Source organism: Amblyomma americanum, chromosome 7 (assembly GCF_052857255.1).
Source record: "Amblyomma americanum isolate KBUSLIRL-KWMA chromosome 7, ASM5285725v1, whole genome shotgun sequence".
NCBI lineage: Eukaryota > Metazoa > Arthropoda > Arachnida > Ixodida > Ixodidae > Amblyomma > Amblyomma americanum.
The window spans coordinates 34,092,978-34,236,681 of NC_135503.1; the positions used below are offsets into that span (position 1 = coordinate 34,092,978).

The 143,704-nt window shown below is 45.3% G+C and overlaps 5 protein-coding genes across 17 annotated transcripts; 2 read left to right on the forward strand and 3 right to left on the reverse strand.

Moving 5' to 3' along the window:
- Window positions 1-13,963: 13,963 nt before the first annotated feature.
- Window positions 13,964-42,713, reverse strand: LOC144098833 (ataxin-10). Its single transcript, XM_077631730.1, has 11 exons — window positions 42,479-42,713; window positions 28,852-29,010; window positions 27,973-28,052; window positions 26,004-26,115; window positions 25,283-25,453; window positions 23,322-23,396; window positions 22,458-22,620; window positions 22,108-22,216; window positions 20,975-21,168; window positions 17,224-17,287; window positions 13,964-14,126 (listed from the first exon to the last, which is right to left on the reverse strand). The coding sequence occupies exons 1-11, from the start codon at window positions 42,583-42,585 to the stop codon at window positions 13,984-13,986; spliced, it is 1,377 nt and encodes a 458-aa protein (XP_077487856.1). The 5' UTR covers window positions 42,586-42,713; the 3' UTR covers window positions 13,964-13,983.
- Window positions 34,429-42,482, reverse strand: LOC144098834 (apoptosis regulator BAX-like). 3 transcript variants are annotated; one of them, XM_077631731.1, is made up of 2 exons: window positions 42,135-42,482; window positions 34,429-38,208 (listed from the first exon to the last, which is right to left on the reverse strand). In XM_077631731.1, the coding sequence occupies exons 1-2, from the start codon at window positions 42,199-42,201 to the stop codon at window positions 37,481-37,483; spliced, it is 795 nt and encodes a 264-aa protein (XP_077487857.1). In that variant the 5' UTR covers window positions 42,202-42,482; the 3' UTR covers window positions 34,429-37,480. The 3 variants fall into 3 exon arrangements, with proteins under 3 accessions (XP_077487857.1, XP_077487859.1, XP_077487858.1); XM_077631733.1 differs by lacking the exon at window positions 42,135-42,482 and adding an exon at window positions 41,769-41,791; XM_077631732.1 differs by lacking the exon at window positions 42,135-42,482 and adding an exon at window positions 41,369-41,502.
- Window positions 42,714-42,896: 183 nt separating the features above from the next.
- Window positions 42,897-51,298, forward strand: Dbp45A (putative ATP-dependent RNA helicase Dbp45A). Its single transcript, XM_077631738.1, has 7 exons — window positions 42,897-43,045; window positions 43,392-43,630; window positions 43,743-43,937; window positions 44,588-44,859; window positions 46,588-46,742; window positions 48,153-48,353; window positions 50,936-51,298. Exons 1-7 carry the CDS (start codon window positions 42,913-42,915, stop codon window positions 51,190-51,192), a joined length of 1,452 nt encoding a protein of 483 aa, XP_077487864.1. The 5' UTR covers window positions 42,897-42,912; the 3' UTR covers window positions 51,193-51,298.
- Window positions 51,299-51,334: 36 nt separating this feature from the next.
- LOC144098838 (magnesium transporter NIPA2-like) lies at window positions 51,335-70,749 on the reverse strand. 8 transcript variants are annotated; one of them, XM_077631741.1, is made up of 11 exons: window positions 70,429-70,749; window positions 67,529-67,739; window positions 66,970-67,026; window positions 66,758-66,848; window positions 64,207-64,367; window positions 63,125-63,390; window positions 62,617-62,743; window positions 57,672-57,890; window positions 57,248-57,286; window positions 54,300-54,322; window positions 51,335-51,749 (listed from the first exon to the last, which is right to left on the reverse strand). In XM_077631741.1, the coding sequence occupies exons 2-11, from the start codon at window positions 67,710-67,712 to the stop codon at window positions 51,672-51,674; spliced, it is 1,245 nt and encodes a 414-aa protein (XP_077487867.1). In that variant the 5' UTR covers window positions 67,713-67,739; window positions 70,429-70,749; the 3' UTR covers window positions 51,335-51,671. The 8 variants fall into 8 exon arrangements, with proteins under 8 accessions (XP_077487867.1, XP_077487868.1, XP_077487872.1 ...); XM_077631745.1 differs by having other exon boundaries at window positions 51,638-51,749; window positions 57,248-57,282; window positions 70,429-70,747; XM_077631742.1 differs by lacking the exon at window positions 54,300-54,322 and having other exon boundaries at window positions 57,248-57,282.
- A 9,398-nt stretch (window positions 70,750-80,147) lies between these two features.
- On the forward strand, window positions 80,148-138,596 carry LOC144098836 (hepatocyte growth factor receptor-like). 4 transcript variants are annotated; one of them, XM_077631735.1, is made up of 21 exons: window positions 80,148-80,759; window positions 104,621-105,815; window positions 106,740-106,925; window positions 108,932-109,063; window positions 109,903-110,073; window positions 111,723-111,871; window positions 112,754-112,892; window positions 114,313-114,452; window positions 115,118-115,309; window positions 116,172-116,280; window positions 117,609-117,878; window positions 119,411-119,566; window positions 121,662-121,899; window positions 123,310-123,345; window positions 125,168-125,311; window positions 132,337-132,423; window positions 133,245-133,429; window positions 133,778-133,887; window positions 133,978-134,140; window positions 134,265-134,401; window positions 134,514-138,596. In XM_077631735.1, the coding sequence occupies exons 2-21, from the start codon at window positions 104,658-104,660 to the stop codon at window positions 134,731-134,733; spliced, it is 4,122 nt and encodes a 1,373-aa protein (XP_077487861.1). In that variant the 5' UTR covers window positions 80,148-80,759; window positions 104,621-104,657; the 3' UTR covers window positions 134,734-138,596. The 4 variants fall into 4 exon arrangements, with proteins under 4 accessions (XP_077487861.1, XP_077487862.1, XP_077487863.1 ...); XM_077631734.1 differs by having other exon boundaries at window positions 80,629-80,759; window positions 121,662-121,875; XM_077631736.1 differs by lacking the exon at window positions 123,310-123,345.
- Window positions 138,597-143,704: the final 5,108 nt, after the last annotated feature.

The window sequence follows — 143,704 nt, forward strand, 5'->3', positions numbered from 1 at the left end:
TCGGTGAAAAATGACTCAGAACAAGGGGTAGGCCGACGACGTAAGACAGGTATACGCGCCCCGTTGGCCCCTTCTGGCGCTGGCGTCGTTTTTCACCGATGTCACAGTTACAGCGACGCGCGAACCGCGTCACTTTGTTTTCGTTTCACGTTGATCGATGCGTCGCAGTTCGCGCGTGGTGCTTTCGGCACACATGTAGGAGTTCCCACTTTCCATGTCCCTTATAAAAATGGTCTATAGAGAGTCTATAGACTTCTTATAGACTCTATTGCCATCCTATAGATATTTATTTTGTATATACATGATCTACAGACTTTCTATTAACAAAAGTCTACTAAAAGTGTATGGCTATAGACAAACCCTAAAGAACAGTCTATAGGCAATACAAATCCTTATGGACAGTCTATAGACAATTTATAGACCTTATAGACAGTAGTCTATGGACAGTCTGTAGACTGCATAGAAAATTTTGTGAGGGGTGGAAGAGACCAAAAAAGAGAGATCAAGGCTTTTAAGAAACCACAGGTTTACTTCAGAGTAGATTGATCTTCAATGTATGTCCAATGCGCCCCAGAAATCGATTCATATGCCGCTACCGCGATTTGATTGCAGCAGTGTCAGGACATGCCTTAGTGTTAAATCGCAGCGGCCGCATGCAATGAATTACAGCGTACTGGTTTGAGCATTAAGATACCCAGACGCTACTGGGGATCATTACTCACGCAGTGAGCGCAAGTGGAAAAAAAATTGTGAACCATAAACTGTAATGAAGACTGTAAAGCTCAGACCAAGCTTTTGTTGTGAATTGCGAAGTGACACATGAGTTATGAGGGACGCCGTAATGGAGGGCTCCGGATTAATTTGGATCGCACAGCACGCGGGTATCTTCGCATCTCACCTCAGTCAAAGTACATCCGTCGCCGCCGGGATCGAACCCGCGACCATGGGGTAAGCAGCCGAGCTAGTGGGGAATAAGAACAAGAAAAATACACACGTTGACGTCAATACTGAAACTACAAGTTATTAGAAACAGAAATAAAAAAGTTGAACCACAGAGAGATGGGAAACTTCATGACAGAAAGCCTGCCCCCCCCATCAGGGTGTAAAACCAGAACCTAATCTGAGCCGGAAATCAAAACCGAAACAGTATTTTTGTCTGGAACCGGAACCGAACCGAACTGATAGTTTTTTCGCCATCTTAGAACTGGACCCGAACCAGAAAAAATTCGAGGAACCGTTCCGATTCGGTTCTAGACAATGTTCAGCTTCATTCTTGTGCAACACCTTACACATTTTTTTACAGACACATTCAGAAGCCTTACTACGACATTTAGCCACCAAGAACTGTGATAGCAACTCAGAAAATGCCACCTAATCAGCGAAATGAAAACTAAAGGGAAAAGCAGCGTACAGGAAAAAAATTTCCTCGCTTCTAGTGTGTGCATTCGGCAGCTAGAAAACGTTCTACACACGAGCGACTGATTCAAAAGCTTGGCTTTATTTAGAAAGAATTTTCTTTCTAATCTTTGGAACTGCTCCAACTTGTAAACCACCGAATAAGGACCTCTTTTCTTTTTCTGTCTAGTTCCCCATCCATATGTAAAACAGGTGCACCCATTTGTGCAACGATGCAGCCGCGTTGGGCAACACTTTCATTCGACGGTTCATTACCTCGGGCAGAAGCTACAAATTAGAACTTGTATACGCATAATAATAATAATAATAATAATAATAATAATAATAATAATAATAATAATAATAATAATAATAATAATAATAATAATAATAATAATAATAATATAATAATAATAATAATAATAATAATAATAATAATAATAATAATAATAATAATAATAATAATAATAATTGGTTTTGGGGGAAAGGAAATGGCGCAGTATCTGTCTCATATATCGTTGGACACCTATTCCATTTTTTACAATCTGGGTGCCCGGTGTTGCAGGTAACGTAACCATGGAAAGGCGAAATGAAGGGCTTAAGGCAAAAGTACATGCGAGAAGAAAATATCAGTCAGTTGTCTTCATGCGTCATTAATCACTAGATGAGCGTCGCTGATGAATTACGGCCCTTTAGTTTCACCTGGAAGTTCGTCGTTTCTCAAAGGGTAGAGGGCGGGAGGAGGAGGAGGAGGAGAGCGGTTTTAAGTCCCATAATATATCTGAGGTAGCCAACCCAGCACCTTTACTTCAAAAGATTTCTTTGACCATGAGCCCCGTTTTATATTCCTTTGTAAATTGTTCTAAGACAGCGGATCTGGCCTCGCTTCTTGCGGCTTGTGCATGCAAGGTGACAGAGATAGCGAATGACTTTGTTTCAAGCACCGCCCGCTAGGGGCCTCCTGCAATGTAGGGACGCCTCATTTCGTACCGCAGTTCTGCAGGAGACGTGTGCCGCATTGCTTCCCTCACACAGCGGTCGCCCAGTGATTAAATACGAACATCTAGAACAATTGAATCCAATTACAGTTATGAAGTAATCAGCAAAAATTGATTCCTACCGCTCTTTCTGGCTATGTCGAAATTTAGGCACATATAGCGAGGCGCCAGTGCGCATGAGCACTGGCGCCCTGCTGTGCCCCTGTGCCCTTAATCTATAGGGTCTCCCTATTCTAAAAATATCTAATGGCGGTGCAGCGTAGCATATACGGGATCCACGCCCAGAAATCGGTGTCAAAGCATGCGTCTCACCTGCGAAGTGGGCCGGTGATGGCCTTTTTTTTTTCGTTTCTCGGTCTATAGCATATAAAAGCTCCGTTCTCAGTAAGAGTGTTCTCTTGGTGATTAGAACGCACTATCCTACCGGTGTCCTGTGAATCTGAACCTATTGACCTATGTAACGTATTTTACTTCCGAACGCCATGTGCCTTATGTTACCGCTTCTCTTCCATTCCCTTGCTCTAGAAAGTTTCAAGAAGGACAGCAGTACATTGTTCTAACAGCGAATGCATCACCGCATTGCAGAACAATGTGCGCGCAGCAGCGCCACTGCGATCGCCGCTGCGCCAGCGGTAATCTCTTTCCTTCGCAGGGTAGCCTTAAACGAGCCCATTTTGGGCTGCCTAACACAATAGATGTCGACAAGCGCTATGCTTAAACGCCTCGCAGAACTCGAAGAATTTCGTGACAACTTTTCAGCCACTACTTGCCGATTGGCAGAGGCAGAAATGTGGCAAGGCGTAAAGAAACGTGGTGGCCGCACTGCCGACGGCTGAAAATGCACTGCTGAACATTAGAAGGAAGAGTGCGAATTCTACCACTTATAACTGGCCGAGTTGTCGGATGCATAGGCAAATGAATCTATGCCCTATTTGCGCCGACGTTAGTCACCATTCTTTCAAACAGAGCGTTCACACCCAGGCTTGATGTCCCACCGCGCGTGCCCAAAAGTAAAAGCTTTCAAATTTTATTCTCTCCTCATAAAAACGGGGGTCAACCCAAATTTGAATATATTTTAACGTGACAGCGTTAAGGCTCCCGTTGTGTCGAAAATGCGGCGGCGTCGTCGCTTACGGCGCTGTGAGCGCAAAAGCAGGTGGCAAGAAAGTCACGTGACCTTGTGACGCCATCACAACCTCCAAACCATATTGTAAGGAGACCCGCCGCGGTGGCTCAGTGGTTAGGGCGCTCGGCTACTGATCCGGAGTTCCCGGGCTCGAACCCGACCGCGGCGGCTGCGTTTTTATGGAGGAAAAACGCTAAGGCGCCCGTGTGCTGTGCGATGTCAGTGCACGTTAAAGATCTCCAGCACCTCTTCCTTCCTTTCTTCTTTCACTCCCTCCTTTATCCCTTCCCTTACGGCGCGGTTCAGGTGTCCAACGATATATGAGACAGACACGGCGCCATTTCCTTTCCTCGAAAACCAATTATTATAAGGAAACTGCCCACCTTGGCAGGTGACATTGAAATTAATGAGTGGTAGCGATAGGTTGCTCGGGAAGAGAAATCCGGGTCCCATAAGATCAGCGACAGCTGCTCTGGTGGGCCTGCAGGATCGCGGTGACACATGGAGCTCAGGACTGAGGGCTCCACTCACAAAGACAAGCGCACTATAGTTTTATAATAAAAGTTTTTCCTCCTCCTCCTCCTCTCACAAGCCCCACCGCTGGCTGTGTTTGAAACAGCCACCTGCTATAGGCAGTGGCGCATCGCTTAACCGCTATACACCACTACGCCAGGAGTGGTATGAGGACTCCCAGCGATCTGTGAACGTGAAGTAAAGAATAACCGATTCCGCATATATTGTCATGTAAGCAGCACCTAGGCGAAATGATACGCAAATGAGACCCACGCCGCTGAAGGGACCCATAACGCTATCGCGTCATACATACTCAAAAATGTTTATAGGTTTCAACGGGTCATTAAATAGGATTATGGCACATTTGGTTTGACTTTATAGCATGTATGTCCCAAAGTGGCTCAGTCTATGAGGGACGCCGTAGTGGAGGGCTCCGGATAATTTCGACCACCTTGGGCTCTTAACGGGCACTAACAATGCACAGTACACGGAATTTTCACATTTTTCCTCCATAGAAGTGCTACCGTAGTGGGCGGGTTCGAACCCACGACTTGCATGCACTGTGTGATGCAAGTGCACGGTAATTAACCACGGGTAATGGTAGTTATACGGAGCCCTCCACTAACGAGCCACTCAAAGGCTGAATCGCTTTGGAAGCTTTATCCTATAATGTTAAACGAAATGTGCCATAATCATATTTGTCTCCTATCCAAACCTTAAGTGTCCCCTTAAGTGGCCGGAGCTTAAGTGTCCCCTCAAGGTTTTTTTTTTTTTTTACTTTAGGAAGCTCGTATGGGATAAGGCGACCTCAGCCGAAGGAGCACAGCTGGGATTAACTGGAGGCGAATGGGAGATGCATTTGTCCTGCAGTAGACGCAGTTAGGACGACGTCGGGAACTGCCTTGAATGTGAAGAAACTTTAAATCGCGAAGTTCTCTTAGGCCATTCTTCACAAGACAAGGGGTACTTCCTAGTTTCTTCATTTATTTGCATGTGACTCGCGATGTAAGGTGATTTGAGACCTTTTATCTTGCTCAGCAGACGTCTCCTTTGGGAACACTTTGAGAGAGCGTTTTGCTCGTTTCTCCACTGCGCTGAAAATACAAAAAAATATTTCGCACACGTCCAAGTGGAATATTTACGGTATACTGTATACCTCAGAATGGGCACTTATTTTAGTATTGTATAGGTATGTAGATTCCTGGTAATCGGGACTAAGGCAGATGTCTAGGAGGTGTCAAATATCCAGTGTAAATATCTCAAGGACGCTAATGTAATCTTTCGTAGTTTACTGGGAGGTAAGCATTAAGTTTTTCACACACTTAGAGAACGTGCATGAGGGTGCAGCCGTCGCTTCCACTCGAAAACAAACTCCGGCGCACACGGCAGTTTGAAAAACTCAACGCCTTTCAAGATCCCCAAAACCCATCCACGACTGCCGTTTCATGTCTCGCAAACTTGTAACAAAATCCTGAATGACTTCTCTAACCAGCACAACGATACAAAGAGCTTAAGTTAAGCAGGCAATTTAGAAAGCGGAGAAAGGGACAAGCATAGGCGCAACGGCAACGTCAGCAGGACTCGTCAGTCTGCATTGTGCAGCATTACACCGAAGAGATGGACTCGTTTACAGAACTCTAGGAAAGCCAGTACAACAGATGGACGAGGAAGTTTAAGGAGGGCGAAAAAAAAAAGGGGGGGGGGGGGGGGGGGCTTCATGACAGCGTGACAAGTTATAGACATCGGCTCGCGCACATAGACCCTGAAACGAGAGGTACGCAGACAGGAAAGAAGGAAAGGGAAGAGAGGGAGGGAGCGAGGGGGGGAGGGGGCGCCGAGAAGTCGACGCGCGGCGCCAACTCGTGTGTTTGCATCATTAGCACGCCACGCGACGACCTCTCCGAAAGAGTGTGCGCGCGGGCCAATTTTTGAGGCCTGACGCACGCTCTGCTGCCCACATTTCGGGTTCACCACGCGGCAGACACTTCCGGGGCTGTCGTCCACCACCCCCGCGCGCTCGCGAGAGAAGAGCAGCGACAACAACAAAAAGAAACAACAACACTCCATCCTCTTCGCCCGCCCATTTGCGCGCAGCACATATTCCGCGCCGAGCGGCACACTCCTCCCTCATTATGTACCTCAGCGCACGATGACAAAGCGCGTTTCTCGAGACGCAAGGGCAGTGCCGGGACACACAACCACCGTTCGCGGGTCCTCGTCTTCTTGTTCGGAGACGCCGAGTCGCGATCAAACGGGTGATACGCACGTCGTCGTCTAGGGTGTGTATTCTCTAGAGCACTGCTTCTTTTAAGAGTGCGACGTCTGTGTATACGTTTATAGATGTATACATAAAACAACCGCGTCTGCCGGGGCAGCGAACGGCGCGCCGCTTGCGCATTACAAATTCCGTCGGCGTACTACCCGGCCGTACCGACGAGGACTCAGCCTTGCGCGAACTCTTCGGGGAGTCGTCGGCGACGTCGTAGAGACGTCGTGGAGCGCTTACTGCTGCTCGGGCCCCTTGCGTGCACTTCCTGCACGGCGGGGTCGACCCCGTACCACATCAAGGGCGTATAAAAAACGCCCACGGTCATTCCATTCAACTCTCCCGAACGCCCGCCCGCCCGCTCCACTTCATTTTGCACACCGCTCGTGTGTGCAGTATGCCTCATCCTGAGAGTATGCGCGGTCGGATTTGTCCAAGCTTCCTTCGGTCCGCCCTTCAAATACGCGTGGTTAGTTGTAAGAATGAAAAGAAAAAGAAAAAAGATCAGTCGCACCATTTGTAGGCAGGAGGGAGACATAATCTTGTTCTAATATTGTCGCACTTGAGGCAACAAATATAAGCGAAGACAAAACTGACAAAGTGAGCACTGACAGGAGTTCTCTCGAAGCCTGCTTCATCTGCAGGGCGCGTTCCCCCGCTATTTTTCGTGCTGAACTACTGAAAAGAATGCGCGGTTGTGTACGCATATCTAGCACGTACCATGTGGGCCACATATAGCTGCAAAAAGGGCGCACACGTGGTACTGCGACTGACGCAGCTGGCACACTGTAAGGTTGTCTAGGCCTTGTCACACTGTGGTCACACTATCTAGAGAGGCACCTGCAGCTGGCGCTGCGCTGACCGCAGAACCACGCGCTCAAGTGTTCCCTCTAGGTGCGGCGTACAATGTACAGAACGTCGTGCAGACACTACTGCACGGGTGCCGGAGAAGTGATGCCGCAGATGGGGACTTTAACGAATATAAATGTGATTCTTAGCTAGAAGACATCCTAACCTTTCATTTGAATGCAGCACATATTTCAATTTTATCACCTGATAAAACTTCACGGCCAAAAGGTCAACACTCTGAGCAGCCTACCAACTTTTCACAGACATGATGGGGCCACCGGCCCCTTCACTGGAAGGTTATATTTTAAACGGACGCTGAGGAAAACTCCGTTCAATTAGTGTTCTCAGTAAAAATTTATTCACTGGCTTTTTCTCGCTATGTTTACGTTTGCCCAGCAGCAAAGGATGTATCTATCGGCGAGAAAATTCGATTTAAAAATCTTTCCGCCGGTCGATTCTAACTCGTTACGTCCCTACCGAAAAGGGCGGGTTGCCGCCATTTTGAAGTGAATGGCGGTGTAGCGTCGCCTCTGGGATCCGCGCACAGAAGTCGTCGACGAACGCATTATACTTGCGAAATCGGCCGTTGATGATGACACGTGTTTCGTTTTTTTTTTGCTTTTTCAAGCTTATAAGGACTCCGTTTTCTATTACAGCAACCTTTTTGTGATTATAACGCGGTATACTATCGATAGAGGCCAACTTTAAGTTGTCCTTAGGGTCTCTTTGAGTTCTCTCCACTGTGCCGGTTCAACACCTAAGCTATTCCACCATCGCCAGGAAAGGTGACAAACTTGACGAAGCTTGGACTACATCTGACGAAAATCGAACTCGCGCCATGAGATTGCGGTTCACCTTATGAAGACAGCTTTATGAACAACCCCTAATATTACCTCAACGCAAGGAGGAAGCAAAGAACTCGGGAGAGACTGTTACATCACATTTTTTGAAGCGGGCTCCCCCCTGCTTCCTCCCTACTTGGCCGCCGTCTCAGCGCGCTCGCGCATGCGCAGCAGATGCACCAGACGACGACGCTGCGCCTAGCGTTACCATTGGCTGTGCCGTCGGCCAATGACTCCCAGTCGCCTTTGCGAAAGTGCGTTATTTCCGGCACACTTTTTGGCGTGCAGCTCGTGTAGCGAGGGCCTCTCCCGAGTTTTCCTTCCTCCATGCCTCAACGTCACTCTTCACGATAAGGTCGCCGACGGCTGTGTAGGTTTCGTAAATAAGGCCGTCAATAGGAACTGCACACAAGGAACTGCACACGGACAAACGCCGAGCTTGGCACTGTCAGCGTGTGTCTGAGTGTATACCGTAATTTCTTGCAGACGGTACGCACCCAGTGCATAGTGCGCAGGAATTAATTTCGGCTGAAATCTTTTTTTTTATCAGATTGTCCACACCCGGCACATAGAATCGAGTTGGGCATTTCATCCTACATTGGCCGACATTGAAAATAAAATGCTGTCTAGTTCGCACCTATATTTAATCAGCAAAACCCCAAATTTTAACTTTTAAACATGTATAGCCCTTAGGCTGTGTACCAGAATTTACAGTATGTCTTTCTTGTGTCCATTTCCTGTTTCGCGCTGTTGACCCCAGTGCCACACCAACTCACCCAAGCTTTTGTTATGGAACAGAATATTCTACCAGGCAATCCCCAAGGTGAAATTAAATTGTAAAGTTAAAGCAGTTTGCGACCATTTTCGATTTTAGCAAGCGGCATTCTTGCATACAGTAGGATACAGAAAAAAAAAAGATTGTAACAATAGGCCACGGTCCACGGAAACCTGTATTCCTCCGCTGATCAATCCCAAAAGCAAACGAAATCAGCTTTTTAATGTTTGACTATCTCTTTTTTCCTCGCCCCCTCAAGCAAGCCAGAGGCATGAAAATTCTTTAGCTTAAGTATGTCTTGTAATTAGCTTCTTGTATCTGCAACAGAAAGGCTTTCACAAGGGACTTTTTTTGTCGCAGAAAATTTCTGTGTGGCATTCCTGAATGTGGGCTGAGCTTCACCGCATATTTAAGCTGTATCCGACCACATTTTGCTGACTGCAGCATGACAAATCACAGCCCGCCAGAAATTGGACTCCTATTCAACACCAGCGGTAACTTACGCAAATGTGAAGTTTTTTTTTTTTTCTCAAGCTGTATTCGGCTGAAACCGAACGACAGGAAATACTCCCACCCCTGCAGTCGTACTTCTGACGTCGCCTACATATTTTTTTTAAATATATATGTGCAGGCTCTGCTGACAGTCGGTTGACAGCATGACGAAGGACGCGTGCAGGGTGGATCCTTCCAAGTCGTAAATGCCGGCAGCGCTCGGCTTTTAAACGTCACTCAGCCAGAGGCTCTTTTTACGAGCTGCTCTACAAGCGGGAACTCGCAAAACAGCATTCGCAACGACTTCGAGCAAGGGCGCAGCTCCACTCTGCCTCGTTCCAACGCAGGCAGTCAGGTCGCGCGTGGGCGTTTAATGGCTGCTCATCGCGGCGGGCTTTCGCGAGCGCGAGTTTTGGAGAGATGCGCGAAGCTTTTGTCGAAAATTGCATGGGCCTTTTTCCCCAGTTGACACATCGTATTTTGCATTAAGCATCATTTGTATGCGCCCATATTCGCTTTTACGTCACCTTTGTTGTGCTCGAACACCGTGAAGCCCGCTTCTAGAGGGTCCTGAGCCATTCGCTGGTGATGATCTGCTTGGTATTGTGGCTAAGCTGGCCTTCGGAGTGAGTGCATGGCGCAACAAAGACGCATGAATTGGCTGCTTGGGAAACGGTATGGCGCAGTATCTGTCTCGCATATCGGCGGACACCTGAACCGCGCCGTAAGGGAAGGGATAAGGGAGGGACTGGGAGAAGAGAGGAAGAAAGAGGTGCCGTAGTGGAGGGCTCCGGAATAATTTCGACCACCCAGGGATCTTTAACGTGCACTGACATCGCACAGCACACGGTCGCCTTAGTGTTTCGCCTCCATCGAAACGCGGCCGCCATAACAGACATGTTACAAAGAAGGAACAACCGCGCATTGGCCTGTACGTGCTTGTTGTGTATCTTTCTTCCTGGCACCGTTCACTCACCACGAACGATCATCGACTCGACCAGTAACGAATGTTTTTAGGCTGGTTTTCAGCAAAATAAAGCGAAGCCTATGACGGTACAGAACACATATAACGACGCAGAAACGAAAAATTACATCACTGACGCAATGAGGACACCTCCAGGCAACTCGCAGATAGACAGCAGCGACTTTAAAAGCAGCTAAACACAGGGACACAGCTGTAACTAAACTTTCCCTCATCAAGCGGTCAGATTGGCGCTTAGTTAACCGTACAACAGAAGGCTTGTCAAGCAGCTCTTGAAATTTATGCAGGTTAATTTCTGCAGTCGCTCTCACAACTTCCGAATTTCCGCAACACGAAATACGAGTGGAGTACCAGGCAACATTTTTCAAAAAGTTCATTGATATGCTGCACCTGACGTGATCAAAGTGTCGAGCCGAGACCTTCGGAATTACTGCGTAAACGCAGCTGACGCAGCCAACTACCTACAAGCAGAGTCCTTCAATGCTTCTACAAGTCAGGTCAACGACAGTCAATTGGAAAGCTAGTTCTACCGTTGTCCACTCGAATGACAGGTGAAAGTGGCCGTGTTATAACTGATTGAATGAAGTGAACAGTATTCCTGTTAGGTCGAGGTTACCACTAATATATAGTCACGTTACTTGGGACGTTTTGTCTCTTCTGTGCCCATCCAAAGACGATCATGACCAAACATTCGGTTGCTAAGCGATGAACGACCTTAGGAAGGAAAATACGAGGATGTTGAACTTAATATCCTAGGCACTGGATCCCTTTGGTGGCATAAGTGGAATGTGATTAATAGTTCTTAGCTTCGGCTTGCTGCAATGACAGAGGGACACGTGCCATGACGTGGTGGCTTTGTACTGTGGCAGGACGCTCGATGAGATGAATCAAAAAGCGACACACACGTACAAACGACATAATAATAATAGTAATAATAATTGGTTTTGGGGGAAAGGAAATAGCGCAGTCTCATATATCGTTGTACACCTGAACCGCGCCGTAAGGGAAGGGATAAAGGAGGGAGTGAAAGAGGAAAGGAAGAAAAAGGTGCCGTAGTGGAGGGCTCCGGAATAATTTCGACCACCTGGGGATCTTTAACGTGCACTGACATCGCACAGCACACGGGAGCCTTAGCGTTTTGCCTCCATAAAAACGCAGCCGCCGCGGTCGGGCTCGAACCCGGGAACTCCAGATCAGTAGTCGAACACACTAACCACTGAGCCACCGCGGCGGGTACAAACGACATGCTTGAAACACAAAGTAAGCTGCGGCGGATACTAAAGTATAACGCACCGAGACGTGACGGGAAACACGCGGTAGCCTTACAGTTCGTTACTATCGCGCTACGGTCCGTAGAAATACTCTATCGGGAAAGGAGGTTCTTAGAGCATTTCCTGTTCACGATGATAAGCCTTATTGTAATTATAATAGGCCCGTGCTGATATATAACCGTATTCTAACGCCAAGGTTGCTATTGCAGGTTTTTAGCATATATAGAGGAGACTTACTACAGCACAGACGTATAAGTTTTTTGGATGCCTCCTGCATGCGCAGTGGCGGGGCGCGAGGTAGGACCGCTGTGCGTGCGCACGTTTCCGCTATAGCACGTCGCCGCTGTGCGAAAAGCCTCTACATTCAGTCTACAAACGGACGGTTTTAAAGGCCAAAGAAATGAAATACAGGCGCCGTCATCACCGGTCGGTTTCGCAAGTAAAATGCGTGCGTAGAGTTTTATCGCAGATCCCGGAGGCTAGCTACATTGCTATTAATTTCAAATCGTTGATCACGGAGTCCTTTTAGGCGTAGACGTCACGAGTCTGAATGTTGGTGCGGTCTGTGCACTTGAATGGTACGCTAAGGCGGACATTATGAGAGTAACAGAGCTCAACTAAAAGACGCTTAACTGAAATTAAGTAACCATCCTTTAAATTTTGGTTTTAGGGCACCAGTTTATAATTCGAAATTGAAGGCCGTCAATACGGAATTCGAGCACAGTTTATTAATTTTGAGAATCGCCGTTGTGGTCCGAAGTATCGAGCGTCAAAAAAAAAAAAACACTTTTCTTAGTTCGTTGAGTTGGCTTTCTCGCACTACACATATACAAAATGGCGTCGCTGCGCGTGGTATTGTCGCCGAAATCTAGTTTTCTTCTTCTGCATCATAATTTACACAAACTGCGTCTGTATCTGTTGCGTTAGAAAAGAGAGCGGCGCCAGTTTGCAAATATGCAATACGGAAAAGCAAACTTAACGAGCATACAAAGCTGTATTTTTCATGCTCGATAGTTTGAACTCCCAATACCGAGTCAGAAAGAAAAAAAAAACTGCGTTCGCGTTCGATATTGACGGCCTTCTCTAATTAGTTTAAACCACAATACCGATTCAGAAAATTAAAACAAAACTGCGCTCTCATTCGATATTGACGGCCTTCAATTATGCAATGTAATATTGTGCCCTAAAACAAAAATTAGTTTTGTCAATTTTTTAATTAATCCTGTTTTACTTGTACTCTATAATCATGTATATATAATGTCCACCTTGCTGTACAGTCCCAATGCAAAGTCACCTACATATTACTCATTTCTCTTAAAGCAAATATCTGTAAACGCTAAAAGAAAATCACCCGGCATACCCCTGCAGCTTATGCCTGGTCCTGGCCTATACTTAGCGTTTTCATATATATAGTGCCTCCCAGGCTGTCGCTCAAATGCGCGGGGAAAACCGCCGAATTAAGCACTCTCGCGCACATCGCACACCAAAAAAAAAAAATTTCAGCCCTCCGCATTCCTATTAACTATACATTTAAATATCTTGCGTCCTAGCGTGTGCCACGAGGCACTCGATACAGGTACCTGCATTACAACGGCCATTTTTTATAGCCGGCAAGCAAATGCAAGCACGCGAGTCTATATTCCTTTGGCGCTTAATTGTTTTCAAGTCGCGTTCGTGCATTTAGTTTCGTTTCGCTTTTTTTTTTTTCCTATATAAAAGATCAACAAAACCACATTAGAGCCGTCAACACCCTTCCAGTTTCAGAACATCACCCCTGCGGCACATTTCAGCCATGCAGAGAAGCCAACCAACCTAAGGGGTCCGACGCACGGTCGGCTTCGCCTCGTGACCTTCAAGCAACGAAGCCGTCTTCACAGGAAGCTAATGTAATAAAACTGGGCAAACGAAGTAAGTCGTTATTAGCGGCAGCATACGGTTTCATCAGAAAGGGCGGACAGGCACTGAGGGAAAGCCTATAACGACAACTGTGAAGTCAAGTTCTTCTGAACGTGGTAGAAGCAATGGTGGCAAGGATGACATGAAAGGAAAGGGGCAAAATAGGGAGAAAGAAAAAACACAGAATGTTGTGTGTGACAAAATACACCGTGATGATAGTTAAACGGCGCCTACGAAACAAACATGCTGCAATAGTGGCACATAACCTTTTCTGTGCACTTAAAACGCCATCAGTGATGAAATAATTACAGTGTGTTTGTCCCATTTCTCTGCATGACAGTGCGTTTTCTTTGAATGCAAAGCATAAAAAATTAATGGCTGACAAAAAGAAACAGCTGACAACACTATACGTTGGGCTGAACTTTGTGCCAAGGGTAATTCCACAGTAAATTTCCTTTGCAACTTGGGCATAGAGCAAAGTGCACAGCAAGGAAACAGATTTCAATATGAGAGCAGTACAAGCACATCAGTTAATAAAAACAAAGAGCTAGGCAAAAATGGTGACCATAAACCTTCACCTATTCAAACTTTATTCCCATTTCTTTGATCAGGGGTGCATCAGTGACAACTCCTTGCTGGACCAAGCTTGCAACAATAGCCTGATTTTCCAGGTTTCCTTCCAAGAGGTTCCTAATTGCCAAGATGGCATGCTGTATGATGACTGTAGGCAGGAACATTAAGGATGAAAACAATGGTTTGTCATCAATGCTAACGAAGTCATTCGTGCAGTTAAAAACAAGTGCATGGTGGCAGCGTGAGAAGACAAGTTAGCTAACGCTCAGAAAAAACAAGGCCATAAGAATGAAACATGGACACGATGAACAATAACGTCTAGAGTTTCTGTGCCTATCTCTCGTCTTTACACTCTTGTTCTTACATAGCGCTAATTAGCACACCTCCTCATTTAACAGAGGACAAACAAGCCCAGCTCTCTGCTTACTGCTCAGTGGTGCAAAGCCCATAAATAAATTTTGAAAACTTGTTGTGGGGGAACTAGAACATTTATAACTGCAAATTACTTGACAACCCCCCCCCCCCCCCTTCCCCCTTCAATGTAGGATACCTTGGAAGATATATAGTAAGGCAAAAACAAAGGAAGCTGAGACTGTTTTCTGGAAATGCCACCACCAATAAAAGATATTGTTTTGGTTTGAATAATGCAATTGCCAGGTATACATGTTCTGTTCTAACATTTTTGATGCCACAGGTAAAAGGAAAGAGCACACGAGGGTAGCTGGTATTCTTATCCTTTTTCCTGGTGGGCACACAGCCTTTGCTGGAAGCTACCAAATTTAAGGCACAATATATTTACTTATAAATTCTTCACTTATGTTTTACTCATTCACATACGTACAGCATCCATCATTTGGGCACTATTAGGTAGTAAGGGAACAGGGATAGAAGTATCCAAGTCAAACCTCGATTTATCGAATACAGATATAAAAAATTATAGGCTACATCGAACAGTTACAAAATATTTTTAATAAATAGTACATGCGATTTTTACTCTATGTGCCGAACACGGTTGGACATAAAACGGGTATATTGAACATTCAACGCTAAGCGGCAGGCTTCGCCGCACTACACCAAAGTGGGGTGGGGCTTTACACAAGTGGCTGGTCGCATTCAGGATCTCCCTACCTCGCACGCGCCAACGACACGGAAAACAATTCGTGGAGGATTAACAGAAAGGCCAAGAGGTCGGTAGGCATTCGCACCTCTTGTTCTCATCGACAGTGCCCCGGCAACAGTGGTGTGGACAGTTGCAGCTTTCCAGTAGCCATCCTACAATGCAGCTGTCCAACTCAAGTCGGCTGACACGGAGGTGGTGAAAACGGCGGTAGCTTTCGTTTCTGGTGTACCATTTCCCACGCGACATTTCTGTACTACAGAAAAGCCAACCTACTTGGCGTTGGGCTTGCAGCTGATGTGTGGGTAAGCCACCCTAACTGGCGTCTGGCGCTCTATGCTTTGCGGCAGAACCGGCGCTCAACCTTCAGAAAAACTTCCTCCCTGCTATAACTGCAAACCTCAGGCGGTCGAAACTATTCCGGAGCCCTCCACTACGGCACCTCTTTCTTCCTTTCTTCTCTTAGTCCCTCCTCTATCCATTCCCTTATGGCCTCCGCCAATACCTGAGACAGATACTGCGCCATTTCTTTTCCCCAAAAACCAATTTTCATTTTTTTCTCTAGTAAGGTTCCTCCGAGTTCCCTAACTGACTAAACTGCGTTGCTCATGCGTGCGCTTCTGACGAAATCTCATGTTGAAAATTTTGGCTTAATCAAATTTTAACCAGTCTGCTATAACGAGGGTTGACTGCAAACACAATATAAAGATTGCTTCATCTAAAGCAAAAAATCCTGATCTTTAACTATCTGTCAGTTTCTGTCATAGTTGTCCAAGAGATGAAAGTGATGCTGCTATGCAACTAACAAGTGCTGGAAATGACCTTATGAGAAGCCGTGGCTTTTGCGTCATATCTGCTCACAAGCAGCCCGAATTCTTATTATCACTGTCCAACACACTTTCCACCGCTTCTGCAATCTATTTTACTCTTCATATCACCGCATGTCCACAATCAATGTCCAATCTGATAAAGCTCAAAAATGCACTTTTCACTACCTTATTACAATATGTTCAAATCTGACATTCAGAATACAGCTTTAGCTATTTTGCAATAGCACAGAAATAATAACTGGCTATGTACGGTGAGTGCAAGGTCTAGTGTTAGCAGCCTGCTAAACCGACACTAGACCTCGCACTCAACATGAAATGAAACAAAATGAAATGGTTAATGGTTTATGGGGGTTGGACGTCCAAAACGACTCAGGCTATAAGGGACGCCATAGTGAAGTGCTCCGGAAATATCGATCACATGGGGTTCTTTAATTAGCACTAACATCACACAGTGCACGGGCCTCTAGAATTTCGCCTCCATCGAAATTCGACCGCCGCGGCCGGGATCGAACCCACGTCTTTCGGGCCAGCAGCCGAGCGCCATAACCACTCAGCTACCGCGGCGGCTTCACGTTCTCTTGAATCAGCAAAAATACTTCACTTGGCAAGGTAGCACCTGTTTTTCACTTCTTTTTTCCTATCCTTTCTTGTGGGTACATGCTGCAACATCATGAACATGAACACCATCCCTCCCCTGCACGCCCCAACAGCCCAAGACCATATGCTCATCGATAACATTCTCTTTTCACCTGCCACATTGCCGTCCATGCTCCTCAAGCCCAACGCTGTGGGCCTGGCTAGCTTCAGACCAGCTGATGGGCCAGTTGGCTTTGATGAATTTGGCACAGGATATCCTTGACGCTTAATGCTGCACCGCAATAGTGTCCTCTTTCCCCCTCTCAAGAAACTGTTCCAATTGGCCCAGTAAAACTCCATCATGAAGTACCTGATTCAAGGAAAGCATCTTAGCATATACGTCATGCTGATAATTACTGATTATTTACCTTTTTCCTTGCTGTATTGTTTTGTTTTTTAAATTACCCCACTGCCAAATACCTACACACAGCCAACGGGTGGCCACATAGAACAAAAGCTTTGATTTTCCTTGCGCTTTCGCGCACAAGAGAAACAGTTAACAGAAAAAGTAAAGTAGATGAATGTGGTCATGACTAATGTGACTGTCAAGCTATCAAAAAGTTTACAATTACAAAACATGAAGTGTCATATATCCATGGCAAATGTCCAAACAATGTCTCCTCCAGCACCTCAAGATAAGAACTATTCACACAGAAGGATACAAGGGTTCTTGGCATCCAAACTGCAGGCATCCAGAATAACAGGCATTCCTTCCAAGTTCCTAACCTAAATAGAGGTGATACCATTACAAGCTGTTAACCAGAAAGATAGCATTTAAGAAAAAGCAAAACACAAAAGCCAAATTTAGAAGCATTCACTCCCAATCTGTTATAGCACGCAGAATGCTGCCAGTAGCCAACATGGACACGCAAGAAGAAACAAAAATGAAGCTACAAGCACAAAAAAAAAACGCTCACATACGATTAGCCAAGTTCAGGCCATGTTGTGCATACAGCACTGAGCCTTGCACACGTCACTCTGCATCAGGCAGCTTTAAATAAAAGTGTTTCAGTACCCCTGACCCAAAGCCCATCTGCTGTCATTGAATAAATTTTATGCAAAATGCATTTCCTTCTAAAGCTTTGTTAAAGAATTTCTCAGAACTGTATTGCTCAGATGTTATGAACTGTACATACAGAAGTGATACTGGTCACCTAAAACTTGCAAGATCTTGGAGTGTTAAAGGGAAGCTGAAGCACTTTTCGAAAAAAATGAGATCTCTATGTCATTTTATAGTTTTTAGTCCACTGAAACAGAATATCTCATTCAAAAAGAGCGGAAATAAACGCAAAAGGCTGTTTTTTAGAAGAAAACGCGCCCCGTCGCCTCAGGGCACCGAGCGAACGCCGCTCTTGCCCGCGATTGGTCGGGACCGTCGTGACGTCATCCACGGGGATCTCCGGCCGGCACCGACGGCGTTGCTGCGTAGCGCGTTGCTTCAGCGGGCTTTTAAGGACTACGTTCCGGAAATTATGGATAATTCAAGCAGTGCTGAACAGTTTGCACTTTCACCATGCATCTTCGAGCCATCAACAGCTTCAGAAAACGGCGGAACCAACGACGCCGCGGAGTGCGCCGGCAGTGAATGTCAAGTCGCGTCATGTTCACGTGTTGGAAATCTCTACTTGATGGATGGTAGATGACAGCTTTTATTTTCACCGGAAATGGAGAAGCCTTACTACTCACCGCCCCCGGCACGCAGGCCTGGAGGGCGGGGGCCGGTGCCTCCGTGACTAAAGGCTAACAAAGAGACTTTATCTCTTCGCGGCATCAGCCGCCAGGCGGATTGCCTTGTTTCTGCTGAGCGGGTTCTTCGCTACGCAGCAGGGCTTCCCAGCTTTCTCTGCTATCAATATCTTCGTAGACTCCGGGGTAGTCAGCGCATTCCCATATTCTTTGCTTCCGGGTAACCATGGAACCGGGTAACCATGGAACCGCCGTACTGTCGGGATCTGGACGAGCGCGCGCAAAACTATTCCGAAATCGTTGAGAACTACAGACTAAACAGAAAACTGGCACCACCGCCTGATAAGAAGCTAATAGAGAAGTGACCACATGGCGGCGCCTGCAAGCCGGAAATTTCGTTAAGCCAGTATGGGCCTTTCACGTCCTACCAGGGTAACACGAAAACCAAATCTCGACTGATACGTATGTTTTGCGTAGGTGCATGCGTGAGCATATGTTTTGTGTAGGTGCAGGTGGCAGTAAAAAAAAAAGTAAATTGCGTCGAAACGTTTCTGTGTACCGCTGCTGCATAAAAGCCTGGCCACAAAATTCTTGTAACGACTGTAAACATGATCTAAATCAGATCACCGGCACGCTTACACGAGTCGCGCGAGGTAAAGCATTTGTTTGTTCATTTATTTATGGTTACTTGCCTAATTACGCCCGAAGGCCTTTTAGAACTACAAAAAAATGCAAAACTGCATGATTTGGAGTGGGTGCACTGCTGTACTACAGCGCGAAGAGACGAGGCGACCGGGAGGAAGCTCCCGTGTGCGCTTTCCTTCTGTCGCTTGTTCGGGCTACTGTTCAACCATGAAACTTTTGCGCTTACCCCCGTGCGTTTTTTTTTCATGCTGAACACGCTTTTGAAAATAATTATGGCTGCGCTTCGGAGCTCGCAGTGCTGCTCATCAAAACTAGTGTGCTACGAGATATATATTTGCTGCTGTTGCGTATCGAGATAGCCGGCAGAATTGCTTGTGGCAGATATATGCGTACCGCTGCTCGACCACTTTGCCGTTCTGACTCAAGGACAAATTTGTATGAATTCTGGCCCCATTGTCGATAGTCAGTCATGACCAAGCGCTCATGAATGCAAATGTTTTCATTGCTCAATTATACTAGGCCTATATAATCGGTTTTTTGTTCAGTTAGGTGCGGGTGCATGTGCTGCGCGCTGATGAAAGATTAAGAGAATTGCTTGTGCTGCCACGAGGTTCAAGCAATCAGGAAAAAGCAAAAAGGCACACAGTGCGTAGCGAGCTCAAAAAGTTCAAGACTGTGTGCCTCAGTAAAGCATTGCTGGAAGTGGCTTTAGCTCAGCATGGATGTGAACCAGCTGGGAAAGGCAAAGAGTTTACAAACAGGTAAGAAAGTAATATAACGAAAAGAGAAATATTGATGCACATATTCTGTGCAGGCAGTTTCGGCTTGTTGCGTGCAACCAGATTGTCTGGTTAACGTGGAAGAGGCTGACGGAGAACAACCGACGGATTCTGCCAAGCTGTGGCTGAGCGCTGTTCGAAAGAAGTACCATACCAAAACTGGTTTATATACAGGCTTCAAGCATTACAGGGAACGCCCGTACGAGAGAAAGTAAACGGCACTGGCAGAAGATTGCGTTGATCTGTGGTTCGCCAAAGCGCGGGCCGCAGCGAAGCAAGCACAGCCGGCCGGCCGACTCTCCGTGAATGGCGTCACTTCCGCAAGTTCTCCCGCTCTGCCGTCCCCCAACCCGGCGCTTCCGGAAGCGACGAGGGCGTGCCGGCGGCAGGTTTTTAAGAAGCGATTGCAGCTCTGTTTGCGGATAGAATTGGGAAAAAATTTACACACATGATTTTCAAGGTCCTTTCTTCCCAACCACAGCGTTTCATGCGATTTAAAAACCGTTTCAGCTTCCCTTTAAGTAAATGCTCACTATTCTTGCATTTCATAATCATACTGACTAGTTTCATCAGTCATACCAAGAAGCCATATGTTATAAGTGACCTGCATCCCGTCCCAAGAGGAAAGCACAAAGTATTTACGAGTGCATCGAAAATGATTTCTAAAGAAAATGCAGTCGAAGATGGAGCACTGTGTCTTGTGAGAGGCCCAATGTAAAGGGCAGCACTGCTCAAACTAAATTAAACATGTCAAAGCAGATGCTTGGTCAGCAGCTCTTCAACTAAGGTACTGGTAACTGATGAAACAAAAAGCAGTTATCAATACACCTAACAAGAAGGAAGGATGAGCAGTGGCATTTGCACAGGCTATAATTAAAATCATCTTCAAAATCATCAGAAAAAAGTAACCATGGTGTGAGACAAAGGAAAAGTAAAAGCTACATCATGCAACGAGAAAACCTTTGTCTCTATGAAAGCATAAATCAGGAGTTTCCAGACTCTTTAATCTTGGGGAAAACCAGCAGTTTTCAAGAGCTGCTGAGAAATCCCACATGCTTTTGTCCCTTCACACCTGACATGCTAGCAAAAAAGAGATACTGATGAACGGCCCCTCGCAGAAAACGCATGAATTCAATCATTGATGACTAGCTGTACAATGAAACAGTCTGCTACAAGCAGTTACAGTATGATTAGTCCTAAAACGAAGTGGGTAAAGGAAAAGCAGGGGTTGAGGCAGGCATTGATTTAGGTGCTTGGGGAATCCAAAAAACCCAATCTGAGAACAGTTGGCATAAATAATTACCAAGTCTTGGTGCTTCCTGTTCTGGTGACACATGTTACCAATTAGTTGAACAAGGTCTCGCTTGAATCCAAAGCTTGGATGAACAGTGAGCTCAGAGGTGCCTTTGTCAACTTCAGTGAAATCGTCCAGGTGCTGTGCAGGAGTAAATGCGTTTTTTCCTGATTTGCCTAAAAGATGTACCATTTTCAAGACCTCTGAAAAAAAAAAGTAACTACGTTGCACACAGCACTCATTGCACAAATAATGTACAGCACAGGCCATCTTTTAACAATTGGTGGGTGGTCTGTAGTCCACACTGATCTGTTTAGTTTAACAAACCCCTGCAAACCCTTCCCTTGTTCTTTCCATTTACAGCGATAGCTTTTAGGCGCCTGCCCCTGGCTTGCGCGTCAGCGTCGCCATAACCGGTGGGTACATCACCATGGTTACCATGGCAATGCATCCACCGGTTACCATGGCAACCCAGGTATGGTTATCATCCTGCACGACACCACATAGGATCTGTTAAGGCCTTCATTAATGCTGTGTGTCCGTTTGTGTCTCGCCGTCTGATGTCACCTTATGTCCTGGCCAACCTGAGTTGCATAAGCCTACGGGTGGCTCTGTTTGGAACAGCCGCCTGCCAAACCTAAAAGCCTACACAGCTATCGCTGAATCTCGCATTACATGTTTTTAGCCATCCTGTGAATTTTTTATTTTTTCAGTTCAGCTCATCGGTTACAGCTATGATCTACCAAACCAATCCCAGTGGCTCAATTCCTATTATCCTGCATCTGGAGCTGGTTCTTAAAAATTTCAAGAAGCCAAAAAATCGGGGTCAGAAATGAAACAAATGTGATTTCTGGACCATTGTACAGATTTTCACAGCGAAAAAAAGACATTCTCACATTAATTAGCACTGTTGCTTAGCTACCACAAATATAAATGTTTTCTTTTGTTTAAGGCCAAATGTATCCAAAACTTAACAAGAAGAGTGGTTCGAATAAACACAGCACTGATTTAATAGAAAGCAACAAAATAGTGACATGTTGTCAGTCATGTTTCTGTGTCACCAAATTAATTAGAAGTTAAAATAGTACCACATTAGCACAAATAATATCTTAGTAACACGTGTGATATTAATAAAGACGTACCCAGTGCAGTCGCCAAAAGCTCAGCTCCATCAGAAAAGAAGCTTTTGAGCTTCTCATTGGCAGAGGCCAGGCATAACACCTTCAAGAGCTTACAAATCTCGGAAATCTCCTGCAAGATACAGGCAGCAGAAAAATGTACAAAAACACTCAAGAAAAATTTTATTACTGAGTGTTTCAGGAGAAATTATTTTTCTTCCCTGCACAACTTTACAAAGTTTATGTTAGCAAATATAAGTAGAAAATGTGCAGAAATAAAAAACCGTGTGCAAGCTCATGACCTGAAAGTCAATTGACACAGGCTGCATGGAAAGATTTCTAATGGATACTGCTAAACAGCATGAGAGTTTTACCGGGTCCCCGGTAACCGTTGTCTCCGAGCACATTGTAATGGCTTTCACTCTTCCCAGTAGCTCAATTTGCACGTGCTCTAGTAGAGGCAAGGAGATTGGAAGTGATGCACCCTCCGCTTGCACCTTTGTGAGCTGGTCAGCAGCAATGTCGAGGAGTATGCACCTGCAATAAATTTTATATGTGGAGCAATGGGGCATTATTAAATGAGAATGGGCAGTTGGCCGAATTCGGTTTAGGTCCATCTTGAAAATTTTCGCAACTAAGGGGTTAGTGTATGAGCAACACATGGATGTATGCGTGTAAGTGTGGCCCCACATGCTCTAACAGCCTTCTTCAGATCCATAAGATAAAAAATGTAGGCTCAGTGTGGCACAATGTGGAGCAGTCATCCCCTTGCCGCCCGCCCCCCTCATTCCCTAAATCTGTTTATCAGCAAGGGACACAGCATTGGTGCATATTGTAGGGTATGCAGGTGCGAAGTGGTTTTTTCAGACGCCTGTCACCAACTCTGCCCAATTCATGGCACTTATCACACAGTTTTAGCTGTCAAAGGCTTGTTGTGCAAAGATCGCGTTGCTCGCACAAAATGATGTCATCATCACGTGACCACCATCAGTGCCATCCTCATCAGTAACACAGTGTCCGATTGGTTGAATTAATTGTTCACATGAACCATTCATTGCCACATAACTTATTAATTTTCCAGGTGCTCATTGACCTGTTAAATGATTACACACACAGAACCCTCATGACCCTTTTATACAACATGGCCCCTTTAAAACTGACACTGAAGCTCGTCTCCCACTAAATACATTCCACTTCAATTTTTCTTCACACATTCTTGATTACTGCAATCAACGTACCTGCAATGAGCGGACAACTTCAGAAATACTGGCACGACGTCGTCTTGCTGGAGCAGCCGTTCTAATATGAAAAGGCTGGAACAGAGCAGGAGACAAAACAGCAACATTTTTGCTACCATTGCTCCACCCACGGTCCTTCAGAGATAAAGACTTGCCTTCTCACGGTCAGTTGACCAGCTGCACAGTTGTGCAACAACGTCACCTGCCTAGACTCAGAAAGACTGTATTACACTTTTGGTTCCCCCTGAACACTTCCTCTCCTGATAACACACACTTCTCTTGAAATCCCAAAATGCAGAGGTCTTGCACAAATGAGTAACATGTACAAGTACCCATGTCTTTAAGTACAAAAGTTAATGAAGCTGGAACAAAAGCCTCAAGGTTTCCAATCAAGGTAAAGGAGATTTTGAGTCATTCAGCAGAACCAGTTTCCTCCAAAATATAAGCACAATGCATCGGGCGCTTGATTCATGGTGAAGCACTCGAAGATGCTCTTACAGAAGTATGATGGTTTTCTTCTTCTGTTTGCGGTGCTAAGAGGAGCTGAAGTCAGAACTATCCTGCATAAAGTATTTTGATGCTCATATGTACAAGTGTTCAATAATGAGAGATTCAGAATCCAGTAATAACCTATGTCCTCATTTCGTATTACGTGATAAAGGAAGTTAAAAACAGCTGCTCTAGCCTTAAAGGGACATTGAGGACAAACTGAAGTTAGCCTGTACTGATAGATTGCCAAATTTGAATGACAAAGACACTACTATCACTGAAAATGTAGCTTTTGTAAGCTTGAAAAGCTAAAACGTGAAATACAGGTGTTGCCGTAACAGCTGATTTAGCAAAAAACCTGGTGTGCATCAAGGAAATTTCATCGCATGAATCCCAGAGGCTAGGCTACCGAGCCATGCACTTCCAAATGATGATGACGGAGCTCTTTTCGGTCTTGACATAACTACCGTAAAATACTAAGCAAGCGCCCACCTAAAATTTGAAGATAATCATTAAATACAGGAGGCCAGCGCTTGCTAGGTCTAGATGTGAAAGTCCAGAACGGACACATGATGGAGTGGGCCCTTGCTGGGTCTGACAGCTTATCATTAAATTCAAGATGGCAACCATTGAGACAGGATAAACACAGATAATGCCAGAGGAAGAATTCAAACAGTTTATTAGAAGTCATGGAAAACCAGATGATCGGGTGATTAAAGCTTCAGAGTAATGTCTGAATGATCCAGATGACACGGTCACTCCTCCATCCGCGATAAGCGTCGCCAAGATACCGAACACTGGGAGCTTGATGTGTCTTTACTGTACTTTTGAACTTCTCATGGACATGGGACATAACCGCATCGGTGATTGCTCGGTATTTTAGGAGAATTGAAAATCTTATGAAAAAGGGGGGGTGGGCGCTTATTTGTGCATCAGCGGATGCTCGGTATTTTATGCTACTTCGAAATGAGTGGTGGGAAAATTTTTAAATCCAATTTTCCCAGCAAGAAGTATTTTGCTGCTGGACAAACATCAACATAGCCATAAGCAGCTACAGAATCACTCTTACTAAGATTAGAATTGCAAAGTTCTGTCCCCAGAGTCTCTTTCACATAGAACGCAGACAACCGTGTTCCCTTAGAGTAACAGAGTGAATTAAAAGAGAAGGCAAATGCAGCAGGGAATGGCAGAGAGTAAGGGAATAGGTTGACCTCAGCTGGCACAAGGCAGGGTTAATTAGAGGTCACTGGGAGAGGTCTTTATCCTGCAGGAGACGTACTCGGGCTGGTGGTGATGATGATGATCACAATGATAATGACTCTAGCCCTCGTGTGCAATGCCAGAAACAGCTCCTTTAATTGTCACCTGCTTCAAGAATACAAGGTCTATCATGGAAAAAGCATAAAGAAAATAAGGCAGACAACCAGCCTTACGTAAAACCACCTGAAGATCGCGTTGGTGAACCGACTAACCTCCATTCAGATTCAGTGTTGATCACCATGTCTGCAAGGCTCTCAATTGCACCGACAGAGCCTGCCAACTTCAGGAAATGCTCAATGCGTTCCGGTAAAAGGCAGTTGTACAAAACCATGCTGCTGTACTGCCGCACTTTGGCATCGGGACTTTTCAGAAGATCTGTGCACCTGTGATGAGAATACACGGTAATGCCGTAAGAGAGAAATTCAATAACTTCAGTGCCCCCCTTCCTAAGCCCACATAGCTTGGTAGAGCCTCGACAATCTTGCCTAGGACACTCATAAAGGTATGCTCATTTGCCACCTGTAAATGGGGCAAACACACTATGCAGTGCAGCTTTCAGGTGCTCTAGACACGTGTGTGATCACTGTACATATCTGTCGCTTGAAAAGGAGCAATACTGTCCACATCGTCTCTTGCTAAAAGTTCAGAATGAGATAGAAAACTCGGATACCATGAAGCATGTTAGATTATCAAATGAACTGCTTTAACCCACAAAACTTGGTAGGTTGTCACATTTATAATAACCTGAATACTAAAAACTTTGCACACCTTGCGTAGTGCTAAAGAATGCGGGGTTTCCCCCATATTTGCAGCGAATATAAACATACTACTGCATCAAGAGAAAGGCTATCCACTACACTGTACCTAGAGCACCTGCACACTGAGTTTTACCTTATGTAGCCAGGCAACAAAATGCAGGTTGAGCATCCTTACATTTTAGCTTCCTCTGCCACCAGTAACTTAAACACAAAGCTTCCAGCTGATGGATCACTGCACACGAGGTTTCCAAGGCACTGTAAGCCGCACCGAAGACCAACCACACACTCTGTTTAAAAGAAAAAAAATGGCAACTGTATTAATATACGAAAACCTATTTAAAGAACACATGCTAAACAACAGTTAGTGACAAGTCCAGACTGGCGCTTAACAAACCTAGAACTACCAAAATTAATGAACTCTATATCTGCTGCTGAAGACACGAAGAGGCATAGGTAAAGATATCGGATAAAAGCAAAATCATAATGATGCTCTATGTTTTGGAAATAGCAGTATATCAAGAAGAGAAGCAGAATATACTTCAGTAAAACTTGAGAACTAGCTTTTTCAAAGTGGAATTCATTTTCAACTTTTTGCTCTCAATATAATGTGCATGTGTGTGTTTATCAACATCCTCCAGGCTTCAGTTGAGAAGTGCTTGGAATGTACCACTTGCTCATGCTTTCTTGCTCTGTATGAAGGATCTGTGCTGTTATGCCCCCATAAGGCCTCAAAGCTCTCCTGTGGATTGCTGCGTGTGCCTTCACAATTATTCTGGTTGTTTTGTGCTCAAGTATTTGGTTTAGGTTTCGGGCGGTTTAGCGTCCTAAAGCGACTCAGGCTATGAGGGATCCCGTAGTGCAGGGATCCAGATAATTGAGACCACCTGGGGTTCTTTAACATGCACCGACATTGTACAGTACACAGGCGTCTAGCATTTCACCTCCATTGAAATGCGAGTGCTGCGGCTGGGATCAAACCCACATCTTTCAGGCGAGCAGCTGACCACCATAACCACTGAGCCAGCGCGGCAGCCTCAAGTATTTGATAAATACTAACACTTGGGGTCTACTTCCAATATGATGGTGTACATTTTTCCTTACCATCTTTGAATTTGCTTATGCAACCATTTTTATTCAGATCATTCTTTTAACCACACAAAACCTGATACTTGTTCTGAATATACATAATGCAATGAAATGATGCAAATAGCCATCAGAAGCAAAGCTAATGTAATAAGGCCTTTCACCAAAGTTTAATGTTAACATGCTTTCTAACTGCAGCAGATATGGACAGAGATCTGAACTATGATAGGCTTACAGATATCAAGTAAATGAGTGAAACTATACCACTATAAGAGGGTCTGGATAGCACATACACTGAACACACCTCATCCTTGCATAACTGCATAATGTGGTTCACTGCAGACTTTTGCACACTGCTTTACAAACAAATCTCACTAACATAGCTGTGCTGTATGCGATTAAAAACTACTCGAACATGTCTTTCAAACGGCATGAATTCTTGAGTACAGAGCTTCTTCCATTCGAAACTTACTTATTCAGGATGCAATATTTGCAATTTTCAACTTTATCAAAAATAAAGAATTGTTATACCTGAAATTTCAGTCTTCACAATCAGTCAAGAACCCATATTCTATAGACATTCTGATAGTACGGTTGTATGACGATTATCTGAAACAGCTATCTTATTTAGAATCTATCCATGTAAGTGATCTAGATGCATATCAGCAGTATATAGGTGCACACTAAAAGTGGAACAGTTTAATGTTAAAATAAATCATCTTACTATGTGCGAATATTTCAAAATGTCCAGGTGACAGTAGCAGGTACGCCTGTACTTGTGACAAACTGTTCATTAAACCTGACCTTACCGTAAATATAGAAATAATTAGACAACATTTCAAACTTTTTGTGGGTGAAGAAGGAAACAGCATTGATTTAGCAATCCACGATAGGTTTCCTTGGTTGCCTTTCAGCCCTGTTTTTGTTTAGTTATGTTTATAAAAAGCTTTCTTTTTGTTAGTGTTCACATTTCAAATTGTAGCAGCAAACATGTTTTAGCTGTCACATTTATAGCCAACCATTGACAAAAGACAGTGATAAACACAATAAAGGTTACAAACCGGCATGAGACACATCCTTTGTGTGAAGTTTGCAAAGACCTTTCACCAGGGCCTCCAAATTTTGCATGAGTGCTTCATTGCTGAAAGAGAGCATGGTATTAGACATGCTGTGGCCCTACAAGCTGAAATGCGGCAAAACAAACAACTTCATTTTATTGTTTCAATGAGACGTGTTGCACGGATGTCTGCCTGAAAACCTTGACTTTGTGTCATCAATGTTTCAGCACTAACTTTCATAGCTCTCTTGCTTGAATTGGACAAAAATCGAGGTCACATAACAGGCTATGTCAACACCTGGAATTTTAACAAGGGTTAACTACATAAGATGACCCTGCCCCCCCCCCCCCCCCCCCCCCCCCCCAACAAATTGCAAGAATGAACTTTATTCAGCATGGTGTGATGAATGGCCCCATTGTGTGGGTTTAGAAAAAAAAAATACAGCACAACATGAACCAACAGCAATACCCTGCTCCTCAGGTTAGATCGTAACCCAGAGCCAATGAACACACAATCACACAGCTCAGAATAGGTTGGAAGCAACCATACACATACAAAATTTCTGCATCTGCGCATTTCCTTTTTATATATCTGCAGCAAGACTTTAGCATGGGAAAGAACAGTGACTGACAACCAGATGCATTCAGTAACGAATCAGACAATTTACACAAACTTGACAGAATGCAAGCAGTCTTTTTTTATGAGAGAAAGTGTGATAACTTTGAAAAAAAGAGAGCAGAAGGTGTCACTCATTTTCTTCTCACAACTAGCTTTTTGTTGTTAATAATTAACTCTACTCACACTCCAAGGAGTTCATGTAACGTCACGAAAGATGTCACGAGAATAAAGCAGTGTGCAAATTAAGGAAATTAAAGAGAGTACCTGATGGCAGCAGCAGCATTTTCGGAAGAGCCAGCAAATGCATTTCGCAAGAAGCGAAAGAGCTCAGCTACAGCCTCCCACTCTACAGCCTCCCAAGAAGCCAGCATCCTGGAAATGGCTTCCACCGAATCCCATGTTTCAGAGGGCACGGGCTGTCCGCTGCAATTGTGGAAGGGTGACACAGGAGCTATACTCACCTACTTGAAAAACAGGTCTGCAAGCACTGGCTTTAGTGTCATCAGTAGACGATTGCTGCTTGTCTTGTAAAACGTCAGTCTTTTTTTTTTGCACTGTCATATCATGCATATGTCGCAAATAAATTCAAAATTTTATTGTGACATTTGCTTGCCTCTCCTAAAATGAATCAAAGCCTCCTGTCACCTGGCAAGTGGTTATGTACAAAAACATGGAGAGAAAAACTGGTGTGCAACCCGTTGCTAAGAATGTGAAATGCTCACAAAATCGAATATAAAAGAAAACAAATTAGGCAGGAAGTGCTTAGCCTCCTTTGCAGAGGGAAGCACTGCATATGCTACATTGTGGAAATCATAGTTTTCAGTTCAGCACCCCTGTATATCACTTCTTTACTTCATTTGTGTAACAGCAAGAATGATAACTAAATGTGGAACTGTGAGCTTGTCACTGGTAGCCACCTCTAAGCCAGAAATTCGGGATGAAAAAGCCCCCATGCCCACCGTCATCACTGATGCAACAGGCCGCCACAGTGGCTCAGTTGCTACAGCGCTCGGCTGCTGACCCAAAAGACGCGGGTTCGATCCTGGCCGCGGCGGTCGAATTTCGATGGAGGCGAAATTCTAGAGGCCCATGTACTATGCGATGTCAGTGCACATTAAAGAACCCCGGGCGGTCGAAATCTCCGGAGCCCTTCAATACGGCGACCCTCATAGCCAGAGTCGCTTTGGGACGTTAAATGGGACAGGCCCCATTATCTTTTCTCGTGTTGATCACTGCTTTAAGATTTTGGAATACAGTACGAGAACTAATACGTATGCAAATTCATTTCTTGTACGTTCTATGAGTGAATGGAACCGCCTTTCAGGTCAGCAAGTGTGCTGTATGAATGAAGATGTGTTTTATTCATCATTGTAACCCCCTTGCTGTAGCGCCTTCGGGCTAAGCGGGGTAAAAATTGAATGAAGAATAAACCACAAACCAAACCATCAATGATGCAACAACTGACAAATTTACAAACACTGCCACTAAACTGGTGCCACAAAAAACATACAATCAGAAACAGCCAATGAGGTTAAATTTCAGCTCCTAAACACTAATACGGCATTTCAATTAACACTACACAGCAACTCTGAATGTTGCTACATCGAAGGCACAGAGCAGCAGACTGGTGGCACCACTCAAGGAATTAATAAACCCATTTCACCACTGAGCATGTGCATAGCTTGCGTGGCAGCCACGACGACCGTAGTTTCCACCAGTTTAGTGCTGCTCTTAAAAGAGTAACTCCAGAGGTTTTTGAACATTTTCAGTTGATAATTACAGCTCATTTTGTATAGTCCACTCTCACCAGTACAAAAAAAAAACGTTTTTTTTAGAATACTGAGTAGAATAATCTAAAAAAACAAAAAAAAAACAGGAAACTGAAACAGACTGGATTTCAACCAAACTATAACGTCACGACGGACTAACCTCTGACATCAAAGATAATGTCACAAAACCTAGCGTATGCATGCTGATTGGCTAAACTAGCGACTGTAAGCGGAACCTTGGGTCATTATTTGTCTGAAATGACCAAAAGCGAACTCTAAATTTTGTCCTTCAGCGAACGCAGAGCGACTGCGCATCCAGTGACATCACACACACACACACAAGGCTGGAAGTAGAAATCACCCAAAATGAGACCGTGAAATTTGAAATTTTAAAATTCATTTGTGCTACAGCAGAACTCTGCCCTGCTGTGAAATTTGGCCAAAGGACCAGAAAACTCCGGAGAATGTACTATGAAAGTTTCAGTAAAATCCGAGGTGGTAGAAAAAACGCCGGAGTTGACCTTTAAGCTTGAGCCAGCCTTCACATAGAACCTGATCTATCTAGATTTGTGGCTCATAAGAGGGTTTTACTTGTTGAAATTTTCCCTGGCATACCCAGAGGATGAAATTTCAAAAGATTTAAAGGGGCTCTCAATAAAAGTGCGGTATTCCCAGGATGTTGAAAAACACTGCTTCACGAATATCCTCCAGCAAGTATTTTTCTAATGCATTTTGTAGAAGTCGAGTTATCTGTAGTCAAAATTAATTTCAGGGCCTTCACGCCTTTCTCTCTCCTCTCGTCACTTTTCACAGACTCAAAGTCACGCTGATGTGTGCGGGAATTCCTCTGGGGCCGTAGCTACCTGACCCACTGGAGCGACGCTGCCGACTGGCCGTGGCCATGGTAGTTGCGCGACACCTGAAAGAACCTAAGGAATAGCCATCTGCAAACAGAATTACGCAGAAGGGCGCAAGCATGAAAATGTTGCCGGAAAGGACTCGCCAACTTTCGCACACGATTGTGGGTTCTCTGCTGTGTGCATTGTTTGACTCAGGCATTCATGACAGGAGGATGTAGTGATTGGGCATGTTTATGTGCTCTCCTCAGAAGGTGCTTCAGAGCCCCTTTAAGAAAATCAAGGAACACCAAATTAAAGCCAATTGTTTAGCTCTTTTTGGCTACCTTGAAGCTTGTTCAGCAGTAAAAGATGCATTTATTTCTTAGAATATTGGACTTGAAAATTGAACTTTTTTTTTCATCACTTAATTCCAACTAGTAATAAGGGAGTAATAACTCACTGGCATCCGCCCAAGCACTGCCATACGGCCACAAAGGAAAGCTGTACAGCTTTCTTGGATATTTCACAGTTTTTATTTATTTACTCTCAGGGCCGAAGCATTACAGAGAGGAGTGGATACTAATAAAAAAAATATACAAGAACAATATTGGTAAAGCAGACTTAGATTATATAATTGCTAACAACATTCTTAAACAACTCGGAGTTTGTAATGGATGCGATGAAAGTGGGAAGGTGGTTCCATTCCTTAGCTGTCTTGGGGATGACAAGGGGAAATGAAAGTTGGTGCGATTGCTTGGCACTTCAACCTTGAACTGATGGTCGCTACGGGAAGAAATATATGAAGGTGGCAGAAGTAGACAGTCTCTGAGGTGAGGGTTATAATGGTAGATTTTGTGAAACAGACAAATGCGCAATTTTTCGACACATGGAGAGATCAGGAAGGCTTAGATTAGACTTCATTGCAGTTACACTGGCAGTTAGATTATAGTTAGAAAAAATGAAACACACAGCGCTGTTTTGGATGGATTCGATCTTCAGAATTAGTGAGGTAAGGTGAGGATCCCATACTGATGATGCATATTCTAGCTTTGGTCTTACTAGTGTTTTGTAAAGTGTAAGTTTCAAGTTAGTGGGCGCCATAGAGAAATTTCAACGTAAGTAACCAAGTGTACGATTAGTGTTACTTGTTATGTAGTCCACGTGAGCTTGACAGGAAAAGTTACTGCAGATATGAGCGCCAAGGTATTTGTAAGATGAAACCTGTGTTAAGGAGTATCATTAAGTAAATAATCACAAGAAACCTCATTAGATGCATGACGGGAAATTCTCGTGAACTTGCACTTAGTAGCGTCAAGCTTCATTAGCCAAGTGTTACACCAAGAAGAAATCTGATTAAGGTTGGATTGGAGGGTAAGGCAGTCAGCATTTGATGGTAAATAGTGCAATCATCAGAAAAGAGTTTTATGGAGGAAGATATGCTATTAGGCAAGTCGGTAATATAGATAAGAAATAGCAATGGTCCCAGCACTGATCCCTGCGGAACACCAGAGTCCACACTGCAAGAATCAGAGCTATGGCCGTTAGCAGTTACAAACTGTGTGTGGTTAGACAAGAAGCATTCAATCCATCTTAAAACATTAGGATCAAGATTAAGCTTACTTAGTTTCAGAAGTAGTAGCCTGTGGCAAACAGTATCAAAAGCCTTGGCAAAATCAATGAAAATGCAGTCTATAATAAGTGCATAGTCAAGGGCGGAAAACAAGTCGTTTGTGAAGGTTAAAAGCAGAGTTTCACAAGAACAGTGCTTTCGAAAACCGTGCTGTTGTACACTGAAAAACGAGTTAGTTTCAAGAAAAGTTATAGTATGGCTATAAATAACATGTTCAAGTAGTTTGCAAGGAATGCTTGTTAATGAGATGGGTCTATAATTGGTAGAGGAATTAACATCACCTGACCTGAAAATAGGAACCACCTTCCCCACTTTCCAGTCGTCCGGAAGTTAGCCACCTTCCAAGGACTGCGAAAAAGTTTTGACAATATCGAAGAATACACTTCAGTGTTTTTTCAAAAATTTCGGGCTGATGCCATCTTCGCCTGGTGAAGAAGGGAGCTTAATTTCACGTATTCATTTGCTTATTCCAGTCCAATCTATGATGATAGAATCCATGGTCTGGTAATCAAACTGGGAAACAATGGAAAGGCCGAAAGAAACATTTCTCAAAAAGGATGATTCGTTCAACAAAGTGCAACAACTTTCTTTGGGAACGACAGTTTTGTTAAGAGGCAAATAATTCGATCTCTGACTTGTCATCGCCACGAACAACATTCCAAAATTTGCGTGGGTTTGAGGCAAAAATCGACGGCAGTGCTTGTTAAAAAAATGTGCGCTTGCAATTCTAAGCGCGTTATTGTACTCTACTGCTGCGCGATGATAATCCTCCCATCTTTCTTCACACACAGATAACTTGGCCATTGTACTTTAAAGGCGCCAAAACCACACACACACACACACGCATGACAGAAGAGAACGGGACAGAGCGCTAGAGTGTGTGTGGTTTTGGCGCCTTTAAAGTACAATGATCAATTACCAACTAGCCCAACAAGAAGCTCTCGTAAGGTAACTTGACTTTACAAAGTTTCTGTGAAAGCCGTATACCTTTCCTCTGTAGCCGTATGGCTGTGCTTGGGTGGATGCCAATGAGTTATCACTCCCTTATTACAAATCTACTCCACCTTTGGGATTCTCCTACACATTTGACTAATCCCAATTTGTGACAATCACCACTTGGAAGCGAATGGAGGTGTAGCCTTGCCTCAGACATCCACACACTAAAAAAACTGCAGACATTACTGCAGTTTGCTTGTAAAAATGACTGGTGGTGGCGACACATTTAACTTCTGTCTTTTAAAGCTTTTAATAAACTTTTTGGTGAAAGTTCTAGTCTCCTTGTCATCAGAATGCGGTAATTTAGCAATAAAGGCCAACTTCCAATTTTTCCTCAGTGTCCCTTTAACAACAAGTCTTATATACATTGCATTTGTGCAATGAAATAAGTAAAAATGATATCTTAGATCATTTCTCCAGCTGAAGTTTAATTAAAAATATACATACTTCTGAATAAATTACTTTTGGGTAAAAAAATTTTTTTTCCTCAAACCTGCATTTTAATTTCAATCCATGGTTTCCAAGCAGCAATGATACAGTTAAAATGTTTGGTGCAATCATTCTACATTAAACACACACAAAAAGAAGACACCACTATACTAATAGCTGCAAACAGTTGAATACCAAAAAAGTTTCCGTTTATTCATGAACACACCAAAGGATATATAAAAATAACATTTGGTTTCGTTTACAAAACGCTCAAAAACACACCATGAAAAGTGAGCACCACAAATGAAAGTTGGCAGTGTGGAAACATGCACACACCAGTGGCATGTTCTACTCTCTTAGAAAGCCCAGCTTTCGCACCACACACACACACACACATACAACAGGCCGTGGTTTATGTCTTAAATGAAGCACGTATAAGGGGAGCCCTTAAATAACGTGTGCAAAAAATCGTACAGCCTCCTCTCGCAAAGACTGGCGTGTCAGTCGGGATATTGCCAAGGGTTAAAACTGAGCACACGGGCAAGTCAGCCCCAGCTGCACACATCAAATGCCATGTAAAAAATCTGGCCGCGCAGCTCCTCAATTTATTCTCGGCATTTGCAGGCCTTTACAAATCCACAGATCAAGCATGGCAGAGACGCTTCCAAGAGTAACTGCTTGTACTCCTAGCAAAAAGAAACTCACTACAAAGGCATTAATAAAACCGAATGCATACTGATCACAAAGAAAGATAGGGCTAAAACGGTCACCTGGAAAGCTGCTCCAGAAAAGAGGTTTGCCTTTCCTCAAAAATCCGTTTAACCAAGAGTACTGCTACCTACCATAACTATATAAAAAAAAATATATTGTTTCACTAAAGAAACAAAATGCTCCAGATTGGAATGTACAAATAAAAACGTTCTCGGAAGTTCGACAAAAACCTTTGTGCCTGATTAAACGAACTGCGTCTAGCCACACTTTAAAAACTGAGCTTCTGTGTGACCTAAACGGGCACATAATGTCAAGTGCCCGGCATGCTTGCATTGTGCCTTGAGCAAACGGTACCCTTAAAAGCCTCAACCAAACACACGGAGTCGCTATAGAAACAGCAAGAGGACGACTTTAAAAGTAACAAGAAAAAAGGGCACTTTGTCCCCTTTTTCATTTTCAGCAATACTGTACGATATAATATGCAACTTCTGCAAACAAACTTGGCAAGAACGCAATACATGAAAAAGACTTAAGCTGGCATGAAAAATGACTGCTCCAGCTTCCACAGAACAAAGCATTTCAAACATGTTTCCCTTAGACTTCACAGCACACTTATAAAATGTAAAAGAAATTGCCCTTGAAGCTAAAAAAATGCTGCTCAAAATTACATTTGCAGGCCGAACCTTTTAGGCAACTTTGTTCCCAATTTGGTTATACCTAGTGAGCAGCACAATCTACTTCTGACTACTTCCGAGATATGCATCTTTGCTGTAGAGGAGCTTCAATGCAGTGGAAGCCCACACGCTGCAGAAATGCATTATCCCAGCATGACATTTGCTTCCCACCTTGGAACTGACGTGGTCCTCAACACAGACTCAAAAATGGCACATTGCTGGCAAGACAACTGGGTTACTTCGAAGCGCGATGCTATGCATCAAATGGGTGCATGAAAGGAAAGCTGCACAGATACAGCAGTATAGACGTAGCTGTCAATGAGGCACAGTTAAGAGATAGCATGGACGGCTGAAGAAGTGCAAAAAACACGCGTTGCCAAGACAGCTGGCCAAAGAATGGTAAAATGACTGCCATATGCAATTTGCAAGTTCTTCGCAAAATTGGAAAGTGGCTTGCCAAAGCTGTGCTTTTTTATACAAAAAGACATACACAGCAAGTTCGCAAGACAAATCGCTTAAATAAATGCTTGGAATACAAAACTCCTGGCAAAGAATGTCCTGGGTAAAACAGACATGGCCAGGAATGCCAAGAACAAGCAGCTAACCGAAGAACGGCAACGAAGATGCACCTCTTCAATCGACAGAAACAATTAGCAAGACTCTGTAAGAGCAGCACAGGTTAGCAACAAAAACTAGTGTAGAAAGAATCAAAGCATTCTATGAAAGCAGACAGTTGTCTCAGTCCTTAATATGACTACTGCCTTCAAGTGAGCAGTAATGCAAAAAACAAGGACAAAAAAAATCATGCACACACAAGGCTATAAACGGAACGGAAATACAAAAGATCTGAAAAACACAAAAACTTGTGCAAACAAACACATCCTATATATTACACTTGAAATTTGCGCCTCTGCGTGAAAACCAAACACTTTTAAGTATTGGCATCACCAGTGAGCAATAAGATGGCTACATTGCCAAAAGGAACTACACTCATACACATAAAACAAACTTTCTGGCATACCATGCATCTTCAACTATCACCTGCAACCTACACAAGAGATTTTAAGATTACCATTTAAGAAATCTTATTTTTCCCCTTCCTGCTGCTTCTTTACTATTTAGCAAACATTTCTTGAAAATTGTTAACGACTGCAGTTGTTTTATCGCACATTATGTGGTTGGCAAATCTGCTAAAAGACCTTCCTTTGTCAAAAACAAGCGATAACTGCTGTTCAGAACAACAGCCTATGATTAAATAAAAAGATAAAGAATTTTGAACTCAAGCAACTGGAAACAAATTTTAAATGAAATTAAAGTGCCATTCCATTTGCAATTTATGCCTTATGTAGGAGCTCTAACCAAACCAACCAATGCAGTACAGGTGATTCTTGAAGTAGCACACAGCAGGGGCAGGTGTTTTTAACTGCAGAATCTGCATTACCCCCATCCAACGTACTATTCTGATTGATGAAAAGCATGGAGCCAGACAGCATGTCAATGCAAATGGGCCATACACCCAGATAAATAACGACTGCATAACAATGCTCCTCATTGTGAGGGCTGCTAAGTGGCAGTGCACAAAAGTGAACAATGAATTGCACACGGAAGATCATTCATCAACCAGTGTGTTGTCAAACGTCCATGCAGATGAGACATGTGGTGTCGATCTCAAAGCCAACAATCAACAACACTACACATCCCCGATGGTTCGAAAAGGCAACAAGTGCTGCATCGCTGCATCTGCACTGGTCAAAAACAACAAAACTGATATGGAAAACCTGCCACATGTTACACAGTCAGCAATGGCAACAAGTGCAGGAGCGAGCAGTTGGCTCCACTCAGTGCTCACCAGTTCTTCCAAATGTAAAAAACAACGCCCACACACACAGCGAAGCCAGCAGCCGTGATGGCCAGTTTTGGTAAGTAGTTTGTGAGCACAGCCTCCCAGCCTCCGTGCTGGAGGACCCAGAAGCAGACACGGTCACGTAGAAAAGCCCACACCCAGGCAACAACCTGAAACTGCAAGCCTCCCACTGAGCACCGGACCGACTTCAAGATGAGGTCACTGCAGAAGAAGAAGAATGTGACCAGCCTCTCACGGCTGAAGCCATCCTCAAAGAGTTCCATCATCAGCGCTGTCAGGTTATCACGAGTGAGGCTGGACAGGTCCAGGGAGTGTGCCTCCTGCCTCACCCGCATGCGCTCGCGGCTCTGGGAGAAGCGGTCAGCCAGGGCACGCAGCTCGCGGCCCATGTTACGGTAGACAGGGTGCAGAGCCTCAGCTTCAGTGCGGCTGTGTGGAGTTCCGATGTCCTCCTCATCGATGGTGTGGCTGTACACCATATCCCCAATGGATTCGCCACCAGCTCTGGGGTCCATGGCGACGGGCCCTTGTTCCTGCGCCACTTGGTAGTCCACGAAAGTGCTGAGCAATACCCGGCCTTCTTCCTGAGTCTCCTCGCGAGTAGGTGTGTTGCGAAGCAAGGGAAGCGGAATGCTCATCTGCGTCTGCAGGGGCAGCAGAAGGGGTCGTTGCGGTGCACCGGTGGCAGTCGCTTGGATTCCGTTGGCATCTGTAATCACCAAGTGGCTCCGTCAGTGCCCCATCCTCTGTGCAACTCCTGAACTCTGGCTAAATCTTTCATGCACAAAAAGTTGAAAAACCAAGACAAACATAGAATTTTACAATGAACACATTCATTTCCACGCCAGCTTGCCGCTAGGAGAAAATGCAATTGCAGAATTCTCGTGTGTCGTTAAGTTCCTGAAAGAAGCAAATATTTTTAAAAAGCTGTAACATTCTAAAAAACCATTTGTTTTCTAACCACACATACAACAAGAGGCACATTTAGCCCCTTGTTCGAAACATGACACCGTTAGCCACTTATCCGTCATAAAACCTTAACACCACCACAATACCAGAATGCTAAACAAGCTTTGGGGGCCAAGTTTCATTTTTTCCAACTGCATGTTAACTTGCAAATGCATCGGGGAAAGCACAATGGTCCAAATCAGTAACACTATGAGGAAGAAGTGGTTTTCAATAAAACGAGTGCAGTGCTATATAATGTTCTGACTCATTGCTGTGGACATATTTTTTTCTCAACAATGGATTTGCAAGGCACTGCACGAGCCTCCCAACCCTTCTGCATGCAACAATGAATCTATCACAGCTTTAGAATGAAATAAGTGAATAAATGTTTATAAAACAAAGGCATTGCTGAACTCGCTAATCCCGTGAACAAATGTTCCCATCAACATATTTTGAAGCTACACTGTTAACACAGTGCTTTGTATGTTTTTAAGCTACACTGTTAGTACAGTACTTTGTATGATGTCTGTAATCAGTAGATCATCTTCCTTTCATAGCTGCACTACAAGTACAATTAAATCATGGAAGTGAGAATCATTACAAACAAGATGAAGCAAAACTTATAGTTGCTTCTTTTCTGCCCTTGGGTACAGATATTCGAAGAAGAAATTTCTTACATAATTAACAGATATAGTTTGTGAAAGATTTTAAGTGCACTTCTTTAACTAGGAAAATGTTCATAAAAAATGCCTGGGAAAAAGAGTAAACTTACAACTAAGTACACAACATAAAGATGCCAGCAGCCAAAGGAAACTATTGTTTATGCGCTGAAAACAGCAGGACAAATAAAGAGGAACAGGAGAAATGCATATCCTGTTTTTCTATGCTTGTCCTACTGCTTTTAGAGCTAAGCAATCATGTTCTTCAAGAAAACCAACCAATCCAATTCATTTAGGAACCTACAGGCCTTAGGAACCAGTCACAGTGAGTAGAAAGCGTTCCAGAATAGGCGCAAAGAGACTTGCTAAAGCTGCAAAGCAAAACGTGCACGCACAGGGAGCCCAGGAAAAAGAATGGCATGAAAGAGAAGCAGCCTCTTTGACATGCGCCTCTGTTGCAAAACATCCCACCATAACGAAGCAACGGATGCGACTGACGGGGAGCAGTCTTTCGTGGAACTGCCAATGGAAAGCACACCACAGCGATTCTGAATCACTACCGCAAGCTGCGCTCCCTTTCCACCCAAACCTCTGCTTTTGGAATGTGCTCGCTAGCTTTCTCAGTAAACAATGGTGAAATTGCAAAGAAAGATGGTTTTGCCCAGCTTTACAGCTTCTTAGCAAGAAAATGCGAAAGTAAAAGAATAGAGACCTGGTTTCACGTGGGATATGGCAAATTCATTCCCAATATCAGAACATTTTAAAACTAATTTAAAATTATTGAAAAATTTTAGCCACACAGGTACTCAGCATTGGCACACTCTTGCAAGATGGGGACAGGGTACGGTAGAGCAGTCACTGCTATTTATTCATCCCAGGGGAAATTTTCTAGACAGTGACATTATGCACTTTGACATTATGTAGTGTCAATCACTGCATCACTTCCTGCATGGCAGCAAGCACACTGCCTTAGGATGTGGATCACATCTATCATTTGGCACCTGCAGGAGCACGTGTATTATCACCTAACACTTCCTGTTAGCAACAATAGTTGCTGTCAAGAATTTGTATTCTGCTCGTGTTTAAAAAACAAGAACTGCATGAAAAGGACGAGAGAAGCCCACAGAACCAGTGTTTAAGCTAGCACTTACGAAGCAGCCAATGCATGTGCAAATTGAGTGACCTCATCAAACTGGCAAATCATTACTTCCAATGATAATGGGAGTAGTCTTCAAGCTGGTATCAAGAATATTCTGAACCTGAGACAGTATCAGTATGAGATGCCTGCCTGGAGCAATGCAAGCCGTTTCCTTTCCTCTCGTTCATTTTGCGATGGTCCTTTGTGAATTGGGTGCAGTGGCAAAATATATCCCTAGGGATTGAAATCAAACATTAATCACTCAATGGCTCATAGCTGAAATGCCCTTATGAACGACAAAATTTTTGTGCAACTAGAATTACAAGCATGATTATTTAGAACTTATCATTGAAGTGTTTATTAAACAGTGATAAGCATAACAAGTTCAAGCATATTTCTTCACAATTCCCATCTTGCTGTACTGCACATCAGGCACACACATAAGCAGGTTCAATTTATGCTTCCATGAAAAGAACTAAAAATTCTGAGAAGGTCTGAAAAACTAAAATAAAAAAGCTAAATGCAGCGTGACGATCACTACGGCCTGATGCATTTCAATCTGATGCTAAACACAAAAGTATCCAAGCTGTGTAACTTTTGTAAAAACTTCACCAGAAAAGGAAAAGTAGCTTATATTTCAAGCACACTAGAAAGAGACACAATGAAAGTATGTAACTATACTGACCAACTTCAATAAATCAGAATATAAAAAAAACGGCTAAATTCATGTGTTTATATATACCCGAGCTATTTTAGTGCACAATACGCAAAGCCTACAGTCCTTCAGCAGGTGCAGCAATTAAGTCAAGGGGTGCAGGAAATGTAGGCGAGACCCTACTTTTCTTTCTTTTTTCTAAACCTTGTTTTCTTCTCACCAACAGAACTGTCGATGGTACAGTAGACAAAGTACAAACTCATGGAAAAAAAAAAACGGACGGTCTCCCACGCAAGCTCGACCACCTGTTCACCGCGATTACTCGATTAAAGTGCATGCACCTACATGACCGCCCCCCCCCCCCCCCCCCCCCTGCCCTCCTACTCCAACAACCACTAGCAACCATCCACCCCTCCGGAAAGAAAACCACCCTCGGCTTCAGAAATCTGGACAAAAGAACCATGCTCACCGCTTCCAAAGAAAAGCACGTGCCGCAAACGAGTACCCTCTCCCTCACTCCGTCGAACAGAACAAGCAAAAAAAAAAGTTAACAAAGGCACCCCGATATTGCCGCAGGCGAGGTGACGGGGCACCGCGGTGGTAATGAGGATGAACGGTGGTAACCGAATGCGGGTCCACGCTTCCACGAACACGTTTGGCCCGATTGTTCCTCAATACGCAATGGGTAGAAGATACGGAAGGGCATGTTGCATCATGTCCGTGAAAGCGGCCCCGCGGGCCTCCCAATCCGCCCGCTACCCTCTCGCTGTGCCTCCTCGCACTCCCGGGAACCCGATCGACCGTGAAATAACGCGCCGCCAGAGTAAAAGGTGCATGAACTGCGTGAACTCTGAAATAAACTGACTCACGTTGCAGTCGGCGCCAGTTCGTACAGCACGATCGCCGGCTACAGCTATGGACAATGCGCGGTCGCAACAGGTCGCGCGACAACGCACGCGCAGCGTGCCAAAGGGTTGGAGGCGCGCAGCGGTAAACAAAGCGGCAAGGATGCAGAATGCACGGTCGGTTTCTTCCCTTTCAGACGTGCATGCACAAGCACACTGCACGAAAGTTAAGATGCAAACGGCGACGGCGCAAAATGACTAACAAAGCTATCACTACAGCGAAATTTGGTGCCAGGTGCAGAAAGCGAAGGCATGTTAACGGGTGCGGCTGCATATTCAGTGCGTGTGAACGAAAAGCAGGCATGCAGGCAAATTGATGACAGTACGTACCGCCAGAGTTGGCACTGCTTGACGATGAAGAGGACTCTCCAGAAACCTCGACGAGTTTTTTTGCCATGCTTCTTTTGCGATTGTCTCTCGGGAGCAACAAGAACAAACACGCGCGCGAAGTTAGCAGTCGGGCAATAGAAAGGGCTGCGCTAGGAGACGCACGCTGGCAATCGCCGCAGTAGCTGCACAACAAAAACAGGGGGGAGCCGTCTCGTCCGCTGGTGGTCGCAGCCAAGGTGGTGTATGAGTCATGCCCAGACCTGCAGCGGCTCCCGCGAAATCCGAAAAAAAAAAAAAAAACGACGTCCAGTGTCCCCTAGCGCAGGTCAGAACAAAGCACCAACCTGGTCCGCAGGGCGGCTAGCTCTCCAAGGTGGTTCTGCAGCTGCGGTGCGAGTGAACTGAGGCCCCTGTTACTTTTCTGGTCGCCTGAAAACGTCTCCTCGCTCATGACACTGCTCGTCACCGAAAGTGCACTGCAACTTGACTGGGCTTGCTTACGCTGCTGCCCTCGCTTCCCTTACCACACCTTCCCTCTCCACAACCAACGTGCAGTGGCGTGGGGGGCGCAAGGGGGCATGCAAGATGACGCATGGCAACAAACAACGGAAGCGTGTTTATAGATGGCAGCAGTCGGCTTACTATTTTAAGCACTCTAGTAATCCATATACACTTCTACTGCCACTGAGATTGGCATCATCTGTCCACTTGTTAAAAAAGGAATAAGCTCCAAGATTCAATCCAATCCAATCGAATCCAAACATTACTTCTTTTCAACATGGCGGCCCCCAGTGAGGACGGCACGGCTGGCGCGACTGCTACTACAATGTGCGATGTAAAACCACGGAGAACTGTAAGCTTCAAAGATCTGAAGTTAAACAAGTGGATGATTGACCAGCTTGATACATTAGGTATGTGTTAAGTTGACTCGTAGTTATTGAAGTTAAAGAAGCACCGGATTTGATCGTGCGAAAGGAAAGTGTCATGTCGAACAGAGACCGATGCTCGTAATACATTCCTAACACGACTTTAGTTTATTTTCTTAACTTATGACTGTTGCGCTAAGCCACTTCACCGTGTACAGGCTTAAAGTCATTGATGTCTCTTGGCAGGCGCTGTCCTTTCAGCGCTTTACCTGCCTGCTGTTTTGTGCGCTCGTCTTTTCGGGCTGACTCTCCGCACTGTGCAAGAACAGCAAGTCCAAACCAAAATATAGTTTCCATGTTAATATCGCATCCTTTCTGTACCTCATTTCAGGAATCAGAAATCCTTCACCCATACAGGAGAACTGCATTCCCGCTATTCTAAACGGGAAAGACTGCATTGGGTGCGCCAAGACGGGCAGTGGAAAAACGCTTGCTTTTGCCCTGCCTATTCTTCAAAAGCTGTTCGAAGACCCGTATGGAATCTTCGCACTCATCTTGACACCAACCCGCGAACTGGCCTTCCAGATTTCTGAACAGTTCAAAGTTGTCGGTAAAGCAGCAGGGCTAAAGGTAAGAACACAAGGATCCCTGCTTCCCCTTGAGGCTTCCCAGCTTTGCCCTTTAAAGAGCATGGCTAGCCTCAAAATTAAATTAAGCTTACACGCGTCTCTTTCCTATCAAGGACTGTGTCATTGTTGGTGGTATGGACATGGTGACACAAGGACAGATCCTGGCTGAGAGTCCTCATGTTGTCGTGGCAACGCCCGGTCGGTTGGCTGATCACTTGGAGAGCTGCAACACGTTTACGCTCAAGAGGATTCGTTTTCTGGTGTTGGATGAAGCAGACAGACTGCTTGAAGGTCATTTCAATGAACAGGTGAGCACATTTGTCTTCTTTCTTAATGCCTGCCTGCATTTAATCATAATGGCATGGAAGTTAAGAATGTATATAGTCCTGAATCCGTTTCTCATAAGAATGCCTTCTGGCTTTGCAGTAACCAAGAAATGGAAAGAAGCCTAGCATTGCTGTATTTAAAGATTGCTTTCCAGAGATTTCAGAGATGGCTTCTTGTTGTTAAGCCTTTATAAATCGTTAATGCATACACAAAAGTAAAACACGGTCAAAGCATAAACAGCAGCTGCTTTCGCTGCATTTGGATCATGCTAAAAGCTTGACACGCTTTTGTGACTGATTGGCTTTCACATTAGACTTACAAGCCCTGCGTCAAAGGATCAAATCTTAGCCACATTTTGAACGAATGAATACTCATGCACTGTGCGATATCAGTCCATGTTAAAGACCCATAGGGGGTTGATACTAAACCGGAGCCCTCAATAGTGGCATTTTGTAAGGATCTTAAACCCCTCACTCCGAGCTAAAAATCTTGTGCAGAATGGTGGCTGCAGGGCATTCAGGCAAAAAATTTGTACTTGTAACTAACTGGCCACAAGCAGTGGTCGTGCAGAGATCTTACATGACTTGATTTTTGCTACCCCCTTTCTCCTTATTCTTTTCTGTTTCCACAGCTGAAAACAATATTTGCTGCGTTGCCCAAGAAGAGGCAGACATTACTGTTCAGTGCTACCATCACAGCCACCTTGGAGGAACTGCGCAACATTGCCATGACTGATCCTTTCTTCTACACAGCTCCATCAGATGTAGTAACGGTCGAAGAACTGGATCAACGTTATGTCCTGACGCCAGTTTCTGTGCGGGAAGCATACGTAGTGCACATTCTGCAGAAGTTTCTCGACTCCATGCCTAAAGGATCAGTGATTATCTTCACTGGCACGTGCAAGTATGTGGCTCTCTCTGTGCTAAAAATTTCTCCACCCACAGGGCCCAATAAGCAATAAAATATCAAGGTGAAGGGAGTTTTCTGAAAAAATTTTTCTATAGCTAATTGCATCTATTTTGGCTTAGAGGAAGCCACTGTTTCTTAATAAGAAACATCATAAATGAACAAAAACTTCTCCATGTGTGGGGGGCTCAAATCCATAACTGCCACTTCACTGGGTCCACAGCTGTATCAGCTAGTTAACCAGAAAACCAGCAGCCGGCAGTGTGAAAGTGGATTAATTGATGACTTGAAGCAAAGCATACTAATGCCACTTGTTTGATACTAGATCTCGATAACGACTGAATGGTCCCTCTGTGTCAACAGAGTTGTTCGTAGTAGGCAAATATTTGAGAGCAATGGAAGAGCGTTGGGGTCATTTCGTCCATTCCAGCTAAGTGCAATAGGACATTGAAATCTTGTTCGCCTTGCTTGTAAAGAAACTGCGCTAGGTCTGTCACTGGATTTCAGTTCTCGAGCAGTTTTCAGGTATGCTTGCCACTCAGCAGCTAAGATTAGCAAGTCTTGATTAAGTTCAGGTACGCTTGCTAACTCCAACCTGTATTCTGGTAGAAACCTGACCTGTAGTAGATCCTGCTTCGGCTATGGTTGGCCTGAACAGTTTGGGGTTTCATTATAATCTTAATAATATTTCTTTTAAAATTTTCCCGGGGTCTTATAGCCTCCTCATGTTATATTTGTGCAAATAAGGTAAATCAGTCATTTTCTCATTGTTCTGTCATTCCTACTGATTTCTATTGCATCATTTGTATAAAAAATTAGAATTTGGTTGCCAACACAAAACTCCACAAAATATGCTTAAATCCATGATTATTCATGGAATTGCTGGAAACTGTGGGCTTACCCATGACCAACTGACTTCTGGGACATCTTGATGTAGAACTTAGGAGATACAGCTTCTGCCCTAGACAGCCACTAGTCCCAAGTTTGAGCCCCACACCGTGATTTCTTCAACTTTGCAGTTTGCTTCAAGATAACCATGTTGTTTGTTTTTCGACAAGTTTGCCACTAGGCATAGGTTTGGGATGAGGTGTGGAGATGTAGGAAAGAGCCGAGTTGGTTTCCTTCTGACCAGATGGCTACAGTTAGGTGGGATGCAGACTTCACTTTCATTAAACTTCCTCCACTTCAAACTTCCACATTTGCATAAAGCTTATCAGCTTAACGGTAGCGTTCAAGCTCCTAATACTTTGAGTTGTTGAGATTACTCTCATGCTTCTACGTTATTGTTGGCCCCTTGGTTGGCTTAGTTCATTTGTTGACTGCACTTGACAGGTGGTAGCCTGGTATTCAAGATGTACACTTTGATGAACATTTTTCAGTTGCGAAGTTTGTTTCAAGAAACCAAGATGGTTTTCCTTGAACTGTGATTAGTCTTTTATTATGCTGTACAACCAATATGAAACAGTTTATGCAGAATGGAATGCCCTCTTTTATATTCCGAAGTTCATAAATCTGGGCATTTGGCATACTTCATGTTTTACTGTTGAAAGTCCTGTCTTATGCTTGCTAACCTACTGGCTATGTATTATCTGCATACTTTGTGGTGTCCTTCTGATACTGACTGATACTGGCATGTGCAGATTTATAACCATGCACAAGCAAGAGAACATGATTTAACATTGACAGTGAACTTGCATCTTTCTCTTTCTTTTTTCTGCATTTTAGGGGATGCCAGGTGCTGTCAATAGCCCTCAAATCACTTGGCTTTCCAAACGCACCACTGCATTCTCAGATGCCACAGAGGGTGCGACTTGCTTCACTTAGCACATTCAAGTCAAACACAACCCGTGTCCTAGTAGCCACTGATGTCGCCAGCAGAGGTAGGGAATTTACTTTTGAATTTCCTTCAGCACATGCACTGACCATGTTTGATGTGTGATATATACTGATATAAAATAATTTGGTATAAAATGATATCTTCTGGCGTGAAAGCCTAACTTAAGCCCTGCTTGTGTCAAAACTTGTATGTTGTCACGTGCATTTGACATTGCTGTGCAGTGAGGACAGAGTGCATTTGAAGGGACTCGGCTGCAGCAAAGGGCGGGGCACAGTCAACAATAGACCCTTTTCAAAACCACATTAGTTTGGCTTTCCAGCAAGAGGCACCACTGGCCGACAGTAAAATAAGACAAAGTTCTGAGCACACCTGCCAATGCTTAGCAGCCAGGCATAGTGTTGTCTCGAGAACCATGTCAACATCTCCTACATTGTAAAACACATGAGCTGCGTTTGCATTTGCTGTTTAAGAAAGAGGCTGTTCTGCCATTACTTGGGCAAGAAGCATTGCTGTGAAGCTGGCTTAATTAAGGGGTCTGTCGTCAGATTTGGCTGGCCATGGCTTAAAACCAGGCCGTTGTTTGCATGCATCCTTGTGCAGTCTAGTTCACCCAGTGGTCATAGTGACAGCTCGAGAAAATGCTGCAAACATAGCAGTGTATATGACCTTGCATGCCTCGCACCAAGATAGAAGACAAACACCAAGCATGAAGTCATTTAATGCAATCATGTTTTTGATTTTCAGTTGATTTTGTGTGTTGCATGCTACATTAACACCTGAGCTGCTACAATAAATTCTGAACAAAATGTCCAGTAATGCAGAATTTCTTTCAGGCCTCTGTCATGCTTGCAGCTGTTTTCTGTCAAAACTCGTATAGAAAATATGAAATAGAGAATATAGAAAAGCATGGAAGCCTGCCTTGTTTGTTGCTTGTCAAGCTACGACTTAGTGCTAGCTTCTTTTGCACAAACACTAGGAAAAATGCAAGTTTCAGAGTGATAGGGTCAGTATTTTGTGTAAGTCTACATGGCATCCAGCTCTGTGCAATAAGTAAATCTTACTGCTAGACTAGTTGGTTTATTATGCTATTTGAGGATGCATGTAGTGCAGTAGAGACGAAAAAAGACAGGAGATGGGCAGGCAAGCGCTTGTCCTGTTGATCTGCTGTCTTATGTGTTACATGCATTCCCGTATAGCTCTGCAATAAGTGTTTGTTATGCATGGTATCACTGCCAGATTCCTGGCAGCTATATTCTTCCTCAGCTCGACCACAGAAGTGTTGACGTCCTAACCCACAAGATGTCAATTTTGTGGAACTACCACTCTTAAAAGTGCCTTTGCTATGGCTTCTATGCCACGGCTCGTTGGACAGAAAAAGGGTTGCTGAATTTCATTAAACCCTTTCTCAAGACCTGTACGCCTTCAAGCACTCCACACCTTAATTCACCTGCAGGCTTGGACATTCCGTCTGTGGAACTGGTCCTCAACCACAATGTGCCTTCAGCCCCCAAGGACTACGTGCATCGTGTGGGTCGTACGGCACGAGCTGGCCGTGGGGGGAAGGCCATCACCCTCGTCACTCAGCACGACGTTCACCTGGTGGCTGCCATTGAGGAGCTAATCAAGACTAAGCTTGTGCTTCAGCCCACCAAGGGTGAGAGCCGGGCTCCTAAGAGGGCGTTATGTCGTCTGCGTGCCTTCCATCAAAAGCAGACAGGCTGCTTTATTCGCTCATAGAGGAATTGCGGGAGCACACTCTCGAGACTTCTGATGTGCACCCTGGCAGGTTAAGCAGAGGAGGATTATTGTCCTTCCCACTGAGTAAATTTTCAGCACCAGGAGCCATGCATCGTGCATACCGCAGCAATGACAGGCACTTTGTCGCCCACACAATTTTGGTGAAGTCTAAGTTATGACTGCAGGCAAGACTGCAGCGGGTCTGCTGTGTGCAGGCACATGGCCAGTTGAGACTCTATTCTCTCTTGAACGCAAGTGGGTTGGACCCACCCAGGTCCATCCTGGGTCGTGCATTGTATGATGTTAGTGCTAGGTAGAAGTAGGAGTAGCGTGTTCTGCAGTTTTAACTTTGCTCGCATTTGTTGTTGCACCGTGCCATATTCATTTGCTACTGTGCGAGTGATACAACCCTGCATGCATGCAACGCGCGAGTGGAGTTATGATGTTGCAGCATGCTCCATCAGGAGCAGCATGGAGCATGCTGCAACACCTTTTTTTTTTTGTTGCAATGTTTTTTGCAGTTAAGGGATTAAAATGTTGGGGACAAACTGACTTGAGGACATGCTGCATCTCTTGCTGTGCCTGTGGCTTGAAGTCAGCCTTGACTGTTGTGCTATATATACTCTAAGGCAGCAGGGGGCGGCAGAAAGTTAGGTGGGCGGATGAGATTAAGAAGTTTGCAGGCATAGGGTGGGCGCAGCTGGCAAAGGACAGGGTTAATTGGAGAGACATGGGAGTGGCCTTTGCCCTGCGGTGGGTGTAGTTAGGCTGGTGATAATTATGATGATATACTGTGCAGACAGGTTACACCATCATCAGCCAGATCATGTTCATTGTAGGACAAATGCCTCTCCCAAAGCTGACTATTTACCCCATTTTTATGGGGGTTGCATTCTAGTTTAGCGATATCAAAGGGATATTAGTTTCAATGAAGACCTATTTGCTAGAGCAGCAGAACTGAGTGTGGGCAAAGCAGCTAAATAGGTTGTCAGCACTCTACAACCTTCAATTTAGAGTTATGTAGCTGCTGAATTCACTGACTGGGAACTGAGAAGCAAACATTCGCCTGCGAGCTCCTTTTAAAATATTCAGCCTTTGTGCAAACCATCAGTGGTTCTACATTGGTCCCGTGGACAAAAGCAGTGCTTCCGTAGCTACTGCTCTAACTTGTTTTGACGCGCACATGCACAGACCATTTTCTTGTCGCTTCCAAGGCTGAATGATGATTGCACATGTGCTTGAACGTTACAAACGGCATTGTGTTCAACAGAGCACGCCAGTGAAAGCATGGTGATGCACACAAGTGCCCCTTGCAGCAGTGAGGCCGCAAACTGAATCTTGGATCATGCTCTTTCTTCCTTTCTTCTCTCAGTCCCTCCTTTATCCTTGGCCATAAGTTCATTTCAGGTGTGGGGGGAGATGTGACAGATACTGTGCCATTTCCTTTTCCCAAAAACCAATTTTCAATTTTTCAGTCATGCTAAAATAAAAATCTGATGATCATGGAAACCAAGTTAAGCATGGGAGAATGTAACTACATATTGCTTTTGTTTTTTTTTAGCATAAACTGTTGTATGAAACATTCCCATGCAGATTCAGGATTCACTGTGTGGACCATCAACATCTGGTCATGTGGCATCTCATGACCAGCACTAGACGGATGACTGTGTACCTGTTTCGGTCGTTGCGGTACCTCAGGTTGCCACAAAGTCTGTAGTTGTTACATATTAGCAAAAAACAGGCAGCAGCCGACAGCTTTTTCAGAGTTTAGCACGTTAAGCAGCAGAGTGAAAACACTTGGCAGTGTTGATTACAGGAGGAAATTGAGTAATCATTATAGATAAGTGATAGTTACATACACTCCTGCCTTTTTTTTTTTAGTGCAAAAGCACTCATACACTCACCAACACTGACCAGGAATCTTGTCATCTTTGGACCTTGTGCCATTGCCTAGCAACAGCAATGCCACGTTAGGTTAAAAAAGATTGTACATCAATATCCACGACTGGGAGTTGAACCCACGGCGGCGCGAACAAATCAGCTTCAGAGGCCGCTGTGCAAGAGCACTAGGCTATCGCCGCAGCCACTGTGTCTTCATCACTTCCATCTGCGACGCGAACAGATCAGACCAGCTTAACCTTGATTAGAGCTTAGCCTGGGTCTAATATTGTTGCCAGACATGCCGATAACCCAGCAAAGCAAAACCATGAGCCAGTCAAACCAAACACGCGCTTTCGCGCATCTACTCTGTTTACCTACGTTAAAACCCTACCAATTTTTTTTTTTTGCATGTAAATCCAAATGAGCCCATCATCTGTATATCCTAACCAGCCCGTCATTCTTGTTTGCTCAGGCTAGGTCGCTAAGTATTAATGCCACTGAAGTAAATTTATTTTTGAAGAATGGCCCCTTTTTGTGTGTAGTTACGGTTTGCATATAATACTATGGGAAGTTGTGGTCTGTAGCGCTTTTTGACTGTCTTTGTCTTTATTGCGACAGAGCCTGAAGTCCTGAAGATCTTGACGCAAGTTTCGGTGGCACTGCGAGAAGCGGAAATTCGCCTGGACGAGCAAGATTTCGAGGAGCGCAAGCTGATTAACTGGCGCAAGAAGCTGCTCCTGCAAGGTCTTGATCCCGATGAGGTGGAAGCCAAGAAACGCAAGAAGCAGCAGCAGCGTCTTCTCCATAGAAAGCAGAAGGGAAAGAAGGCGGCAAAAGTGAAAAGAGCTCCCGAAGGAGAATCAGTACAGACGTGAACACAACAGCTTGCAGTTATGTACATTTAATGTAAATACAAGAATCTGAAAGAAAAAGAGCTTTAGTGAGTGGTTGTTTGTGCTTGCTGAACAAGCTGCATCATAAGCACATGATTCTTGGGTAATTATGAATCTCCTTCCAGACTGGATCTCTCTACGCCTGTTTCTAGTGCATGGTGGACACTAAAAATGTGAAGTTTTTGCTGATGTGAAAGCGAGCACCCAATCTACTACGCATACGTTAGCGCGTTAAATGGGAACACAGCATTTATACCTACAGCAGCGATTTATATTGACGAGTAAGCCTGAGTCAGTTATATGCCAGGCCTAGTACTTTTCTCATAAATTCGAACTCTGTCTAGTTTGAACAAATTTGAATGAAACTCTGCCTAGAATAAAATTTGGAGACAAAAGAAGTTACACTTTTTTTTTTTTCATGAATTGCAAGTTTTAATATGTACAATCTTGTGTGTGAGGGCTCAAAGGGATGAGTTCAACACCACCTGTTCTTGTGCAGTGCTTTCTCGCCTATCATCTCCATGCTGTTTTCCTTCAACCTGGAAACAAGGCAACGACAAGCATTTATGATGGGATATTTATAAACAGCCAAACACATACAAGTTCTAAACAAACTCTGTTCAGAAACTAAAATTTATATGCACTATATAAGACTTGCTGATATCTGTCTGTATTACATGAATTAGTTGCGACAGAAATTTTCTGGCTAAGGTGCACATTACCATGTCTTGATGCCTTCCACCAACCGTCGATGGTTATCTAAAACTGATCATTTGATCTTAAAATGTGTGCGGTGAACCAGGTTAAATAAGCAGGAAAACGTGATGTGGACTAATAATATGTATGCAAATAACAGTAATGAAAATGAATGACTACAGAGACCAGTCTCTATACTTGTGTGAATATCCGATAACTTTCAAATATTCTAGCAAACAGTACACTATTCAGTTCCATTTAAATATTTGGTACCTGAAATTCCAAATAATTTGTGATGAGCAAGTATTTTTGGAATAAACTGCAGTTGAGGAGCTGCGTTTGTAATTCTGAAATTGCATTTTAAGCCTTAAAAAACACTGAAAACAAAGAGGAGTTGATCTACATCGATGGGTACCACGTTCTAATCCCAAAGAGACCACTCTCACTGAAAACGGAGCTTTTATAAGCTAGAAGCCAAAAAAACAAAATACACGTGTCACCATCAGTGGCTAATTTCACAAGGGAAATGCATGCATTGACATGGATATTTGGGTGTGGATCCCAGAGGCTATTTCACACTGCCATTCACTTCGAAATGGTGGCAAGCCGTCCTTTTCGGCAAGGACATCACAAGTTTGAATCAACTGGCGAGATTTTTAAATCCAATCTTCTCGCCAATAAATTTGCCTTCTGCTGCTAAATAAACGTCAACAGCCATGAAGAGCCAGAGAATCTATTTTTACTAAGAATAATTGGATGGAGTTGTCTTTAGGTTGCTTTGAATGGCGTGGTATGTGGGCTTCAACATCCCAAAGCTGCACATAGGCTAAGGGAGAACACCATAGTAGAGAGCTCCAGTTAATTTCAACCCCATGGTATTTGTTACGTGAGATCACATGGTACATAGGCGCTCTTGTAATTCGCCTCCACTTAAATATGTAGCCACCAAGGCCAGTACACAAAGCCTCGACCTTGGACTCTGGAGCCGAACTCCTCTTTTTGTATAAAATGGTCTTGTGTCAGAGGAATCACTAGTAGTTTTGAAAATGCCCAAATGTGCTCTTCAGTTTTTCTTTAAGCACAAAAAAAAATATCTGAAGTATTGGCTTCAAAACTGTTTGAAGCAAGTTGCTGTTCACCGTGAAAAAAAAGGAACTTTGTATAAGCCTAGCTGTGTGCTTGAAGCAGCCTTACGGGCCATGGCAGTGTAAATGTTTAACTGAAACTGGCCGCTGAGCATAGCAGCAAAATTAATTGTTACCAAATCTGCATCCATACCATGGCTGCTGTGCAAACAGGATAGTCAGTTTATAAAAAAATTGAAACAAGTTGTGCTGGAAAAGCCAGTGTTACAATCATTTGAAGTACATGGTACCAGATTATGGATGTATGCATCCTTACAAAATGTGAAGTTTGTCAAATCTTTGCCTGTTTTCTGTAAACAGGCGCGAACAAGAGTGCCTCCTGAACCTTGTGCCAACATTTGGGGATTTCGGAACTCTCCTCGGGTTTCTCGTATATGTATTTGCTCTTGTTACATTTTTTTCTTTTCTGCTTGTTACACATGATGCCTAGTTATGAGATGAGATGACTCGCTCTGTTAAACAATGGTTGGACAAGGAATTATTGAATATGATATTTCTAGTCAGACTATTGCGAGAAGATTGACACACTGACTGACAACATCAGTCTAGAAAAGAGGTGGCTTTATTTATATTCTTCACGAGTGGCATGAATTTTTGAACAGTTGAGTAGTGTATGTATATATGGGCATTCAAGGCTGATCGCATTACATTTTTATGACAGTCAAGGAAACCATATGATGCTCAGAGGAAACTGCTGCTTGCAATGGCAGCTGTATGCACTGATGTGTGTTGCATAAGGAAACACAGGAATTGTTTTCAGCACATTCCTTTTGGTTCACAATGCACTCCTTGATATTGAAAAGCAAGTACCGGCTTGCAAAAACTGTCCCAGTCTACGACAAAAACACTGTGCAAAGTGTTTTTTTGTCAGCTTCTCTGGGTTGTCGCTACTCCTACTTTTGCGGAAACTTGTTCACTCTGTACAAAACATGATATTTACTATTTACAGCAGTAAAACAATAATGCTAGTTCAAGTAGTGTCGACACACAGGCTGCCTGCAACAACCAATTGCCAGTGTACAGTGTGGTTAATTCTCAATTTGTTGACTCCACGTACACTTACTGCACAAAACTAATGCGCACCAGTTTAGCCCAAACAAGGCACACTGCAATATTGGCACATATCAGACTGCAGGAGGCTGCACCTCCTGCATTGTCGGGGCAAAGTGAATCTAGCTTTGTACAAATGATTGCAACACACAAAGCAAAACAAATGTAGAGTTTCTCAGGAAAGTCAGCTTGTACTACCTCAATTCTTAGATTCTTTAGAGCTGTAAGAGAGAAGGAAGAAGAGAGAGAAAGAAAAAAACAGTGCAGTTAACAAAAGGCAGCAATAAAAGCCAAAGAGCAAAATTGGTAAGTGAGAACATTGACTGTGAGTGCTGTATACACATTCTCTTTGTCACTCATAAAACGCACTAGGTAGCACTTGAAAATGACTTAGCAAGCACTACCAAAACCATGCTGTGAATGCATTTCTTGCTTGCTTCCTTTTTCAAAATAATAATAAAAAAAAGAAACACAGGCAGCAGAATTTTATGAACTTGAATAAACACCAGTAGTGGCTTGCTGCAACAATCAAACAACAGGTTCTTATACAGGGTGATTTTTTTAACTTTTACAGATTTTTATTTTAAAAACAGGTACGTCAGTGTTCAGTTGGATTGTACAGCTAGGCGGACGTTATTCACCTCATATGAATGAATAACTAGACTAATTAACTGAAATTAACTAATGCACTTTTTATTTTTGATTTTAGTGTGAAAGGCTATACTGCAAAACTGATGGCCGTCAACATATACGGTGAGCCGTTTTTAATTGTTAAACGTGGTTCAAAATATTGAGTCAGAAATACGCATTCGAGAGTTGGCTTTCCTGCATTGCATATTTCTAAAATGGCATCTCTCGCACTTCTTATGCATCAAATACAGGTGCAATTGATGCATTTGACGATGTAGTAGAAGAAGTTAATTGATTCCAGCGATGACACCACATGCAGCCACTCCATTTTATAAACATGCAATGCAAGAAAGCCAACTTAACAAGCTCCCAAATGCGTATTTTTTTATGTTTGAGATTTTGAACCATATTGCAGATTAAGAAAATTGACTGTGTAATCATATGACCAGAACAACCTTGTAACTAATAACAAAGCTGGGCTTCCTCCTCTGCATATATTTTGTCTTAATATTTTTTGTGCTGCCTTTAGCACACTAAGTGAGTTGAGCATGGAACGTGTTTATAGATTTGAAGTTAACAAAACCTCCGTTTCTGGATTACTTGCATCTTTAAACTATTCGCAAGCATGTCATTATTTATCTCTCACATAACACATAAAAGGAGCACTAACCAGACCAGCTACACAAATGTTAAAATGCGAGAAAGACTCTGGAAACATCAACCACTCAGCACTGACCTGCAAGGCCGATGATAAACATGATCAAGAAGCCGAAAGGTAAACAGGATGTGGCATAGGTGGGAAAATAACACAGAGTAAACAACAAATACAAATGTACCAGTAAAACATGGACCACTATAAGTAGAAATAATGATACAAGTATACTTTTTTAGTCTTTGTTCGCTCATGTGTCTTACAGCCAGTGAGCGAGGAATATGCATGCTATTACACTAACAAAGGTGAAAGAAACTAATGAAAAACATGCGCAACAATCATGGTACATGAGCACTAGATAGCCAGTGCCAGCCACATTACTAAGTTATCCAATTTTTAAGTAAGCACTAAAACTTCACTGACTGCATAGATAAAAAATCACAGGAGATAAAAGTGGGCAGCATGTTATTTAATATATACTAACACAGGCCACTATAAATGAAAGACTTTATGTTATGTTTGCTCTCCTAAACGCACAGAATGAATCGTGGGACCACCTCCAAAGAAAGCCCTGAACATATATCCATTACAACAGAACGTTAACAAGCATTATGCATGACTAAAACAAAGTACACTGCTAAAGCTGCTGCATATGCTCATTCTACAACTAATGAGCAAGGCCAATTGTGAAAAATTTCAGAAACCTTTAATTGTAATGCTAAATCAAGAATTTCATTAATTCAGGAAAACTACAAATTAGGCCTGTGCAAATATTCGATACTTCATCTGAACATTTGGTATTGGAAGTCTCAAAGTATTCATCTCAAGCAGATAACGTTTCTGGAATGCTTTCTTCGTGTAACTTCGGTTCAATGTACTTCCTCCTGGATGACATTGTGGGATATTTCCCAGGAGCCAGCATGCACATGCGTGCGCCAGGAGACGCAAGCACGGCACCCAGATCTGCTAGGTGTCGGTGCCCGCAACACCTGCACCGCACACGCACTGAAACTGGCACTAAGGCGTACACCAATCGAAGGACGCGTGGCTCCCATTACTTCCGTGGGACGAGTCTGAGCTGATTGCAGCTGCCGCAGCTGTTCTTCTCTGCGCGAAATTTACTAACCAAGTGGGACAGAGCAAATGCCAGGGGAGCTAGCACGAGGCATGTGGGAATGGGTGCCCTTTTCCGAAGCCTGATGTGAGGTGGTGCTGGGCGCGTGGTGCGTACATCTAGCAGATGTCCATGGAGTCACTGCTTAAAATCAACAGCTTCGCAATGACGCAATCTTGATTAAAGCAAGCAGTTGAATATCCCACAAAGAGGTCCCACACCCCATAAAGACATAGGTTCCGCATACAGGCTGAATCCCCAATTTCCGATGGCCATTTTTGCAGAGTTGATACTGCTTCAAGGAGTGTGACAAAGCTTCAATGCATTCTCTTTTTCGCATGAAGGCCTTGTCTGTTAAAAATGCATGAATTCGAAAATGCCTATTGTGCTGTGCAACCTTTTTTGTGTCAGAAATACCGAAAATTCCCTTTGAAATTAATCGAAGTACTATTAGCTTCGAACAGAAAACCATTATTCGCACAAACCTACTTCAAATGAATTTCCTTACTATTGGGATATAAAAATTAGTTCAGTTTAAAAAAATTGCAAGACTGGCTTTCATATAAACAAGACTTTAGCCATGCGCATGTTTTATGCAACAAAGAACAAACCAGGATAAAGCATGAAGCAACACCATATGTTTTTATGCTTAGGACTATAATGTGTCAAACAACCAAGCCGTTGCTGATGTGACTAAAGCAGCTAGGCTTGTAACATCAACAAAAAAAACAAAGAAAAGAGCTTCCTTACAATGGAGTGCTGGGTCTTCAAACGGACAACTTGGGCTAGCTTGTGGAGAAAGAGATGACAAATTTAGCAACTTAAAAGGCATGCAACCAGTTCCTCTCAAATACAAGGTGACTCTCATCAAATTCACTGCACTAAGAGCACTATGGCTTCTATCTGAAGCTTGTAGCACAGAAGTTTACATACACCAACAGCAGTCTTACTGTCACCTTATGAAAGATAGGATCACCTAGTTCGACAATGTGCTGTCGCCGAAAAAGACTGCTTCTTTTTTCAAAGCGAAGAGAACTTCACCTTGACTCCTTTGTTACACAAAACGCAAGCTGAGGAAGATGCCCATCATCCTTCACACCTAATGGAAACAAGTGTCAGTGTATGCTAGTGACGGCGAGCGGATCATCTTTGGAGGCGATGCGCTGGTACCCACTCGAGACAAGAGTCCCAGATCGCTGTGATGAAGTGGGCGGAGAGTCCAGCAGGGCTGTGGTCAGGTCGGGCAAGGTACCGTCACCTGAAGCACCGCGCTGCTGCTGTTCGCGTGTGCTCTGCAGCAGCCCCTGAAGGCTGGACAGTGATACATCCCAGTCCTTGAAGGCGTTCAGCAAGAATATCGCGCACACCACTGTCATGAAGCCCGTGAGGCTACCTGCATGAGGAGCAAAAGGAGGTTCCACTCAACCTCTGTACTACTGTATGCCTGGCCACTTTAGCATGTTGCATCTACACCACTGAGTGAGCACATGTAGGAATGGAACCCCTATCATTGAAGCACATAAAAAATAATGAACAAATGGAATCAGAAGAAAAAAAATATAGTTACAGGTATCAAACTGAGGACAGTAAGAATCAATGAAAAGGAAAATGACAGAGGTACCATTAAGAAACAGAAAGACAGCAGACTGGGTTTGGGAACAAACACGAGTTGAAGGGACCAAACACTGAATTTTAAGCACCCAATTTTTTTCAGCACAACAGAAAGCTTGCTGTCTAAGGTGACGGATTCTACAACAGTTGCGTTGGAAGCACTGTCGAAAATTTTTATAGAGAATTTTTCAGTCAGTGCATGAGCCCGTCCTTATGTATCCCAATGCTGGAAACCATGAACAGCGAGCACGAAGGCGACTGCATGTCGCCGAAAGTGCTGTATCAAAAACTAATATAAATCTTGCCCGTCAGAGAGTAATCAGACATTTTTAGAAGAGTGGCATCCATTTTAGTTTCCATACCCAAAGCATTTATGGCACAGTGATTTAGTTCTCGTGGACGAAAGTTTCAGTGGACTGTGGTTGTCGCTCCATCTAAGAAATGCAAAACACTGTGGTGCCACGCAGTTATGAAAGCTAAAAGCACGTGGCCAACAATGCAAAGGGAGTGTTGCTTGTCATCATAGGGCACACTGGAGAGAGAGCGTAAACTATAATAAAACATGACAAACACCCCTGAAAGAAAAGAATAGTGTGCACTTAAAACAAATCAGCGATATTTTACCGAGATGTGGGCACGTAGCGGGATACACTGATAGTGGCAGGTGTGACCACAAGATGGCTTTTTATGTGGTTTTCAATGGCAAATTAAAATTATAAATTACTGTTTCATAGATACAGCAGTGGTCAGGTTCAGTTTGGTTTATGGGGGTTTAACGTCCCAAAGCGCCTCAGGCGATGAGGGATGCCCTAGTAAAGGGCTTTGAAAAATTCGACCACCAGGGGTTCTTTAACGTGCACTGACATCGTACAGTACACGGGCCTCGAGAATTTCGCCTCCATCAAAATTCGACCACCGTGGCTGGGATCGAGCCCACGTCTTTCGGGTCAGCAGCCGAGCACCATAATGACTGAGCCGCCGCGGTGGCTTTCACACAGCCATGCTCAATTTTTACAATATGAAGCAAGACCTTTTTATTTCGGCCATAATCTCAGGACAGGTTTGGGCAGTGGCCAGTCCCTTTAACATGTTCATCACGTCGTGGGTCTTGTTATTTATTCGTCCTGTGCGGACGCGAATACCGGCTCACACGATGAAGCCGCAGGACAGATTTTATTGTGAGGTCTTCTTTCTTAGGCCCCACAATTTTGGTTTGAATAACGCGCTACACACTAACAAAACGACACCGGAACGAAGGTGTTGTTTTGTTAGTGTGTAGCGCGTTATTCAAACCAAAATGTATAACCAACTAGCCCACATTGCTGCCTTGCCCACAATTTTTTCTGGCCCATAGCTCCATCATGTGGCCCAACATTCGTGACTGCAGAGCATGAATAAATGACGTGACCCACCTGGGACCCACAACGTAGTGAACGTGTTACGGGACCATAAGGTGTTTTTGAAAATTGCCGATAAATGTTTTCAACGAGTAGAACAAACGCTTTTGAGAATTCACGCTATGTAGGAGTCCTCGGAAGAGAGCAGCAAATTTATTATTCATTTTAAAATCCCGTGACTTTTAAATTTCACGGGCCGATTGATCACCACATGGTGATGGCTTTTTGGAACTATTTGTTGAAAATGTATACGTTACAGGTACTGGTGACATCATGGTGAGCGACAGACCACCAGGCACTGCCATTCTCTGCAGTCATGACAGCCATGACGTCATGGGCACATTTCTGGTAGTCGAGAAAGTCATCTCCCCGCATAGCTAAGTGAAACCCTCGCGTGTGCAGGGTCTCTCACATGTTCTTCCTGAAGATGTGCATGATCAAGCTGCCTGGAGCAAATCGGACTGCCAGCGCCGGACACCAGTCGGAAGTAGGCAAACCGATTGTCAAAGCATGACATATTCATTGGTGGGACGCAGTCCCAATCTGTTCTCTATCTTTTTTTTTCATGTGCCTCTGAGTGTATGAGCTGAGAAGAGAGAGGAGGAGCCTTATTTTCATTTGCCGATATCTTCGGTGTTAATGAATCTATAGTCGGAAACAACTCAAGTCTGCAGTGAAGCTCCGCCCACAAGCAGGACCTCCAAACAGAATTCCGCCCGTCATGAAAAGGAGACCGTTTAAAAGCTTTTTTTTTTTTGCTTTCAAAACAAGAAGCTAATCAGGAGACCAAAATTATAAGCTCAAGAATTTTAACCCCTCTGGTGTTTTTTTTTTTTTTTTTGATACAGTCGAACATTAAAAAGCTGATTTTGTTCACAGTGTGATTGGTCAGCAGAGTAATACAGGATGCGGTGGACCGTGGCCCATTCTTACCAACTGCTGCTATTTTTTAGTTGTATCCTGCTATGGCTCAAAACTTCTTGTGATAGGGTGACGAGTAATGGATTACTTCTCCCTCGTCTACTTTTCTTGAACTCAGTATATATTGCTTCATAATCCCTTTAATTAGGGATGAGCGAGTAGTACTTTTCTGGAACTGAATTGAATACAAACAGGCCATAATAAAAAAAGCTTTGCCACCAATTCGAATACACATAGTGCAGTTAAAAACCGAATCGAATATGAATTTAATACTGGAAGAACCGAGCCAAATGCGAATTGAATATTTTTGCGATTACTCACTACTTGAGTAAATATTCGCAGAAAATTAATATTCATGTGAAACATCAGAGAACTAGCAGTGGCATTAGGCATGGAGTTCAGGCTGTCAAATAGTGTGCAACACTGACTTTCACTAGGGGACGTGCAAAACTAAGTCAATATACATAGTAACTCTATAAGGTTTGGTTTGGTTATATGCAGTTTAACGTTCCGAGGGATACTGTAGTGAAGGGCTCTGGATAATTTCGACCACCTGGGTTCCTGCAATGTGCACTGACATTGCACAGTACACAGGCCTCTGCGTTTCACTTCGATTGAAATGCGATTGCCACAGCCGGTATTGAACCAGCGTCTTTCGGGTCAGCAGCCAAGTGCTATAACAAATGAGCCACCACGGCGGCTATATTAACTCTATGACCGTCATTTCAAATGCATAGGAAAATTAGCTTTTGCGACAGATGAGAGCGAAGAAACTTGCACCTAACCTTAGTTGACGAGGAGGAAAGTTTAAGCCGTAGGACATAAAGCCAGGGTTTGTTAAACTTATTTACCCTGTCACACAACCCAATTCCAAAGGCCATATGTATGAGAATTATGAACACTGCCACCTAAAGGGACTGCATCATGGCACTGAGCCCTCCTCCTTGCACAGGCCGATCATGGAGAATGCTGTGCTGCATTACAGTGGGCCCTGTATTTGAAACAGTTGTTGAATTATTTGAAAACTACACGAAAACTTGAGAAGCAACTCAATTTGTTTCAAATGACTAAATGTACATGCACTGTTTGATTCGTTCAACAAACTGAATAGAAGGACACCTTAATTCGCTCTTTGAAAATTTTTGGATATTTGCACATCGCACGCCCCTAGAGTTAATGATATCCTTAAGGAATCAGAAGGAGGAAATGGGCATGGGCAGCGCCTATAATGTCAAAACAGGAAAAGAACAGGAGATCGCCCTCAAGAGAGAAGCAAAAAAAAAATTACCCAGATATGTTTACTCACCTAAAACGAATGACATTATTTTCCTAACAATGAGCGAACATATAATGCAGAGAGCAGATAAATGATGGTCACTTAGAATAACAGAATGGAGTCCAAGGGGAAGCAAATATAGCAAGGGGCAATAGAGGGTCAAGTGGACATATGAATTCGAAGGTTTGAACCAGAGCCTCATCTATAAAGAGACTAGTTTCAATGTACTGGCTGACAGACCATGAAAAAGTATAGTCAACTCTCGGTAATTCGAACTAGAAGGGGACCAACCTATATGTCATGTTCAAATTAAGAAACATTGTTTAAATACATCTGATGTTGACACAACTGGGAAAAATCGAAAATTGGTGCAGTAATTGTCTCACATCTCAGTGGACACCCAAACTGCACAGTAAGGGAAGGGATAAAGGAGGGAGTGAAAGAAGAAAGAGAGAAAGAGCTTCCATAGTAGATGGAAGTCTCTGGAATAATTTGCACCACCTAGGGATCTTTAACATGCACTGACAAAGCACAGGACACGGGCATTCCGCCCTCATGGAAACAGTGGCCCAGGTTCGAACTCAGATACTCCAGCTCAGTAGACGAGTGCCTTAACCACTAAGCCATCGCAGCAGGTCGACACAACTGAGGCATCAGTTCAAATAAACCGAAGGTTTCAATTAAGCAGTTTGATTTCATGACATTTTACTGTACAAAGGTAAAGAGGTTGTTTATTGCTGAACACTGCAATTACTTGTTTAATATGATTAACTATGCAATCATAACACTGGAATCACTTACTCACAAAATAGCTTGAATCTTATAAATGTACTGCACCACTGAACAGTTTCCAATGGTTAAAAGCTATGCACAACATAAGGAATGAAGCTAACTGCTTTGACAACGAAGCTTACCTAGCACATCTTCACCGCTCAAGTTTCCCCATTCTTTGAACAGGATGGCTGATGCAATCAGCACAAAGGTGGTGAAGAACACGTAGTAGATTGGCGTGACTACAGACGTGTTGAAGACATCCAGTGCCTGAAAGAAACAGTGCCATGCCGTAAGCTGTGCTTCGAGCAGGGAACAATATGGAGAATTGTACATGCTGTCAGATGATTTCTTACGTCCACAAGTGTCAAAGATTAAGTCGGAATGCTTCAGAGATGATTTGCAAGCAGTGGCCAAAGGCAACATTTGATGTTAGATCTGCTCACTGAGGAAGGGAGTGTCCCCACCCCTCAGTACGAAGTGTTCGTAGATAAGCTATAGAAAGCCACATTTTTTTCAATGAACAAAGGTCTTAAAATTCATGGTGGAAACGGGACCAACCCTCACCCCCAATTACACACTCCATGAGTGACCCATAAATCTGCCCCTGCGGTTGACACAATATCGAATCACTGCCATTGTCAAGCTCACCTTATTGAGGTAGTTCATCTGGACAGAGATGCAGATGATGACACCGATGAGACACACCCAGGTCACCCAGGAGGTGAACTCGTTGCGGCCAGCAAATGTCTCACGTAGTGCCAGACCCAGGCCCTTGCAGCCCATGACCGAGAGGGAGCCAATGACCGAGCAGATGGCCACATAGATCACCACATTAGAGGTGCCGTACTTGGGGGCATAGATCACCATCAGGATGCTGGCCGCCGTCACCACGAAGATCACATATACTATGAACGCTGCAGGGAGAGAGGAGGAAAGGGGGGGGGGGGGAAGCAGCGAAAAGAAAAAAAAATTCCAGATAAATTTGCTAACAACATGAGAGACTGGTGCATAAATGAATCTCCACCAATCCCTCACAGAAGCCCCTGTATCCTACCGAGGCTATACTCTCCTTCTACGTGTACTACTCCCTCTACTTGCAATCTCACACAGATAGCTTAGATAACATAACTTGAATTCTGCCTCTGCAGCCATGTGTGCCGTGTCCACTAAGTGTGGCCATGTATGTACCGTGTATGCTTTCAAAGACATTAGAAATCATGCTGTTATCCACGTGACCTCCGCAGTGCAGACTGAAAAGTGCTACCATGAAATGTGAACGCAAAACTGGGCTCACCTGCCACGGTGGCTCAGTGGTTAGGGTGCTCGGCTACTGATCCGGAGTACCCGGATTCGAACCCGACCGCAGCAGACGCATTTCTATGGAAGCGAAACGCTAAGGCGCCGGTGTGCTGTGCGATGTCAGTGCTTGTTAATGATCCCCAGGTGGTCGAAAATATTCCAGAGCCTTCCACTATGGCACCTCTTTCTTCCTTTCTTCTCTCCATCCCTCCTTTACCCCTTTTCCGTAAGGCGGTTCAGGTGTCTGCCGATGTGGGACAGATACTGTGCCATTTCCCTTCCCTAACAACCAATTTAATTTAATTAAAATTGGGATAAAAATTTCACATGAAAGCCCAAGAATGCATTTTCGCATTAAGATGTGCTCACCGGGGTATGTGACAGAAATCTATAATGACAACTTTTCCCCCAATAAAGCAGTGAAGACTCACCAGGTTCAACGATCATAGTGCCAAGCATTTCCATGCTTTCAACGTTGCCTTCCTTGGGGCTGTGCAGAACAATAACAGTGGAGCCAAGCACGCACAGTAAGCAGGCTACCTTTCCAATAAGGTTCAGTCGTTCGTTCAGGAACTTGGACGACAGGATAGCGCTGAAACACAAAAAAACGGTTTTTCAGTGCAACAGCTACCCACTGACACAACTGCACAATGGTCAAATGTATTTTGACAGGCAATAACCACCACAATAATCACAGAACAACTAGCAAACGTGGCACACTTTGTCGTTGAATCCTGTCCTTTCAGATGTGATACATTTCTTTTTTAAACTACAATCAGCAGTTGGACTTTTTAGTCTCTATTTTTTGAAAATTCAGTCAACTTTTTTTCACTGTTTATTTCAGAATGCAAGTTCAGTTTCTTTTTTTTCAGGAAATATTATTTTCAACAACTGAATTACCTATTTTTTTCGGTTATTTAATATGGCAATTCTGTGTGGTCAAAAGTCACGTGCCACCTGACAGGTGGCGTGTGACAGGTGGTGTGTTGGCAGGTAGTAGCAAAGTGAAACACCACCTGCCACGGCGAGAGTGAAGGAATGGATATCCGGAAAGTGGCTGCCACTGGAAGATCCTGGAGGGTGGCTAGCAGTGTAATATGCCGCCTGCCAGCGGTGGCAGGTCGCATGTGAAGAGTGGCGCTCAAATTTCGCATTACTGAGTACCGTAGTGGTCTTTTTTTTTGTAATGAGAGCTACACTACGCCAGCTCTTCGAGCCTTCAGCGTGGCACCCATTGAGCTCCATGGCGGCACCATGGTCACGTGGCCACGGTTGGTCACGTGGTGCGGAGCAGCGGTTGCTGCCGGCGGCACGCGCTGCATCGGCGAAACTGAGCTGCAACAGCTGTGCACATGCGTCGTGTTGAGAGGGGGGGGGGAGTGAATCTGCCAACATGTTATCGTCGGGCTGTCACACGGGGCTGAACAAAAGAGTGGGTCATCGCATGGTGTGTGTGTTGATGACAGCGATGGAACTGCCATTCAATCACTGCGGTGGCCAGAACATAATACTTTTTCGTGACGCCCATGCACGGCTTTGTGTCAGTGTCCTAGATGCAGTCGATAAACCTACTTAACTGACTAACTGCTCTAAGTGGGTGATGATAGTGAACAAACAGTGCTTAGCTAGCAAGCGGTGAGGAGGTGGTGCTTCCTGGTCTGCAGAGGCATGCAAGCTAGTGGAGAAATACCTCAAATCACACAACTGTGGTGCTTATCGAACAAAAGCACCGTCACATTGCACCTCTGGCGTCACCACTTAGTTAATTTTCAACTCTGACTGAGCGTAACTTCTACTGAACTTCCAGCCAGCTATGCCTAACATACCAAGAATTCTAAACTTTTTCAGTTTAAACATAATTTTGAACACTGAAATCGATGTACTTTTATCTTTTTTTTTATTTAAAACAAAAAGTCTAAACTCTAACTATAATGTAACTACTGAAACAAATAAGCATAAACACTAAGAACGATCAATCACACTTAAAGAAATTCTGGAAACCACAAGACACTAAAAACAAAAACATCAAGAACATGGTGACACACTTAAAGAAATTCTGGAAACAGCACAAGACACTAAAGACAAAAACATCAAGAACATGGTGACACCACTCCCTTAACCTGCCAAAGAATGGCAGTTTGCTTGGCAGTCAACTCTAGAAAAGAACTAATATGTCTTTGTCATTTGTGTTTGTCTGTCGGTGCTGCTATTTTCGTGCCTTTGCTGTTATGAATGAAGTTTTCCAGCTAGCCGCTCTACACGCCATGTTGCGCTAACATTGCATAATATAAGCAGCAGCATGAGAAAAGCAACCAAGCCATATCGTAAGTGCACAAATACGAATAAAATGTTTCATGACAATGATATGGTGGCTGAGCAAGTGGTAATATGGTGCAACACAAAGGAACTCAACCGATACATGTGGTTACTGCGTTGCACAGTTGAGCCTGCATGTGTGTAAACTGCTTTTAATGTCATATTTTCCCCAATTAGAGCTCTTACAGCTGTGTTTCCACCTTGTTTAACTATCAAATAAATTCAGTTTCTCCTGTGCAGAATACTGGTTTAGAACAACCACATAGCAGCATTTTTTTTTTACTTTTCATCACAACCGATAGCTTTACGATGAAAAAAAGTTTCAATTTTACAGAAAAGTTGGCTGTGAATTCATTAAACTTGCATTTTTTTAAAGCTTGCAGATTAGTGCATAGGAAAATTTTCACATTTCATATAGCGGTGAAGAAGGTTGCATCTCCACCACCCTATGCCATTCAAGCAAGGCCTTTGGTGTCACATCGATACTCCTTGCAGTAGGAGCTAAAGGTTCCTGCAAATTGTAGCATAATTAATAAGGTTTTCAAACAAATGTACAAATTCTAACTCGTGCACCCAGTAAGCATTTTCTAGTCAAGAATAAACACTAGTATAAGAGAGTAAAAGAATGCACTTAAATGCCCTTTATACTAGGAGCCATGGCCTCACCTGACTAAGACACTGAGAGCGCCCAAGGGTGTAACAAGTGATGCAGGTGCAAAGGCATATGCTGCAAAGTTTGCAGCTTCTCCGACGGCCACTAAAAGAAGCATAAAAAAGAATAAAAAACATATCAGTTCTCATGGCTTCTTTCACTGAGCACAAGGAAGGAAGGAAGGAAGGGATGAAAACGTTATCTAAGATAGTTTTGCAGTACTTACTGAGAATAAGCCCAGCCCACCAGACCCACTCCTTGAGGTAGCCATAGCCTCCGGCACCTAGAAAAAGACTTATGAGAAACTGGCATTACACAATTCTCAAATATGACAACACACCGCACGCCCCTTATAGGGATACAAATAAAGTTGGCCCGTACTCAATGATTACTATGTTGTAATGAAAAAAATTTACTTTCACTGAAAACCGAGCTTTTTACAAGCTAGGACAGAGAAAAAAAATGAAGTACAGATACCACTGCCACAGGCCAGTTTTGCAAGTGAACTGCAATGATCTCAGTATATTTTATGTGGATCTCTGAGGCTTGGCCACACTGCCATCTACCTGCAGTCAAAGATCACAGAGTTCCTTATGTGACAAGTTTGAATGGAGTGGATGGAAAAACAATTTACTTTCAACTCCAAATTTCTCAACAACAAATATACCTCCAGCTGACAAACAATTGTTGAGAGAACCACGAAAAGCCAAACAATTGAATTCTGCCAAGAATGAAAGCTAGACGCAGTTGTCCTCAGTGCCCCTTTAATTAAAGAAACTTCATACCTGCTCTCGTCTGACCCTTGCTGTTGATGCGCAGGAGTCCTTTCTTCTTCACAATAAAGCTGGTACCAATGAAGACGCTCGAGCTTATTGCCAGTATGAGACCAGTGTAGAAGTGGCTCTTGGCGAGCGCATCATTTAGGTCAAAATCATTGGTTGTGGTCGACATTGCCGGGTTCTCTTCCATCGGTTAAATCTTGAAGGCACTGCCCATCTGCAGCCGCAGATACATATAAGTTGAACAATTAACACCACGGTGAACATCCGCTTTCATAAAAGCTGAAGACCGTGCGCAATTACAAAATATCAAGGAAACAAAAAACTTGCACATTTCACATCCTGCATCAGTGAAACTGTGCGTACTGACCACATTCTTACTGCACACATATTGTGATGAAGACAACTAAGCTGGCAGTGGCGCGAGACGGAGCGCTTGCGCTAGGCCAGCGGCCATTAAATCATCTCTCTGCCATCACTCCTCATTCTTCGGCTGGCCGCCAAGTAACATTTGGTGGAGGTGCGCGTCCCGTCCCATACCGTCCTCGTCCCGGAGCTTTGGCAACCAGCCGAAGAATGAGGAGCGATGAACGATGGCAGAGATATGATAAAGAAGCTCTGAAACACCTTTCTAGGAGAGCACATCAACTCGCTCAATTACTACATTGTGTTGTCATCAAAATCTGAGCCAAATGATACACTTCTACACACAGCAGAGGACCCACAATCGCGCGTCAAAGGTGGCGAGCCCTTCCCAGCGACTTTTTCATGCTCGCACCCTCTTTCATCGCTCGCACCTACGTATACAAGTTGAGAGGTGGCCATTGGTTAGATTCTTTCAGACATTGGGCAGCTACCATGGCCGCGGCCAATAAGCCGCGTAGCTCCGGGAAGACAGGAAGCTCTGCTTCCGGAGGTGGGGCCGGCGGAGGAGAGCCGTCCTTCCAGCGTGCAAAAAGTGACGAGACAAGAGGGAAAGACACAAAGACGATAAAATTCAAATTTTGACTATAGATAACTCAGCTTCAACAAACCTTCACACTTTGTCTTGGCTCTTTTTGCTGCTCCCAACTTGCACATGCATACAGAATTCTAGTGCTCTCAAAGCAGTGCAGTTTTCCACTATGATATCTGTAGCAAGGGGAGTTTGGAGCCATTTATGGCAACAGGTGTATGGAGATTTTTGTCTCGGGCAACCGGCATTGCCTTTGTGTACTGCAAGTGAACACTACAGAAGTTACATACTATGGTGACAAGAACATTAAGCAAGTGGGCATGAGACACAAAGGAGACAGAGAGATGAGTTCCCTCAAGAATGTACCACCTGATGTCATGTGATCACACTGGCCTGTGGGTGAACATGCTTATAAGATGGGTTAGGAAGCCACTGCCATGCTATTGCTGTTGCTATCACCCAAGAGTGTTGGTATTCGCATAACTAGTACACTGTTGCCCCATAGAACCCACCACCACTTTTCTTTCTAAGTAGCCTGCCTTGCAAACCATCTTTGCAAACGTTGAACTGTGCATGAGTTTCAGGGGGCAAAGGGGTTTCAATCATGCAACAAACAAAGTGCACAATGGTTGGTCTCCTAGAGGCCAAGACACGCTTTGTCTATTCAGGTCAGCAAGCTTAAGTATTTGTCAAATGTGGAGTAATCAAACATATATGTAGCAAATAGTGAATGCTGATACTCGATACTGCCTACAGTCGCATACAAGTTAAGAACGGTATAGCATATGCCAGTGAAAGGAAGCCACCATTCAACTCAAGTTGTTGACCTCTTTCAGTGACATCGTTGCCAACTAACTTGCACCAGCTAGCATGCATTCAAATGTGGTTGGCAGATCATAATAATCGGTCAACACACAGTTGGAAGGCCTAATTTGACAGCCATGTGGCCCTTTGTTCTTGAGCTGTATATGAATATAGCTGCATGTAATCAAGAGCAGCATGTGTGAAGCATCAAAAATTTAAGGAGGAAAAAAGAAACTCAATCATGTGAATTTAAAATTAGCCTAATTGTAAATCCAAGAATGTCTTGTTTATGTTCACAAAGTTCAGTGGAAAATGAACTGCTAGCAGCTTCTTTAAGCCGATTACAATTTGTAAGCTAGGCAGATATACTGCGTGATGTCAACAGAGTATTAAATTGTATACAACAGACCGGAAATGACACCTAATCGACCATTGCTACTGCAGTAGCTTCGTTTACAATATCGAAGCTGTTGACAGAACTTTACGAAAGTGCCTAAAATGCGTGTACTTTAATGCAAACAGCAAAAAACAGTAATTTCCATTTCAAGGGCACACTACCACTTTATAAATGGCACCAGAGAACACGCGCTTAGCATGCTGAACGACTAAACGTATGAAAAACGTGCAAACTGATAACAAAGTTTGATATTGATCACGAGACGATTCACAGTAATTTTCATTTCGAACGACTAGTTATCAACTGCAACGGCACCCGAAGAGTTTGACGCCTTTCAAGCGAAAAGACAACATTTGCTCTACTACAGCACTGCACTCGAAAACGTTTTCAGGAATGTGCACACTGAACAGTTCATAGAGACACGCCAGCTGTTCAGACGCAAGATTTACCGCTGTTTATGCGCCACCATTTGGATGTCTTTCTTTTTTCTCTGCAGGTTGCTACGTAGGTACATTCATCTGGGCGCCGTTCGGTCGCATAGTAGGTGGGTTCTGATTTTTCAGCTAACTGCTGTCACAGACAGATTCCAACAATCAGCGTAGCATCCGGCCAACCCCCTCAACTTGCGCACTACGCAAGTTTGGATGTGTTGGACTTCGTTATGCGATGGTTCAAGACAGCCAGCTCAAATATGTCACAGCACCACAGAAATGCACAGCTATCAACAGGTATTATCAAGGGGTCACTCACCGTTCAGCATTTCATGAAACCGCGGACAGATAATCGGTTACTACTTGGCGAAGCAACGCGCTCCTGATATGCAATCCACATTTGGCACGTCAAGGACGAACAGCCTATCCTACTTAAGGAATTTTGACAACCCGGTCTTTAAACCGGGTTGTGTTTGGCAGCCGAGGCAGATGAATCTGCTACCTCATACAAGTTGGTCTTTTCTAGCTGGCACAAGATCTCGCGCACGTACAGCCAGCTTCGGTTGATCGGCCTCTTCAGTTTCTGTTGCTGGCAGTTCTCGCGTTCGCGGCAACGAATCGTCATTGAGGCCAGCCTACCAGCGTGGCCAAATGACATAGTTTTGCAAGCTTCAAATAGCCTGCATCACTTTGCATCAAACGCACAAACCAAACTTACAAAACCTACAAAACTATTCGTACGGCTATGCCAGTTATGCCTACAAAATTACTGTGTATTGTGTTTTTATAATGTCTGAACTTTTATTGGCAGATAAAGTGCCAGAGTGAATTAATCACTTTATTATTTTTTTTTCAAAAAGCCCAGACATCAAATTTCAATCACATATTTTTTTGTAATTATGCATTAAAATAATATACAACGTAATTACGTGGCATTTTTACTTTTTGTTATTTCGGTTAATGTAATCGATACTTCATCGTTCGTTCCCACTTAATATTTTGAGAGAGACTGGTTTAAGCGTTGTAGTACTAATACAGTGCCTATAATACGTATACTGTAACACTACATTAAAGCCACAACGACTAAGTAGCGAGTATGTTCACTGTGTCGCAGTTTTGTTTCTCACGTAACTGCCCAACAGCAACAACTCTGTTCGACTGATGCAACTGAAACCAAAACATTATAAGAGAACAAATTAAATCATAAATTATTTGCTTGAAAATCGTGCCCAAGGCATGTGTTCCTACGAGGAGTTCTACACTAGCAAAATTTCCTCTCCAAAGTAGTTTCGCTTCTGGTTTCAGCGACCCCCGGAAGAGGCAGGCGTAAAGGCTGGAACAAATTACAACGACGAAACAGCGATTAATTGAGAGAGTAATCTGCTGGCACAAAGGTCTGTTTCTGGGAAAGTGGGAGTAGGAACAAGGAGCTTACATGTGACAATCAGTGCCTCCTTCACTTGATCCACGTTTACTAACATTTTGGGCATATAATTCTATAAGAGCATGCAATCAAAATTAAGTGTTCCTTTTCATTAAAGGACCAAAAACACCTATTTTTAGTTGCTTGTTTTCTTTTTTCAAATAATGCTTTAGATATCAGAATACATGGAACACTGATCGAGTGGCATTCGCCTACAACCATTTCGTGAAGTAAAAATGCAAATTGGTTTTTGAGGAACGGAAATGGTGCAGTATCTGTCTCCCAGATCTCGGCGGACACCTGAACCGCGCAGTAAGGGAAGGGATAAAGGAGGAACTCAGAGAAGAAAGGAAGAAAGATGTGCCTTAGTGGAGGGCTCCAGGATGATTTCGACCTCTTTAACGTGCACTGACATCGCACAGCACACGGGCGCCTTTTGCGTTTCGCCCCCATCGAAACGCGGCCGCATTTCTTCTTGACGCTGTTCTGCTTTCAACAACCGAACGATGGCTGTGACATGCAGTTCACACTCAGGTCACTGGAGGCACACACACACACACAAACAAAATGCAAAATAAGCGGTAATATAGACGCTTGTACATAGTTTTCGTTCACTACACTTCAGCCAGCATGTTTCAACAGTAGGAATGACGTAACAGCAGTTATACTGCCTTTTTTTTTTGCGTCTCACGTGACCTAAGTATAAACCGCACGCACAGTGGTTCAGTTGGTAAAACCGAAACTGAAACAGCGTCAAGAAGAATTAATTATGAAAATTATTTAGCAGTCGTAAGTGAATACCACGCGGTGATCCATGCATTCTAATGTCTAACGCGTCATTTGAAATAATAAAATACGCAAGCAAAAATTTGGTGTCTATAGACTTTTCACAAACAGGTCCACGGGCGCCGCCATAATGGGCATTGGACGGGACTCGTAGTACAGGAGTGAGTGAGTGAGTGAATAAACTTTATTGCTCTAATAAAGGAGTCTTGCTGCTTGCCCGAAGATTGCCGATGTCTTCCAGGCTGAGCGTGGTTGGCGCCCCTAGTCCAAGGCCCCACTGTCCCTGGCCATCCGGCATGCGTGGCTCACTAGGTCTCTTTGGACCTTGAGCTGGCTGCTGGTCAGCCGGTCCTCCCACTGCTCCGCATTTGGCTCTTTGTTACCTCGGAAAGCTACATTGTGTATGCATTCCCATGTGATATGATACAGCGTGGGGGTTGCCCCGCACCACGGACATGTATCCCTATACTGCTCCGGATACATCTTATGCAGAATGTGAAGGTTGTTGAAGGCTCCTGTTTGGAGTCTTCTCCAACATGTTGCTTCATATTGTGTTAGCAGAGGATGTGGCTGGGGATATTTGCGTCTTCTGCCTTTGATGAGGTTGAGGATAGCTGCGTACGTGAGCTCTACCGTTATCTCCGGGCCGTCCGAGGCGTTTGACGCACCAGCTCGAATAGTAAGCTCGCGAGCTAGCTTGTCCGCCTTCGGATTGCCTTCGACTCCGGCGTGTCCCGGTACCCAGTAGATCCTATGTTGGATCTTTTCGTTAGTTCACTGCGTTTTCAAGAGAATCCTTAGTGCTTTCTTGTTGATTCTTCCTACCATGTAGCGTCTGCACTCTTCTTGGGAATCTGTTATGATTGTGAGAGATTTGTTGGTGCGATAACCCTCGGCTGCCGCTAGAGCTACGGCGATCTCCTCTGCCTCAGTTATCGTCCCATATCTCGTGGATGCGCCGCTGATGAGGCCACCCTCCTTTGTTGTGACAACCGATACCGTTTTCTTGATGATTTGGCTAAGAGTCCACGGGTAGAGAGTGGCGTCAGTGTAGACTACCTGATCTTGTGTGGCTATCTTCGCCTCTACATATTCAGCCCTTGCCTGTCTTCTGGCTGCGTGTAGATTTGGATCCATATTCCTGGGTATAGAGCTAACCTGGTAGGTTCGACGTATTTCGTCTGGTATGTTTGCCGATCTGTCCTCTATGTCCAGAACCCCCTTATAGTTCAGCCTTCTTAGGAGGGCCCTTCCTGTTGCCGAGTTCCTTAGCCTTTGTATCTGTGACATGGCTTATGCCCTGCTTAACTCGTCGAACGTGTTGTGCAGCCCCAGTTCTGCCAGCTTGTCGTTCGACGTGTTTCTGGGTAAGTCCAAAGCTGTCTTGTAGGCTCCTTTGATTAGGACCTCTGCCTGATTTTCTTCACTTTTCAGCATGCTGTGATATGGAAATGAGTAAGTTATTTTGCTGATGACTATAGGCTGTTCACCAGCTTTAGTGTGTCGCCTTCCTTCATGCCGTATCTTCTGGATGATACTCTGGTTATCATACGGCAAACTTGTTCCGTTGACTTTTTAAGGAGGCAAATCGTGTGGTTGCATTTGCCGTTGCTCTGTAGCCACATGCCTAAAACTCGAATGATCTCCCTTTCCGGGATGATCTTGCCCTCGAGCTTTATCTCTATTCTTGCATTCGTCGGCTTCTTTCCTATCCTAAGGATTTCCGATTTTTCAGTTGAGCAGGCTAAACCCCTTTTCTTGACATATTGCTCAACACAAGTCGCTGCTTTTTGCATTTGTTGTTCCACCTGCCCCAGAGATCCCTGGTTCGACCATACAGTTATGTCGTCCGCGTATATGGCATGTCTTATGCCTGGGATGCTTTCCAATTTTCTTGCCAGGCCAATCATGGTTAGGTTGAAAAGGATTGGCGATATGACCGAGCCCTGCGGTGTGCCTTTGTTTGGAGTGTCTATGGTCTCGCTTCTTATATCTCCCAAGCCCACTGTGGCCATTCTACCTGTCAAGAAAGATCTTACGTAGTCGTGGACTCTCTTCCCGCAGTTGGTGTTGTTGATGCCTTCCATTATAGCCTCATGGCTGACATTGTCGAAAGCCTCTTTGATGTCGAGTGCCATAATTAGATTTTCTCCTTGTTGCGGGGCGTTGGCAATGACCTCGTGTTTGAGTTGTAGCAGGATGCCCTGCGTTGACAGGTTTGCCCTGAACCCAAACATGCTATGAGGATACAGCTCGTTATCCTCTAGATAGTTTTGAATTCTTTTGGTCACAATTCTTTCGTAGAGCTTGCCGAGGCAAGATGCGAGTGAGATGGGCCTCAGGTTCTCTATGTGTAATTTCTTCGCAGGCTTGGTAATCATTACAACCATAGAGTGCTTCCATTCCTTGGGCACCAGTCCTGCCTCCCATTGCTTGTTTAGGTAGGTAGTGAGCTGCTCGATTGCCTCATCACCCAGGTTGCGGATTAGAGAGTTCTTAACTTTGTCTTCTCAAGCTGCCGTGTTTCTTTTGATGGACCTAATTGTAGTACACAAAAGAGTTGGGTATTTAGCTTCCCCACGTTCTCCCCCATGTTCTCCCCACAGCCCAGAAAACCAGTTTTTCCGAGGGTCGTGAAAAGGTCTATACTGTTTTACACATGCAAAGTAGGGGCACAAAATTCATAGTATGTGTTCTGTCTTTGGAAGGATGAGCAAGACATCGCGAACATGGATCACCAATAGGATTTAGCCTTTGCCTAGTCAAATCATTGTTGAATTTTTATGTTGTTTCGGTTTCAAAATTCGACAAGGGCTATGATGTACAAGGTCATGGAGGAAAGAAATTTTCTTTTTCCGTGTACAAGGTGCATGCATTGAGGTCACGTGAGACATAAAAAAACTGAATGGAGAAGCATATGGAATATGGAGAAGCAACAATCATATCACAATGCTTCAATATTCGTATGCATTATGTGACCAAGTCCTGTGCCATGTCCTGTTATATGGTGGCTACCAACACACTGGTGGCTACTGTACGTCATGGGTCAATTATATTGAAACTAAATACGAAACCCGAGAGAAAATTTTCAATTGTGTATAATTCAGTAGCCATTGACTTATATCACACGGCAATCCATTTATAGTAGTGTCTTGCGTACCAATCCTAAGAAAACGCGCAACCGAAAATTTAGCGCCCGTACACCTACGAAATAATGTCCCAAACGTCGTTACGGCCGATCATTTGGTACTGTGCATTTGGTACTCTTCGCAATGGAATAAATGTAACAGCTGCAATTATTAATTAAGAACAATTGTGCTGTAACATGGGAGTGGCATGTATACAATTTGACACAGTGATCGCTGCTCTTGTAGCAGTCAAAAGAATTAACTTGTCGCAACGCGCTTAACTCGCTCTTATTTGCTGCCGTCGTATTTCGCAGGGATAAGTTAAGATTTCCCGATGTCAGCTGCAAAACTCGTCAATCCCACGTTTATAAACCAGCATGCATGTCGGTCCAAAGTTCAGAAATTTACCTCATGTAGCATTATCGAGCGGGGCTCCGATGGGCACTGAATATGAACTTCAAATAAAGTTACAAATCGAGATGCAATGTGCTGCCCAGCCTGCATGCACACTGCAGATCGTAGGCGGCGCCTCTGTTTAATGAGTGCATCTTCAAATGGCCGTTATTAAAAAGCGAGATGGAAACGACAAGGAAAATGATGTGGCCGAAATCTATTATCGGTTGCATCACTTCGATTCTCTACCTGAGACGCTCCAGGTAGGAATTTCTGCCGGTTATAAAGGGAGAGGCTGCACATATAGGAGACATTTATTAGCAACTGCTGTCGTCATTTACAATTTTCAGTTGCAGCATCGAAAATTTTTAAAATGTTATAAAATTTTGTGGTAGTTAAAGTAATGTCACAGGTTATGCTAATGTTGAAAATAATAATAATAATAATTGGTTTGGGGGGAAAGGAAATGGCGCAGTATCTGTCTCATATATCGTTGGACACCTGAACCGCGCCGTAAGGGAAGGGATAAAGGAGGGAGTGAAAGAAGAAAGGAAGAAAGAGGTGCCGTAGTGGAGGGCTCCGGAATAATTTCGACCACCTGGGGATCTTTAACGTGCACTGACATCGCACAGCAGACAATCGCCTTAGCGTTTTTCCTCCATAAAAACGCAGCCGCCGCGGTCGGGTTCGAACCCGACCGCGGCGGCTGCGTGTTTATAACAAATAACGTTTATGTTGCGCGGTAAACATATATTTGTTTAAAGGGGCCATGACACCATTTTTCAGACTTTTTCAGTTCGCTATTCATCTCGGAACAACTGGGCCAACTATGAGCTCATTTGGTTCAGCGAGGAATTTGTGATTGAATTTTTAACAGTTTTCCTGAACCACATGACAGTCAGGCAACACTGGCGCGCTCTCGAGAGTTTTAGCCCCACCGTACGGTAAACACGGCAACTACGGCAACTGCTACCGTACGGCCGTGCGGCAAATGTGGCTAGGCAAGCCTGGAAACGGTAGCAATGCAACGCAGTGCCGTATTTACTGGACGGCTGTCCGGCTGCGCTAAAACTGTCTAATATAAGCCGGCGGTCACGTTCTAGCTCGTGACTGAACTAGCACTATAACTGAACTGCGCACTGAGCGTAGGGGAGCGGGTTGTTTGTTGTTCGGGCTTCGATTGCGGAGCGGTGAAGGTGCTGAGCAGCCCACACCCCACGACAGGGGGACAAAGGCAACAAAGGCCTGTGTGCCTCCCATTTTTTATAGCGTCTGCTCGATCACGATGTGACACAGCCGGACTCGAGTAGGTGCCTCAACAGCGCGAGCGGCAGATTTGCAGCAGACGACGGCGCTGTCGGGTCACGACATCACTTCGCCGTCGCTGCCAGGGGGGAGGGGCTTAGAGCCGGTAACTTCTAATTGCAGTTTCTAGCTCAAATGCGCACGTAGAACACTACTCCTTTCCTAAGTACGCATAATAACGCCGTGGCTAGTAGCTGCAATGCAAAAACCACGATTTGTTAGTAGACCATGTCATGAGCCCTTTAATGTTCAGACTAAACAGTATGCTAATGGTGGGCTCAAAATTTGATCTTAACGTACACATCGTAACTATATAGCGACATCACAAATTCTAATGTTATTATAATGTTCAAATTATATAACCATAAAATAACGTTACTAATATTTTGTGTCCCTGTTGTGTTTCAGCACTTTTCCCATTGTTTGTGCAGTAGTATATGTTTCAAAACTAACACATCTTTGTAGTTACATACAACAGATGGTGCCTGCGACAGACTGCATGCAGAGTCTAAAAATTTAATGAGAAAACATGGAATGTTACCCATGCACCACTATCACTTAGGCACCCTACACGGATGAGTTATAAGCTCAGAGGCCATGCTGTCCGTTCGAAGGTGAGGTATCAGTTGTGCTGAATTGTGCGTGTCGTGTGGCCCTTATTGACCCATGCTCCTTGCAAAATGTTGATTGAAGTTGTGATGGATCACAAGTGGCGTATCTGGCTGCAGGGTTACTTTACCATTTTAGCGAAAGTTGGATCATTGTTGCATAAATGTTTAGTTAAGGTTAGAAAGTGTCATTACAATTTTCATTCGTAACGTTTCGGAAGCATTATAAACGCGGGGAAGGTATTAACGTTTGACCAATTATACAATTAAGCATCAATGCTGTAACAGTTCGGTGCTACCTGGGTTTGAGCAGAATTTTTTAACTTTTTTGCCGAAGGCGACATGACAGTTTATTTCTAAATTTTAGGTTCTGGCCGGGTCACTGAGTCTGCGGCAAAACTCTTGCGTTTGCCTCAATGTTGTAACAGTTCGGTGCTACCTGTGTTTGAGCAGAATTTTTCATCTTTTTTTTTTTTTGCCGAAGGTGACATGACAGTTTATTTCTAAATTTTAGGTTCTGGCCGGGTCACTGAGTCTGCGGCAACACTCTTGCCTTTGCTGTGATTTGATTCTGTTCATATGAAATCTGACCGATCGATGTGCACACAAAGGTCTATGCATATCGATGGGCTGGTGTGCGCGTGCGTGTGTGCGTCTGGGAGGGGGGGTTGAAGACGCTACAGTTTGATCTAATAAATGAAATGGCTTTGGCACAGTCTACAGTCAAGGTGAGCGATATGAGTCATTTATTGCCTAAAGAAGTATGTCTATATGTGTTTGTATTTTTGAGACAACCAAACCGCTATATTTCCAACAAGAAGCCTTATTTTCGAGGAAAAAAAAATTACTGGTTTTCGAGGAAACTAAATGGCGCAGTAACTTCCTCACTTCCTGGTGGACATCTCAACCGCACCTTGAGGGAGCGCTCCGGAAAAAAGTACGGGGAGCACTTAGGACTGCTTACCATACGTGCTTTAATGAGAAAGCATTCGATCAGCGCTACTGCGAGGTTAATTAGATTCCTTCCTTTCTAATGACACACCTTCTCATTAGCATACAGTCGTAAGGCAACGCATACGCTAGGCTCACCTTTATTCGCCAAGAATTAGCCACTGTAACAATTATACCGTACTGAGAAAAAAAGGACGGTTTTGGCCTACGGGTTGCGTGCGGGCGCCTTGCAATCTGAAGATCCTTTTCGATTCCCCGGCCGCACCTATGTAAGAATTTATATTTTTTCTTCTTTTCTGCAGTTGTCACCAGCTTATGACCCATTGCTGATGTCATGCGAGAGCAAGGTGACGTCACTGAGGAATTTCGTGCCATGGATGGAGACAGACGGCGGCTTTTGTGCTAATGGGACATATCATGCTTTCGCATTAATAATTTCGACCACCTGGGGATCTTTAACGTGCACTAATTCGCATAGCACACGGGCGCCTTCTGCGTTTCGCCTCCATCGAAACGCAAAAAGTAAACGCATTTAATTCGCCTACAACTAGAGAGGTGAAAACGAACAAGTGGCCCTGACCGACCACTCCATGAATGCTTGCTCAATGGCCCGTAGCGTATGTCATTTGGGCGTACTGGCAGGTGTTATTGCGATATACAATGACCCCAGTCTGAGCAACATATGTAGCGGCGGAAAACCATGAACCGGTGTACAATAGTGCGAAACAAATTATTTCGTCCTCTTCCCTGGTCGTCCGGGCTGTTGCTAAAGCAGCTAGAGGCCCTGGGTTAGCATAGCTGTGTACATTAAGTACAGTTGGAAGATAATTGTAGGCGATAATGCTTTGAAACGGTTCTGAGCGTGCAGAAACGCAGCTTTCATTATCACCGTTATCCTCATCGGCTGTACAAACACGGATTTCTTCTCTCACATATGATCCGTAGAGGGAAAAGTCCGCAAGACATCATATGAGGAGTAGCACGTGTTGACATAAGATCATATATATGGGAGGAAAACACACAGTTGCACGAAACAGAACTGCGTGCAACCGAAGCTCGATTGGAGCTGCGAAAACACGGAAGGAAAAACACACAGGTAATCGAAAGAACGCAAAAAAAAAAAAAAGCCACAGAGCTACATAACACGTCGTTTGCCGAACATGCCGAAGTGGCCGAGTGTCAACAATTCGCTGGCACTCAAAGCGCGTGAAGCTTTCATGACGCTGGTAACCTGCGCGCTAGCGGCCACGAAAAGCCAATTTTCCGAAGCCCTGCAAGCTTTCGCCTGGGGGAGGAACTCCGAAGGCATCCACTGTCGACGACGCTTCGCAAGCAAGAGAGTGAGAGAACGAGAGAGGAAGAAAGCGCACTCTCTCCCCTGCTCAACAAGTTTTTCCAACGAGGGGGGGGGGGGGGGGGGGGCGAAGTGGCGGAGGGGATCCGCCCACATTCCGGCGCACGCCAAGGAGCAAGAGTGTGTCGGCAGCCGCCGTACGCTGTCCGCGTTGATCTCGCTACGAGACGGCGAGGACTCGCGGCCGCAAACGAGCAGTCGTCGACGTCTGCGTGCCACGTGATTTCGACGTCGTCGCTCACCTTGTCGACGCACGCCGCTGCGATTACGGCAACATCCGCCAAGCCGCAAGAGTCACCCCGGACTCCATTCAACGCAGCCAGCAGCCATAGCATGGTTAACCGCGCAAAATCCTGACCACTGTCAAAACCGAGCAACTCGAGAGCAACGTCGGCAGCGTGCCGTGTGTCAGCGGTCCGCGGTCTCACCGGTAGCGGCGAGAGCGTCAGCTTTTTCGAACGCTCGTCTGTCTCGTGTTACACCATTTGGTTTTGTGAACCTGAGAGCGGCCGCGCGCGCGCGTTTGGTGTGCGTCGACTGCGAGTGGTTTCTCTGCGCGAGCTCTGTGTAGTGCCTTCTGTGCGGGTGTGTGTGTAGTGCGTCGAGTCCACATGACCGCGATCTGGGTGCGCGGCGACGAACGGCCGTGACTTCAGCCCTCTTTCCGGCGACGCCAACGAAGCGAGCCGGCATTCGCATCAGGTGGGTTGGGAAGACACCGCGGCCTGCGCACGGCAGGCGCCTGCTCGGGTGCTGGCCTGCTCGTCTATCTTTTGTCGCTTATTTCTCTTTCATTTTGGTTATCTCTCCTTATCCGGCTACGCTCCATTGTCCATTTGCCATTGCGTCGTCGGTCAATAGAAGCGTCGCGTTTTTATCTTATTTCCACGATAAAAGGACACAGTCGCAGCCCGTCCAACGTATGTGCCCATTGTAACGTCGTGTCGCCGATAGGAGCCGAGCAGTTTGCTGCGTTGTCAGTGAAGCATCCGGTGTGCTAAGACAGACGCTTGCATGTTAGTGGAGTTACTATATGACACTGGCGCAGGAGATTTGCCAAGTAGCTTGTAGTTAAACTACTACACGCATCACTATCCTAAAGGCCACGCGAGAGCCAGCTGGATGTGTGTTCGCGCCACAGATACACCACTTCCCACACAGCCTGACGACATGGCGGAGTACTTGCTGCAACACGATGCAGTAGAATACAAACCTGCGTCTAAAATACTACCTATCTCAGATATTTCTGGCGCCCCCTGATTCTGAACTGCCGCTCCCATTGCTGAAACATATGCGTCTTGATGATTGCTTCTTTTTATGTATGTTTTCTTTTAATTTCCAGCTCAGGTACCTAAGCTTTCTAGTGCCTGAACCTCCAGACAACTTAGGCACACTCAAACGGCTTGATAAGGTGGTCTGGTGCTTGAAATATGGCTCATGCGGTGTTCGTTCCTTAAATCCCATTGGGCGCCTTCTTTCGCGAAGCGCACTGGCTTGTCGGGACTCAAGTGCAACAATACGCATTCCTGCGAGCGAGAAAAACGAACATCACGTTGAAAGGGCATTACTCTCCCACATTGATTTATTTATGCCTGTCACGAACGAGCGTAGCTACAGTCATCTGTAACAAGCCGGGCTGCCACAACAGCTTTCAGGTCGTCACACGTCAGGGGGGTGATCGTCGTAATGGCACGTGCTGCTGATTAAGCATTTTGGTGCTGCAGTGTGGAAAACGTGGATACTTGCAGCGTCTGCAATTATACCCGTCCTTTTTGTCATTAGAATGTCTCGCCTAGTAGTCTCCTTTCGCGAGGAATTCTGAAAGCCTGGGCGCGTACTGTGCACGTCGTGATATTAGGGAATTTTAGCATGACCTGACTGCTGCGCGGCGAATACGGTAACTACTACTACGACATACCGTATAGTAACCATAATTACCGCACAGCGGTGCTAAAACTCTCTTACCTACTAGTGCTTTTCCGTGGGAATCTTGTTTTCCGAACAGATTAAAACCTTCGACTAAGGTGTTATTTACTGTCAGTGCCACGTACTCTCTAAACAGAAAGGATTAAAAAGGGAGTAACCTGTCCTGTAGCGCACTCCCTTTCATGAAACGGTGTCCGTTAGAGGACAGCTTACTCCTTTTTTTACTCCCATGCAGGCGTATTTGTGTTCAGGGTGTATAGGCTTGAGGCTGAACGCAGCGTATAACCTGGACAGCCACTGCTACGACATTGCGATATACGATGTACGTACTTTCCAGAGCGTTGCCAGGGTGCAGTTGAGCTGATAAGGGCACGCTGACATTCAAGAGGGCAGTAATGTTTATTAGCGTCGGCCACGAGTAGACCGTGAGCAATCGACGTCATATCATTCACAAAATACCCACCTCTGGTGTAAGGACGTTTATCAGTTATTTCACAGAAGTATATCGCCACCCAGTCTTGCCAGTAGCAACACAATGGCGGCCTAATGAAAGGACACAAATCTAAAGCCATGACACACATGGCAGCGCGGCTCTGTTAACTATCCAGAAACGGCAAGCTAACGCTGCTCAAATGAACAGAAGTAAAACGGCATTAATTAACAAACCGGTGATCACAGTTACAGCGCCGGCTAGTTTCATGCCTCGCAGAAATGGCTCAAGTGCTGGTTCGCGTGCATGTGTTACTGTTTCACTGCACAGGCGGGGGGGGGGGGGGGGGGGGGGGGTGCCCGTCAGTCGGCCCTGTCATGTCCCGCCCAGCCGAGGCAACAATCGGCGCGCTGTCACGATTGCAGCTACCCGTTGCTTTCCGGACAATGCTTCCAGCTTGGCAGCCTGTACGTTGCATCCAGTGCAGTCGGCGCTAACGCCTGAAACCGCGAGCTCAACGGGACAAAGCACCGTGTACAAATGCAACTGCTTGTCTATACTCTGCAGCTGGATTTGTGTGTTTATGTGTCATCCCGGCCACGTGTGGTCGGAATTTCTCTTAGAAGCGTCAGCAACCGGTGTTGTTCACGAGGGGTGGCTTAAAACTCGTCAGGTGCAATAAACGAACAGCGCAAATGCACGTGATCATCGCTTACTGCTCGGAACAACTAAACAAATGATACGTACGACTCCAAGAGCAAGCCGCGAATGTGGTACGTGGTACGTGTTTCTGCGTCCCATAGAGAGAGAGTATTCTAAACGCTCTCGCCTTCGTTTCAGATGCGCTCCCAACCACGCCCAGATATGTCGTAACGCTGCATGCAAGCAAGCAGCATAGTAGTGAAGTGCAGAAGAAGGATTGCGTCCTCGGATTAAACCGCATGTTTCCTTTTTAGAAAGCTTGTTAATGTTGACATTCATGCCGTCTTCGTTGGAAAATCACTTGCACACATTGTTATTCTGTTACGGCGCTTTTCTTTTGACTACATTCACTAACTGTCGAAATTTATACAGCCTCTTTAAGTGTTTTGACGGACTGTATATAGCGAACAGAAAAATTGGCCGTGGTTGTGCTCTGGTTAAACCTGGAGTGACGCGATAGCTAGAGATGGCCGAGTGGAACTTGGTCACGTGACCAACCACGTGATCAGCCACGGCGCCGCGCCGCCGGCAGCTGCTCCGCGCCACGTGACCGACCACGTGACAACGTGGCGGCGCCGCCACGCTGAAGGCTCGAAATGCTACCGTAATGTAGCTATCGCTACAAAACGAACCGCGAATCAAACGACACGTGCAAAGGTTACCTGTCAGAGCCGCTGACGGCTCCGTGAAACTCCAAGTGGTAAACGTTTCTGACCTGGCCAGAGACATCCTCGCGCTCACAATATGTTATCGCTCTTATTTAAATACAGCACCCATCTTCAGCCAATGGCATGCGTGCGCTGTGAGCGTTCAAGGTTCTGTAGGAATGCTTACCGTGGGAGACCGGCCGCGTATTTGCATGTTTTATCGACAAAAAAATGTCTTCGCCCTCTATATCCGGAATGCCTTCTCCCAGGGAATGCGATAACGCGGGTTGGCTTTCTCCTGCTTATCGCTGCGAAGACTGTGTGGAAGCGCAGAACCCGAACGCCCTTGCAGTGTGCGCACACGTCGTCACGCCTCCCCGACTTTGCATTTGGAAAGTTTTCGTTGCGTGGAAGGAAAGTGGCGCTCAGACAGAGGCGCAGGGTGGATTCGCTTGTTGCATTTCCTTCCATGGTGCGTATACATGTACCCGGTCATATATGTCCGCCCCGCGGAACGAGTATTTTATTATGCGTGCCAGACGACACCCCAGAGCAAGCGATTTTCCCGCACGGCTGTCTTCGTATGCGAACAGTGACTCCACCGTTGCGGGAAACCTTTAATTGGCCCACGCTTTTGCCATGTTCGGAGTAAAGTGGCAAGACTCCGCTACCAATCATCGCGACGTAGGAAATACATTGGTGGTATAGAACCCGCCGCGACTGCTCAGCGGTAATGATGCTCGGCTGTTGACCCGAAAGACGCGGGTTCGACTCCGGACGCAGAGATCGCATATCGTTGGAGGCGAAGTGTTAGAGACCCGCATACTGCTTATCCGGAGGCCTCCACTACGGCGTCCCTCACAGCCTGAGTCGCTTTGGGACGGTAAACCCTATAAACCAAACCACACTGAGGTACAGGAAAAAAGTTGCGAAATCGCCATGGAAACTGATTCAGCTTGAGATTCGAACTTACCATCCGTGGCTCGATCGGTGCTTACCTGGATAGGAAATGACAGGTGGCGGGACAAACTGCTCGTCGTGGTTACATGTCGTCGGCGTTAACATTTTATTGGAGCGACAGGATAGAGTCTCTGTGAATTTCTTATGTGACTTACGCGCGTCCGCATTTGCAAGTAGCCGCCGCGGTGGCTGAGTGGTTACGGCGTTCGGCTGCTGGCCCGAAAGACGCTCGGGTTCGATCCCGGCCGTGGTGGTCGAATTTCGATGGAGGCGAAATTCTGGAGGCCCGTGTGCTGTGCGATGTCAGTGCACGTTAAAGAACCCCAGGTGGTCGAAATTTCCGGAGCCCTTCACTACGGCGTCTCTCATAGCCTGAGTCGCTTTGGGACGTTAAACCTCCATAAACCAAATTTGCAAGTGTAATACGAGGAAACGTGACGCAATATTTAGGAACAAAGCATGCCCCGTATAGTGCAGGAATGGTTCCAGGGTATCTTGTAGTGGATGAGGGGAAGAATGATTTATTGGTCGGCATGATGTACTCATTCATTCTTGCTTATAAAAATCGACGACAGCTTCGCACATTTGTCTACCAGCTGCAATGAATGCAAGAACTAAGACATCTAAGACACTTCATGGCGAACAAAATTACTTCCTGAGGGTCTGAACGAACCCCCACGCCGTTTTTTTTTTTTTTTGAGTGGCTTCCACTACCCCTCGAATCTGCTTGGCGCCGTCACTGGCAGAAAGACAGATGGTTTATGATTTATGGGGGTTTAACGTCCCAAAGCGACTCAGGCTATGAGAGATGCCGTAGTGAAGGGCTCCGGAAATTTCGACCAACTGGGGTTCTTTACCGTGCACTGACATCGCACAGTACACGGGCCTCTAGAACTTCGCCTCCATCGAAATTCGACCGCCGCGGCCGGGATCGAACCCGCGTCTTTTGGGGCAGCAGCCGAACGCCGTAACCACTCTGCCACCGCGGCGGCTTTAAACAGCAGAAAGACAGAGGAGCTCTGATTAATGGCGCCGAAAGTACATCACTGTAAGTGTCGCGAGAGCCTGGTTCGGAATGGCGCTACTTGTCCAACTGGAAGCTCCTAATCTTTTCAGGTGTTCTTGAAAAGTTGTGCACAGACGCACGACGAGCGTGCTATCGCCTTGCACGGCGACTTCGAGTGGAAGGCGCCATCTTGCAATGCCTTAAAAGCCAAAGATTGTGTTCTGCCCGATAGAAATGACCTTTACCGTCTTCTGAAGGTTGTCAGGCATCTTCAAGCAGGCGGAATGCTCTAAATTGGTTTCTTTCCTTTTTATTTCAAATGCTTCTTTTTTTCTGGGGTGTGGGGGGGGAGTGCTGCTATGTAACTTCTGAGGAAGGTGGGCTCCGACACCGTAATATTGGCTCCGTCATAGTGACTACGTGAAACACACAAAGGGCAAAGGGCAAACATGAACAGATCCTCTGGGGTCACAGCCTGGCGAGGTGTGCTGTGAAAACCCGATTCTACTTGTTTTACAGCACCAGCTGTTAAAGGCCCGTTTCGTGCGTTTAGCGTCGTCGTCGTAGTAGTAGTCGGCGTGGCCGGAGGGACGGGGTAAGGAAGAGGGTTGCAATGACGTCGCTCATAACGTTGCAGGAATGCGCCATGGAAGATCATCACGCTGAGTGGCGTAGTTGCCCTCCTTCATAACCCCTCCCACTTCTGCGACCACCTCTAGAAAAACATGCATAGACCTCCTCGTTCAGAATCAGATTCTGGTTCAACACCTAGAACTTGCCACTTCTCAGATTACAAGGCTTCCCATGGCTATCACCAACTCAGAGAGAAGTACTATACTTGAAGAGCGAGTATGTCTAAAATATGGAGAGTGGTTTGTAACTCTGTGTGTGTGTGTGTCGAATATATATATATATATATACGATTTTTCAACTTAATATACCGCGAAATGAAAATACTTCACGTGTCGTTGAATCTCGCCTAGCGTGCATGGTGGTGACCGCCATGTGAGTTTTTTTTCTTAGCACCAGTTACCTTGTCGGGACTGTACTGCGATTTCTAGGCCTTAAGCTTTTTCTGTTGCTGCTGATTCTGTTGTAGCTCCTCCATAAAGGCGTGGTTCGATAGCGTTAATGACTATTATGCTGTCATTTTTGCGGGTAAAATCTGCATAGCATCACACGCTGCTTCGGCGAACATGCCTAATTCGAAACATAGATCAGGCTACAGAAACGCTACAAACCAGAAGTCATGCAGCACCAACATATTGAGAATACATACACGGAACGAAGGATTTCCATGACATGGTATGCTCCAAATCTTAGATTCTCCTTTTTATAACAGTGGCTCATGCATGTTTAAGTAATATTATTTCATTCAGTTATGAATCTGTGATGACACATACAACAAATGAAAGAGAACGGACCACGCTGCAGATATCTGCTATTAGAAAAAAAAAGTTTCTGCCAAAAATAAAAAGTTCGCTAACATTATGCAAGTACTGAGACGTCATTGTAGTAAATGTCCGTGATATCACCCGAACGAGATATTCACGGGGTAACATGTCACGACATCTCTACAGAAAGAATATGCATTTTAAGTTAGTGTCTAATATCACTCGATCGATATATCTACCGGATAACGTGTCAGGACATCTAAAACAAGGACTTTCCACGGACATCCCTTGCAAGTACTCAAAAATGTTAGGATATTTGGCTATGATTCGGATATCTCTGGGACCTAGTGCTGCCACTGGGATTAATCGCCCTGGCACAGTAAAGGGTTTGCTGAAAGCTCGCGTTTGCGCACTTTCCCCATGACAGCGTTGTATGACGTCACATCCTACCCCGATTAGGCCCAGAAAGCGAAACAATGCCGTTGTTCACGAGTACAGCGAAACCGGCGGTCATCAAGAGCGCGTGCTCTACGGCTTTCACTGAATTCGTTTGTCTGATGCAAGGAAACAAAGGGCATTTCGATGCTTCGCGACGATAATTCGTGCCGCGAACACATTTTGAGCTGGCAGCTTGAAACGAGGTTGAAATAATGACCGGAACTCCTTCTACGGCCGGCAAGATTATATCTCTCTGCACGGGGTTGAATAATAACAATCACAAAAGAAAACTCAGAATGTTGCCGGTCACGCTCGCGGTAGTATAATGACAGAGGGGTGCTCTTTCGCGTGGCGCTTCATGAGTGAGTCACGATTCTGAGACGCGAAGCGAATTACGAGGTCGAGCTTTGAAAAGGGTAAGGGACGGAGGAAGCTGACCTGTGCAGTCAACACCGTTTGGCCCATTCCAGAGCATCTCTGCCGCAGCTATAGCGCCACCCAGTAGTCATGACGGTGTTGCCGCAGCCGCCTTTTTTCTTGGAAGCATGCGGTCCGGAAGAGAAGTCTTCCTCTGTGATCATCGGTTCAAGCGGTAAAACAGCTCAGGTCGGGGATTTCGGGATCTTGTTCGGCTCGAGGGCAACGATAGAATCGTGGCCCGACTTGACTCATCTCCTATGCTTGCCCTTTCCACAGAAACACCGGTTTTTTCCCCCTCGCTCCTCGTTGTTTACGCTCTGTTCTCTCCTGGATCTGGTGAATTGCCTATCAAACGCCAATGACCTACTACCGACGGCTGTCGCTTCGCTGATCCTATGGACTGGGGGGCGTATGTGCTGCCACGTTTCCACAAGAATTAACTGGAATCGCTCCAGAGAGAGGTTTTGTCTTCAATTCTTTCGACCACAGCTCAGGCGAGCGTAGTCATGTCTCTTGGAGAGCAAGGCAGGTGTCAGTTTGAATTCTGTGAGTGAAGATGCGCTTAATTAATCCAGAAGGACGAACAAGACAACGAATGTCGACGACGTAATTAACGAGGACGGCGCATACTAGACAAAGAGCAAAGAAGCGTAGACGCACACCGCAGATGCGTCCTTTTCTTTGTGCTTGCTGTAGTTGGTGCTGTTCCCACCATGGGCGGATTTATGAGCCACTGTTGGAGGGGTGGGGTGGGGGGGGGGGGGGGGGGAGGTGTTCTCGTTCGAGAAAGGGAGGTCTCCCCGCCTATTTTAGAGCTGGTCCCTTGTTAGTGTTAATTACGCCACTTACCACCAACTTGCCGAACTTGCAAACATCGCTCAAGCGAGTGTAGCTTTTGTAAATACGTATTATTCTACTGAGCGCACGGCAACAGGTACAGCTGTGAATGATCCTGTCAATGTGTACGTTGTGGCACACTCTTACCGCTTCTGTTCTACTCTGCAGAGTGGGGTTAAGCCTTCTTGACTTTTTTTCTTAAACTTTCAGGCGTCACAGGAGCGACGCCTTGTTTTGCAACAACAGCTTGGGTCACGCGTGCCATTGGATTGCTTCCTTCTAATAACAGCCGCACGTTTTTTGTGTGCGTGTTTAAAAGATTACATTAACATCCTCACTGCGCAACCAGGAGACGTGGCAGCACTGCCAAGAAGGCAGGAATGGAGAATAGACTGTGAATGCATGAACGGTTGAATGCAAAACACGAACGAGAGAAGCAAAGCACGGCATAATTATGTGCAACCGAAGAGTCGCTCATTGAATTTTAACACGCGTTTCTGAAGCTCGAACTCGGCGGGAGTTGCTGCGGCGATTACTGTGCTGTTCCGTGCACGTAAAAAATTCATTGAAGACTCCTGCGGAAAAATCTCGCGAAAGCTCTGCAGCGGCAACCCTTGCAAAACCTCCCGCGAAAATTGGCGCGAATTTTGTGGCACAGCCGTTGTTGCTGTCATTCTTGGTCTTAGAGGAAATGTACCCTACCATGATTTTCCTTTAGACGGTCCACTGACAGCCCATTAAAAAAATTTTTGAAAGGAAAAGCTGCAATCTTTTGTCAGATTTCTTAAGAACAGCCTAGACAGTATTACGCCTCCTAATGATCTCTAATTTAACGTTTATCGTCCGACAGGCCAAGAAACGAAAGAAAACAAACGAGTGACGTTTGTTTGCTTGGCACCGGCCGCCGTGGAGCAAACTAACGCAATAAACTATTTTCCTAAAGTATTCCGCCTAACTTATTTCGTTTTGCAGCACCAGGCGGACACAACAGGATAAGAACGTTCCCCACCGCCTTCGCAACACGTCTCGTTATCCATTTCTGTTTCCGTTTACCATGCAGTTGCACATCCTTCTTTTCTGCCCTTTTATCTGGGCCAGACCGTGCGCACTGCGCACGGCTGCCAGTTCTTCGCATCGCAGCAGCGCGAGCGACCATCTTCTCTTATCGGCTTTTTCGCAGCCACTAGGCCTAGCTAGAGCAGAGGCGGCCACCAAAAGTCTGTCGTCGGCGGCTGGTGCGTTCGCCGTCCAACCGCAGATATAAGCATCCGTGCAGCAGCTCCACTTCCGGCCGGACGTGCGCAGTGGTTCCGCCGCGACTCCGCTTTCCGTTCGCTGACGTTGCCGATGGGCTTCTTTGTTTTGTTACAGCCCAACACGCAACCGACGAGCTGCATACGTATGCGCCGAGTCTGCCTTCTGCGCCCTTGAGAACGCCAAGCGTCGCATGCTTGCCCGCCAGCTACTGACTGCCCGCTCCCAAGTTCGTCCGTTGGAGCGAAAGGGGAAAAGAAAAAAAGACAGCGTAGCATAAACCGAGGAAAACCGGTTTTTTTCCCCCTTGTTTTGTTTTGTTTTCCGTCTTGTTTTTCTCGGCTCGTGGAACGAGGACTACGGCAGAAGAAACAAGGTCTCCTCACCCCCAGCTCCGCTCGCCTCACCGTTCCACCGGCTCATTCAGCAGGAGGATCACGCATCACGGTTCATTCTTGGAGCGTGACGTCAGCGGCGTCCGTTTTCGTTACGGCGCATCCGATTGGTCATCGCTGTCTGCGAGTTCAGTCATCGTAGCAGGAGATGGCGGGGTGGGAGGTGCAACCTGAGTCGGAAATTTATTTGGCGCCGGTGTATAGAGTGAGGTCAACGAACAAATCGGGGGGGGGGGGGGGGGGGGGGGGGGGGGGGGTTTCGGGATGATGTCATTCGCGGTCGAGATTCGGAGCGTATCAGGGATTCTCGGAATTCCGCCGGCAAGGGGAGCGAGCGGTGGGCCGGTGTCGGAATTATCTGGTAAGAGGTGAGCTTTGGCACAGGCGAGCAGGGTGGTCGGGTAACATAGTTTTTAAGATGGCGGGTGTGCGCGGCACGACGCTTGGGGCCTCGAAAACGCAGCACGCCGACGGGTTTCTTGTTACTTCCACGGGCGCTTTCGCCGAGGTTGTACACGAGGCCAGCAGTTTGTAGGATATCAGAGTAGCGCGGTAGAAGATCCGAGGCTCAAAATCACGTCGTGTGCCACGCTTGTGCAGCACGTGTGAAACCCGTGACGTCATCTGAAAGCGGAGCGACTTGTTTACAGAAAGTACGAGACGCAAGAACAAAGCTGACATGTCTACAGTGCGTGAGTTATACGGGTGCAGAGTTTCCGGAGAATGGCGGTGCCTGTCTTGCTACGCGTGTTCTATTCCCTGAAAATTTATATGACGTTCATATTTTCAAGCAAGGCGGCGATTGTGGCTAACTGGTTGTACAGGGTTAATTGGTCAAAAGTTTCCAGCCCATACAGGGTCTACTTTCGAGGCGTGTTGCGGGACATATACGTCTCCCCCGAAGCTCGGTATAGCTGCACCATGTAGGAGAAGCATCATTCTCGCCTTTCGCAACCATGTTTGATTTATGGCTGCTTTAAGGGCCAGGATATACCGCTTAAAAGCAGACCCTGTGGCCTGGGAAATTTTGACCAACCCTGTACATACTGTTTGGTGGATGCACGCTTGTAATCGTTGCATTGACCCTTTAGTTCCTAGTGGTAATGCCTGGAATCCACTAAATTCGTATTTTGTTTTCTCGCGATATTTATTGACCGTCGCTAAATCATTATATTTTCTTGGCTATATGAATTGCAAGTGAAAGAGGTTTGCGCGCAGTTTGTAATATTGAGTTATAGTGAAGAAATTTATGGGTACATGAGTTTAAAGAACTTGATGCGCTTAGCAGTCGTACCGCGTGTGCTGGGGAGGCCGTTGAATGCCGAAATAGAAGCTCAGGTCATCGCTGACTGCGCAACTATATATGTGTCTCTGGGCGGAGCCGGTTAGTCATCGCAAGGCGCGGTACAGGATGGCGGGATCGGAAAGGTGAGGCGCAGGCGCACCTCCTTGGGGGCGTTCGAAGAATAAAACCATAGTCAAAGGCGCATTTCGAGTCACGGACATCAGACTGCAATTTGTTCGAAAAGCGACATTGCGCACAGTGTTCGGCCTCCTTGCCCTGCGTCCAGAGTCGCATATACGTGGGTGTTCAAAATTAGGCTTTACGGGTTAAAAACAAAAAACAACAGCAGCACACAAAAAGTCCCTATTGTAAATGGGTTATGCGGCCAGGCGGACACAGACAGTGAGGAAAACTGACATCATAACATGAGTGATAAACTAAAATTCATTAATGAACCTTTTTTTTTTTTGCCCCGCCGCGGTGGCTCAGTGGTTAGGGCGCTCGACTACTGATCCGGAGTTCCCGGGTTCGAACCCGACCGCGGCGGCTGCGTTTTTATGGAGGAAAAACGCTAAGGCGCCCGTGTGCTTTGCGATGTCAGTGCACGTTAAAGATCCCCAGGTGGTCGAAATTATGCCGGAGCCCTCCACTACGAAACCTCATTCTTCCTTTCTTCTTTCACTCCCTCCTTTATCCCTTCCCTTACGGTGCGGTTCAGGTGTCCAACGATATATGAGACAGATACTGCGCCATTTCCTTTCCCCCCAAAAAAACCAATTATTATTAATGAACTTTTTAACGCGATAGCGTTAAAGGCTCCGTTCACCAGAAAATCCGGTGTCGGCGTTATAGGCGAAAAATGACGAACATGACTCTGGCAGGTGGTCCTCAGAGAGCAACCTAGGAGTCAGGTGGGCCACCTAGGTCACGTGACCTTGCGACGGCATCGCAACCTGCCTACCGGATAGTGAGCAAACTGGCCACCGTGGCAGGCGGCAGTTAAATTAATGATTGGCCGCTCGGGATGATCAACCTGGGGTGCACAAGGCCCACCGCTGGGAGCACCTGCCATCGCAGGGCAGTGGCGCATCGCTTAAACGCTGCACCACAGCTGCGCAAGGAGGGATGTGATGACTCCCACGTATTCATGAATGTAAAGTATATATAATGACATTCTTCATATATGGGAATTAACCCGTTAACGCTATCGCGTCATATCCATAAGGTGGAGCTTAAGTGACTACTCCATTTTTGTTTTATTCACTGCAGTTAGCGTGCATGTTTGTATCGAAAACTTGTGAGTAGGCAAAGACTATTCTAATTTCTAGAATCTTGGTAACGCGCCTGTTTCCTGAGATATGCACGTCCAAAACTTCACCCCAAACTGTGTGGTCTCGCATGCGTAATGGCATACGTCCCTGATAACCTGAGGCGCTTTGGGACGTTAAACTCCAATAAAACCATAAAAAAAAATATGGAGTCGCTTCATGTCGAGCGCCGCCACATCGGCTGCGCTTCAACAGGGTTCGGGTTGAAACTGTAGCAGTGCATATCTCTGGACACAGGCGCCTTGCTAAATATGTGCACAATAGAACAGTATTTGAATGTCACCGCTTCTAAGTTTCCAAAATGAACATGCACGCTAACTGCTGTGAATGAAAAGTTTATTTTAAATAATTGCTCAGGTTACAATGAAAACCTTTCTCACTGTGTCTGCCAGGCTGTATAACTCATTTACAAGAATGACTTTTGCGTACTGCTCTCGGTACTTTCTTTTTTCTAATCCGTAAAACCTCATTTTCAACCCTCGGTATTGTTGTCGCGTCTGGAAAATTGACGTATCGCTTGCTCTACGTTCCACCACATATATCCTACAACTCGAAAATTCTGGTTCCTAACGAGGGCCTTCAGGATCGCCATTGGCAATGTGAACATCGGTAGCGGAGAGCCGCGATGAAAGCACGTCTTTTTTTTCTCATGTGTTACTATGATCAACTTTCCGAATGAGCATCCATGTCTGGATTGGACGGCCGCAGCAAAGATGATGATGATGATAGATTTTTATGGCGCAAGAGCATCTGTGGCCAAAGAGCGCCATGGCACAAGGTATTTTTCTTCTACTCAAGGTGGGGTCAAAGACCCAATTTTCCAAGCATTTCATTCCAAATAATCGGAGCACCAGACCAGGGGAAGGCTTGTATCCATTGTTTCACCGGTGGGTACCCGGAGGCACTGGGGATCGAACCCCGCACCTCCCGCATGCGAGGCGGATGCAGCCGCAGCAAAGAGATGCAACTTTTTGTCCGCACGAATGAGCTCGGCGCAATACCTTGCTAACTTTTAGGAGCATTACTGCCGTTTAAGTAGTACCTATGCTGACGAAAAAAAAAAGCAGAATTGTTTAAGAAAAAAAAGCACCCGTAAAAACGCTGTCTCTGAAGCTGCATCATATCGCACTCTGCATATACGTTAAGGAAGTAATTATTTATTTATTTATTGCTTAACTAATTTACCTGAATGTTTGATTGTTTGGTTTCAGGTCCTTCGTTCCTATCTCTGTCTTTCCACTCTCTAACCGTTTTTGCCTGTACGGAATCGAAAACTATACTGTATATTAGATCTTAATCTGGTTAACTTATGTTACGTTCCCCTATATTTCCACGCCCCGGCCCTTCTAATTTTTCAAGCCAGCGTGGTTGCAGTGGCCGCGCATTTTTACGTTTCTGCGTAGTGAACTGTAGGCTGACGAATTTTTTGGGGAAAAATGGTCCTCTATTTCGGGGTCGCCAGCACAACCTAGGGCCCACTGCGCGCCATGCGACCCCGCCCGCATTTGATGTCTGTCAACGACGAGCTTATATGATCCTCCTGGCGAAGGAAGTCCTATTCGCCTTAGTTTGACCCGAGATAAAGTCCCCCCCCCCCCCCCACCCCCCCTCATCTCTCTCTCTCTCTCTCTCTCTCTCTCTCTCTCTCTCTCTCTCTCTCTCTCTCTCTCTCTCTCTCTCTCTCTCTCTCTCTCTCTCTCTCTCTCTCTCTCTCTCTCTCTCTCTCGAGTTCTTGCCGTTCGGCGCGATAACGTGTTGAGTGTATTGTGTGCTTCGTCCCAGAGCGACAGTTGGGCTTGGAGTACCAGCATCTGTCAAAGAAAAAAAAAATCGGTCGGGTCAGGTATCGCAAGAGAGGCTCGGTGCATAGGCGGCTCAGATAGGCTTCGTTTTATCAAGCAAACACGAAAATAAGAGCTGCCGACAGCTCTTGCAAAAATTTCTTTAGCGTCTATAGACCGTCGGTAGACTTTTGTACATAAAATCTGTGGACTTTTTATAGACAAATGCTACAGACTAGTTCATAGGCAACACATATCCTACAGACAATGTATGTACAATCTATAGATTCATGGCCATACACTTTTTGTAGACTTATTTCTATAGACAGTGTATAGACTGTGAATAATAAACAAAAGGAAATATCTATAGGAAGACTATAGGGTCTGTAAAATGTGTATAAACAGTCTATGACCGTTTTTATAAGGGCTGGCTCTGACGCTTTTTTGAACTGCGTGGAAGCGAAGTCATTTTCCCGCTGTCCATACTGACGTCACAGTTGCAGATGACGTCAGCACCTTCATATCTAGGAGGGGGGGCTGGAGACTTGCGACGAGCTTCGCACTGTGACAAGCTTGAGGCCGATTTTCTGGTGGATAATTACATAGGCGTTGTGCAGTTTTCTTCAGCGTTCGACATGAGTTATTTTTCAACTAAAATTTTAGGCTTTCAGTGATAGAGATGATGTAAGATTGGGTAAAGGTGTTTTGGGGTGTTTACACTGAAAAACGTGAATGACCTCTCCTTTTCGCGCACACAGTTTGGTCTTTCATTCATGTTATATGACTCTTCTGAAAGTGTGCGCATTTATTTTTGTCTGAATAAAATTTCCAGCTGAAAGTAGACGCTAGTGTCGCCTAGTATATGTGTCCACTGCCTTTTTAAGCGGTGTTAACATAGAGCCGAGTGTTTTTTTTTTTTGCGAAATGAATTATTAACCCATTTAAGAGAGGGTGGGGATCCTTTCCGGTTTGGAGGGGGGAGGTAAAATAAAACAAAAAACAAAAACAAGAACAGCTCACTGCCGTTACACAGTTTCTGCCTTGAAATTTGCAGTCAACATACGCGATCTACTAAGTAATGAAAACGTTTTGTAATACAAATAAGCCAGCAATGTTACAAAAAAGAAACAATTACTCCTATGCAATGTTCGCGCGACCATATTGTACAGCTTCGTCTTGCATAGGTGTAATTTGTCACACCTACTAGATATTAAGGAATAAAAACTCTCTGCGTTTTGAAAAAGTAATCGAGCGCTAAGACCAGGACAAAAACAATGCATAACCAACTAACACTGCAACGTGTTTTGTTAAAGCTTTCTGCACTCAATTCTTGAGGCGCATGACAAACATGTACAAGTCGAACGTTGTTTGATTCACTGGGGCTCCTGTAATGAGGAGCCCACCTAGAGATTGCGAGAGGTTGCTCCGGCTACCTCAAGCTTCCTCCCTGAAATAAAGTTTTTCACTCACTCACTGTGCGTCACTTAGACGATATTTCGAGCGTGCTGTTTTGTCTTGTTCCTATAGCGATCAAATGACGGCAGGCGTCAGTCAGCATCTTTCATGGAGAAGAAAAGCTTCCGAGGAGAGCAAATTAACCCACTTAATCACTGCACTGTTTTGCCATGAAAACCAGAGCCAAATAATAGTCTTCTACACGCAGCAGACGACCCACAATCACGCGTCAAAGTTGGCGAGCCCTTCCCGGCGACTTTTTCACGCTCGCACCCTCCTCTGTCCCCCGCATCTGCGTAGACAAGGTGAGAGGGTGGCCATTGGTTAGATTCTTTCAGACGTCAGGCAGCTACCGTGGCCGCGGCCAATAAGCCGCTTATCTCCGGCGGGTCGGGAAGCTCCGCTCCCAGAGGGGGGGTCGGCGAAGGAGCGCCTACCTTCCAGCGTGCAAAAAGTGACCAGAGGAGAGGGAAAGGCGCGAAGACGCTGGAATTCAAATTTTAACTACAGATAACTTGGCTTCTACAAAGCGCATTTAAAAAATTCTTGCTGGACACTATTCGTGAAGCGGCGTGCTTTAATATCCCAGGCATGCCGCAACTTTATTAGAGCCCCCTTCACAGCCCCTTTAAGGCATTTGCTAATTGCTTGCGCGCTTTTTATTACGTGCTACTCACCTGCGTCATCAAGACACGCGAGTCGTTATTTCCTCCGTTCTTCGACTCAGATATGCCCTTGCTATGTTGCTATGCTGCATCCCATCATAGATTTCAATGATTTTTCCCCTTCCTGTCCGAATACAGAGGCTTCTTTATTGACCTTTTTCCGTGGTAGTTTTTTCGCAAAAGTTTTTCCACTGGAGTTTGTCCACAGGCAGGCACGGGCCAGAAGTGTTTTTCGGGAGGTGCCCGAGGCAACTTTTTGTATAAAGCGCGGGGGGGGGGGGGGGGGGGCATGCCTAAATAGAGGGGCGTTACTTCTGCACGCCACTGATGTGCTCGTTTTCTCCTGCGTGTGAAGGGAGTTGAACCGCAAAAGGCGGGAAATAACAAACCTCTCATGTTTCCGAATAATATCGCGTGATTTCGCATTGTAAAAGGCCCCATAGTAATTAACTGGCATAATGTTTATATGTTCATTCACTCTATACCTGCATCGCCCCGATACCTGACGGTGCGGGGGGGTGGGGGTGGGGGGCGAACACCATGCGTGAAGAACATTTCAGCTTCCTACGTCACGTAACTAACGAAGAAAAGTATAATCGACAAAGAACATCGAGAGTTTATAGTTCGGCTAGTTAGTGATAGATAATTATCTTACGCCCGCGGTTCGCGCTGTTTTCTTAGCTAGGAAAACACACTGGAAACGACATGTACATACCCTCGTGATCACGTGTAGCAGGTGTTTCAGAGAAGACTAACTTTCAAAAATAGGCTTTTCGGGATAAAAATATGGCTTTCGCGCCATAGTATTACCAGTTTTCGCGCACATCGGAAAACCGGTGAATCGCTATAAGTACAAAGGCGTTTAACTAATTGTTAATAATTAACTTTTTAACTATTGGATTTCGGTGCCCAGTTGCAATTAGAGATTTGCAGCCGGTCGTTAGTAGTAGCCATATTAGAATTTCGAAAACCTGATTATCCTCGGCGCTGTGGCTTGACAAAATTTGGCTACATCGTGCAAAAATACATGCGCTTTCGATAAGCATGCTGGCAAAGCAACTTCTCCAGTGCACGTAACTAGTCGAAAAAGTCAAATTTTTCTCGAGCCACAGCGCCAAGGGTAATCGCGTTTCTAAAATTCGAAAAAGTAATATGGATATCACTAAAGACCGGCTACAACTCTGTGATTGTAACCGGGCGCCTAACTCTGATAGTTAAAAAGTTAATCATTAAAATTAGTTAACCCGATTACTGCTTAAAGCGAATCACCGGTTCTTGTGATGTCCGCCAACACTGACAATACTACGCTGAAAAAGCCGTATTTTTACATTAAAAAAACTATTTTTCAGGATTGCTTAGTCTTCCCTGAAACATTTGGCATAGGTGTACCATTTACAAAATAACAACACTTCTATTCCGTTTGTGTAGTGAATGTGCAAGCCACACAAATATGTCGTTTGAATGGCCGGCCTCTCGTGCCGTGTAGAGCGTGGGTGACACTCTCTAAAATGCTGTCAGAATGAGATGCGCGTGCTTATGTCAGTTTGTTGCAATGTTTTGTTGCACTCAATAGGGCACGGGTTCTCTGAGGAAGTAATTTCGTCGAGAGAACTAATCTTCAGAGGTTGCACCATCTTTTTGCCATGATATTGAAGAATCTTTAGAAACATTCAGGCAAAGAAAATAGAAATTAAAGAGAGACACGTATAAAGGCTGGGCGCTCGAAAGCAGCAAAAAATGCCCCATCGATCATCATAGACTCCACGGGGGCAACTTAGTTTTTTTTTTTTCACTCAGGGGTACAAAGCAGCCCTTTGTGCGCCAATGCCACCGTGGATTAAGGCATATACGAGCCTCCTTTAACGGCCCAGCTGTGAAAACGGGGTCCCCGCCCAGCTTTGTTGCGAACACCAGAGCCCTGCCGTCTCCATTTTGCTAAGTTCGCGGAACCAGGCGCCCGAGCCATAGGTTACTGCGTGCAACAACGGCGCTTCATATCTAGTACCGTGCAGCGGGGCTAAGACCGGCTTTGCGAAAGCAGGCGAAGAGCTCGGTGTTGGTGCTTGAGAACCGAAGACAATTTTTTTAACGAGCGCCTTTTACGGAACGCTGTTGCATTCTGGCATATCTGCGGGCGTTTTCTTTCCCGCGTTCCCCTTTCCAGTTTCTTGGTAGATAATAAGCGAGGTAAATGGAGGGGGGGGGGGGGATAAAAGCTTACTCCGCTGACCTACGTCGTTATTTAGCTAGTTTACTGGATTGGATGACAAATTGTGACAGCGTTGTGCGTGTGTGTGTTATGCCTTTTTCCCCTTCTCTCTTCCTCCCCTAATCCCTCTTCCCCAGTGCAGGGTAGCCAGCCGGAACTCCTTTCTGGTTAACATCCCTGCCTTTCCCTCCTCCTCTTTATCTTTTCATCTACTTTTTTTTTTCTCGCTGTCTTGTGATGGTGCAAGAACCGTGCACTTGCGCGCGCATTGTCCATGGACGTACAGTTGTCCACACACCTGACTAAAGCGTCACTTACGAGTGAGTTACGGCTCGAAACAGGACGGTATCGTGCATTCACATTTCCATGGATCGCTTTTGACTTCCCATGTCTTTAAGAGCTACATCGTGCCAGCCGGGCAGCGGAGATTGTCATCAATGCATAACAGAGCATGCCGTTCGAACGCTCTATACAAGTGTTTGGAGGACTGTACTACTCTTTGCCCACTTGGTATTCGCTTGATACTGTCTGGACACAACGCCTACATATACAAAGTCGGTGTCAAGTTAAACGAGCTGACTAACAGCGCCCGTATTGAAAACGACCGTCTGACGCAAAACAGGCACGCGGGGGATGCTCGACGTTCGCAATAGCGCCTGGCTGGAATATGTGAGCTGTCGAAACTGTCGATGACCGCGCCGTGCTGCATCTAACTGCGGGGGCTCCATAGCCTCTGCGATCGGCGCTTACCAAACACAAGCACCGAATGGCGGAGGGCTGAATAGACGCTTTCAGGTCGACCGCACTATCAGAGTCTTGCGGGGGAGGAGGAAGAGCTCCGGCCGTAACTTGTTGCCCAGGAACGCTGCCGCCGCACTTGAGCGTGAGTCGATGACCCCGGCCGGAACCGCGCAGGGCGTGGGGCGAAATCTGGGCCTCCGACGCAGCGCCTAGATGCCGCCCCGGTGTTTCCTTTTGCGGAGGCCGAAAGTGATTCAGAGTGCGCGCGTGCTTCGCGCACATGTTGAACTTGCGCAACGGCTCGGTGCTTCCCACGTCGCTAGCGTCGACCAGACGTCGCCACAGCGCATAACCAAGAAGAGAGAAATAACAATAAACTCAGTGGACGATTATACGGCAATACGAATCTTCAGCGCAACTGTCGAGGTGTTTTAATTTAGCGATACGTTGGGGCGAAGAGTTTGGGAAAGGAATGCATATACGCGCAGTTATAGACCATTATGTTTTTACTGTAGACACACTTTCTTGGACTTGCGCTGCTCTACAGTCCGCCATCCAAATTCCGCTTTTGCAGGTTAAATTCTGAGTGCCTTCGATAACTTTTCCAACTAAGGTTTTTGTTAGCGGGGTTTCTGAAAGATTTCACAAATCACCTAGGCCTTACTCTTATATTAATAAACTCACTGCAGCGTGGGCTTTGCGATGCCAGCGCGAGTTAAACAACCACAGGTGGTCTCGGTTAATCCGGAACCCTCGACTACGGAGTCCCTCACTGCCTGTGTGTCGCTGAGGGACGTTAAAACCCGCGCACCGCTACCACATTTGGGGACAATGATCAAATCGCTCTCGCCTCACCATATGCCAGCCGGCCCCGGTTGGCTCAGTTGTTAGAGCGACTGCCCCCAGGACCATCGTAAACTACAAAGTTTATGTTGAAGCTGAATTGGTTTCCTCAATCGCCGTATGGCTGAACTAGGGTAGATGCTAGTGAGTAATTACACTCTTATGAATAATAATAATAATAATAATAATAATAATAATAATAATAATAATAATAATAATAATAATAATAATAATAATAATAATAATAATAATAATATCTTCTATTCACTTCAATTCGCAAGTACATGCTCCAGCCCGCGTAAGCGTTATCGCTTGTGTGCGTGGCTGGGCAGCCGGCGTGTGAAGTACACATGAATCAGCAGTGAATAAAAATGAAAAAACAAAAAAGAGCTCTAACAAGACAGACTCAGAAATTGCTTCCGCGATGCAATAAAATAGAAACACAAAAACACAAAAGAGCTCGAACCAGACAGACTCAGAAATTGCTTCCGCGATGCGAGGCGAACACATGTACAGAAAACGTGGAGTACAAGAAAGCATTCCACCGTTGTCACTTTCATGCACGAAATGGCAACGCTGAGAACATGGAAAAAATAGATGAAAAATTTTTGTCACTCAATATTACTATTTAACCATGATCGAAGAAACTTGTTGTTTTAGTCCATTGATGCTCGGGGCGGCTTGCATCTTATTGAAGTAATAAGGAACATAATGACTGCGGTTTTTTTTTTTCCCCGTAATTAGTGTAAATCCGTGGTATGACGTATTTTCCGGCTGACGGAGAGGCCGTACTTTAATGTTATCGATTTTAAAGACGCTGTGGAAGAAAGTTTTGCGCAATATGTCAAAAACAAATTGCTTGTGTACCGGTAGCATCTCAAAATGTTCCATAAATGCACTCCACATCTGGTGGATTACCTTAAACATTGGGCCAACACCGCTCCCACTGCAAGTTGATCAATTCGCTCTCGCCCTACCATATGCTAACCGCTCTGATTATCTCAGCAAGTACGGACAGCTTCGGAAGCTTCCTTGACTATGAGTGTCCCATTATTTGCATCCTGGCATATATGTTGAAGCAAGAAGTTCGTGGCTTCGATAATTGAGATCGGCTCAAAGAAGTTTAGAACCCGACCGCGGCGGCTGCGTTTTTATGGAGGAAAAACGCTAAGGCGCCCGCGTGCTGTGCGATGTCGCTGCACGTTAAAGATCCCCAGGTGGTCGAAATTATTCCGGAGCCCTCCACTACGGCACCTCTTCTTTCTTCCTTCTTTCACTCCCCCTTTATCCTTTCCCTTACGGCGCGGTTCAGGTGTCCAATGATATATGAGACAGATACTGCGCCATTTCCTTTACTCAAAAGGCAATTATTATTATTATTATTATTATTATTATTATTATTATTATTATTATTATTATTATTATTATTATTATTATTGTTATTATTGTTATTATTATTATTATTATTATTATTATTATTATTAAAGAAGTTTTACCGCACACATCGGGAGTAGGAACGCTTGCTTCAGAGCCTTTATCATTTGCACGAGCTTCAGTGCGGGGCTCCTGGTTTGCGCACAGAGGAAATTGCTATTGTAAAGTGTCACCTTCAAAAGTTCGATGCAGAGCGCTTCCGGGCGGCGCGTATACAATCCGGCAACAATCGTTGCCTCGCACTCTGAGGAGCCAACTAGACAGGACTTGCTTTATAAGCATCGCCAGGTGGTTGCCAAGCTCTGCTGTGGTGCCGTCCTGGTCACAAGTACAGAAGCAATGGCTACCGAGTTTGCAGATCATTGCACCTCTATTTTTGCGGCCAATTCAAGCACTGCTGATGATGTTCGTGTCGCGCGCTTGGTGCCTATATGATTATGCCGCTTTCCTAGGGTGAGCGCTCGGTAATAAGTGCTCGTTTAACCTTGGTTGAAGTGGAAGATTGTGCGAAACGGATTTCCGCTTTCGCAAACCCCGAGACCTGCCGGTCTCTGAGAGGAATTTTGCGAGACTTTTAAATGTGTTTTATCCCCTGTCCTGCTCCAAATCTTTGATGTTGGACTTTTGCCACAGTCGTTTACCAAAAAATCATATTGTCTTAATACCAAAAACTAACGGTAAATAAAAACTTCGATTTGTAGATGGCTACAGACCAATCAAGCTTTCAAATGTTGATTATAAGATTTTTTCTCAAGTCCTCTCAAATAAGCTACAGCTTGCGATGTCTACTTTGATTGGACCTAATCATACATGTGGCTTGAGGGGACAGTCGATACAGTCTAATCTTGATCTGAGTCTAAATTGATCTGGAAAAGGCATTTGATAGAGTGTGCCATTCATTTATTTTTTTCTTTCGTTTACATCAGGGTTATCTTGGTTCAGTTCCTTCTAAAGAGACACGCCTTTGTTACAAAAACTCTTCCACGCGTTTGATTGTAAATGGCTATCTCTCACAACTAGTCTGCATTCGGTCCGCTGTGAAACAAGGTTCCGCACTGTCCCCGCTCCTGTTCGAACTGTGCTTCGAACCACTTGTTAACTTCGAACTCCTATTAACAGTACATCCGTCAGTGGTTTTCATATTATAGGTCATGCACTGAAAGTAGTAGCTTGTGCAGATGGCCTCGCGTTTTTCTGCGCTGATAAGCCAAACATCGATGAGGTTATTCGTCTAACAGAGGATTTTAGTTCAGTGTCATGAGCTCAGATTCATCGTTCTAAGAGTTGCGGTCTCTGATTTGCTATGTGGGGATCGACACTTGCTGAATATGCTGGGTGTGACATGGACATAGGCCGCCCTAGGGTCATTCAAGGAATTCTCCAGTAACTCTCCAGTAACCTAACCACGTGACCAACCACGTGACCAACCACGTGACAGCGTGGCGGCGCAGCCACGCTGAAGGCTGAAAATTGGTTTTGAGGAAAGGAAATGGCGCAGTAACGCAGTAACTGTCTCTCACATATATCTCGGTGGAAACCCAAATATGACCCCCCCCCCCCCCCCCCCCCCAGCAACACCGAAGTGCATTTTTCTATAAGCTACACACCGAGAGATTTCCCGTTAAAGCATGGTTAGAGTAAAAGGGCATTTTTTTTTGTCTACGGTAAATTGCTGCCTTTGTGATGCTCCATAAGTAATTGAGCATTGTTTTATCAATTTCAAAGATGCAATATTCTTTAGGGTGTCATGCAACGGGATTGAAAAAAAGGACAATTTAACACCGCATCAGTACGATATCTCGCTGCATTGTTATTTGTTGACGAACCCTTAACATGTTCTTTCTAATTGGACTACCCAACCTGTGGAAAACACGCATGATGACCGACATTATGAATCCGTGGTTTCTGCAAAAGACCACTTCTCTAGAATGACTGTTTATCTGAAAGATGCCAGACCCAGTTCGAACCGGAGTGGCACTCATTCTTAGTGATGTGCTCTGCACTGCCTTTTCTCTAAAGCTTAGTTGCTTAGGTGTGCCGTATTTTGCATCAGGCTGATTTGACACTGTTTTCCCAATTTGTTTGTACGTAGTTCACGGACATACAGTATTGAATAACTGTAATAAATACGATATTGAAGAAAAAAAACTTGGTTTGTTCAGTTGGTAGAGCGACTGACCCAGGCAGGCGGTGGTCCCGAGTTCGAATCCCGCACCAGGACGAATTTCTCTTGATCTACGAAGTTTGCGGGGAAGCTGTATAGCTTTCATGTATAGGTTGTTTTCGTAAACTCATTTGTTGCGCTTGGTGTCCAGACATGAAATCAAACTCTTGGGCTGGACACGAGGAAGAGAAGGAGATGCCCGAGTGCGAAATGAGCTAATTGTTTTTAAACCCTTTCCTTGTCTTTTAGGTATGGTCGAGACTTCTGCAATCGTTTTTCGCCGGTTATGACATTCAGCGACCGTTGTGTTCGTCGGAGTCGCGTGATGGCACGCCACGTGAAATCGAGATGGTTGCCAGCGTCCCTACTGCGGTCCGTGATGCTGCTAGCGTGCATGGTGAGTGGAAGCGCTGTGGACGTCAGAGAGTTCCAGGCACCCGGAGGACCTGTGCAGAACGTGCTGTACTTCACAACAGCAGACAATGGCGATGTATTAGTGGTGGGCGGACGCAACGCTCTTTACAAGCTATCCACGGACAATTTCTCGCTCGAAGCTACTTACACGACTGGACCTGAAAATGACAGTCTGCAATGTCGTCCACAGCCTCTGGACTGCAGTCACAGCAGGACGGTCACGGACAACGACAACCGAGTTCTTCTGCAAATGGCCTCTTATCCCCTCGTGCTGGCCTGCGGAACGACGTCTCAGGGCTTGTGCGCTGTGCACCAGCCCTTGCGCGACTTGAACATCAGCAAGCCCATGGACAAGATGCTGGTGGTCAACTACGTCGCCTCGAAAAAGAGCACCGCCGCCTTCTTCGGCACAAGCAACAATAGCAGGACTGTACTCTTCGTCGGGTCCACGTACGACGGCAGGCCCTTGAAGTACCACCCTTACGCTGTGTCTGCCAGGGTCCTCAAAAAGGCGGATTCTTTCAGCCTTCGCTCGGCGGACGGCATGGAAGTGTCGTTCGTAGACGTCGTCGAGCGTTTCAAGAAATCCTACACAATCCGGTACGTGCACGGTTTCAGCCACAACGACTTCGCCTACTTCGTCACGGTCCAGAACAAGGGCGCCTCCCTGGAGCTCTTCGAGACTCGGCTGGTGCGCGTCTGCGAAAACGACGGTTCCTTCCTCACGTACATGGAGATCCCCATACAGTGCCCCAAGGACGACGGGCTGCGCTTCACAATCGCGACCAGCGCCTCCCTCGGGCCGTCGGGTTCGGGAGCCAAGGTCCTGGCCGTGGCCTTCGGAAGTCCTTTCGGCGGCCGCTTGGACGACAACGACCCGAGTCTGGGCTCGGCTCTCTGTTTCTTTGACATGGCTCGCGTCGAGGAAGCGTTCCACGAGACGGTCGTCGCGTGCAACGAGGGAAAGGACAAGGCTAAGCTGTCGCGCCTCTTCCACGACACCCGGGCGCAGTTGAAGTGCGCGCGTTACGTGAGTGATGTGTTCCTCATCTATAGCTTGTTTCAGCTTCTTGTTACGTTTCTCCCTACACTTGCGGCCTTGCAGTCAAGCACTCCAGACTGCTTTAGCAGCATCAGACCAGCCTTGAACTTAAGTTTCGAGTCTTCGCTTGAGTAGACTAGAAATGTATACCGGCTGGATTTTTAAAAGTTTAAAAGTTTTAAACTTTTGAAGTTTAAAACTAAGTTTAAGTTTAAGTTAAAAACTAAGCTTAAAACTAAGTTTAAGTTTAAGTTTAAAGTTTTATTTTTAAAAGTTCTCTTCAAAACATTGTTTTCCCGCGCGGGAGCCAGTCGAGTAGAAGGGATGCTTCTCGCCTTCTTCTACTTTACGTGCAGGACACGGATTTGGCCTCCACATGGTGACCTCAGGAGTGTGTATTTGGGTTTTTGTGGACAGAGTTTCTGTGATTTCTATTTAAGTGTCGCTACGGTGGAGCAATTGCCGGCAGCAACTGCAAGGCTAATCCCACCGGTAGTTTACAACCACTCAACTCAACTCAACTTTTAAAAGTTTACAGATTTTTGTTTTCAAAACTTCGAGAGATGCTTGGGTGCAGTCTGTGCAAGGGACGGTACAGCAAGGCTGACATTCTGTACGTGATAGAGCTATATATTAGACGCTCACAAAGCTTGGCTAATCAGCTATTCCACCGTGTCTCTGTTCATAAAATAAAACCTGTAAACAAAAAAAATCTGTATAGACAGCTGTTGTAACAGAAGACCTGTACATATGTTACTTACGTTTCATGAACAACGTGGTCTTGGGGTTTGCCTTGAATGCAGATCGTGGAATGGGGTAGAAAGGGCCACTCTCCTACCTGTTCGTGGCCGCATGAGGTCGCAGGCGAGCATGGGCATAATGCTAAAATATTGCTCTGCGTCTTATTCACAGACGCCAACCGATGACGAATCCGTCTTGTGCTCTCCCGGCGTAAACAACTACGTCGAAGGCATGCTTCCACTCGTCGGCAAAGCCACCGTCAAGCTGAACGAGAGACTGGCTACATCCGTCACTGTCATGCAGCAGAACAATAAAACTGTCATATGGGTGGGCGACAACCAGGGTTTCCTCTACAAGGTATGTGAAGTCTTTTTTTTTTTCCTGAAAAGGAGTTCAAAAGCGCTGACTCGCCGGTAGTGATCAACACGAGCAGCTCGCTCTTTTGAGCATTTTGCGCTCAAGTTTGCAATGAATGCGTGTCCATGCAGAATCAGAATTTCACGACTCAAATAGCTTTTAAGCTGACCTCTGATTGGGGACAGTGAACTTTCAACTGCGATCTGGTTGATCTTCGAAGCTGAGTCAGTAGTTGGGGGAAGCGTCTCAATTTATTATTGCCCAAAGTTCTCACCTGCTACTGTGGCAGTCACACTAGAATTCACACTGGGCTGAAAATCACATATCTCTTCACCATTACAGCATGTGAACGAAACGGGTTGTCTTTGATTGCGAGGCTGTCATCCATTAACTAGAAACGGTTACGCACGAATGATAACATGAGCGGAGGACAAAGAAGCTCAGGCATATTTGGGCACAAAAGATCGACCATTTGGACCTGCTGCTCCCAGCGAAACTTCTTTTCCCTGGTCTGCCTTTCATGCATGGTGACCAGGTCTGTGCACATCCCCATCGTACGAAACAACCATTGGACATAAGCCCTTAAATCTGTATATCAGCTGGAACAGCTGTAGTATAAAGGGTAAACATTTGGCGTCATGTTGGGTGATGGCATTTTGAGGCAAAAGACTTTAATGGCTCATACTCGCGGCCACGAGCCTGTCCATCCGGTGCATGGTCCGATGTCACGCTCTTGCACCGTTGGTAGTTCACTGCGCATGCGCGAGGTGGCGACGCCGGCGTGCGGCCGCGGCGCCAGACGCCTCGCAGCTGTCGATTGAGCCGGGTGCTGCTCAACCTCCCTCCTAGCCATGCTCCTAGCGCTCGCTTCAATGGAAGCAGCAACACCACGCTGAAGGCCTCACCGCACTTTAGGTCAACAAAGTGCCCCCCTGAATTTTTTTTTTCTATTTGGCTAGATCTGCGCGTGCATTCACCTATAGCCTACCTTATGAGAACCTTGAGTTTGCCGCACCGTACGGTCTGAGATGAACAGAGGTAGCAGTCGCATCTTTAATCCTTGTGCCCCGTCCCTGGTAGATGCCGAGGGACGTGATGCATTGTCGGTTCGTCCTGAAAGATTCGCCGACTAGCCGCAACTTCGAGTAAACTAACTAAACCGTACTATGAACCGCGCATGCGGGCTGAGGCGGCGACGCGTCTTAACCAAGTGCAGCATGACGGTTCTCTGAACGGAACTGAGCCCTCTAAGTTCCTGTAAGCACTCTGAAAATGCTACTAGGTTGGAGTTTTTTTTTTTTTTTTGTGCTCACCATTCTGCGAAACGCGTGCCTTTGACCGGGTATTCTCTGAGGTGCTTTGATTGGTCTATAGGGTCTTGAGACGTACGGTCTCGAATCTTGAACATCGCGACAGTAAACAGAGGTCGCGATGCAATGTGTGATTGTGGGTTCTACTTTTATATAACATGCTGCTGCTTACTTTATGATCAAAGAAAGTGATGAACCATGTATTGATTGAGTGGACACGGGAACAACAATCAGACACAAAGACTTCGTCTTCTGTGCCTTGTTTCATGCCGGTATTCAAGCTTAAAATGTCGCACTAGCCTGCATGTAGTCCTATATTTTACAGTGCAGTCTCTGCAGCAGCACAGTAATGCTTATTGATGCAAGTATCAGAACACCTGCTCTTTGAACTGTTGCGAACAGGTGGAGGTAGGTTCAGCTACCGCGTCCACTGTGGATGCGTCACGCAGGCACACACAACAGCCTTGGTGAGGAACATGGTGGCACTAAAGAAACGCTTTTCGGAAATGACCTAATCGACCTAGAGTGAACGAAATTTACTTGAAAGATAGCCTAAGGTCGACAATTGCTTCTGCAAAGGTCTTGGAACGAAATCGACCCACCAGATGAAAAAGCCTGTATTGTGTGCCTGTCTTTTGGGCAGAAGTGACGAATAGAAGTGCTGAAAGTGTTAAATTCAGATCCCCTCTCTTGCAGTATGTGCTGGAGGGCGAATCGTCAAAAATGCTCTTCTCTAAGAACCTCTCGAACGGCGAAGGCATTAGTGTTGAGAAGAGCACAGCTGTGGACAGCAACGGGAAGTACGCCTACTTCTTGCTGGGGGACAAGGTATGCACCTCCGTGATTTGTATGTCGCTGGCTATTTTTTCGCACTATGCTGTGAATACTAATTACACCACTGTGAGCACTGTGCTGTCGAACAGGTGTATTGTGTTGCAGTGCACCCTGTTTGCGATGTATTCAGCGATTTTAAGTCAAGTTTCAATCAGAGCGAACTGTAGGCTAGATTCTGTATGATTTGAAGTTACGAGTTGCTCTTGCGCTAAAGGTGTTTAGATCCTTGTTGGCAAGACACATCTATAGCCCTTAGAAAGCCCTTACGGACGATGTGTATAGCTAGCCATCTAATATCATGTTGCTGCAAGAAACAATATATTGTTTGCATAGCTGGCAGCGTGTATTGAGAGGGTGTAACTGTTATAAAAGTTGCTCTATAATGTTGACATAAGTCTGAAATGGGCTTGAGAAGAAAGAGGGCAACGAACATCGGTCGAGAATTTAAACAGAAATTTCTTACGCAAGTGAAACAACAGACGCGGACTTGACAGCTGTCAGTTCCTTTCATAATCAGTGTGGAGATGTGTATACAAACAGCTGCTTTGCTGCAGATAAGCGCATTGCCATTATGGTCCGTAGGTTGTCACGTAAGGCTACGACATCACAGAGGAAACAGTGATTGCCAGTCACCGTTTACTGGACCCAAGATTGTCGCGTGATATTACGCTATTAGCAAACGCTTATCGGCTGGAAGAAATCCACGTGATACGGATCAGAAGGTGGGGAAGTGATGTGTGATGAGTATTCGGTTAGCGCCGCTGGCGCCGCAAGCGCTACAAACTTCCTGCCTTGAAAGACACTGCTCATGTTTCACATGTTCCGTTGCGCAGGTGGTGCGCTTTCCTGTCGGTTCGTGCAGCATCTACAGCAAGTGCTCGCAGTGCATGCACAGCCGCGAAGATCCGCTTGGCTGCGGCTGGTGCGCAGGCCAGTGTGCACATCGCGGCGAGTGTGGTAACACGAAGTTCGAGGACTCCCATTGCCCCATACACCTGGACAGCGTGAGCAAAGAAGCCTCTTCTCTTTCCTTCTCCTCATGCACAAACATGCGAGTGGTGCATGGAAGGAGGCGCTTGTTTCCCAGCAAGTAACATGACAGTCGTATGAAGTAACATCTGACTGGATCACGTATGACCATCTGTGGTCACATGTGATCCTGGCGGGGTTGTAACTAAGCGCGGTGGTGAGGGGTGCAGTAACAGAGTGAAAAAGACAGGACATTTGACTCCGCCAAGAACACGCGACTAGTGCTTCGTTGGAGTGGAGTTTCATGTCAGTGGTCCTGGTAGAACGTGTTCCACCCGTTTCTCGCACCGCCATTTCGTTTCGCAGCAACGTCGACATGTGGCGAGGAAGGTAGAAAAAGGAGGGTAGAGAAAAAGGGTGCGAAGACGTGTGGGTGATAAAATGGGAATAGAAGGATTAACCATAGAGAAAAGCTGAGTGCCTGTAGCTTACAAAATTTCTTCAGTCAATGAAACGATTGCAGCCCACAGACTTTTGTAATAGTCTGTAGACTTTCTATAGACAAATCCAATAGTCTGTAGAGAATGCAGGTCCTATAGAAACTCTACTGACAATGTATAGATTTATGGCCAAACATTTTCAGTATTGTTTTGTCTGTTGATTTATAATAGTCAAAAGGAAATAGCTATAGGAAGGCAATACAGCCTATAAAAAGTCTATAGACTATTTTTATAAGGGAAGGACCTGAACTCACAGGAGAGGCACAGACAACCAATAATTACGAATAGCGAAAGTGAACACAAGGGCAAGCATGTGTCACTGGCTGTTTCTTAAGGGGGTATTTTTCTCCCCACTCAAATTGGTTTGCATTGGGGGCCACCAAAGGAATTGCGCCTAATTCTGATAGGAGGTGGAAGGCGCCGGTGATTTTCGAATGTACTTTAACAAAGTGGGGCTGGTTTGAGCATGATCATGTGGGGAAAAACATCGCTTAATTTACACGAGACACAGTACCCGCCGCGGTGGCTCAGTGGTTAGGGCGCTCGGCTACTGATCCGGAGTTCCCGGGTTCGAACCCGACCGTGGCGGCTGCGTTTTCATGGAGGAAAAACGCTAAGGCGCCTGTGTGCTGTGCACATGTTAAAGATGCCCAGGTGGTCGGAATTATTCCGGAGCCCTCCACTACGGTACCTCTTTTTTCTTTCACTCCCTCCTTTATACCTTCCCGTACGGCGCGGTTCAGGTGTCCAACGATATATGAGACAGATACTGCGCCATTTCCTTTCCACAAAAACCAATTATTATTATTACCTACCGTAACGTTACACCGAGCTTCCCCGCATTACTTTGGTGCTTTGAGGGAAAGCCTAAATTTTGATCGTCGATTACGTCACTATTTTAAATGCTAGCGCAAAAACACTTGGCATGCTTTACCGATAGCTTCTATAGATTTGAATCCTAGGAGAGCAAGGAATTATCAAAAAGTAGTGCAGTTGCCCTTAAATGTTTCTTTAAATGACATCTCGTGGTCCCATGTGCTGGTATTCGATCCAATAGCATGAAGCTCTGTAGGGCGGTGACTGTGCATGCACGCCTTTCAAGACACCAAACCGGGAACTTCGCGACAGGTTGTATTTGGGGCTTTTAATGGGTTCGAACCGCCTCCTACGGCATTCTGCTGCAGGTGTCTCCTACCAAGGGCCCCTCGACCGGCGGAACCCTGCTTACGTTCCAGGGCGACAATTTCGGAGCGCCGGACCGCGGGCCTTCCAGCAGCATCAAGATTACCGTGGGTGACCATGAATGTTCCATCTTCCACTGGAACTTCACGCTGTCAGTACTCTTCACAAACTCACTTTCAATGTGTGGACGTGTGCGCTCACAAGCATATGTTGTGGCACAGAGTTGGCATTTTAGCCTTTTCTGGCGGTTGCTTACAAGCGTCAAGAAAAAAAAAAAGTGTTTCACAGCCAGGGAGTGGCTGCCGCAGCAGGTGTCAAGATATACGTAAAGCGTGGCAGTCGCATATTGTACGCATGTTTCAATGCTAGTAATTCTTTTCAAGTTTTGGTGTGTAGTTTCTGATACTAGAGGGAAGTTTTGTCGTCTTATATGGGTGTGGGTGTGATTTCTGAAGTAGCCGCGACGTAAATATATGCTTAATTTGGTCACAATGCGATGGAGGTAGGTGCATATAGCTGGGTCATTGGCACTAAAGCATGGTATGACGCTACAAATGGCGGGTGAGCATGGTAAATCGAAAAACTCTCTGAAAGGTATGCAAAAAGCCTCACAGAGTCACACTCTTTCTGTTACCTTTTTTTGAGGAGCAGCAAGTTGGTTGTGCCATCGTAGCAATGAATTTTTCAGTTCTTCAGGGAGAACAAATGAATGTATTTGGCATGTGCTTCTTCACTGCACCATCGTTGCAACAGAGAACTCCTCTTGAATTCAACGGAAATCTTGGTTCAAAATCGAAATATTGCTTCTGAGCTCGTAGGACATTTATTAGCCTACAAAACAAGCACCCTTAATGTTCGGCGAGGTTCGCTGAGATATTCTTGATGCCGCGACATTGCCTCTAGCATAGAAATTGGCACTGCGTCCATATTGTTCTGTCAAGTGAAGGTATGATGTAAGTGCAAAAATTTTGCTATGCTTGTACAAGGGTCTTCAAAATCAGTGTCGTGATAAGCCTGTTCTTCTCCCTTGCAGCGTGCAATGCAAGACCCCTCCCGGTCGGCATGGTTCCAAAGTGGACATTGTGATATCTGTGGATGACACACACTGGGACGACAAGAAGAACTATGATATCTCAGATACTCACACAATTCCTTCTGGCTTCGAGTACGAGGTGGGCGCTTGTCCTCGTCCTCAGCTCCAGAGTAGATTTCACGTTTTAAGTAGACTCTTGCGAACGCATCGATGCTCCGATATTCACACCGAAATGCCAGTGAGGAAACAGCTGACACCTCTAGTGTTGGCTTAGGGGGATACATTTTTGAACGCTGCTTCTGTTGATCCGGGAAATATAGCAGTCTGGAAACAACGTGTAGGGGATGGCGTGATTGTAGGCAGTTTAGCAGTGCTTGATTGTTGACCATCTAGGCAGCGATTTGTGACCTGTACACGCAGCGAAGTAAGTGACATGCTCGCGCATTGAAATGTTGAGAAAACTCGATATTTGCCACGCCAGCATTCATTGCTTGTTGACACAGGACAGTATACATGTGTTTCTCCTGTGCATGGAGGCATACAGGAATAATTTTGCGCCTCGCACTCTGAAGCAAACCGCCGTACAGCGATCGGTGATTGTTGTGCACGTGTATGAGTTTATGAAGAGTGAACTGTATTCGAGTACAGTTCGCTGCTCATACACTCGAAATACGGCCACCGGCCGTCACTCGCCCCGTTCTGGGCAATGGGAAGACATTTGCAAATCAGAGGTAATTGTCATCAGGGGTAAAAGGACAAAATCAAGAGGGACGAGAAAAAGAAAGCAATATGCCTACAGACGTACTCCAGGAAACCATGACTGCAACTCGACCGACACCATATCACCGCATTGACTCGACTAGTTTTTATTTGCTGCTACGACTGACTGGCAGGAGGTGAATGAATTAAGGTGCACCGTATTGCGTCACCAGTCAATGCTGAGGACACAATACGTCGAACATATGCGTAATATATTGTGAGATATGCCGGGTGCACGTTATATGTTTTCAACTACGTCCGGCCTATTTTTGTTATAACAAGAAAGCTCTGATCAAATTCGTCCGACATACCCTGAAAAAAAAAATGTTGGAGTCTTAACGTAGCTAAACCAAGTAGATGTGCAAAAGCATGTGTTTAGGCTGATTGACTCATGGCTTTGCTTTGTTCGGTCGTCGGCACATCTGTCGACGATAATATACTCAGGTTAAGCTCTGACTGAGGTTAAACTGATCTGATCTGTCCGTGCCGCAGATGGAAGTTGATGAGGATGAGGATGTGCAACCCACAGTGAGAGAGTGTCTTGCAGTTTAACACGAGGCATGATTGGCTGCAGCGATACCATAGTGCTCTCGTGCAGTGCTCAGCGAAGCCGATTTGTTTGCGGCATCGCAGGTTAGAATTTCAGTCGCGGAAATATTTATTCAAGGTCAAGGTCAAGGATTCAGCGATGGTCCAGCTTTTGCAGCTTTAGCCATAAAGTAGAGCATTCGCTCTAAAAAAAAAAAAGAATTACTGCGTCCTTCCGATGCACCTTCAGCCGCAGCCTTTTCCGTTTACAGGTTGCAACTTTCACTGGCTTGGAGCCAAGTTTTGGACCTCTAGCTGGAGGGACCAACGTCACTCTCTACGGAGACAACCTCGACATCGGATCTCAACAGACCGTGATAATCGGCGCCGAGAGTGTGTGTCACATTATCAAGTAAGGGCTAGAAAAAAAAATGCCACTTTTTGCTGTAATTCTAGCAGTGTGAGCTTTGTATCGCTGTGCTTCAGATGACTGCGTTATAGGTGTTATACTCGTATTAATCGAGTATATGGCAACCCTGCTGCCAGCCATTGTGACTTGCGCAGCCTCCATTGTTGGTGGCTTAGATGCTATACAATATTCCTACTGAGCCAGAGGCCACGGATTCGGCTTCCGGCCGTGGTGGTCGCATTTAGATGGAGGCAGAAGTGTAGAAGCGCTTGCATACTGCCACATTATTGCACACTGAAGGTAACTTAGTGCGCTCGAAATTAATTAGGAGCCCCACCACTACGATATGCCTCATATAGGAGGTGCCACAGATTTAGTATATGTAATAATACATTATTTATAGGCTTAGTTGATTTTATAAACATGTGTATACCTTTTTTGTGAATCAGCTGAGCAGCTAGAGAGCAACGCTTTCGATGTTGGGCTATATATCTGCCCAGAAAGATTTCTTGTTTGAGCATATTGTAGTCAGACACAACTCGAAAATGAAGCTGCGAATGCCCCTCAAGCTGTTTCTATCACCATGTTGCAGTGAGGTCAGACAGCCTGCAATTACAAAGAAATCATTCAGTCAGCCTTTGTCGCCACGATCCATTGTCTCTCAACAGGGTCAACAGGACGTCCCTGGAGTGTTCGACGAGTGCTGGTCCCAAGGATGCGGTCAACCAGGAGTTGGTAGTTGCGCTGGGCATAGACAGCGCTGACGTTCCCTTTCTTTCGGCGGACAACCTCGGTTCAACGTTCACCTACAAACCAGATCCCGTGATCGACAGTATTTCACCCAACACGGCAACATTCAGGTAAGCAGCAAGAGCTGTGCGTTGTTGCCGCAGATCGTGCTACAGCGTATACGAGTGCTGAAATGTGATAGAGCACGCGTGCATTCTGTTGCGTGTTCTGCAATACGTGTTCTGCAATGCGCATTCTGCAATGCGCATTCAGCAATGCGAATTCTGCAATTTGCATTCTGCAACACGCCTTGTGCACTGCACGGTCTGCAACACGCACACCGTAGCAATGCGCATTCTGCAATGCGTATGCTGCAGCGGGCTGAAATGGGCAGGGTCATTGTGAAGACGTCCGTAAGTCTTTTACAGTGATGAATAATAAATGCCGCCCTAAAGAATAACTCTCATAGCACTCAGCGTTGGATTCTAAGCGAGCTAACATATCTGAGCTTCTTCTTTGGTCTGTGTTCCTTTGTTTATTGCTGGCACCCTTTAGTTTTAGTTAAAGCAGAACAGCGGTTGATCATTAGATGCAATAGCAGCGACCTGGTTGGTCACGTGATCTGCACATATACACATAGTTGTTTTTGGTTATGACGCAATATGCACAAGGAGATTAAATAAAGAAAAAAAGACGAAACTGTAATCATATTTGATCGGTGATATGCAGCCACTGCTGTCGTCTTCAGGATAGTGTGCTTTGCTTCTAAATTTCGAGCTGAGTAGCGTGGATATGTGTGCTAAGCTGTGCTTAATGCAGAAACGTGCTGATGGATGTGTGAATAAGTTGGCGATTGGAGGAGTGACGAAGCTGGTTTCCGCGGTATGGCTAAAGACATCAAAGCTCTTTGCTGTCGTTTTGCAAGATGTTAGAATCTTGTAAATGTTCAGAATATACCCAGGAGGGCTCAAAACTTATAAAACACCTTCGCAGCGGGAACTCTACCATAGAGGTGAGAGGCGCCAACCTGAACAGTGTTGCCAGGCCTGTCATGGTGACTCGGGTGACCCTGCGCCACAAAGAGACGGAGCACATCAGGAAGGTGAGAAGTCGTGGCTTATTTTTATACTTATAAGCAATGATGCTGCACATGGGCCTCGAGGTGCGCTGCATCATAGGCCGTCGAATGAAGTCGACGCACTGCGGCGAGGAGTTGTAGTTTGCACCGCGAAAAATACTTCTGCTTTGTGAGCAGGATTTCACAAAAATGGTCGCACTTGAAGAGACAATTTAGCTCCGGCTTCAAAATGAAGGAAGAGAAGTGAAATCGGCAGGTATTACATACACACCTTTAGTATACCGTGTACCATGTTATCGTTACTGTTATCGGAGCACCGAGATCCCGCCCATTGTCAGTGAGCGCGTGCTGATTGGTCCCGAAGCTGGAGGCGTGCACGCAGCTGCCGGGTACGTGGTGCCATCTAGCGTCGCCAAAGCGATCTACGCATCCCGTTACTCCGGTAATGCTAACGGTAACACGGTACACGATATGTTTAAGGTGTCTAATAGTGGCGGAAGGCCCTATACTTCATATACTGCACGGGTAGTCAAGGCGCATATCTTGTTTAAATGGTGTGTCTTTGGTCGCGTCGAACTGTACCAACTCTTAGTGCACCTAGCCCTTCAGAGTGCTTCCGGATGACTCGAACACAGGCAGTGTCGTCAGCCAATGTAAAAAAGCCCATTTTATAGAGAACACTGACATCTCCCTTCTGCCTGGACGCGGCATGGTGAGCTATCAGGTTATAAGCAGCGCAGTAACTGCTTTCTCGTTCGTCGAGTAGTACACGCGCTGAAGTTGGAAGATGCATTGTTTCTTATGCGTAATACCTTCAAACGAATACGTGAGCCTATAGGTATGCGTGTCGGCAGATTACAAACCCAGCAATTTCCGCATCCGCGGGTGCATGGCGAGTTTGGAAAACAATAATAACTGAAAAAGAAAGAAGTCAACAGCAAAAAAAAAAAATGACAGAAGATGCCCGATGATTTATGAAAAGGAAGGCAACTGCGTAAACAAACAATTCAAAATTTTCTTGCAGAAAAAGTCCAGTCTTTGAAGAGGGACAAACTGGATTAATTTCATCCTATAGTTTTCAAAATTAAGCCGCATTTCTGTTATTTTGTATTGTTAATGAGTTCGAGACGTTTCACCCATTTTCAACAGCTTGTGTAAAAGGCTGGGATGTAATAGAGACGTGTTATTTTGCACTCCCTCTTGTGTGTTTTGTGTCCATTCTTTTTATACGTTTAACTAGCCTGGAGTCCAACCAAATACTATGAAATTAAAGTCTTTGCAGTTAAGACTGCCTTTTCTGTTTATTGATTTTTTTTTGCTGAATATTCAAGTGGGCCTGAACTGTGCTGCAGGTCTGTCGGCCAGAGCCCAATGGTCTGAAGATGCACTGTCCCGTAGCGTCGCTGGCGGAGTCGACAGTCATCGGGGCCAAGCAGCTCGATGCCTACAAGCTTCCGATTCGGGCGGAGATCAAGTTCGAAATGGACGGATTGCATCTGCCAGTGGGCACCGGCGCCGATGACGGCCACTTCGACTTCGTCTACCGGCCCGCGCCGCGCTTTGACCGCTTTCCTGAAGGAGGATTCGAAGTCAGTCCCAACAAGCCCATTGTCCAGATCACCGTGAGTGAGCTGGCCCCTAACGCAGCTCAAATAAATCCTCACAGCTTCGCATTTTGTGAAAGCATACGCCGAGTGACACTATTGGAAATTGCACGGATGAGCAATTTTCTGGTTATCGCCTGTTTCATTTGGCTTTTGCCCTTCTGCAAACAGCTGTAGATAATGCATGGGTCAAGCCACGAGGTCTCACTATGACAAGTGTTGCCGCAATTTCAACTGCGAAGGACTTCCTTATGGGATTTCCGGCATACATACGTCACAAACGTGTTGAGCCCCATTGGCTGTGCCATGCGAAGGCTTAGCCAAGCCAGAAGTGCTCTGCCGCACTTGATTTATGCAAGGGGGCCGAGCGAAATAATTATAGCTGACCCCTTAGTTCGTCTCTCCTGTACTATCAATTTATGCGGGAAGGTGGTGATTGTGTCACCAGAAATGATGTATTATTGGTCTTGGTCGGCTGGTATGGTATACATCTCCTTCTTGTTGAGTGCGACCGTACATCACCTTCCTTCATAGAGTTTCTTACCATTAACTAGAGGGAAAGCTGGCACCCCGCCTTTGGGAGTTTGCTTGGCGCTTCCTCGAGACCACCTGTACCACCATTGGCGCTCTAAGCATCATGGGGCGGAGAGCTACAGACTGCAGAACTACAACTTTTGGCCAAAAATAATGAAAAAACAAACGTTGTTCGATAATCAAGAATGTACTGTCATTCAATATCCTGTCTATAAATCGTAACAAATGAGCAGAAAAGCACATAAATGCAAATTTTGCTCAAAATAAGCGATGGCTTGCTCTCCTATTGGCCAAGCATTGCAGACCATAAAAGCCAATATTTCATGCTTAACAGGCGCACTTTTAAAAAGAAATATGTTTTTGAAAAAAATGTTGTCGCTTAACATTTTAAAAGGTTTTTCCATAGCATTTCGGAAAACAAAAACCTTTTATTGGCATTGTGTGTTGTTGCGTTTTCGCTACTATGGCTTTTGCTCACTACTTTTACACTGAAGTTGTCTGTGCGCGGTGCGCGCCTTGGATATAGAATGGGACATCTGAGTAAAGCCACTCTGTGTTCCTGAAAAAAACCTACTGTCCTGCACCAAGTAGCTCATCGCCCCATGATGCTTTGCACGCCCATGGAGCTTCAGGTGCAGCGCCGCCAGCTTTTCCTCTAGTTGATATTAAGAAATTCTATGCCTTCCTTGGTGTCTTCACGGGCATTTAGGATTGAGGCACAGGCCATGGATCGTCGTATAACCAGTTGGCAGGGTGTCACCAATAAAACGTCAGATGTTTGAAAATAAAAATAGCGCTGCAGCCGGTTTTCAGTAAAAGTTTGCTTCTGCATCATGACTGACAAATTTTTGCCAAATGAGGATGTAACAGAGCCTACTGAAAGGCTCCGCAGTAGTTGAAGGCATTGTATACACTCCCGAGACATCGAAACAGGCATATCAGAGTGGGGTGCTGTTGTGGCATCGTCGGCAGGCCTCCGTAATGCTTAGCCCTTTTGTCTTTTTTTTTTTTTTCAGGGGGACCACTTTGATGTTTTTACGAACAATGAACACGTTTTTGTCCGAGTTGATGGCATTGACAACCTGTGCAATGTCACGAGCGTCAGTTCTAGCCTTATCGTCTGCGTGCTGAAGACGGATGCATTGGATGAAAACTCGCCCCATTCACTTGACGTGAGTATGCCGTGACAATCTTGAGGATGCAACTTATGTTACTGTTGCACGGTTTGCATTGCAGTGATACATCAACTAGATGCATTAATTATGTGGGGCTTTGTGGAGCCGCCATCTTGCCTGTCCCACACTCCTCCCCTAATGGAAAGGGCTATACAAGGGCTTCTAGCTAAATTTTCTAGTTAAAGGCTGTCATGCGTGAGTTTGTGGGAAATGCTTTCGTTGCAACTTGGGTTTGTTGGTTAAAACTAAAGTAACTGCCTATTAGCCACCTTGAAGTCCAATTTATATAGGCAGTGATATACCCTGGCGCGTGTAAAAAAAAAAAAATCCTGTATCCATAGGGTGCTTCTTGGTGCTGGAACCAAAATTCAGCCCCAGTCATGCTTTGGACATGCGCGAAATACTTAAAGGGCAGCTGCACTACTTTTTAAGAAGTCCACAATATTCAAAGATCCAAATCTACAAGGGCTGTAGGTAAAGCAAGCATTTTTTTTTTTCTCCAGCATTGAAAATTTTTATGCGTTTGATGATTCACGTTTAGGCTTCTCCTGATAGCACTACAGAAGTGTTGAGAAGCTCGCTGTAATGTCACGGACAGTAAGATTTCAAATTTCCTCTTCCGTCAGCCTCGCCCTGTTGTGCGTGATTGGATGCTGCCAAACAACGCTCGGAGGGTTTTGCTGTTGGCGGCGCTAGTTTTCTTTTTTCAAAGCAAGAGTTTATACGTTCTAAATATATCGGTACCGTGGATGACGTCATCATGCGTTGCAGAGAAGCTTGAAGGTCGTTGCGATTTTAGTCGACGATTGCGTCATCATTTCAAATGCTAGCCCAAAGGACTTCGCATGCTTTACCTGAAAGTAACGCATTCGATACCTCTAAGCTCATCGAATTCTAAAAGCTCTGCAGTCGTCCTTTGAACTAAGGCTTCCTATGGACGTGCACTATGGACATACAACTATATGGACACCTAGCAGACATCAGGGCGTCCGACGATATCTGTAATGTACCAAAATGACGTCCAGCAGACGTCCAGAGTACCTGGGGAAGCTTGGGTTCCTAGGTTTAGAAATGTTTGTACTTATTGGCCTCTTGATTTCATGGCGCGGTGCACCTATTTTCGTCTGCTGCAAAATGGGATTAACGTCGGAGACAAGCTGCAGTAAATTCAAAGTCCTTGTTTTCGCAAAATTTTGCTCGTGAACTCCGAGACCGGTTTTCTGGTATGCTCAGTCTTGGACAGCTGTGACAGTTCTATTGGCGTCTGCAGCTATATACTCAGAAAAGCACCGCAAGGAACGTGATATTGAACAAAGCGTTCATAACAGGCAGGCACTGATATTTGGCATGAACAGCGAACTAGTCCAGAGCTGAATTTAGATAGGTGCCGTTTATAAGGTTGCCTTTGTCACAGCAGTCACCCTGTGAACCATTAAAAAGTGTAAACAATTTATAATGATAATGTACGTGTACTCTGACGCTGCTGTGTATGACCTGATCTCGGGTCATGTTATTCATGATTGAGGGTCAAGTTTTGCTGCGCAAGCAGTGTTTGCTCTGTCGCTTGGTCCAGTGTCTGCGGTGGTCTTCCAAAGTGCAGTTGATTTGTAATAAGGGAGTAAGTAATCTCTCAGTAAAGCTTATGGCTGTACTTGGATGGATGCTAATGAGTAATGGCTCCATTATTACTCTGTCCTGCAATCGTTTTTTTTTTACGCAATATTGCCTACTGTTCTGATGCCGTGACACAAGCGATTGCAGTGTGTTGGAAACAGTAACAGACGAAAACTAGATTGTGGAAAAGAAAAGCCTGTTTTTTTTTAAATCTACATGAGCATATGAGTAGATGTTGGTGCTGGCTACTCTATTTTGCAGACAGTGATAAAATTCACAAGAGGTACAACGTTGTACGCAACGCGTCACAGCTATGACATTCAATACACAATCAAAACAATGTCAGTAAAATTAACAGGGAATGCAGGGAATGCTGCAAGGTTAACTCTGCGTTGTGCTCTCTGGTCAGGTATTCTAAACAGAAACTGCGGTAAAAAGTTTTGTCAGACCCTTCTTGAACTTGCTCTCTCGTGTGCAGATTTTGTATGCAGACAGGAAGTACCCTGTGGGCGCCGTCAAGCTAGTGCCGGACCAGCCGAACATCAACTCGGGCGTCATCGCGGGCGTCGTCGTGGCGCTGTTCCTCGTCGCACTTGTCGCAGTGGGGCTGTTCTTCTACCGACAGCGCAATGCCAAGAAAGCGCAGCAGCCGGAATACTTCGTCGACTTCGACAATCGCCACATCGAAAACGGTGCGAGGGGTGCAGGAGGCAATAGTAAGGACGCACACTTTGCAGCTTTCCACTCTGAAATTAGTGCCCAGCGCTGCGAGTTTCAGTGGAACCTGAGGATGGATTATACCGGTAAAAAAAAGAAAAGAAAGAACCATATGTTGCAAATAGCGCGTTCGAGAAAAACGAGACATTTATGCTCGTGTCCTGGTGGGAAAAGCAAGGCTGATAATTAAGGAAGTATCCAATAGAAAAACGAAGATAAAAAAAAATTGGCGGTGGTTTAGCTCTGGTTAAACCTGGAGTGACGCGATAGCCACAACTGGCTGAGTGGAACTTGCTCAGTTGAATTGCAAAGTCAGTCTTTCGGCGCTCCACTTCGCTGGGCATTCCTTCATCTTCATCCCACTTGAAATGGTGCATGCACACAGCTGTTGCAGCTCGGTTTCGCTGGCGCGCCGTAACGCCGGCAGCAGCAGCGGCTCCGCATCACGTGGCTGGTCACGTGACCAAACACGTGGTGGTGGCGGCGGCATTGCCACGGTCACGTGCCACCGCCACGCTGAAGGTTCGAAATGTTACCATAATGTAGCTCTCACTACAAAAAAAGGGGGAATAAAAATGGAACGTAGGACAGAAAAGAGAAGCTTTAGTGCTGGTATTGCAGTGCAAGCCCATTACGGGACTTGTTGAGTCTCTGCTGTCAGTTGTGGAAAGTTAGTTTTTAAGGAACCTTCGCTTAAACTATCAACAATAACAAGATTATTAGGCCTCTGCAATTGACTTTGCAGGTAAAAGTGACCAGGATCCTGTCTCAATACTCTTGAGCAGTGATTACTTAATAATAAAATGGAACGAAACCAAAATAAAGTAACAAAGCGAATAAAACGAGATCAGTAGAGTAAGGAAAAAAAAGGTGAATAAAAGCGAAAGTTCAGTGCTAGGAATGAACGACCCAGGCAGCAACAAATCTTTACAAATGTTCTTAAGAACAGGAAATGTAATGCAGGAAAAGGTAACAAAGGAAACAAGGAATCGTGCGAAACACTGTTTATTACCTCACAAAAAAAAAAATACCAGTCAAATGCGAGATGTGGTGGGAAATGCGTGTGAAGACAAAATAGCACGATGCAGGGGTGCTGTATTCAAGTTTGCAGCATTTCACTCAGTGCTGGCGACGTCTACGCCGTCTTGTATTTCAGCAAGTCTTCATTTACAGCAGAAGAGGATTTGAAAATGAGTAGAGTAAAGCGCTGATAACCACCTGTATTATTTGGTAGAACTTGGGAAAGTTCGTACTATGTCAATGCTTCGCTCTGTTTCACGACAAAAGCAAATTTGATCGTTTTGATGACGTCAGTGATGACAGATCTGCGTGGCATTGCGGCGGCGCTTTGCGTCACACCATTGGCCTGTTCAGGGTCGAGCACATATTTTTTTTGTACGCATTTCCAGGCGAAGCCGCTCCTACCAGTTCGCCGCAAATTCAGGGTAAGAAACGGTAAAGCCGGCCCACAAACACGCAGTGTATTACGGCTGCCCTCTTCCCTCATGGCTTTCTGGTTTCGTGCCAGTTCCGGAGCTGATCAGTGCATGGCTAACATGGAGGCTGGTTGGAATGCTTGGCAATTTTGCCTTGTTGGGCGGAAGTGACGTCATCCTAGGGTTCCGCGTTTCATACTGTGGCTGATGTAAGCATGGTAATGTCAGCTTAAGTGCGCCAGGCCTATCACGCTCAAATTGAGTGCGCAGACGAAGGCTTGTTGTTCTTTTCCTCAACAAGATGTTTGACGAAGAAATTGGCATTTTTCGTCTGCGGAGGCTCGAACGTACAAGAATTGAGGAGAAATTTCTGAAAGATAAATTGCGGAGTATAAACTTGGCGGCCAAAAGTAGCATTCGAGAACTTAGCAGGCTGCGCAATTAGCCTGTGTCAGTATAAAACTAACGTAAAGGAATTGTAATTTTTTCCAGGCATTGGTGGTGGTGTTCAAACATTATTATTTAAAACAGGCTGCAAACATCCATGTCGGCACGATATTTTTGCGCGAAAGGCCTGCTGCTTGTTAAGAATATTTAAAATTAAGAAAAGTGTTTTACAATATGTGTTGATTTCACTTTAAGGGCTCTCCTCGATCATCAAACGACCGGTGTTTTGGTTTAGTTGGCGGTGCGTTATTGCGGATCAACTAACCTACTAACAGTGCTTTCCTTCTCCTTACAGATGCATCAAAGTACGTTTGTAAGGGTCAGCTGTGATAACAACAAGGATTAGCAACATATTGTACTGTCGGCGCCAAAAGCTTACTAAATGTGTGCAAGATTGCCGAACAAAAGATGAACCTGCATTGGTTGCACGTGCCATTGAGGATACTACCTTTCGTTGCAAGCTGCGAACCAGAGCTTGAAGTGCTACTGTCTGCGTGAACTTTCGGTGTTAATAGCACATGTTTCACTGAAAATTTGCTGTTCCACTCAAACTGTGAACGCCTCACTTTTCTTTGATACACCTCAGCCACTTTCTCACTCCTGAGAAGAAGGCTAAGGTGTCTATTTCATTGGTTAAGGGCCTTGACATCCTTCCTATGCAAAGGATGGCCGCTGAGGTTACCTGACCTTTTTAAAGCTTTTACCATTAGCCATTTCGAAAAATTCTGCCTTTTACCTTCACTAGATGGTATGAAATAACATTTTAGGTCCTTTACACCACCGTTTCATTTTTGTCATATAAAATCCGGCACAAGACAATTTTCTATACCTTGCGTTTGGCACATGATGGCCTTAGCTGCCTGTGTGCCATAAAACTCAACAAAAAAAAAAAAAACTTTGAAGATGCTCATCTACCTTGGTCTATCACAGAATATGCTATGTTCACATTTATGAGGGCAGTCAATGCTAACTGAAATCGGCTTCAAGACGTGGAAAAATGGGTGCTTAAATGATCGACTGCAACGGCCCGATCATTTCTTGAAGGCCCAGCTTGCATCCTATCGTGGTCATGACAGGAGATGGGTTATGACAGCCACTCGCCTTCTGTGGTGTGAACCACTGTGCGAGAGTTAGACAAAGACGTACTTACTTGATACTAAAATGCTTACCGTGTACTCTGTATGCATTTAGCCATGCTTCATAGACTATTGGCATTTAGCTGACTTAATTACTACTCTCCTCAGCACTCGCCTGCATGATGCACCCTGTCTCTTTGGTTTTTTATTCTTCTGGGCAACGCAAGGAAGTGTCTCGTCTTCGTGTTATGCGTGAAGTGGTTGAATGGCAATGCCATCGCACGTTTTTGCTTTTGCCTTCCCTACAGGCTATGTGCAAGGAAGCGAAGCTGACATGCGCCAGTCTCTCATAACTCCCTTTCAGCTGGACGAAGAGACCAAGGCTATGCTTGAGGCAGAAAAGCTGCTCTTCAAGAGAGAGTTGCTTATCCTGGGCCCTGTTATCGGCCAAGGTAGGTGACCTTGATAGCTTGCGGTGCAATAAAATTACATGTCGACTCAAAATTTTCCAAGAAACAGTGCAGTGTTTTCTGACCATGCGGTGCAATTGCTGGTGTATTGATGCATCGTATCCGAATAAGTACTACTCACGAATGAGAAGCTAGTCGTTTCAATATGCTCCTGCTTTGTCATAACTATTGGTATTTGTGCCCTCCGTGCCCTCCGATGAAAACTAGTGGTTCTTTATTTAGTGGTTGGAATGGTAGATAGTAGTTAGCTAGATTAGATTTAAGTTTTCGCCGCAAGGAGGTGACAGTTTTCAAACCGGGAGTCTTCGTAGGGCAGGAAGAGCGAGAGGTAGGGACAGAAATCTGAGCCTATCAAGACTGCTTTCGGATGCTTTCATACTTAGTAAGAGGTACAAATAAGCGTATTAAACTCGTAGTGCATGAGGTTAATGGAAATATATTCTTAATATAAAAGTTCTTCCCATCATGGTTCACGAAACACATTTAAGGTTTAGGAATTTATAAGCCTGAGCAAACACCCTAAATGGAAACTGAAAGGTTCTACAATTCGGCGAGCTTAAAAAGGGGGTCATATGTGAGAAACTTGTGGGTGAAGCATGCAAAGTCTTTTTGTACTGGCATTTGAAATAGTGACGCAGTCGCCCGTAAAAACTCCGACGATTTTCAGGCTTCTCCGCAGCACACATTACAATGGCGGATAGGGTGCACATATAACGACGCTATGTACGGTGGTGGTACCAGTGCAGAAACGCTTGCACTGAAGGAAGAAAACCAACGCCACCAAAGGCAAAGCCCGCAGATCGTTGTTTGGTGGCATACGACTACACACGACATGTTGTGGGTGAACACGCGAAGATTAGATTAGAAATTTCGCCGGCCGTGAGAACATCATCAAGCTTCTCCGCACTTCTCTTGCGCTGCGAGGAGCAGTCTGAGCTTTAATTGGCGATTATTCCCCGCAGGGGGGCGTCTGCAACTTGCAGGCGTTGGTGAGTAGCGACACCACAGGTTCCCGAGCATCCGCAGGGACATCCCCGCAGGGGGACGATGGTGAACAGTGCATCACCACGGACCCGAGCACCCGCGCGTCGTCGTGCGTGGCATCGCCGTGTCCGGGGAAAAGGGGATCCTGGTGGTTGAGCCGATGCCGAGCGTTTGGACCTTTAAGGCCCCTCGGCGGAGGCAACGCACCACTTTGGCCCCAGCTTCCTGTAGACAACACCTCCGACCTGACCCAACCGGGGGAAATCAGCAGTCGCCTTTTCCTGTCCTCCTCTACATCTTTTACTTTCCTTTCTTCTTTCTGACTACTGTCCTGTCTCCTCGTCGTTTCTTGGATTTTTCATTTCTTCATGGGCGGCTAGGGTTAACCTTGTGTGGCGAACTACCCTGGGTTTCGTCATATTTGGTTATAGTTGAGGTGTACAGCTGGCGTGGGCAGGACTTGCGTGCAAGTTGTTGTCCCGTCCCCTTGTTGGGCTCCGTGGTGGGTGGCTGGCACCGTGGCTGAAAAACTAAATTTTTTTATGGCTCCCCTCCATTCCAAACCTGATCGCTCTCTAAAAAGAGGGCGGAACGATGAAGATTTTTTTCAAAAAAGAAAAGTGTCATTCCCAAAATTTCATGTCATTCACAGCAAATCTGAAGAACAACAAGCAAGACTGATTTCCCCATTCTTGGTAGCAAAGTGCCTGACAGATACCTTGGGGTTTGGGTATAAGGTATCAAAAATGGCTAGTGGCGACTTACTGCTCGAAATACGTGACACTGTCCAGCACTCGAAACTTGCAAACATTGTATCGATAGGGGAGATTCCTGTCTCCATCACGTCACACCGATCTTTGAACACAGTCCGAGGCGTCATATCAGAAATTGGTTTTGTTCACCTCTCTGAAAAAGAAATGCTTGAAGGCCTTGCGGACCAAGATGTCATAAATGTTCAGCGGATAAAGATCCGGAAGGATAACAAGGAAATAGATACGAAACACATGATCCTCATTTTCAACACCAGCACACTACCTGAAAGCATTGAAGTCAGGTACCTGAAAATAAATGTAAGGCCATATATACCCAACCCACGCAGATGTTTCAATTGCCAGAGGTTCGGCCATGGCTCACAGAGTTGTCGTAGCCACAAAACTTGCGCGAAATGCTCCTCGAAGGACCACCAGTCAGATGAATGTGTTGCTGCCCCGCGGTGCACAAATTGTGAGGGAGACCATGCTGCATACTCCAGGGCTTGTCCGTCCTGGAAAAAAAAAAAGAAATAATTACTCTGAAAACCACTGAAAACATTTCTTTCAAGGAAGCGAGAAGGCGATACGCCGAAACAAACTGATTCTCCTTCACTGCGAAAACAACCTTCGCCGATGTGGTGCGTGGGCGCGGCGCATCACACCAGGCTTCAGCACCTGTCCAGGCCGCACGCAGTGGGCCTATGGCAGGGCCATCCGCGCCCCCTGGTGGAGTAGCTGATACTAGATCTGCCAACCCCAAAGCAGGCTGCGCAGGCCCCCGGGTCAGCGGGCCTCAAGACCTCTTCCCACAGGTCGAGGTCTAACTCAAAAGTCAGCGTGCATCCTGCACTGTCGTCCAGCGCCTCTGCTGAGGCGATGGACACGACCCAGGGCAGCCCCGTGCCGTCCACATAGGACGGACGGCGGAGGTCTTTGGATCAATAAAAAAAATGTGAGGTTCCGAGTCAACGGGCCAAATCAAAGTTAATCTAATTTTATCTGCACACACGCACACAACATTAAGATGGCTTTCATAATACACTGGAACTGCAGAGGTCTCGTAAATAACTATAACGACATAAAAGACATTTTAAACACAATTTCTCCTATTGCTTTATGTGTGCAGGAAACCAATCTAGGCCCTCAGCACACAAAGGTGCTAAAGAAGTATACTGTCTTCCGCCGTGACCGAGAGGGGGCGAGCAGACTCTCGGGAGGCGTAGGAATCATTGTGCAACCTGGCGTAGCAGCTAGCGAGATCAAACTCAAAACTAGGTTCGAAGCCGTAGCAGCCACCGTGGTTGGTTACAAAACCATTACAATTTGTAGCATATATCTTCAACCACATCTCGAAGTAAGACAGCATGAATTAGAGAGCCTTTTACAACAGTTACCGGAGCCATACTTGATAGTTGGCGATTTTAATGCACACTCTTGTTTCTGGGGTAGTGAGAAAACCGATAGCAGAGGTCAGGTTATTGAGGATTTTATACTATCCAACAATATTTGTTTATTGAACACCGGTAAACCTACTTATTGCTCCCCTAGTTCAGGAAAAATGAGTGTTTTAGATTTGTCTTTTAGCGCTCCTTCAGTTTTTAACGATTTTAAATGGGATGTCTTAGACAACCCGTACGGAAGCGATCATCTCCCTGTTAAAATCTGCCTGTCATCCCAACCATCAGTCACCCAGACAAAACCACGGTGTTGGAAGCTCAATTTAGCAGACTGGCAGCTGTTTAGAACAGCAGCCACGTTAGAAAATATTACGTTAGAAAATCTTAATGTAAATGCATGAAATAAATGAAAAGTTCACAAATTGCATTCTTTCTGCCGCACGCTTGGCTATCCCCCAATCTTCAGGAATAGTACAACGCAACCATAAAATGTGGTGGACACGAGATTGCAAAGAAGGAAAAAAACAACAAAATAAAGCTTGGGGTATATTTCGCCGATACCCCACACAGGAGAACCTTATAAACTTTAAAAAAGCAAGAGCAAAAGCGCAGTACATACGTCGAAATGCCGAAAAATCATCCTGGCAGCGTTTCATTTCCTCGATAAACAGCCAAGTCTCTTCGAAAAAAATGTGGGAGGCAGTACACAAAATGGATGGTCGCTACTCTCCATTCACAGTTCCTCTTCTGACCGCCTCTGGTGTACAGACAAATATAAAAGAACAAGCAGACATATTAGGCAAACATTTTTCCACTGTATCTAGTTCCTCTAGCTATACAGAATCATTTTTAAAATATAAAGACAGCCGAAAAAGAAAGACTGCCGAGGAAGGGCAGTGCTCACGAAGTATATAATAGCCCATTTACACTACAAGAAATAAACAGTGTACTTTCTTCGGGTAAACAAACTGCACCAGGACCAGATGAAGTCCATTACAAAATGCTTGCCCACTTGTCCGAACATGCTGTAGACTCGCTTCTGAAATTTTTTAACAAAATACGGTTATCAGGAGAGATTCCAGAGGCATGGAAAAAAGCCATAATTGTACCGTTGTTGAAGCTGGGTAAAGTACCTACCTCCCCTGGCAATTACAGACCTATAGCCCTAACAAGCGTACTTGCCAAATCTATCGAAAGCGTCCTTAACATTTGATTAATGTTTATATTACAATCTCGTGATCTTCTTGACATCCATTAGTGTGGGTTTAAAAAGGCGTGCTCTACAACCGACCATCTAGTCCGCCTAGAGAACACAGTCCGAGAAGCATTTATACACAAGCAACACTGCCTTGCGATCTTTTTCGATTTAGAGAAAGCCTATGACACCACATGGAGGTTTGGCATACTGCGGGACCTTGGAGACCTCGGAATCCATGGTAGAATGCTAAAATGCTTGAGTGACTTTTTGACCAACCGTTCATTTCAAGTACGTCTGGGTGCCACTCTTTCTAAAACTTTCATTCAAGAGAACGGCGTGCCTCAGGGGTGCATTTTAAGCACCACGCTTTTTATAGTAAACATGAATTCCCTAGCAAAAATAATCCCAAAGTCTATCATGTATTCTGTCTACGTCGACGATCTCCAGATTGCTTGCACATCCTCTAGCATTTCATCGTGTGAGAGGCAAATACAGATGACAGTAAATAAACTAACAACATGGGCAGACAGAAACGGTTTTAAGTTTTCCACGCAAAAGTCAGTAGCTGTTCTTTTTTCGCTTAGAAGAGGACTGCACACTGATCCCTCCTTGTATTTAAATGAAGTCCCACTACCAATTAAAGATGAGCACAAATTTCTAGGAATGACTTATGATAAAAAGCTCACATTCCTACCACACATAAACATACTCAAAAAGAAAGCTTCTAAATCTCTGTATATACTAAAGGTACTTTCACGAAAACATTGGGGTTCCGATAGGACTTGTCTTTTACGGATTCATCGCTCTGTAGTACGTTCTACATTAGATTACGGATGCATAGTTTATGGATCAGCGAGGCAATCGTACCTTAAACGGCTAGACCCAGTACACAATTTAGGCTTGTGTCTTTCCACCGGTGCATACAGGACGTCACCGATAAACAGTATTTATGTGGAAGCCAACGAGCCGTCGCTTACAGAGAGAAGAACCATGCTCACTTGCTCGTACGTTTTAAAAATCCGTTCACTACCTAAACATTTCTGTCACCAAATAGTCACAAAGTGTCCATCTAGAACACTATTTAACAACAAACCATTAGCAATAAGGCCACTTCTCCTGCGTTTTGAAGATGTGTGCAAAAACCTCGGCGTAATGGATGCATTACCTGGCGTTGCTTGAAGACGTAGTCCACTGCCTCCATGGTTCAATTTTCCTGTAATCTGTGACCTCACTCTTGCACATGTCAGTAAAAAGCGAACTCCACAGCAACATATATTACAAGAATCCCGTGCCCTTGAAGAAAAATACAGTAGTTTTACAGAATTTTATACTGATGGATCAAAAACAGATAGTTGCGTAGGAAGCGCAGTGGTGCGAGGAAATTCAGAGCAAATAGTAAGACTACCACAGTGTTCCTCCATCTTCACCGCGGAGTGCTACGCAGTATGGATGACCATAAAAAAAAAATACTAAGTGAGAACCTCAAAAATGCTGTTATCTACACAGACTCCTTAAGTGTACTTTGAGCTCTCCATTCTAAAAATGCAAGCTCCCCTCTGCTCGGTGACATCATACACAACATCTGCCACAGCTCAAGGACAAAATATAAAACTGTGCTCAGTCCCGAGTCATGGGGGAATAAAAGGAAATGAGAGAGCAGATGTGTGTGCTGGTAAAGCTCGTGGCAAGGAAATAATGAAAGTAAATATGCTGTTTAATGATTGCATGAAATTAGTAGCAAGGAAACTAAGAAAAAAATGGCAGTCGGCTTGGAACAATGAGGTCAAAAATAAACTACACTTGGTAAAACCAGTGTTAGGTGAATTTAAGTCAAGTGTACACCAAGAACGTTTCAAGGAAGTGATCTTATGCCGTCTCCGAATAGGCCACACGCACCTTACGCACAACTTCCTACTAACAAAACAAGACAAACCTGTTTGCCAACAATGTGGAGATGAACTCACGGTTAACCATATTTTATTCTCTTGTGTGGAACTGGAAGAAATAAGAAAAACGTATTTTACTGAATTTTATAATAAATGCATTCCTTTTCATCCCGCACTGCTTTTAGGAGATGATGCAATCGTTAATATATCATGTGTTTTTAGCTTTCTTAACGAAACGGGATTTCGCAAGAGACTAAATTTTTACCCACTGGTTTGAATGAATTTTAGTACACCTCAGCCAACTTCTCAGGCCTGAGAAGAAAGCTGAGGCTTTTATTTTGATTGGTTGGGAGCCTCGATGTCCTTCTGCAGCCAAGGAAGGCTACTGAGGTTACCTGGCCCTCTTTAAAGCTTTTACTTGTAGCCATTTATAAAATTTGTGTACGTGTTCACTGGGTAATATTAATGTTTGAGGGCTGCTAGAGCAAGGATTATTCTTGCATTTCTATAATATTCAACAAAAGACTTTTCCTATACCTTGTTCTTGGCGCATGATGGCCTCAGTTGCCTAAGTGCCATAAAACACAACACAACACAATTGGCGATTATGTCACCATTTTACATGCTATGGCAGAAAACAGAACAAAACTTGGTATGCTTTATCTACAGGCTTCATAGATTTGAATCCTTTAATATCGGAAAATTTAAAAAAACAAATGGTTCAACTGTTCTTTAAGCATTCAAGAGACTAACATCAGATGGCATGTCTTTGTCCTTCCTCAATCACCAGGACACTTTGGTTGCGTCTACCGGGGCACCTTGGAACTGGAAGGCAAGGGTGAAGTCCAGCAGGTGGCCGTTAAAACACTGCACAACAGTGAGTAAAAGCTCCTTCTTTTGTGAAAGCTGTCTTCCTCTTGGGACCGTTCCTCCCTCACCGACATAAGGATCAGCAAGCTGAGTTTGTCATAGATACTCACGGCACTACGCGATCAAAGGATGGGGTCGGCGAGTTGTATGATGTTACCGCTCTGGTAGTGCCGACATTGCTGGTCTGTAGAAGTTTAGATGGGCTGACATGCTCACTACGTTCGCATTTGGAACACCGGTGGTGCCACCAAAGCTGCTCGCCACAAGGCGTGGCACCAGCCCTTTGTCAGTGTAAAGCAACAACTCTTTCTGTCGCTTCTATTCTGTTCTTATCATCTGCTGCACAAATTGTCTTAATCCCGGTGATAGTGGGGGAACATGTGTCAATGCCGAAAGGTGAGAGGTAATAGAATTTGAATGAAATTTTACATCATTTATATTTATTATTCTTATCCAGTGATGATCATTGAGGACCGGCCTCCTTGGGCAGCAAAGGCTCACTGAACACATGCTGTTGTCTTGTATGCTCTTTTAGCGTAATGCTCAAGTATTGTTCATCATCTGGGCTAGCTGCGTACAAACACATTCAGAGGTAGAAAACCTTCAGCCATTGGACTCCCGAAGTGGTTATGCAGCGATTGATATAGACGGGCACCTTGTTCTAAGCAGGCCAAGGTTCTCTATGTGTTGACATTTTCCTCAGTTTTATTGCTTATGAATTGACCGTTGTGCCGTTGTGGAATCTTCTCCGCACGTGAGCTGTGCTTGTGCCGTGCCTGCCATTGCGTTAACTTGCTGTTTGTTCCTTGCGACTATTCGGCGCCGCAGACTCCCGAGGGGGTGAAGCTGACGGCCAGGCGTTCCTCGAAGAGGCCCTCATCATGAAGGATTTCCACCACATGAATGTGCTCCCACTGATTGGGCTGAGCATCGATGAAGGAGGTGGTCTGATGGTTATCATACCGTACATGAAATATGGCGACCTCCTTTCCTACATCCGAGACGAGAGAAACGTAAGGCTTTCTGACAGTGCTTATGGTCAGTAGAATGAGTTGCAAACACATTTTACTAGAGGACATTTTCTGCCTTTGTGTACAGCAGTTTTCTTTAAAAGTGCCATTGATTGCTTTATGCACTCTAATGTAATAATCGTGTGGCAAGTCTGGTGCAATCTGCATTTAGAAATAACGTTTTTTTTAACACCATACTCTGTCCTGTTCAAACTAGTGCACGTGCCGTCAATGGAACACTACAATAAACGCTGAGAACGCACAGTGACTAAAGCTCTGTATGTTGAAGCTCTTGATGATTCGCAGGCTACACGAGCTTGCTCTCTTACATGAATCTTCATTATTTTACAGAGCCCCACTGTGAAAGATTTGATAATGTTTGGCATCCACGTGGCTGAAGGTATGAAGTACTTGGCCGACACAAAGTTCGTGCACAGGGACCTCGCAGCTCGAAACTGCATGTAAGTGGTAGTACCTTCTTGCTCTTTATTGCTGTTGTTCCATACTTCGTTTTTAGCTGCTTACTCATGTGACCCTTACTAATATTGCAGGTTGAGCGAAGATTTCATTGTACGCGTGGCCGATTTTGGCCTTTCACGTGACGTGTATGAGAAAGATTACTACAGTGGTGACAACAAGAAGACGAAGCTTCCCGTCAAGTGGATGGCACCGGAAAGTTTGGAGAAGGGCATCTACAATCACAAGACGGATGTGGTGAGCATGGTTTCTGGCACAGTCTAATGCGAATCCTTACTAATCAGCAGCAAAGGATGAAGAGACGCTGTTTAGAAGTAGGCTTAACGTGGTTACAGCTGGTCTATGCGTTTCTTTCATGCAGTGGTCTTTCGGCGTACTTTTGTGGGAGCTGATGACGCGTGGTGTGACACCCTACCCGGAGGTGGACAACTGGGACATTGTAAACTTCCTTAAGCAGGGGCGCCGGATGCAGCAACCAAGTTACTGCCCAGATGAACTGTAAGCTCCATTTCCTAATTGTATTAGTGCTTTCCACAAGGGAAGAATGATTATACAAAAAAAGGTTACCTAGCTGTGCCTTACATAGTTTCGTTTCTTAATCGCATCCTAGGTACGATATCATGCTCCAGTGCTGGCAGGACGATCCCAAGAGACGGCCGTCATTCGCTATGCTTGTGACGGACGTGTCAAATGTGATCACCAGTCTCGAGAAAAAGAGGAGGAACGAAAAAGTTGGCTTGAACGTTACCTACGTCAACTGCCCTCGGTCTGGCTACGCCGACGGCGCCGGACCCTCAGTGGAGCAGTTTGTTCCTGAAGGCACATCGTAGACAAGACGAGTCTTTGACTTCAGTGCTTTGCCGTACGGCTCTGTGCATCAGTTCCTAATAACTGGCTTCGGTGTTGAAAACAGCGAAGTTGCCGACAAGGCCATGTTAACGAGACTGGGCCATGTGCGCGATCGCTTAAGGCACCTACTGTTCAAACTCAAACGGTGGGCGCCAACCCTGAACTGAAAACTGGATTTGTGGAGCCTGCCATGAGCTACAAAAGTGTTCGTGTCTTATCTTCGTGACAAAGTCTGTACTATGGACTCTTCACAGCTGTTGAGCTGTGCACGGAATGAACTCGAGAGTGATTTGGCTTTCACAGTGCACAAACGTGTTTTACGGCAGTGAACTGTGAAGTGCTGCATGCTGTCAGTGCATCGTGTGCAGTGATGTAGGCACCTCATGACTGATGAAACCACCTAGAGATGGTTTTGACGCTCATAGAGGAAACATTCCATGTTTTTTTTCCTTCGCCAAGGTGTCCCATGTGACTACTTAAGGTGTGGCTGACAGAGAATGAATTCATGCTGTTGTATGGAAGCGAAAAGAGAAAACTGAATGGGAGGATACAGGGAGCTTTATATGGGGGAATGTCATTTTCGTGCCAAAACTGCCACTAATTTAAACTCGTTTGGGTTATATACATGCGAGCTACTTGTTTAAAACACAACCTCAGGTGTACCGCTGTTGTTATAGTGGATAAAGGATGGGCATGATAAAATAGATTAGAGTATGAAATACAGATCACTTTTTTTTTTCTTCCTTAGCTGGCGGCAGTCATTATTTCATGCGATAGCTGTTAGCTCACTAAGGGACTCAGACTACCATGGTCACAGTTACCATGGCTGGCAGGTGCTAGGCCCCATGACGTTATCACTTTGTAGGGCACTGCGTGCTGCATTCAGCCAACCTCATTACTCGCTCTGGTTTTTCCTAACTAGCATTGCCGTTTCACGAAGGACTCACTCCGTGTCATCGTAGCTTGCAAGGACTGTAACTTAAGCAGCGGCTTGTGGTTGTGGGCCACACAAAGTTTACCAATCTAGAGAGTACGTCCAGACTGCTCCGTGTAAACAGCGGACAATGGATAAGGCGCTTAAAGTGCACGGAAAGGGGCCAGTTATGGTGCCACACGTGACAATGAACTTTGACAGTCTGTTGGGTTTTAAGGACTGCAAGCCTGTGTAACCGGTGGCTTAGCCTGCATGGAAAATGTTTGTCGCCACGGTGTTACGACCGGCATGTGCCATTCGTGGAGTGTTTCATTCATAGAATGATGCTCTAATTTATTCAGCCATCATTTGGAAGTTATGCGAGAAAGCGGGCATGGGTCACGCGACGCTGAAGTGTTGTGATGGCATTATTTTGTGTGCCGAAGAGTGACATGCATGCTCTGGATACTGCATTTCGTACCTTGTTAATGCTGCGTTATGCAGCTTGCTGAGTACAATCCCATGGACTTGTGAAGATGAATATGTTTGGAATGGTTGTGGGTCACGCAACGCTAAGCGCTGATGCCATTATTTCGTGTGCTGAAGAGTGACATGCTCTGGATACTGCATTTTGTACCTTGCTAATGCTGCATTATGCAGCTGAGTACAATACCATGGCCTTGTGAATATGGATATGTTTGGTGAGAGTACCTTCATAAGCAATATTCTTGTGCGGTACTATTCGCCTATTTCTGTGCAGTCTGCTTGTACATACGCGTGAATACTACCTTATAAGCTGGCGTAAATTTAACAGAAAATTTTGCCCATTTGTAGCATTCATACGTGCTGCTCGCAGATGTTTTATCGACTGTAGTGCCTTTTGTCCCTTGTGCGTTTACCTGTGCAAAACGTGTAAAGTCACTGCTTTAACCCAAGTTTCCTTAGCCAAAGTTTCTGCCTTAATATTTATACCAGCGTAAGCATTGGTTCGCTGTGTCAGAACATTTGCTATTCCAGATGGTGCTCGCTGTTTTTGGTACTGTAAGTATCCATAATGTAATTAGGTTCTGATATGAATTGTGTTTTTGAGGACTAGCCGATTTCTTAGCTAGCTGTTACAATTTTGGAAAGTACGCCGCAGTTGGGGATTTCATTTTATGTTTATTATGCGAAGCCTGTTTGTGGCGTGCAGAAGTGTGTTATGGTTTCAAAAATTTGGGAACAGATAACTTTTCAGGAGAAGTTGACTGCGAGATGGATTTCAGAACTGAGAAGAGCTATTATGTTCTTCTACTGAAGTCGTTTGGGCAGTCCTAGTCAGTGCCATCAAAAGAAAACTCGCAATTTGTACAGGTTTAGCACGCATCTTTTCACGTTACTGGGATATATACAACATCGCTCACTTGCGAGCTCAAGGGATTATGTCTTTTCCCTGAAACCAAGCTTTTGCCATGAGTGTTCCTGCATTACAAAAGCGCTATTGATATCACCTAGCTGAATGAATTTTTGCATTCGGCCAGGGTGAAGAATGAGGCTCACATATTAGCTACTTATCTCTGCGCTTCAGATTTGCTTAATTTCGGCTGTGGTCAAATAACTTGGCCTGTCACATTCTTATAAATACAGGAATTGAATGAAAACGGCCCGATTTTTACTCTCACTGTGTTCTCGTTGCTCATGAAATGCGACTCGATTCGTCTGCACGTAAACAAGCGGCTTGCTGATGCTTCGTTCCAAAGTTGGCAACAAATGCTTCGTCACGGAGCAGCAGTCATTTCTCTATAAAGATGTTTTGCTTTCTCTGAATGGCTGCAAGAGACACTTCATAGTTTTTTACAGTGCAATGGCAGCGGAGCATTACTTAATGCTAAGTCAGCGCAGTGGCGTTCAGGTGACCTATTATTGAACCGAAGAGAATGTTCATTTTATTTCGTCAACAGCGCAGTTAAGGACAAAAAGTATGAATGGTTGATTTAGTTTCAGCATGAGTGTTGAAAAAAGAAAGTTATGAAGATGTTGCAGGTTAAGTGCGGCTAAGCACCGGGCATGAGCTTCAGAAATGGGGCACTTGTGGAAGAAATTGAAGGGTGGTTTACTCAGGTAGCACTGTACACGAAGGTTTCCTTCTCCGCTGTTGAGCAGAGGCCACAGAGTATTACGCCTATCATATAGTTTAACGTCTAAGGATAGATGAACTCTGGGAAGTCACGAATGTTTTCATTGCCGCATGACTCGAAGCTCTAGAATCAAACTGGTGGTTTAAGTTGTCACAACTCTTGCTAGAATTCTGAAGCTCAGTTATTGCTGTGGAAGAATCTTATATTAAACTTATTACTTGGCTGACCTAGAAGCAAGCTATACTTTAGATTTTCCGGGCCGACAGGCAACGCTTACGGGAATATTGTAGGCCACAACGAACAAATTTTGTATTACAATATTTTGCTTTGCTTTTGTGAATCTAGTGTCAGTAGGATGAGATAACTCTAATTGCCGATGTCATGTGACCGCTTCAGTGCGGAAGTGTCCTTGCAGCCGTGACTACAGCCTTGGAATAAAACACTGAGAGGACCTTTCGGCAGCATCTTAGTATTCTGAACGTAGTCGTTTCACTGCATCAGGTGCTTGTCGCAGAGTCTTTCGAAAACAGCTTCACTTTTTGATCGTTATAATTGCTTATCGCAGTAATTGTGTGAAAGGAGATAATGAGTGTTCTGACAGTGGTTTGTTATCGTTAGTGCACCGTGCGCATGTCTGGCTTCATCGTACTTGTTCACAGTTTATTCTTATTTGCATTTGGGCCACCATTAAGAAGAGCGTATATTAAGCTTTTGGACCACATCGAATATGGAGCAGTATTTGGCATCCTTCCACAGTGGTATTATCACTCTTGTACATAGTGAAATAAAGTTTGCGCTATATTTTACTCCTAAACCTGTGTGCTGCTGCTGTCTCTGATTGCTTTCATTTTAACCGTGGTGCTCACACAGCATGCACCATCAGTGTCAAATGTAACGCGAACAAAACAACTGAACTGCGACATTGCCGCCGCGGTGGCTCAGTGGTTAGGGCGCTCGGCTACTGATCCGGAGTTCCCGGGTTCGAACCCGACCGCGGCGGCTGCGTTTCAATGGAGGCGAAACGCTAAGGCGCCTGTGTGTTGTGTGATGTCAGTGCACGTTAAAGATCCCCAGGTGGCCTAAATTATTCCGGAGCCCTACACTATGGCACCTCTTTCTTCCTTTACTCCTTTATCCGAATTCCCTTACGGCGCGGTTCAGGTGTCCGCGGATATGCGAGACAGATACTGCGCCATTTCCTTTCCCCAAAATCCAATTACTAAGCACGAAATATTGTGCGAAAGCAGGTTTTTGCAGGCAGACACCACCGCCACGTACCTGAAAGCGTAATTGAGGTGTCCAGTGACCCAGCCGCAGGGAGCCAGTTATGCGCCTTTCTTAAAATCAACGGTCCGCAACAACGTACACGCCAACGCCAATCAAAGCAATGAACGCCGGCGGCCTATTGCTCCACTGCAGCGTTCCTGCCCAAACGTTGTCAAACGCAAACGCAAGCAGGGCGCATCTCTATATATGTCGCTATACCGCCACGTAGCGCAAAGCGCGAGTTACGTGTCTGCTGACACACGGAACCAGTTATGGGCGTTTCCTTTCGTTTCGTGATTTTTGCGCACAGATGTATGTTCATGAAGATGACGATGTGCAATGCACAGCGCGAGAGCGTGTTGCAGTTTAACACGAGGCCATTGTGTGAGGTCAACAACAACAACAACATAACACGAGGCGTGATCGTCTGCGGCGGTAGCATAGTGCTCTCGTGCAGTGGCCAGCGAAGCTGGTCTGTTTGCGCCACCTCGGATACAGAACGCAGTCGCGGCAATATTTATTTTATTTCTGTAGGTATCTGAGGCGCTTCAGACACACCTTGCCTTTTCCAGGATTGCTAGTGAAATAGTGCTTACGCACTATTATATTAGCAGCTGGAGAGGAAATACAGGTGTGGCCTAGCTATTAACACTACCAAAGTGCCGTATTTAAGGGCTTTCGATGCGGAAATCAACCGCTGTAGGTCTCCGCCTGCCTAGTGTAATATCCCAGTTTTCCATTTTGCGTTTAAATTATTTTTCGCGTTTAATTTTATGCTGGTAGAACGCAGCAACTTCAATGCATCATGCTTTTCGCATGCAGGCTTCGTAGCAGTCTTGGTTCTGATCAAGCACTCACTAATCGACAATGGCAAACTAGCCATCACGCAGGCAACTGAAGAACTGGTTTATGGTTTGTGGGGGATTTAACGTCCCAAAGCGACTCAGGCTATGAGGAACGCCGTAGGGAAGGGCTCTGGAAATTTCGACCACCTGGGGTTCTTTTACGTGCACTGACATCGCACAGCACAAGGGGCCTCTAGATTTTCGCCTCCATCGAAATTCGACCGCCGCGGCCGGGATCGAACCCGCGTCTTTCGGGCCGGCAGCCGAGCGCCATAACCACTCAGCCACCGCGGCGGCTGCAACTGAAGCACTGATCAGATGCTCAGAAAGTCTTGTAAACCTGTCGCCAGAAAAGATTCTGTGCCAATTCTCTCAGCCAATCTCATCCACCTTGCATACTAGTGATGCACAGGCAGGTGCTATATACTTAGCTAGGCTGGCCAGAGGTCAATTCTGCCATGGCGCATTGTCAGATGAAATTTAACGAGACACTGCCTTTCACGACGTTTGACAACCTTTTAGTTCTTGGTGTTCGCTGCGCCAGAAGACAGCAATGAGATATGCCGTGGTCGTTGCATAGCCTGGTGTGCCATTTTAACATCTGCCGAAATGGGGCCGTGTACACAGCTGCACAGCTGTGGCTCAGTCACTAATGCTTTAACGCTAGTATGCGGTCATCAGCACAATCCTGGACTTTGATAGGGATGCAGTAGTGACATCGTCCCTCAGCCACCAGCAACGGCTCTTCATGCCAGGGCCGCCGCGGTGGCCCAGTTGTTATGACGCTCGGCTGCTGACCCGAAAGACGCGGGTTCGATCCCGGCCGCGGCGGTCGAATTTCGATGGAGGCGAAATTCCAGAGGCCCGTGCACTGTGCGATGTCAGTGCATGTTACAAGAACCCCAGGTGGTGGAAATTTCCGGAGCCCTTCGCTACGGCGTCCCTCATAGCCTGAGTTGCTTTGAGCAGTTAAACCCCCATAAACCAAAAAGCAAACCAAATCTTCATGCCAGGAACGCGGAGCGGCTGTAGGGGTGACTGAAACCTGTCCCTCTTCTTGGAGTTACTCAGCTGTGAGATGACTTGTGTAGCCATTTCCATGGCAAAACAGCGCGGAAGAACACGAGGACGGAACAAACACGATGACACGAGCTCTGACTTTCCTTTTCAACTGGTAATTTATTACGCACGTGTGTACACATACTATTCCCGCCAAACACTAAGCAGAACAAAAAATATTCAAGAAACACTGCGTCATCACTGAACATCTTAAATCTACCTTTCTGCAAATGCATGCTCCAAAAAGGTGATTTCGCGGTTAGCCAGTGATAATGAGGGCTTGCTAATGCATGCTGCACCCCCCCTTGTCAATGTGATATGCCTCTACTAGTTCCCTTACTATCTGATCTTTATGTTTGAAAATGACGGATGTGTGATGGAGCAATGGGGCGCACGTGGGCTTTGATTGCCTGCAGAGCAGCGCCAAATTCGAACCAGCTGCCTTGTCCAAAGAATTTGGAAAGTCAGCGCTCGTGTCGTCGTGTTTGTTCCGTCCTCGTGTTTTTCCGCGCTGTTTTACCATGGATAGTATAGTAACCAACTTGCTCAGCACTCCGTACTTGTAAGTAGCCGTATCGGCGGTGAACAATCTCGTCAGGATTTAATGGGTTGTAGCGACCACTTATGGTGCGAACATAGACATCCGAGTTGCTTGTGCGTTTAAGAGGAACTCCACGGTATTGCTGGAGGTAGATCAAAGCGGATCCGTCTTTATCAAAGGCTTTCAATTCACATTGTGAAGCGGTGGCGTAGCCTGAAGGTTTACACAATGTTCCAATGGCTTCTCGGAGCGCTTGCTTGTAAAGCCAAACAGTTACAGCAGCCATGTATAAGCGAGGTACACCGAGTTGGCAGCCACCTTCCCGCAGTGCATCTGCAAAATATGAGCATGTCTTCTGAAGCTGCGAAGAAAATAACGGAATAACTACATGCTCGATTTTTCATGTTCATGTCTGGGGCATCGGCAGAAGAGGCGCTAATCGCTACCACACCATGTTATATCACTACCATGTGATATCCGCCCATGGCCTTCACCCAGAATTTATGCACCAGGAGGATTCTACTGAAGAGGTGCTAACGATGCACGTCCTGCCTAAAAGCTAAGTGACTCTCTATGTAATGTGACTCTCTGTGTAATATGGTATATCGACAGTTCTTCCCCACAGAACTTGGCGCAAATGACCTTAGCCGACCAAGCAGGCACGCCGTTTCGAAGTGAACAGAGTGTTGAACGGCCACGTATGTTTTAAGTGTGGAGAAAACTCGTTCGCCACATCGATGAACATTTCTTTCATAAATGTAATGTGTAAACATAATTACTGTTTTTGTAAGCACAGCGCATAGTTTCTTTCGCTGTTTTTATTCATTCTTTGCGCAGCGCATTTCCAGCAGTTCGTAAGGTCCACAGCCACAGGGCTGCCCAAAAGCTGCCATTCACTGCAAAATTACGTGAAACATGCAGCACAAGCACACAAGGTACACAGGCAGCATCTATACAAAATCAAGAACGTCCCAAACACAAAACGCCGATTATAGCAAACAAACCCACCTTTGAATGCGTGTCTGCAGCGGCAAAAGCTATCAGTAGAAGCCTCATTGAAAAAAAAAAAAATGTGGCGCTGATCATAAAATCCGCCGATTGGCTGGAGGTAAAGTGACGCCGCCGGACCGTTTAATTTCCTATTGGCTGGTGGAAAGTGATGTCTAGAGACCGGAAGTGAGGTCACTTCAGGTAAAGGCATCGACAGCTTGTAATGCTATTGCATGGAAACGCATAATGTACATAATTAGGTGCTCCCGTGAATTTTTGTTTCCTAATTGGCGTAGGGAAGCACTCTAGCATGCAAAGCATTCGCAAACAGAAATAGTCGACACCCAAGACACTGTTAAATAGAAGAAGCAACGTGCCGCATAAAGTAACAATGTAACATCACAGGAAGAAAAATAGGAGTGATGAAAAATATTTCACAGCAAGCAAGTAGCAATACACGCTACTTTAATTCAGACAAGAAAATTTTCGGTAATATCGCATAGCACTGATATTGCTCGAAAATCTCAAATGCTAGCTCACTGCAAATATTAACTCGTACAAACATCAAGTACTGTTGGCCTATGAACTGCGAGGTGCGTGAGACGGCATTTTCTATGTGAGTAGGGAGACACAGCGCCAGCTAAATTGGCAAGCACCACAAAAAATTCGGTGAAGTTGTCTACCCTTTCATGCGTCTCTTTGAGGGCACTGCATTCGGCGGTAGCGGTTCTGGGCCTATTCGGTAGAATGGCAGCGAAAAGGCAGAGGAAAAACTGGCTTGGGATGTATAATTGTGGAACCAGGATTGCATCCACCAGAGCTTATGTAACAAGATTGATTTTGCGTTCCGTACAAGTCCCCAGGTAATTACACTGGAACGATTCGAATCTCCCACATAGCCGGTGGGAGAGACTTAACGCTGACTTTATATGTTGACTTCCAGTTAGTATATAGCAAGACCACGAAATTTTCCCTGACCATCAGACAAGGCCTAACTTCGCATGCCCGATGCTGCATTAAATCGGCCTGAACTGCTCATTCGTGAACACAATAAAGTGTGAATAATGCCTGTATACAGGAAATACTATAGTATTTCCTACCGCTTCATGTTGATACGATACCGACTGTCACGGATCGCCCCGGAGTAGAACACTCGGACCGAAATAGTTGACTAGGCGACAGGTGTACCCACACAGACGCACATTTAATACACCCTACGTG

Coding starts and splice junctions, on each gene's coding strand:
- LOC144098834 (XM_077631731.1), bottom strand. CDS start 42,201: ATGGCAAAAAAACTCGTCGAGGTTTCTGGAGAGTCCTCTTCATCGTCA. Junction 38,209..42,134: donor AAGCAGTGCCAACTCTGGCG/GTACGTACTGTC, acceptor TGGTGATTACAG/ATGCCAACGGAATCCAAGCG.
- LOC144098833 (XM_077631730.1), bottom strand. CDS start 42,585: ATGAGCGAGGAGACGTTTTCAGGCGACCAGAAAAGTAACAGGGGCCTC. Junction 29,011..42,478: donor CTAGCCGCCCTGCGGACCAG/GTTGGTGCTTTG, acceptor CCACAATTGCAG/CGGACAGCCCGTGCCCTCTG. Junction 17,288..20,974: donor ACAGGAAGCACCAAGACTTG/GTAATTATTTAT, acceptor ACCTCTATTTAG/GTTAGGAACTTGGAAGGAAT.
- LOC144098838 (XM_077631739.1), bottom strand. CDS start 67,712: ATGGAAGAGAACCCGGCAATGTCGACCACAACCAATGATTTTGACCTA. Junction 57,891..62,616: donor GAGCGGTGAAGATGTGCTAG/GTAAGCTTCGTT, acceptor CTCCTCATGCAG/GTAGCCTCACGGGCTTCATG. Junction 54,323..57,247: donor TGAAGACCCAGCACTCCATT/GTAAGGAAGCTC, acceptor TCTCTCTTACAG/CTCTAAAGAATCTAAGAATT.
- Dbp45A (XM_077631738.1), top strand. CDS start 42,913: ATGGCGGCCCCCAGTGAGGACGGCACGGCTGGCGCGACTGCTACTACA. Junction 44,860..46,587: donor ATCTTCACTGGCACGTGCAA/GTATGTGGCTCT, acceptor TCTGCATTTTAG/GGGATGCCAGGTGCTGTCAA. Junction 48,354..50,935: donor TGTGCTTCAGCCCACCAAGG/GTGAGAGCCGGG, acceptor TTATTGCGACAG/AGCCTGAAGTCCTGAAGATC.
- LOC144098836 (XM_077631735.1), top strand. CDS start 104,658: ATGACATTCAGCGACCGTTGTGTTCGTCGGAGTCGCGTGATGGCACGC. Junction 116,281..117,608: donor AGACGGAGCACATCAGGAAG/GTGAGAAGTCGT, acceptor ACTGTGCTGCAG/GTCTGTCGGCCAGAGCCCAA. Junction 133,888..133,977: donor CTCGCAGCTCGAAACTGCAT/GTAAGTGGTAGT, acceptor CTAATATTGCAG/GTTGAGCGAAGATTTCATTG.